Source organism: Vipera berus (assembly GCF_964194415.1).
Source record: "Vipera berus genome assembly, chromosome: 2".
Classification (NCBI taxonomy): Eukaryota; Metazoa; Chordata; class Lepidosauria; order Squamata; family Viperidae; genus Vipera; species Vipera berus.
The window spans coordinates 165720136-165844818 of record NC_138203.1 but is presented as its reverse complement, the minus strand read 5'-3'; the positions used below and the strand labels follow the sequence as shown (position 1 = coordinate 165844818).

Here is a 124683-nt window from a genome sequence, read left to right as displayed (position 1 = left end):
AAGTAAGCTCCACTAGGTTCAGTGGGACTTAGGGGACATAACTAAGAAGGACTGCTCTTGTGGATATTGGATTACAGGTATCATTACATCTGGTCATCAGACAAGCTGAAGCTGTAATCCAGCAACGACTGGGAGTAGCAAACTCACCATTCCAGATTTATATACAATACTCTGTGTGTGTGTGTGTGTGTGTGTGTGTGTGTGTGTGTGTAAAATTAATGATACTCATATCAGCTTTAAAGTAAGAATGGTAATAACCAAGGTGGTCAATGAGCGTTTCTACATATTAGCTTTGTACAAGAAATTACTATTGGTTTTCATTGTTTCTGGTATACCTAATACTAGTTACTCCTAAGACAAAGGAGACATATTAGCTGGGATGCTGATATATTCAAAACTATTTTAAGAAGCAAGTGCTTCCGACACAAGTGTAATGTAAGTATTATATTAACCATATTATCTGTTAAGAGGTAGATGAACAACCAGCCTAAATTTATTTTTTTATTTTTTATTTTAATTCCATTTATATCCCGCCCTTCTCCGAAGACTCAGGGCGGCTTACAAGCTTAGCAGTAGCCTTCATTCTATGTATATGCCTGCTTATTAGGGCTTTCACACACACACCCCAGCGGCATTATTACAAAGTCAGCTTAATTGCCCCCAACAATCTGGGTCCTCATTTTACCTACCTCGGAAGGATGGAAGGCTGAGTCAACCTTGAGCCAGTTTTGAGTGAATGAGGATGTGAATGTTGATTTCTCCAACTGAAGCCAGATCCTATTCTAGAAGGGTTTTTCACATTGGCTTTATATTTACACATATAATCAAGTTAGGAAATATAATTGCAATCAAAAGTAATCAAGTTCTTGAAGCATTGACAAGAGGCCCTAGTTACTATTAGCTTATAAACTTACTTTGGTTGAAAAAGATATTTGTCTAGCAACCTCAACATGATTATTACCTATATTATTGCATGTATTGAAACAAATTGCTCAAAATTTTCTTTTGGTTTGATTTTTGTATTCCCTGGAGAGCAAATAGCCAACACAGTTTCTTCATATACACCTTTAACTTGAAACCAGTCTAGGATACTGCCAAAGGCAGGAAGCTCTGTACTCAAGGTGAAGTTAATCAAGAAACATACATGCATGCAATTATTTCATTACAATCATTCTACTGCATATAATCATTCTCTAGTATACAGCTAGAATTAATAAAGTGTCCTTGTTTGGATTTTTCCAAGATAAATTCTAATTCTAGCCCAGGCAGGATGTTGAAAAAGAATACTGTAAATTAAATGTGACCTAAACGTGATCTTTAGGGTTATTCAGTGAATATGCTGTAAAGAATTGGTACTTTTAGGAATTGGATTAAGCTCTCTCACTAAATTGTGGTACACATAAAAAAATATATAATTGCTTTTGTAGCGGCACCACTGAATCTGTAGAGGTAAGGCTGGAGAGTTCAAATCAGCTCTCCCTGAAAACATCCAGTCCTACAATCTTTAGCTCTGCCTCCTGCCTTGATGCTGTTTTTGCTGTTGCCTCCTTGCTTTCAGGGGGATGTCTATACCTGCTCTTCACAACCGGCATGCCTTATTGATAAATAACAATGTGCATGCACCTTATTAATGAATTAAAAAAAGGAGAAAAAGCAGATAAAAACAATTTAACTGCCTCCTGGGTGAGAAACAGACATTGCACTAGAATTGGGCCCTTCTATCCATGGAGAGATGAATCAATCTTTAAAAAAGTTGATCCATTTTTTTTTAAGTATAGGTAGTCATTGACTTATGACCACAATCGAGTCCAAAATGTTTATTGCTAAGTGAGTCTTGCCCCATTTTATGACCTTTCTTGCCACAGTTGTTAAGCGAATCACTGCAGTTAAGTTAGTAACATGGTTAAGTGGAGCAGGCTTCCCCCATTTTCTTCGTTTCTCAGAAAGTCACAAAAGGGAATTATGTGACCAAGGAACATTGCAACTATTATAAGCCAAGACCCAATTCCCAAGCATCCGAATTCTGATTACATGATCATGGGGATGCTGCAACAGTTGTAAATGTGAAAAACAATCATAACAGTCAAAAACAGACACTTTTCAGTGCTGTTGTAACTTTCAATAATCACTAAACAAATTTACATACAAAACCACCAGTGGTATAGCAAATAAAAATATAGGGCTAAACAGGCCTACTACAATCAGGCAGTGCCTCTAAAATTCAGGACAAAAGATTTGGCAGATACCAATGTAGTTCTAATGTGCTCTCCTTTAGATGCAAGTCTTATATAAAGGCTAATTTGCATAAAATGGGTTGAATTTTTAAGTCTGATTATTTGATTGTCTGTACAAACAGACAGAAAATGAAGCTAAATTAGTACATTCTTAGCTAACATTTCCTCTAGATCCTTGGAATTGTGCCAATGTGTTACTAGGAAAATCCTTTTTCCAAATTCTGATTTTATTCAGAGGTTACAGAATGTATTTTTCTTTTTCTTTCCACCCCTTTGGTTTGCAGCTTGTCTACTATGTGAAAACTGTCTGCAGTTTCCAAAATTACAAAGGTTTTTTCACCTGGAAAGGGAGTGGTTGTGGGTGATCTCTTTTGGTTACACACTAAAGAAGCATTTCTTCAAGAAGATCCTGCCCAAGACAGACAGACAGACATTTCTGCCTGAGAAGCATTTGTCAATCATGAATGCTGGATGACATCAACAATTGTATCAGTTTTAAGACCAGTTATGGCAATTGAGTGTTTCAGATTTTACTCCAAGAAACTGCATCATAATGCCAAAGTAGTTATCTGCAATTTTTTTCAGTGCAGATGTACCTTTTCTTGGGATTTTGTAGCTGCCACATGATAAACCATACAGCTGCTGTAAAGAACTGCAAACAGGTGTTTGCAAACAGGCAGTGCAGAGAGTGGTGAGGATGGCCGAAAAGATCATTGGCAGTTCCCTCCCTCCCATCCAGGACATACCACAGAAGCGTTGTTTGAACAGGGTCCGTAAGATTATCTGGGACACTACTCATTCTCTTCACAACCTGTTTTCCTTGTTACCTTCTGGGAGGAGGCTTCGTGGTATCCGTAGCAGAACATCCAGATTCAGCCAGTTTCATTCCATACAGCATTAACCTTGTGAACTCTCAGGCTTCCCTCTTCCATTATATATTCAAGATGGACAGTATTTAATATTTTATTGTTATGTATATGTCGAGTGTGGGTCTATACATATGTTGTATATAGTATGTTTTAGGTGTGTGTCATGTATGTGTTTCACTTTTAATTGAAAGCATTTGGGGGGGGGAATGAATCCAAAACGCTGGACTATCCTAATGATTATTTCTGCAACATGGTGATTAGGAATTGCAAATGAGAGCTGGAAGACTAAGTTAAGATTATTTTCAGTCACAAAATGTCATTGAGTGAACTTGGCTAAGAAATAGTGATGAGGTAAGTTGATAACCCAATTTACCTCATAAACTGGAAAATAAAGCAGGAAGGGATACTGAACGTTATGTTGAGAATCTGGAAAAAAACTATATAAATTACAAATAGCAATGTAAAGTTTGGCATGAGAGCATATAGTTATTTTTGATAAAATATTAATAGGCTGAGCAAGCTATGCTTTTATTTGGAGTATAGAATAGGTGTGAGAGAGGATTGTCACACTTTCAAAGAATCTGCTGGCTATAAATTGTGTAAACGTACAGCTGCAGGCCAGCCTGCCTTCTCAAAACAGAGGTGCTTCCTCTTCACTTCTTGAAAGTGCAAGATAAAGCAAGCAATTAAGTCATTTGAATTGCCTACAGAGAATATTTGGAAGCAAAAGTACTTTCTGGGATTACTGTGCTATTACTTTAACAATTTTTCCAATAAATCTTACTAATCAGAGTTTGTTCTCCAGTCTTAATCACTACTAGTTTTATGTAGTGGTGGAGATGCTAGCCTAGAAATCAGGAGTTCTAGTCTAGGCATAAATGCTGACTGGGTAACTTTAGGCCAGTCATCCTCAGACCAATCCATCTCACAGAGCTGTTGTGGGGAAAATAGGAGGACAATATATGTATGTTCACTGCCTTGAGTTACTTATAAAGTAATAAAAGGGATAAAAATTAATAAATACAAAGTTTTGACAATTATGCCTTTTTCCCCAACTAGCATTCAGTAAGAATTTATGCATTTGTGATAAGATCCATGTGTGTTTCCAGCTGAGAACAATCTAAAGCTAAGCTAATTTTCAGAACCGTAGTCCTGCTTCAAAACCAACGTTTTGAAACAGAAGCACCTCTGTGAAAATTGATTATTCTGCATTAGTAAGCATCAGATTTATTAAGTTCTTCTGGAAGTACTAGTATTCGGTATTAGATATAGAAACTTTTAGAAATGATGGCCAGAAGTAATTGCACCTATGTTAAAAAAGTTTAAAAAATTGCCTCTTACTGAAAAACAGTGGGACAAAAAAAGCAGAAAACTCTTCAACTAGGGCTCTTAATTTGCTGATTTTACCTTGCAAATCTAATCTGGCATCCAGCAGAATGCATGCCAAAGTATTAAAACAAAATTCTCTTATTTTTTTTTAAAAAAGCCACATATACTGTTAAACCCAATATATCGTGCTAATACGTACAATCCTTTGAATAGAAGGGATGTAAAGATGTTGTAGCACAGAATATCAACTACCCAACTATACAACAGTATAGCATATAAAAGGATACTGTATGAAAGACCAAAACCAGCTCTTGTTTGACTGGTTCAAAGGAAACAAAACTTCCAACGCAGGATGCAGAAATAAGATACCCGCTAAGCTCTTATGCAGAGATGGACTAACTGAAAAGTATACAGACCCACATTCTTTCAGTAAGAATAGGGTGATTGATGCAGACTGTTTTGTATAGTAACCTGAATTAGGTTTGTAATTATTTTTTAGAGCAGACACTTTAAGTATTATGGGCGATAGTAGAGGGGGTGGGCAGAACTGTTATATGGATTCAATTTTCATCTTATTTTAACTGACATTAAATATCACGTTGTTTGCTGTTTTAGTTACCTTCTGTTCTTCTCACTCAGGAACAGTGGCGTAGCGTGGGGGGTGCAGGGGGGGCCGGCCGCACCGGGCGCAACATCTGGGGGGGCGCGCTCGCACTGAGCTGCTCGGTAGCCACCGAGGCTCTGTGTCATTTCTGTCCACGCCGCGGGCTGCGAAGAGGCGGGGCGGGGCCAGGCCGCCGACATACACGCCGCCCAGTGACAGGCGGCGCACGCGGGCCCAACCAGGAGAGGCCCCCTGCTGCAGAGGCCCTCCCCCTCTCCCGGCCCCCGCCCCCTCCCGTGTCTCCTTCATCCGCTCCGGGAGAGCGAGCCAGAAAGGGTAGTGGACGGACGGACGGGCGTGCGGGAGGGCGGCGGCAGGGTGACTTTGGATTCCAGTTCCGCGAAGGAAGAAACTGGGGTCCCTTCTTTCTCAACGCACCGGACTGCTCCAGAATAAGAGCCTTCCTTAAAAGTCGCCCGGTTCGGCTCCGTGATAGCCGGCGAGCTTGAATGCAGCGGCTCTTGCAGGTCGGAGCCCCGCCCAGCCGCCCTCGAGAGGGACCCGGAAGCATCCCGCATGCGCGCGACTCTTCTTGGAAAGTCTACGCCGCTGCGGGGCGTGTCTTTTCAGCAGTGCCGTGAAGTCACCGCCCGCCCGCCCCTCTATTTCCGCTTCCGGTTGCCTTGCCCCGCCCCGGGTGCTGACAACCCACGCTACGCCACTGCTCAGGAATGTCTTCCTACCTTTTTCTTCCCTCGTTCCCTCCCAACTTTCTTCAAAGCAGCTGGAAGCATTTGGAAGTAATTAGACCTGAAGGGAAATGTTGGCCAATCTAGGAGACAATGACAAGTGCCAGGAATCCTTAGTGCCCCTTCCAGCCACTTTCAAGTTCATTCAGATTGTACAGGGCTGTTTTCTTTGTTAAAAAAAAAAGTGGAGGCAAGAGGGAACTGGGCCAGATCAACCCCACTGAATGGAAAGCTGGTTACTCTGACTGCGTCTGAACAGTGGATAGAGGTGAAATGTAGAGATTCAAGTGGAGATTGCACAGCCATTTTAAAGATATTTATATCCTTGCAGAAAAGGCACATCCTTTGTTTGCCTAATGTGAACTCCATTTGATCATCTTTCAAGATTATAAAAAGGCAGGCATAGATTAAAAAAAAACACCTTGTGATGTGGATCACTTATTTCTAAGAAGAATATGCTGCTTCCTTCAGTGACATGCCAACACAGGAGAACGATTCAGCATCTTTTGAGCAATACAGCACAGATGTTATTAGTCTAGCTTTGTAGCTATTTGCAGGGGTGCATCTCTTCTATCTGCCCATTCCCATGGTGAATAAATATAGAAGCTCTTGAATGCTTAAGTACTGTTGTCAAGTGAAAATATGCATGTGCAATAATTTGTAAGCAGAGCTATACAAAATGTTCCACATTCCAAATGAATGCTTTGAAACTCTGAGCTTCGGGTGGTGGGGGGAAACCCCAGTGGTCTGAAGATTTGTTCTCTATTAAGGACAAAATAGGGCATTTTGTTTCAGTATTGTAGCATGTACTGCCATTCCCATAACTGAAGGAATGTTTTTTTTAAATAAGCCAGCCAGAGGCTTAAAGTGTATTAACCAATAAAAAAGGAGGAACGTGCCACCACTGGTTGAAGGTAACTGAAGGCAGGAGGGTACAATAATAAGAGTCAGCTAAGTTTATGTTCAGTGGTTGAAAATTAATTTTTATTAAAGAAAAAGACTTGCCTATTCACTGGGGTTTCAATTCATTCTTATTAGGAAGTTAGAATCCAATACTGGAATACAGTGATAGTATTGACATGTTGGGTTATCTTTTCAGGTAGGCTATTAAATGCAAACACCGCATTACATATAAGATAACCTACAGGATATCAATATCAATAGCAACAGCAATAGCACTTAAGACTTCTATACCGCCCCATAGCGCTTTACAGCACTGGATGGTTTACAATGTCTGCCTATTGCTTCAACAATCTAGGCCTCATTTTACCGACCTCAGAAGGATGGAAGGCTGAGTCAACCTTGATCTCCAAACTCCAGACTGTGGGCACAGTTTGTCTGCAATACTGTATTCTTAACCACTGCACCACCATGGCTCCTAATGTAATGCTGTATTGAAGTGAATCTGTCCTTAGTTGGGGTTACTTATGCAGCGAAATTTAGCCAGCATAAGTTTAAAGAGCACACAAATTATTATGCTGTAGTAGTATGGCTTCCCCATTTTACCTGCTTTTGTGGCTTTATGGCATAAAATAAAGGCAGAAAGGACTTGTTGCAAATCCCTTCTGCTCTTTTTGGCAGAACACTCAATATTTTGAATGTTCTATAGCAGACATGTCAAACACAAGGCCCAGGGGCCGGATCTGGCCCGTGAAGTGGTTTCATGTGGCCCACGAAGCCATCCTGGAAACAGTGAGGGAACGGCCCCCACTGCCTTGGCCCTGGCCCGGAGACCCTCCTCCTGCCAGAGACCCTCAGATCTGTCTCACTCCTGCCCAGGCGAACAATGTAGAGCTGGCCACGCCCACCCAGGCCATACACACTAGCCACGCCCACCCAGTAGGCCACGCCCACCCTGGCCATACCCACCCGGCCCCCTGAGGGCAACCACAATGCTGATGCGGCCCTCAATGAAATTGAGTTTGACACCCCTGGTCTAGGCAGTCTATTTCCTTTTTCTAGTGTTCTGAGTTGTTGCAGTACATTTGTGCTTGCCTGAATTATGTTGTTACACAGCTCCTTTTCTGGGAGTTTGGGTTGTTACTTTGGTAGTGTAGTACTTGGTTAGTGTATGTTTCTAATTTGCTGCCATTTCTCTTTTGATGGATATCCAGGAAGGGCAATGTGTTGTTTTCTTCTTCCCTTGTGCATTTTATTCCTTTGAAGATGTAGTTTATTGTTTCATGTGTTTTCTCTAGTTGCTCCTTTTTTAATATGACAAAAGTGCCTTCCACATTCCAGATCCATATTTTTGGTGGTATGCATGAGAATGCTATGGTTTCTAGATACTGCATTAGAGTCTGTGCTATGGATTCTGAGACTGGATATGGGTGTTTCTCTGATTTATTGATATATGTGTCCATCAAACTGAAAGTGAGGCAGAGGTTGATGAGACAGATTGATGAGGTCCATGATTATGAGTATTTTGATGTTAGTGTATTTGGTTATGTAGGGTATGTTTTATAGTACTGCTGCCGTGGATTCTTTCACTAGATCTGGGTCAATGGATATAAAGAGTGCTGTAACATTGAATGAAACAAGGATCTCTTCTATTATTAGGCGTTTGATTTTTTTGAAGACACTTAATGGAATATTTGGTCCCCTCTGTGAAATGTCCAAGGTTTCTTGTAAGTCTTTTAGTTATGTTCTGTGTTGGGATCCTTTGTAACAATGCAATCAAACAAAAGAGATATGTTGAGCTTGTATATTTTTAGGTGTTGATAGAAGTGTGGGATGGTGGGTCTACATCTTTTCATCTCCCACCGTTCTTTTGTGATTTGACCTTTATTAATTATTTCATTAAGAATTGTCCAGATCTAGTTGTCTAGTTTCTGCACTGGGTTGGTGTTTACGGGGATGTAGGCTTGTCTTCTAGTAATTCTTTGGTTTTAAGTATGAACTGTGATCTGTCCACGATAACTATGCTTTGGCGTTTGTCTGCTGGGAGAAGGGTGATATTTTGTACCTTGGACAGAAAATATTGAGGGCTGCTCTGTCTTCTGCTTTGAGATGGTTCCGATTCTGTGTTTTTGTGGTCTGTGGTATGATTGTCTCCCTTATGTTTTCTTGGCTCTCTGTGGTATATCCTGTCCTTTTAAATGCTGTTTTCAAGGCTGCACAGATTTCTAATTGAATAGCATTATCTATGTTATAACTGAGGTCTTTCTGTAGGAGATTGTGTTCTGCGTTTTATGTACATCTCTAGCCTCAAGGAGCTATTTAGGACTTCTTAACTTTTATAGGAGTTAGCTAGAGAAGCCTAATATTCACCTGATTCAGCACTACTGTATTCTATAGAGAAGTATCTAGCTACTTCATTAAATATGCCTTTTAGTTTAAAGCACACTGCCCGCATATGACCAAGCAGTCTTACGTTATTAACTACCTGGGTGCTCTAGTCAGCAAATGTATCTTGCTTTTCATTAACAGAAAGAATGATTCAGAAGACCAAATGTATACAGAGGTTAGACCTGAAATCCCTAAACCATTATAAGGTGAAGCAAACTAGTATATTACCAAATCGAAGAGCAGCATCTCCTTCTCTATTAATTTTTACAATATAAGCTTGCACAAAATACAGAAAGGAACAATAAATTGAGGAAAGATTAAAAAAAAACTCTAAACATGTCCACAGCAAATATAGCTTTATATCATTGTAAAAATATCTACATTTTAAGCAAGGAATATGGTAAAGCCTTAATATAATAGACCGTGTTTAGCAGGACAGATTTTGTCTGTCCACTGTATGCTGCATATGCATAAAATCTCATTTCCATTTTATGAATTATAGTAGTTAAGGCATCAGGCTAGAAGCTAGGAAAACTTGAATTCCAGTTGTGGAAAAAAAGCCAGCTAGGTGACCTTGGCGCAGTCACTCTCTCTTAGTCCAACTCATCTCACGGGGTTGTTGTTGTGGGGAATTTAGGAGAAAAGAGTATTGTGTGTGTTGGTGGCTTTGAGTTATTTATAAAAATAATAAAGGTAGGATATAAATAAAGCTAAAATTCATTTGGTTTTAATCAACTTTCTGCTTTAAGATATCCCTTTCCCCTCATTTAAACTGAGGGCTTTAGTGTAATTTGCTGTCTATCCTAGGTACTGAAATTATCAAATAGAATCATCTGTACTCCTTCTTTACTTAAATCATCCCCTATTTTTTTTCTGAAATATTTAGGAAGCAGATCTGCTCATTAAGCAGAGAATCTTATATGGTCAAAGCTTCTCTGGTCCATTCATTTTAAGTACCATTTCTGCATCCTAGCAGTCCCCAATAGATCGGTTTATCAATTTCCTGAAAGACCTGTCCCTTCATGGAAAGGTAAAGATCTTCAAATTTAACTTGATTCCTGGAATGTACCTAGGAGGAACTGTGGGAACCAGACAGAGGAAGAGATCAGTGGCCAGGAGAAGAGGCAGTGTACCAAGGGTGGCAGCTAGGAGAAGGAAATATTTCAGAGACCCCACCCGTAACTGACTTGCTGTAAACTCTGCCTAGGAACCAACCTTTACTATTTTAAAGATTATGTTTACTGTGATTATCACAAAACATGCCTTTCTGTAATCCTATTTCTTGAGTTTGCCTGCCATGTACAGCTTGACAGTGCTTGGATATTCCCATACAATTTTCTTGCCAACAGTACAGAAGTGATTTGTTTTCTCTCCTTTTCCAGGGTCTATGGATTTAAAAGTCTTATGGTCTATTCCATAGAAGTATGACTTAGGTCTGACTCTGCTTAACATTTTCAAAATCAGCCACAACTGTCTCACAATTACTACCCACTATAGATTCACATTGAGTCCTATACTCTTGAAATTCTCAGCATCCACACAAAAAGATGGCAAATGATTTTGCCTGAATTTCTGTACTGACTCCATTTATGTCATAGGAAGCTGCAGCTTTCTCTTGCTTTATACCATCCAAATATGCAATGTATATGTCAACAATGCTGCAGAACACAGGCAACATTCATTCCCAATTTAACATAACTGGCAAATGGAAACAGCATTCAACTTTATTTTGAAAAATCATTTGTAGATCATATATTTTAGCTTGTTGGAAGCAGAAAATGGTAATGTTGGTTCACAACCAAGCAAAGCATCTTTCTGCAGCAGGTATTATCACTTCTTCATCTCTTCCCACCTGAAATGCAAACATAAGGCAAATGAGTTTGTACAGTGGAGCTTTCGTGAACCTTTCCAAAGAAAGATTTTCAAACAGAAATCCAGATAGTACATTAGCCTACTTAAAAACATTAAGCATATGCATTCTCACATTCTAAAGTGATAGGGGGAAATAAGTTTGGACTCAATGAGGGTCAACAGTTGGAAATAACTCCACACAAAATGGAGGAATTATGGGTGTGAAGACAAATTTGGATCTCTTTTTTCTGAAGAAGCATCTTCTTATTACATGTAATGTGGTACCTGGCAGCTTCAGCCACTTTGGCACTTTTCCAGGTGGGGCCCTCCTTATTTGTGGCTGCGGTGTTTCAAGAGTTGTTGATTCTGAATGCTCTGCTACAATATTTTGGTTAGTCTCATTTGACACAGGTGAGGAGCTAGGAGCAGATTCCAAATGTTGAACTGTATGATCTACCAATTTAGACAGCCGCCTGAAAGAAAAGATAAATATTAGATTTTCATGTTGCTCCTCTCCATTATTTAAGTACAATAAATTGCACGTTGAACTAAATGCAAAAGCCAAAGGTGCTGTTTTTCTTTCAATTTCCGTGGAGTTTGCAAATAAGTGGTCCTTTCATCATTCAGATGGAATTTAGACAGATGTAAAATAACATGTCTATATTCTGCCAACTGATAAATTCCACTGAAAATAATCCCACTGATCTTTGAAATAAATTATTCACATTGTAACACTAACAACAACAACAACAACAACAACAACAATAGAGTTGAAAGGAACCTTGGAAGTCTTCTAGTCCAACTCCCCTGCTCAGGCAGGAAACCCGGCCTATACCATTTCAGACAAATGGCTGTCCAGTCTCTTTAAAACTTCCAGTGTTGGAGCATTCACAGCTTCTGGAGGCAGATTGTTCCAGTGATTGATTGTTCTAAATGTCAAGAATTTTCTCCTTAGTTCTAGGTTGCTTCTCTCTTTGGTTAGTTTCCATCCATTGCTTCTTGTCCTGCCTTCAGATGCTTTGGAAAATAGCTTGACTCTCTCTTCTTTGTGGCAAACCCTGAGATATTGGAACACTGCTATCATGTCACCCCTCGTCCTTCTCTAATGAAGACATACCCAATTCCAGCAACCAATCCTTATATGTTTTATCCTCCAGTCCCCTGATCATCTTTTTTGCTCTTCTCTGTACTCTTTCTAGAGTCTCAACATCTTTTTTTTACATTGTGGTGACCAAAACTGGATGCAGTATTCCAAGTGTAGCCTTGCCAAGCGTTATAAAGTGGTATTAATACTTCACGTAATCTTGATTTTATCCCTCTGTTAATGCAGCCTAACACTTTTTTGGCAGCTGAAGCACACTACTGGCTCATATTTAAATGATTGTTCACTAGGACTCCAAGATCCCTGTCACAGTTACTACTATTGAGCAAGGTACTACCTATACATTACTTGTGCATTTGGTTTTTCTTGCCTAAATGTAGAACCTTACTTTTTTCACCACTGAATTTCATTTTGTTAGATAGCGCCCAGTGTTCAAGTCTGTCAAGATCCTTTGGTATCTTAAGCCTATCTTCTGGAGTGTTGGCTGTTCCTGCCAGCTTGGTGTCGTCTGCAAATTTGATGAGTTCCCCATCTATCTTCTCATCCGAATCATTGATGACGATGTTGAAGAGCACTTGACCCACAACAGAGCCCTGGGGCACTGTCCATATAGATGCAGTTCCATAGAGGACCACACGCTGAATACGGCCGGTCAGCCAGCTATGAATCCATCTGGTGGTGATGCTGTCTAACCCACATTTTTCTATATTATCAAGTAGTAGGTTGTGGTCTACTTTATCAAATGCCTCACTGAAGTCCAAGTAAATTATATCCACAGCATTCCTCTGGTCCACTGATTTTGTCACCAGGTCAAAGAATGCAATAAGGTTTGTCTGGCATGACCTGTTTTTAACAAACCCATGTTGGCTTTTGGTAATGACTTTGTTTGCCTCTAGGTGTTCGCTGATTCATTGCTTGATTTTCTTTTCCAGAATCTTCCCAGGTATTGAGGTCAAGCTGATAGGTCTGTAGTTTCCTGAATCCATTTTTCCCCCTTTTTTGAAGATGGGAACTACATCAGTTCTTTTCCAGTCCTCTGGTAGTTCTCCAGTGCTCCAGGATCTTTGAAAGATAAAGTTCAGTGTTTCTGAGATCACATCTGCCAGTTCCTTGAGAACCGTGGGGCGTAATCCATTTGGACTTGGTGATTTGAACTCATCTAGGGTGGACAGGTGCTCTCTTACCATTTTCTTGCCTATCTTAACTTGTGTTTCTAATCTGTTTTTATGGTACTGTTTTTGATAGTTTGGACTATGTTTTTTCCTTTGTGTAAAGACGGATGCAAAAACCAAGATAAGTAGTTGTGCTTTCTCTCTGTTGCTTGTCACCTTCTTGCCATTTTCTCCCACTAGTGGACCAATCATTTCCTTAACCTTTTTCTTGTATTTACATGTTGAAAGCAGCTTTTTTTTGTTATTTTTGACTTTTGTCGCAAGCCTTAGTTCATTTTGAGCCTTAGTTTTCCTCATTTCATCTTTGTAGGCCCGGGCTATTTGCTGATATTCTGCCTTAGTTATGTGCCCCTCTTTCCACTTTTTATGCTTGTCCTTTTTGTCTTTCAATTTATCAGAGAGTTCTTTATGCAGCCATGCTGGTTTCTTTTGAGAGCTGTTATTTTTCTTCTTAACTGGTATTTGCTAGACTGGGCTTTTATAATCTCACTTTTTAAAATTTCCCAAGCTTCTAGGGTTGTTTTCTCCTTGAGGATTCTCATCCATGAAATCCTTCCCAAGCTCTAAGTTTATTGAAATTAGCTCTCTTCAAGACTAATTTGACTATGTTCTGTATAATGTTGAATTCCAATATTGCATGATCACTCCCCCACCCAAGGTTCCTGTGGCTTCAACACTTTCTATCATTTCATCTCTGTTAGTGAGAATTAAGTCCAATATGGCTGATCCCCTAGTTCCCTTCTCTATTTTGGGGGAGACAACAGTTGTCTGCTAGATTTGTCAGGAATCTGTTTCATCTTCCACTTGGTGTAGAGTTTGTCTCCCAGTTGATGTCAGGGTAATTAAAGTCCCCCATTACTATTGTGATGTGCTTCTTGCATACCTTAGTTAACTGACTAGCAAAACGGTCATCTATTTCCTCTGTTTGGTTGGGTGGCCTATAGCATATACCGATGGCAATGTCATTTCCCCCCCTTTTTTTATATTGACCCAAATGCTTTCAAGACAGTTTTCATCATTGTTGTGCTGTATTTCTGCAGAGATGTAGTTATTTCATATAGAGAGAGCAACTCCACCTCCTTTTTTATTTGGTCTGTTTCTTTTAAATAATTTAAATCCCCCTAGCTTTGTGTTCCATTTATGGGTTTCATCCCACCACGTTTCCGTAATGGCAACAATATTATATCTGCCCTCATTTACCTGAATTTCTAATTCACCCTGCTTATTGCTCATACGCTGTTTGGTGATTAGACATTTGAGTCCTTTGTGACTGACCCTGTGGTTACTTTCTACATAAACTGTGTGGTGCCCAAGTTCCCCTATTTCCTTACCTTGATGAGTGCACTTGGTGTGGCACTCACTATTAAAAGCTTGATTTTGCTTGACAGCAAGGTTGATATTCTTATCCGCACACACATTTATGTTACATGCACTGATAACCCTATTAGTTTTAGATTGCCAGGGACAGGAATGTTCTATATCAATTAACTCACTGTCCCCATTTTTCAGTTTAAATATTTCTACAGAAAATCTGTGAACACTTCCTGGCTATCAAAAGACACGATCCACTATCCCTCATGTCCGTCCACAAAGACTTAGAAGGACACAAGGTTGATCTAACCGGGACCACAGTTGTAATCCAAGCAAAATCAAGGGGACAAAGAGAATTTCTCAAAGCTTGGTTCTCCACCAATAAGTCAATAAACAGACACATTGACAACAACCCAGTCTACCAACCACTGAGAACGGAAGAACTACTTCAATCACGAAGGCAGCATGTAAAATGAACGAACAGGCATCCCACCACACAGCCACAAAAATTACAACCTCCCACAAGAAACTGGACCACCTCTCAACAATAGCCAGCCAGCCAAACAACCTGAAAACAGACCATACTCAGAGGCAACCAAACGAACAAACACCATTTGCATCACCCAAACAATACTTAAATACCAAAGACTATATCCCAGCAACAACCAGCCAATCAAATAGCCCGAAACCAGACCATGACTCAGAAACATCCAGATAAATAATACCCACACCAATTTACATCACACAAAAAGGTATTTAAAGGCCAGATCAAACCAAAAGCCCAATTCATAATTTCTACTTACCTAGCTACTAAAATGTCAGCTTCAGAAGGGGACACAGCAGATTCCAGCAGATCCAATCTCAAATAGTGATCTGTAAAAATGGAACAATTTTAGGTGTTCTAAATAAGGTAACATATTATGCAAAGATATTAGATTCTTTATATAATCTTTGAAATAACATGCTTCAAAGAATGAAGCTACTAATGCATCTGTGTCCCTCTTATAAAATTACCTCTCAAGCCAGACTAACCCTCTAGATCAGGCATGTCAAACTGCCGGCCCGCGGGCCAGATGGCGTCATGCCAAAACTGCACCCACCCATTGGCAATGGGGGAAAAGTCACGATACGTCCCATGACATCATGAGTTTGACATGCCTGCTCTAGATGCTTCTTCAAACACACAAGACATCTGTAAACATCTGAGATTCTACATTTTGTTATACCCATTATCTTAGATCCTATTCAGTGAACTGGTCAAGTGCAGATGAGTATTAACAAAAATAAAATTGCCAAACAGATTGCACATATGCTTCTCCTGTCAATTAGTTTTTGAGGACTTTAGGCTGTTGACCATTTTCAAATAAATAACACCATCAGAAGAGAGAACTAGCTGATATTTTCAACCTTCAGTATCATCTTATTTTAATCCGTCTTGTAGACCAATCCTCTATTTCAGTGAATTGTTGCAATCAATATATACTTTTAAAATAACTGCAACAGTATTACATAAATACTTGCTCTAGGACATAAGGTGAATCATAGTTTGAAGTACTTGTCTATGCTAGCATTTACCAGTGGTTCAAATAATTGCAAAAGAAAATATTTAAATTATAACTTTAATCCAATTTAATTAAAAGATTAAAATTTATGTTATATCATAATCCAAAATATATAAATCTTTTATAAAGTGATATATATCTAGAATATATAAATTTATGTTGGAAACAATGAAAGTGTCATTTTATCATGCTTCATGGGCATATAAAAACAGCAGAAAACAGGCTCAAATGCATAAAGTGAGTAAGAGGATTTTAAAGATTAATGTTCAACTGAAATCAGAACATTTCCTCCTGGGTTTAGAAAAGAGACTGGTACAAAAGAGCAATGGAATAATCTTTATTTACATATTTATTTAATTTCTATAGCCATCCATCTGAATCAATGACTTTGGGCAGCTTACAATTCAAACAGAAAACATATATTACAATTAAAAATACTAAAACATTTTAAAATAATAAAAACACAAAAACATCCAGATTTTGTATATATAAGTACAGTGAGATTATTGTGTGTGCAAAGATGGAAAAAATCTGGCAATATCTACAATGGAAGAAAGGTTAGCAAAGATGACAGAACTTGCTAAGGTGGCTAACTTCTCTAATAAATTGTTTGATCAGAAAAAAGACAATATCTACTTATTATTGACCAGAAAGCTCTTATAGACTTTTTCTGTAATGAAGAAAAATGAACTTGTGGTATATGGTTTTGATTATACACGATAAGACTATGGAAAGAAGAGTCATGATGTAATCTTACAGAGAGAGGTTACTTATAACTGCTGTGAAGAAGATCAGAAACTAATTCTTTATATCTTCTTTTTTTCTACCTTCTTCTACCTTTTCTTTTTTGTATTTTTAGCATTTTCTTTTATTTCTTCATCAATCTACTTTATATTAATTCTTACTATGCTGTTGAAACGTGTGTGTGTGTGTATGTAAGTAATATCTGTGGACTTCTTGCAGATACTCCCCAGATACCCAATTCTGTCTCACTTGATATTTTTTTTAAGTTCCTAGAATAAAGAGGCAGGGGAAGGATTGAAATGTTACACTCCTTTCTCAATGGCAATCATTTTGTAACCATGTTCACTAAAACTGAGCTGCAGGTGATGTAAATAAATGATGCTTTCAGATGTCAATTTATACCACTAACAACCAAAGGGTATCATGCAGCTTTGCTTCTTTGCTTTGCTTCTGAATATATCTTTTCTGTAACAGTACAGGTAGCCCTCAACGTATGACCATAATCAAGCTCAACATTTCTGGTGTTAACATTTGAAACATTTGTTGTGAATTTTGCCCCATTACTTTCTTGCCTCAGTTGTTAAGTGAATCACTGTTGATAAGTTAGTAACCAGATTGTTAAGCGCATCTGGCTTCCCCATTGACTTTGCTTTTCAGAAGGTCACAAAAGGGGATCTATATGACCTTGGGACATAGCAACAGTCATAAATGTGAACCAGTTTCTAAGCATCTGAATTCTGATCATATGATCACGGGGATCAGGTCGTAACTGTGAAAAACGGTCATAAGTCACTTTTTCCAGTGCTGTTGCAACATTGAACAATCACTAAACGAACTTTTGTTAAGTCGAGGACTACCTGTATGACAGGATTAAAGTACAAACAGAGTGTACTTTAAAATTCCATGAGTTGGATGATAAATCTTACTTGGAACTGTCCCCTATTATTTCACCTTCCAGATACTTCCCTTATTGATATTTTCATACTGGAGTGACTACTTCAGCAGCTATCCAAAGAAATATGCCTTAATTTAAAAAGTCCATAGAAACTGATATTCTATACATTTATTAATACCTCTATAATCCAGAGGTATTTTTTTTTAAAAAAATTACATATCACAGAAAGATTTTCACACTTTATCTACGCAGCCTCTACTATGGAGAGACAACTACTCACCTTTGTGCACTTCAGATCCAAAATATACAATAGCAGCAGGGAAAAGATTAGCCTGCAATAGGGGAGAAATCAGAGGATAAGAATAAACATGCTGAAGTTGCTCATCTTCTATCAGTCTTGCAAGAATACTTCCTCATCAAATAGCAATAATTTTAATCCTAGACATGAGATGGGACCCCATCTATTTCTCTTAGGAATACCAGACTAAGCCTCCATTCTGGAAACAAAACACTCTTTAAATATAGAGGATCATAATATAATTCAACATTATAACTCAAATATTTATTTACTCATAGATTTCTTAGTTACAGATCCTGAAAATAATTTTTACCTTAATATTGTGAGTGGTATGTGGAAAATACTCTTTTCCACACCGACTGATTGTCATAAGAAATGTGATTTGAAAAACTGATGCTTAGCTATATGTTGTTTTATTCTTCTTTCCTATCTATTTTTTCTAGTGCAACCTACTTTGTACATTGTAAACTAAAGGCCAAGAATTAGCTTACGTCTGACTTGTGAAAATTGTTCTGTGAGCCTTTTAAGTAAACACGGGGTAAAAATGCTTTAAATAAATGATATATTGACATTTAGGAGATTACACATGAGAGGAGCCTCTCTCAGTATTTGTTCCATTCTCAGGCAACTGTTCTTGCCAGTCTCCCATTGAACCCATCTAAGCATACTAGACAAAATACTCAAGAGTTGTAATAGTCATTTCCTTCTTTTTTTAATTATCTAACAAATGTATATACACCACAGTTGCAAGATGCTCAGTAGTTTACAGTAAAATATATACAATATATAACAATTAAATCTTCATTCTGACATACTACGTCTCTGCAGAGCTTGCTAATGTTATCAACAGAAATAGTTTTTATGACAAATCTATACACTAGATTACAAACTTGGGATTTTAAACTCGGTAACTTGCCAATGAACAACTGGCTAGTTTTGAAGCAAAGAAGTTCCCTGTGCAGAAGAACTGTTGTGTATGGAACTCTTGCCCTATTATATTCAAAGGAATGCATAGAAGATTATTACTCTATAGTTATTATGCATGATTTTAAAGCTTTTGATAAACCTCCACCAAAATCTTCTGAGTAAAGTAGAAGAGAAGGGACAAGATTTTCATTATTCACTTTGATAATTTCATAAAATGTCTACCTTGGGAAAGTTTTATGTGTATGTGTGTGGGAAAATTATTCTAAAAATAGTTTCTTAAAAATAATCTGAATGTATATCTGAACAGCAAGATCGCCACTTTAATAATAATAAAAACCCACCAAGCTGTGAAACAATTATTTCGAAATTAATAAACAGGGAGCAGAATAAAATGCAGTGAATACAAATATAAGCAGGATTTTTATTTCTAACGAACTCCTATCAACGTTCATAAGGAAAGATAATTTCAGATCTCTTGTCTAATTACTAGAATGGTACAAACACACTGCTATTTTTGAAATGATGATTCCTGCCGGTATCTGGATACTGGAAAAATCCAGGTATAACAGTGGAAAATAACAAACTTTAGCAACTACTTCACCACAATCCCTGAGATACTGGCCAACAAAATTATGCTCTAAAGAATTCTAAAGAATTGCCTTTGCATGGCACCTAAGATTCCATCTCTCTTTTAGGGAATGGGTCCTCCAGAGCATCAACCAGATACTATAGTGGCAAAAACAGTATTTATTAGTCTTTTTAAAATATTTTTCTCTCCCAGACAGTGGGACACAAGGTTGGCTAACATCACCAGAAGCCAGTCACAAAGGCGGCTCTTCGTAAACGTTTTAATTAAAAAAGTACCAGACACAGTTAAGAAACTCCAAGAAAACTCTTATAAAAGCTTTGAAGTTTCCGCTGTCTTCATCTGAAGGGATCCTACTATTTAGAGAGTGGATTAAAGGAAAACAACAACAACAAAACCCTCCCTCAGCCTCTTTGCATACACACTATCCTTTTCACGCCAGCCACAGAATTGGAAAATGAGGTTTTGTAGTGTGTTAGTGTTGGAATTTTTTAATAACCTCTTCTCTCTTTTTTTTTCCTCTCTTGCCCAATTATCGTGATGAATAATTAACATTCTGAAGGAGATAACTAAGCGCAGCATCTCGGAGCTCAAAGCCCTTTAGTTCAAAGCCCTGCCCTTATTCAGTTTCTCCAGTTGCCGCCACTAAAACTTCCTTGTCAATCATGCTCTGGGCACACACTTCAAAGCTTCAAGTGGGAATGGCCCCAAGGGGTCAGAGAAAATTCATGGCAGAGCCTGTGAGGGGAACACAAAGAAGAGGGAGAGAGCGGGCACAGAGGAACACAGTCCAAGAATGAGAGACACACGCAGTACAAATGCTTCTCCCTCCCCCCCCCCTCTCTCTCTCTCTCTCTCTCACACACACACACACACACACAGAGCTACCCTATTTTTACTCACAAGTTGACAAATAAGCCCAGCTTTAGCTTTCCAACTCCCCCCCCCCTCAAACAATTCCCAGCACTGGCAAGACATCAGACCGAGGCGCTTTTAATTGGAAGAGACTTAAAGGAATGAGACAGCAGTTCTGGAGCACACAAATTTCAGTCGCCACCTCTCCCTCCCCCCCCCCACACACAAAATCTATTTTCTTTCCTCAAGTTGGCCAATAAAAACTCTCTTCAGAGAGGTTGATCCATAGCTTGCTCTTTTTTTTTTCAGGCTAGGCACACAGCATGCTCATTTGGGCACCAATTGTCTCTTTTTGAATAATGTTTTACTGGAACCCCCCAAAGAACACTATGACTAAAAAAAATTGTATTGTGGCCTGTAAGATTTGGATCCAAGCAAGTGCAGGCTAACAAAATGATAAATTATGGATTTCTTGGATAGCTTGGACCTCTTGGTATTTTTTCTTAAGTACAAGAATTGAATACATATATCTATCCAACCAACCTAAGGATATACAGAGAAAACAACTTATCTCCACACCTTTTTTCCTCCCCAGACTCATCTTCAACACTGCTCGACAGTATCGTTTTAACCACTTTCACTCTTATTTGCTTGGAATTATTACATGAAAATAGACGACTTGAGGCAATTTCCAATTTCTTCATTGACAGAAACTTTGTGAATCACTCCCTATTTTATAGTATGAATGCCTATAGCTTTTGAATATTTAGAACTGCTCCTAACCCTTTTTATCAAGATAACACATTCACAATTCCTGCAGAACTCCTGAAAATCACATTTTCATTTACAGAGTTTTCAATTATACAGCTGAAAGCTTCTAGACTTCATAAAAATTATAATTTTCAAAATCAGACTCAGGTTAGAGGAGAAGCACTGCCACCAATCAAACAAAATAATTGAGAACTCAAATGCTGCACAATGTAGGAACTTGTAGATTTAACAGTTTAGCCAAGTTGAGTACAATTTTCTATCCCACTTGTGAAAAACATGCACCATTCTTCTACAGTTTTATAAAAACATTTGTGACTATTTGTTATAATGGTATTTTTGGAGTGTCTTTGTATTATCATCTCTGTGTATACAGATACATACATACACAGTACAGCAATAGCAATTCCACTTAGACTTATATACTGCTTCACAGGGCTTTACAGCCCTCTCTCTAAGCAGTTTACAAAGTCAGCCTATTGCCCGCAACAATCTGGGTCCTTATTTTACCGACCTCGGAAGGATGGAAGGCTGAGTCAACCTTGAGCCGGTGAGAATCGAACCCCTGGCAGTCAGCAGAATCAGCCTGCAATACTGCATTCTAACCGCTGGACCACCAGGGCTCTTACAAATTAAATAGATAAAAACAGAAAAGCTGTGGGAGAAAACTTGTAAAATAAAAGAGACGGGTCATTAAATGTAATAGATCTCTGCTATCACAACATTTCAGCTTTAGTGCATCACTTTAACTACAAGGATTAAAAATACTAGCGTAATTACAACCCAAAGAACTGCCTTGCTGGATCAGAGCTACAGCCCATCTAGGGCAGCATTCTCCTTCCAAGACAGATGTTTCTGGAAGATTACAGACATAACATGGAATTAATATACTAAAAGAAAGATATAGATATTCATGAGATTTAAGTGACTGGTCAGTGCATCAAACTTACGAATTGTTACCAATGTATGCACTGAAAAATAATATGGGTAGGGAAAACGGCACTTGACAATAATTCTCTTGAAATTGTCAGGTCTTTTATTCTGCCTCATTTAGAAACAATTGGGAAAAAATAAATGGGAAAATGACAGCCTATGCAGCAAAGGGATCTTGAATTCCTAGTGGACAATCACTTAAATATGAGCCAGCAGCGTGCTGCAACTGCAAAAAAAGCCAACACAGTTCTAGGCTGCATTAACAGAGGTATAAAATCAAGATCACGTGAAGTGTTAATACCGCTTTATAATGCCTTGGGTAAAGGCCACTGCATCCAGTTTTGGTCACCACAACGTATAATAGATGTTGAGACTCTAGAACAGGAGTGTCAAACTGCCGGCCCACAGGCCGTATGCATCATGGCAAAACCGTACCTTCCATTGCCAGCAATGGAAAAAAAGTCATGATATGTCACGACACGTCACGTGATGTTGCAAGTTTGACACAGCTGCTCTAGAAAGAGTGCAGAGAATAACAAAAATGATCAGGGGACTGGAGGCTAAAACATATAAGGAATGGTTGCTGGAATTGGGTATGTCTAGTTTAATGAAGAGAAGGACGAGGGGTGACATGATAGCAGTGTTCCAATATCTCAGGGGCTGCCACAAAGAAGAGGGAGTCAAGCTATTCTCCAAAGCACCTGAAGGCAGGACAAGAAGCAACGGATGGAAACTAACCAAAGAGAGAAGCAACCTAGAACTAGGGAGAAATTTTCTGACAGTTAGAACAATTAATCAGTGAAAAATCCTGCCTCCAGAAGCTGTGAATGCTCCAACACTGGACTTTTTAAAGAAGAGACTGGACAGCCACTTGTCTGAAATTATTCTATTCTATTCTATTCTATTCTATTCTATTCTATTCTATTCTATTCTATTCTATTCTATTCTATTCTATTCTATTCTATTCTATTCTATTCTATTCTATTCTAAGCATACTTATCTTTGTTTACAATAAATACACTAAATTTGAGGTACAAGGTAACATATAAGCACCTGGAAAATTTTGATGCAGCTCCATATTTTCAGTAAATTAAATAAAGTTTAGTTTTGTTGTAGTCATAACCAATTTTGCATAGGTTCTATCATATTATTCAAAAAACAAATTGGATCTTGGCCTGAAAAAAACAGTACATCCTCAATTTACAATGTTATATCTAGGCTCCACATTTTTTCCACAGGGATTCTTACAAAGTAGAAATGGTCAATATCTGTGGTAACATACTTCTAGTTTAGGAAGAATGTCAGAAAACATGTAAATGGGTGGTAGAGACCATTTTAAGACAGTGGGAAGAGGAGCTTACTAATTTGCCTTGGAGACTGACTTTTTGCTATTGGCTATGCTTTTGATAGCCATTTTGTGAGAGCATCTAAAATACCTGTAGTCACAAATTTGATTCAGCAGGTCCAAATGATTGCCTATCCCTTGTACCATGTGATCCTGATCAGCATTAAATTCCTTTCATGGAAAGGATGACACAATGACAATCATTTCCAAAAAGACAATGCATTATTCTAGTGCAGTCTTGAATTACAGTTGAAAAGTCATCATCAGTGCCGAAAAATGTGATGCGCTGAGTAGTAACTGATTAAACAATGAAAAGGAGTGCTGTGGAAGTGTACTAACCGGATATCCTGCAGCAAAAACATGGATGCATGCCCATCATTCTGGGAAAGACTGTATCTCTGGAAAATGATCAAAGGCAACAAATGTCCTTTGTTTCTGAATAACAAATGAACTGCAGCAAGACACAGAAACATTGTTATTTTACAAGGACAACGCTTTGAGCCTTTCTTTCATGTGAAAGCCTAAGTATGGCTAAAAACGTTTTAGGTTTTACCTATTCCATTTTTGGGGAGAACAGGAGATAGAATTAAGGAAATAAAATTTCAAAATATGCTTATCTGTAAGTTATCCCTACATGACTGCATACTTTTTAGAAATTCACTAACCTTCTACGTCTTTGATGGTTTTGTACTTTCACAGTACATATTTCTCTTTTAATCAACAAACAATTGGCCTGTGCTTCCAGAGTTGCCCTTTACCTCCACATCAGTAGCATTTTATAGTATCTAAGTTCTGAACTTCTGAAGCCAGACTAAGATGTCTTTCAAGTGTAACAAATATACCTTCTGCACCAGATAATTATAATCTCTCGATTCACCTCAAGCAGCGAGCAGGTAATACAGATTTATTTTATGACATTAGAAGTCACATTTCATCACTTCAAACAAGAAGTTGTGGAAAGCAGGAATATATCATACTTAAGACAAACTTCACATTCACCGCACCTTGCTTAGTACTTAAGATTTTTCTTTGGGGTGGGGGTGGGGGTGAGCAAGTAGTTGGTTGAAATTATCTGTCTGCATTTTCATGAATCATTTTTCAAGGGAAAAATCCTCTTCCCCATCACTCCCTTAAACAGCTTCACTTTTATATATTCTCCTGCCTATTGTCCAAGGTAAATCACCCTCCTACCAAAAGGTTGCTGAGGGGGGGGGGGAAAGATTTGCCAAGTTTATTCAGAGAACACATGACCAAATAGTGGCTGCTGTCTTTGGAGGGCTGAGGAAAGAGATTTGCAGCTGCCAAAAGGAGAAGCATTCTTTCCATGACACGAGTTGTAATGACTAGAGTGCCATGAGTCCACGGTTAGTTTGATGTGTAAAGATTAGTAAGTATATGAGAACATCAAAGGGGACATGCACATGAATGCAGAACTCTAAGCTAGTAGCATGAAATACCATATAATCCAGAACACCCGCCCCATCCCCCACCATTCACTGAACACAGAAACCAGCACTTGGAAAATTTAATTGGGGAGTTTGTGGATCAAAGCTCCTCTGACAGGAGGCAAAGAGCATCTCCGGAAGGGATATAAACATGAGAGCCACGGTCAAAGGGACACCATCTAAATGGCCTTCTCTTAGTACCTGAGAACAAAGCTTCCCAAGCTGAGAAGATCCTGATCAAACACAGAAGGCAGCTGGGAAAGAAAGGCTTAAGAAGACTATTGTTTTTATCAGATAATGTCTAAAAGTTCAACTTTTACTCATCGGCCAGAGTGCTGCTAGCTGTTTCACCAGAGTGCTGGCTCTTTTAACATTGTAATGGATTTATTGTAAAACTTCAAATGCACTGATTCATTTCCTTACTCCTATTCCTTGGTGTAATTATTTCTGCAATTCTGTGTACACCCCAACCTCCCTGGTCCCACTATGCTGCCCCACTGTGACAGCTGAATATGTTCCTGGGAGGAATGAACGAAGAATGTTTGGGGGATATTCCAGGAGTATATACTCAAAGCTGCTCAGTTGAAGCTGACACGACATCTATATTGGGCAGCAGCAATATAGAAAGAGAAAGGAGGCAGATAATGATTTTAGCAACCATGGCAAGGCATACTGTGCAGGACAGGGCAATGGTAAACCATTCCTGACTTTTACTAAGAAAACCACATGGACAGACAATATAAAATAACTGAAAAGATAATGCTGGATGATAGCACACACACACACACACACACACACACACACACACACACACACCCAAGTCAGTTGGCTCCTAATATGCCACTGAAGAAAATATGGGGTTCTTTTGGAATATCAACGGTGTTATGAATTAGCTAATTCTGAGCTATGGGAGCTCTAATTACTGATGTTACTATGCAGAAGAAGAAAATCTGAGAGTCCAAAGACAGAATTGGAACATGTAATGTAATTGTGAAAGTGTGAAAATGATTCCAAACTAAGCGAAAGACGAAATGAAATGGCTACATACGGACTTCTTAGTCACGTGAACTGAAATAGATTGCAACTGGACACTTTCAGTCAGATGATCATACTGTTTATTGCTCAAGGAGATGAAAAATGAAGAAAGAACTGTGTTGTTTTTAGTCAGGAAGACAGTACCTGGCTAATAAAGACAGTTCTTAGGTACAATGGAGTCAATGACCAAATAATATCAATTAGACTTTGTGGACAAGCGTTTAATATTACAATTATTCAAGCTTATACTCCAACCTTATGCAGAAAGAAGGTAAGTTTTACGCTCAGATCAACAGAACAGGCAAGCAATATGTGATGGTTTTGGTTGGAGCCAAGAATATGTATGTTGGAAATAACATGGACTGTATGACTTATGAAATAGAAATGATAAAGAGAGCAACTTCAGTGTTGCTAAGCCAGTGATTTTTCATTCGTAACATGGCTTTCTAATAACTGAAATGGCACCTCTATACATGAACATCACCAGATAAAATATAGAGAAATCAAATTAACTGTATTATTGGCATTAGGAAGTAGAAGAGCTACGGTATAATAGCAAAAGACATTAGCCAGGGTTCCCTGTGGAATAGATCACCGACCGCTCACGTGCAAGTTCCAAGTACAGCCAAAGCAGAAGGACAAAGCCAACCAGTTTTCCATAATACGATTCTGAATGTATACCCACCATTTTCAATGAAAACCTCAGGAATTGCTTTGAAGTCCTAAACCTCACTGATAGGCAACCAGAGGAACTGTGGAATGAAATCATAGAACTTGTTAAAGATGAATGTAATAAGGGATTGCCAAACAAAAAAAGCAAATGGGGTCAACAGATGACGGGAATTGCCAAGAAAAAGAGAAGCTGTCCCCAAGAAAGACAAAGAACTCAGGATGAAACGTGAATTTCAAATAATTGTTAGAAGAGACAAGAAGCAGTATTACATCGATATCTGTAAAAACAGTGAAGCTGAAAAAAGATCTGGACAAAGAAGAAAAGTGTCCAAAAGATCCCCAAATTCAGGAGGTTCGAATCTCGAACTGATATGTTAAAAGACATCAAAGAAAAACAGTAAATTGATCCAAAGAAATGAAAAAATATACTATTACTTTTTATAGTTGAACGTTAACATCCAAGATATCTTAGAAATATCCCCTACTTATAAGAACCCCTAGTACAGTGATGGCAAACCTTTTAGAGACCGAGTGCCCAAACTGCAACCCAAAACACACTTATTTATCGCAAAGTGCCAGGGCCGCATCAGCATTGTGGTGCCCTCAGGGGGAGCAGGGAGGCACCTCTGAGTGCCGCCTCTGGCATGCAAAAACTGGGGGTGCAAAAATGGCTAGTGAGCATCACGCAGACACTCGCCCCGCCCCATTTGCAGCATATGTGTGCTCACAGCCCCGTGCATGCATGTATGCATGTAAAATGCTTTCCCCCCTCCCTTTTCTTCCAGTCCACCAATCGACAATGGTTGGTGACCTCTGCTCTACCACCTCTACTCAAGCTTGCTAGTCGGCTGCTTCGTCTCCTTTGTGCTGGGCGGGGCTCCTGCTCTGGGCGGCGGTGGTGGCCTGATGAACCTGCTGGTGGCAGCAGTAGCGCGCGTGCCAACAGAGAGGGCTCTGAGTGCCGCCTCTGGCACGCGTGCCATAGGTTCTCCACCACTGCCCTAGTAGCTAAAAGTTCATATGAGAGTTACAATTAGGTTTTGGCATAAAACCTACTGACTAGAAAGCTAAAGCTTTTCCTTTGAGATATATATATATATATATATATATATATATATATATATATATATATATATATATATATATATATATATATATATATATATATATATATATATATATATATATATATATATATATATATATATATATATATATATATATATATATATATATATATATATATATATATATATATATATATATATATATATATATATAAGATTGGTTATTATACAACATATATTCCTATAATGTGTTAAATGTGATGCATATGTTGTATGTACTTACCAGTGGCTAATAATATATTTATAAGTGATACTGAGTGAAAATATTTAACTGTGTTACAAGTTTTCATATTACTGTTTTTAACTGCCAAGCTTTTATAGCAAAAAAAAGCAGTTATTACCACAGTTTTTTCCTAGTGCTTACTTTTAAGGCTTCAGAATTCTGTTCCTTTTATCAAGGACTTAAATGTCTTTTATCTTACATTTAGTTCTAAATTATTCTCCACCTTCCAACCCTTATACTTCAGGAGGTCCTGCTGGGGGTTTAATTGCTCCTTTGTACTAAGTTGCTTCTCTGTCTCCCATTCCTTATCAGTTTGTAGGAGGGATAAAGCAATTATTTGTTGCTAACTGGCTGTAGCTGGTCAGTGTCTTTGGAAAGTTTGTGAAGCTATAAGGCTCTGTTACTCCTTTCTCAGTTGTAGTAGATTTAGATTTATTAAATTTATATGCCGCCCTTCTCCCCAAGGACTCAGGGCGGCTCACAACAATAATTTTTTTTTAAAAAAACATAAACTACAAAATTTTAAAAAGAATTAAACAATGGAAGTAATAAATAAATGACAATTTATTGTCATTTAGTAGCTTTAGAGTCTCAAAGTTCAGTCCACCGTTTTAGTTTTTCCTCCTCTACACACAACTGGCTTCTTTAATTCTCGGACACAATTGCATTTCTCTCTTTGACATTTACACTCTGTGCCTACAGTACTAATCCTTTATCTCCTTGCTGTACAGGTTATGCTACTCTGATAGCTGAACGTGCTCTTGGAATAAAATAAAAAAAATGGGACAATGATTAAATATAAAGGAAAACAAATTAATGATGTTAGATACAGAAATCTAGAAAGGCTAGAAAGTGGGAGACTGTGAGTTCTAATCCCACCTTAGCCATGAAAGCCAGCTGGTTGGGCCAGTCACTCCCACAAGGTTGTTGTTGTGGGGTAAATAGGAGAAGGAAGCCGTATTGGATAGGTTTACTGCCTCGAGTTGTTTATAAAAATAATAAAGGTGGAATATAAATAAACAAACCAGCATTAGACACTGATAATAGTTTCTGCCTTTAAGGATACTCTATCAACAGTAAAAGAACCAGCAGTCAACAAATACGCCATGGATTAGCTCTTGTTAGGGAAGCAGTGAAACTGCATTGGGAAAAAATATTCAGATGCTGTGATGTGTCAATACCTACAAATATCCAAAACATACAGACAGCGGTTTTCCTTGTGACAATCTATGGAAGTGAAAGTTGGGAGTCTGCAAAAACACAGACTAGACAGTATATAGTTGCTTTTCAACTTAGGGTTAGAGAAGTTTCTTTAAATTAATTTGGATAGCCAAGAAAACAAACACATGGTCCTAGAAGAAAACAAATCAGAGTTCACACATAAGGCACAAATGATCAGAATCAAATTATCACATTTTGGACACATTATTGCAAAGATCTAACTGTCCTTAAGAAGTCCATAATGCTGAAAAAGATGGAAGAACAGAGATGAGGAAGACAACTAGCAGAAAAGTGGATGTATTTCATTACAACAGCAGTGAGTACATTGTTGGGAGATGTGAAGGGTCAAGTTTGGGATAAATTATCTCATAAGATGAAGCAGTAGGCGTGAGCTTAAATGAACTCCAGAAGATGGTAGAGGACAGGAAGGCCTGGAGGAATGTTGTCCATGGGGTCGCAATGGGTCGGACACGACTTCGCAGCTAACAACAACAATCTCGTAGGAAGTCTATCTATGTGCTAAGAATCAACACTAACGTGTGTGCTAGAAACTAAAATGATTAATGATATCTGAAAGGAGAAGAAGCCCAAATTCTTTGCAATAAGGGTGTCTCAGAGAAACCAGAGTTGGACAAATTGGATATATGCAGCAATCAGAATAATTGCTGGACCTGCATTTTCCTTCTTACTAATTAAACAGGCTTGGCTCTGAAATCATTGGGTCTAAACTGAACCATATTTACATTCACAATAGAAAGACATTAATAAAAAGTCAATCTGGAAGTTGTTTTTTTGTTTTTGCTTCAAAAAGCATTTTAATAAATATGGTCCCAACAACAGATTTCACCCTGCGTAACCCTTTTACAATTTGCTATCAGAAGAAAACAAGAAGGAAACTTTTGAGGTCTTTTTAGTTCTTTTGATGAGGAAACTACAGCTGCGTTCAGTCTTTGTCCAAACTCTGAGATACCTACTTTCATTCTCAGCACAAATTCCCAGCACATATTTTAGAAATTTGCCAAACTAGTCTGCTCTAGTCCTATGAATGATGCCTATATGTGTTCCTGCAGTGGAACACGTAAGGAGGAGGAAGGGAAAACATATCTGAAAAGTCCAGTTAACTTAGAACAAGTACATAAACCAGCTGGAGCTTGGCTAGAATTCTGCAACAGGGAAGTCTGCAGTTGATCAGTTCTGCCCTGAAGAACATTTTAAAATAATTCATGGGCCACGGGGGTAATGCAGCCAGCACAAACAGCCATAACAAAATATCAAAGCCGATGCCTTGAAGTCTTTATAACTTTCAAAAACTTCACGTTGCTGCCAGTCTGCACATTTGTCCTGCTGTAAACACACACATACAACAGGATGTTCACTTCAAATATAGCCTCTTTATTTTTAAGCTCATATTCATCTAATTTTCTTTTATCCCACAACTTAAGTGTTCTATTCCTCCATGGCTACCAAGTTCACAAATGAAGCTCTCAAGGTCTCTTCCGCCTTACAAGGAAAACAAACATTAGTAGTAACTTAATAACTGAGCAAGTATTTACAGCGCATCTTTAATATTTCCTTTAACTTCTGTATCTATACTCCCTTCAGCCAACACACAACCCTTCAGAGACAGAACAAGACATGTACTAGGATGGTACAAGCAAGGGAATCAAAATAGTCTTATCAAAGTGATCTCAAGATAATGAAAGATACCACCAGCAAGGGGGATTTCTGGAATGAGACTGCTGAACTTAAAAGCATCAATGCATGGCAATTGCTTTCTTGCTCCTGAAAGCCTTCACAAATAATGGTATCAATGAGGCAAATTTCACTTTATATAGGGGTACACAAGCTTATTCCTTTCATTAGATTTGGGACATCACCTGACTCCAAAATGACTCGATGTCTCACAATTTAAAACTAAACAATATGCAAAACACAATATAAAAATATAAAAGATCAACATCTCTCTGGACAGTGTGCTATATATACAAAAGACATAATCCAATAAGGGGACCATATCCACCCCATTTTAAGGTCTCAGCAGTTTTTAATGCATTTTGGAATACCCTCAGGGTGGGAGCCACGTGATTCTCTTGGGAGAATCTGATTCCAGAAGGCAAACTTTCTGATTTCTGATAGGGTTGTTTAATTAAGAGGACCTAAGCATTCCAATTCTGCCAGCTCTTATGCAAGAGGAAATACCATCGGATATAGGCGATCCCTCAAATAACCTGCCCCCCTGCCATGTACGCTTTTATAATGATAACCAGCATCTAGAATTCTACCCAGAGCACAGTAGCAATCAATGTAGCTTGCAAAGCAGGAGTGGTATGTGGCCATCCCAAGGCATGTCCATCATTGCCCACATCATTGAATTCTGGACCAGTTGAAACTTCCAAGTCCTCTTCAAAAGCAGACTCGTGTAGAGCACATTGCAATAGATAAGTGACAATATTCTGACATAAGTGACTGTCTGAAGACTCCTGATCCAGGAAAGGGTACAGTGAGGCGCATGCTAAAGATAATTTTGTTAACTTCAGTTTTGGAGAGCTCACAGTGGCTATCACTACAGCCAGGGGGAAAAAATTATTTGATCCTCTGCTGATTTTGTACATTTGCTCACTGACAAAGAAATGATCAGTCTATAATTTTAATGGTAGGCTTATTTTAATAGTGAGAGACAAAATAACAACAAAAAAATCCAGCAAAATGCATTACAAAAAAAGTTATACATTGATTTGCATTTTAATGAGTGAAATAAGTGTTTGATCCCCTATCAATCAGCAAGATTTCTGGATGCCAGGTGTCTTTTATATAGGTAAGGAGCTGAGATTAGGAGCACTCTCTTAAAGGGAGTGCTCCTCATTTCAACTTGTTACCTGTATAAAAGACACCTGTCAACAGAAGCAATCAATCAATCAGGTTCCAAACTCTCCACCATGGCCAACACCAAAGGACGTAAGGGACAAGATTGTAGACCTACACAAGGCTGGAATGGGCTACAAGACTATTGCCGAGTAGCTTGGTGAGAAGGTGACAAAAATTGGTGCGATTATTCACAAATGGAAGAAACACAAAATAACTATCAATCTCTCTTGGTCTGGGGCTCCATGCAAGATATCACCTTGTGGTTTCAATGATCATGAGAACGGAAGGAATCACCCCAGAATTACACAGGAGGATCTTGTCAATGATCTCAAAGTAACTGGGACCATAGGCACCAAGAAAACAATTGGTAACACACTACGCTGTGAAGGACTGAAATCAGTGGTGGGATTTAAATATGTGAACAACCAGTTCTCTGTGTTGATGCTACTTTTGGAAGTCCATTCTGGGCCTGGGCAGCAAAAACTTAGCTGCCAGTTCTGCTGAAGTGGTGCGAACTGGCTGAATCCCACCACCACTGACTGAAATCCTGCAGCACCTACAAGTTCCCCCTGCTCAAGAAAGCACATGCACAGGCCCTTCTGAAGTTTGCCAATGAATATCTGAATGATTCAGACAAGAACTGGGTGAAAGTGTTGTGGTCAGATGAGACCAAAGTCGAGCTCTTTGGCATCACCTCAACTCACCATGTTTGGAGGAGGAGCAATGCTGCCTATGACCCCAAGAACACCATCCCCACTGTCAAATATGGAGGTAGAAACATGCTTTGGGGGTGTTTTTCTGCTAAGGGGACAGGACAACTTCAGTGCATCAAAGGGAAGATGGACGAGGTCATGTACCATCAAATGTTGGGTGAGAACCTCCTTCCCTCAGCCAGGGCATTGAAAATGGGTCGTGGATGGGTATTCCAGCATGGCAATGACCCAAAACACACAGGCAAGGCAACAAAAGAGTGGCTCAAGAAGAAGCTCATTAAGATCCTGGAGTGGCCTAGCCAGTCTCCAGACCTGAACCCCACAGAAAATCTCCGGAGGGAGCTGAAGGTTCGAGCTGCCAAACGTCAGCCTTGAAAACTTAATGACTTGGAGAGGATCTGCAAAGAGGAGTGGGACAAAATCCCTCCTGAGATGTGTGCAAACTTTGTGGCCAACTACAAGAAACGTCTGACTTCTGTGATCGCCAACAAGGGTTTTGCCATCAAATACTAAGTCATGTTTTGTGAAGGGGTCAAATACTTATTCCAACAAACAAATACAAGGTACATTTTTCCATTGAACTTGAAGTATGTGTTGAGGCATAGATCCAGGAGTTTCATGATGATTTCTGTGGACATGGAGTGTTCTATAGTGTCATCCTCTTTGTGGGTATGGTGTTTGGTAAGTAGGTGATGTATGGTTTGTTTATCAACACATACTTCAAGTTCAATGGAAAAATGTACAAACAATTATAAGGTACCCCAATAGGTTCTCCCATATCAGTCCTTATAGCAGAAGCAGTCATGCAACGATTTGAATCCATAGCTCTAGCCACCATCCAATCAGAATTCTGGACACACTCCATTGATGACATCTTCGTCATCATCACATGCTCCCAAATTGAGGAAACACACCACATACTTAACAACATATTCCCTGGGATCAAATTTACACATGAAGAGGAAACAGACAACACACTCCCACTCTCCACCTTGATGTAAGGAGACTGGACAATGAAGAACTGGAAACCTGCATCTACCACAAACCTACACACAAGGACCAGATCCTCAGCTTCACAGCAACCACCCCATCATACACAAAAGAAGCTGTGTCCAGACCCTCTTCAGAAGGGCCAGGACACACTACAGCATCACAACACTAAGAAAAGCAGAAGAGAAACTGTTGCTTGACATTTTTCTCTGTAATGGCTATCCCAAAAACTTCATATTCCGACACTGCAGCCAAACCACCCCACCCCACCCTACCCCACCCCACCCACACCACACAACCGACCACCATGCAAAAACTAACCCTACCATACACAAAAGGGGTGTCAGAAATGACAGCCAGAATGCTCCAACCCCTATGAATAACGATAGCTCTCAAACCCACAGCCACACTCCACCAGGAATTATCCAGAACCAAAGACAAGACACAGAAGGATGAAAGAAACAATGTTATCTATCAACTGTAACGATTGCAACCACTTCTATGTGGGGCAAACATCACGTCAATTAAAAACCAGGATCCATGAACACCGGCTAGCAGTCAAACGCTATGACCCCAAATCCTTAATCACTACCCAACACCAAAAAACAACACCAGTTTGTTCGAAGCAACACTAAAATCATCGGCCACGCTAACGCCCGCCAAGCTCATGAATTCATAGAAACCTGGCACTCCACAAGCAATTCCATCAACAGGCACATTGAGCTACAACCAACCTATGAATCCCTCAGAATCCAAATCAATCACAGTGAACCGAAGACAGCACTAACCCTCAGCCAACCCATGCAACTCCCCCCCAGCAGTTCACCTTCTAATGACCCTGACCTGATGTAATCTCCCCATCACAAGGCCCATCACCAGCCTCACATTGATGACTCACCCCTGACCCACTGATAATTCACACCCTCCCACGAACCTGACCTGAAGTAACCTGCCCATCACTTGGCACACCCACACCTGAAGCCCTTATAAGCATTGACACAGACATCCCCTAAACACCGAGGAAGATGTTACCTTAGCCTGGTAACGAAACATTTGGAAACCAACCCACAAGCTCGGAGAATGAACCTTCACCCTAAAGGGTACAACTGGCACACTAGATAAAGCTGTTCAAAAGCCTTCTTGGCACCACTACATTAAGTACAAAACAACCCCCAGACTGCACACCAGTTTTGAATGGGGAACTGCCATCCTATCCAAGATTAGCAACAACAAAAAAAAAATTCCTGGATCTGGGGGGACTCCTAATTCCATAGTGATGCCATCTTGACAGGACTATGATGGAGTTGGTTGCTCCCCATCTAGCCTCCAGGGACTGGGCCAGTACCTAAACAGAATAATTTGGCCATCTCAGTGCTGAGAAATATAATATTAAAAACACATAGCCACTTAAATCAGAAATGCTGCTATCAACCAGTACTTCCAGGCCTTACCTTTATGAATTTCTCAAACAGTTGTATGTTTATGTATTCAGGGTTCATCAAACTGAAATGGAGCTGGATGGATCACTTGACATCCGTGGAGCATCAGATCTCCCAGTAGTCCTATTTATTAATTATATTAATCAAATATAATCCTTAAAAGTTCTAGCATAATTTCAATTCAAATCTATGCTATGGCTCAGTGGGTTAGGATGCTGAGCTTGTCGATCAGAAGGTCGGCAGTTTGGCGGATGGAATCCCGAGTGCTGCGTAACAGAGTGAGCGCCTGCTACTCGTCCCAGCTTCTGCCAACCTAGCAGTTCGAAAGCACGTAAAAATGCATGTAGAAAAATAGGGACCACTACGGTGGGAAGGTAACAGTGTTCTGTGTGCCTTTGGCATCTAATCATGCTGGCCACATGACCACAGAGACTTCCTCGGACAAACGCTGGCTCTTCGGCTTTGAAACGGAGATGAGCACGGGCCCCTAGAGTTGGAAATGACTAGCATGCATGTGCGGGGGAAACTTTACCTTACCTTTTACAAGTATGTGCTTCAACTACAGATGCAAAAGAAACAGATACTGAACAGTTTTTTAGCAAATGACCAGAAAAATATTTCAATGAAATGGTGTAATTGGAAGTAATGGAGCAGGTGGATTAATGGGAAATTTTGATCTATGTATTCTATCAAGAAACTTAAAATATTCAAATATTTAAAATATTTGATAAAATATTTAAAGTGTTCCAACACTTTAAAGCCACGGGACACGAAATTGATTTTTAAAAAACCAGAACTATCGCCAAAATTGAACATTTTAACAACAGAATAATCAGAGAAGCCATTGAGATAGAAAAACGCCCCCACAGCATGAACAAACAAGATGATACCTCTCGCCTACCAGCCATTTGGAAACCTGCCTTGATTGACAGACGAGTCCCAACCACCAAGAATGATACCAGACCCAAACTCATGATAACATCACATGACATCACCACCACACAACCATTCAAAAAGCAAATCCGAACCCACAACGATAACGACACACAACCACAAAACAAAAACCTAACTACAGCTGCAACATTAGCCACTTTAAACCCCTCCAAACCATACAATAAGCAAACTGACACCCACTATAAAAACATGGCACCACCACAAACACGGAGCTGAACAAAAGCAGCACAACTCACCAGTTCAGGTCTAAGGCTGGCAGCTGAGACCAGCCCATCCACTCAAAACACATCCCCACCCAATCAGAACACAGCCCCCATTCAAAACACACTCCCACCCAATCAGAACACAGCTAAGCCCCCACCCAATCAGAGCACACCTCCACCCCATCAGAACACAGCCAAGCCTCCACCCACAGAACACACCCCCTCTGGCAGTTTAAAAAAGAAGAAAAAACAGCCACCATCACACACTTCTCCCAGAAGAATGAAGCTGAAGTCACCAGCCTGAAGATGATGGATGAGATTTCATCGAAACGTTGCCCTGATACCTCCAATTCTACGTGGGAAAAAACCCGAATGACCAAAGATCTACGTGTGTGTGTGTGTGTGTGTGTGTGTGTGTGTGTGTTTGTGTGTGTGTATATATATATACATATATACATGTATGACTGGTTGCACTATCCTGCGGTCACATGACTGCGATATATATGGGGGTTTTGCCAGTTTCCAGTATTTTTGCCAGTATGAGGCAAAAAAATGCTCATTCAGGAGAATGGGCTCACTCTTACGACCACATGATTTGCTTAACAGCCACATGATTTAAACTTACATTTGCATGACTTGCTTAATGACTGCCATAACAATGGGTCTGGTCACCCAGGTAGCTTGACATACAAATGTCAGGACATAGAACTGAACTTCTGGTCCAAATTGCAGTCATAAGCCAAGGGCTACCTATAACTCCATCTAAGGATAGATAAAACCCTGGATGGATAAATATTTGGTACTGAAAAATACAATGCTTTTTTGTGCAAACACCAGTGGTGTTTAATATTTTAATGTAGCACTGGACACCCAAATTAATAGCTTTCTAAAAAAAGTGGTAATGTTCAGGTTCTGGATGTTTGGCAAGGAATAAAACTAACTGGAAAGTTAACTTCTGGGTTTCTGAGTATTTAAGAGTAGCCACCAACAGTTCTGCTCAAAACATCAAGTTTCTGAATTGCTTTAATCTTCTCCCGACTTTTTCCAGTAGCCTAGGAAAGGATACATGAAGTCTGAATAGATTCTTTCCCGTTGATTCAGAAACAAGGAATTTAAAAACTTCTAAGTCATCAAATCATTACGCCAAGGACCCACCCTAAGCCTCATTTTCTTTAATCCTAATTTTCTAGTAATGTCTTCCTGCACATCTAAACTCCCAGAGTTCTTTGGATGGATCAGGTAATACAGAATGCTCCAAGAAGCATTTAATTATTTAGGTTCTCCTGGTGTAAAATAGTGAATGACAGCTTTTGTTGTTGTTGTTTTCCCAGGAAAGCCTACATATTTTATCATCCTTGAAATGAACTAACCACAGTTAACAGCTCCCACCCAATAAAATGAGGACAAAAGAAGTACTTAGAGCACATGACTGCTGGGACAAAACATTGAAAAGTGAATGCATCATAATTTTGATTGTAACTGTAATTACAGAATCTGGAGACTAACAATTGTGATGTAAAAATTTAGGACTGCAGAAGCCTTCAGAGGAAGACGTTAATTTTTATTCTATCCCAGCCCGTAATATGTTGGAAGGACATATTGGAAAGGGGTTTAGTACTCTGTCTGTCAGCAGGATAAATCTGAAAACAAAACAGAACAAGGACCAAATTTGGTGTACAGGAAGAAGTTGGCAAAAGAAAAACTATAGAGTTCAAAAATGTGCCAGATCCAGCTGAGGTTTGCAGAGATTAAAAATCTAGAATATATAAATCTCAGTGAATTCCCTAAGGTGAGGCAGTTGGGCAGTTATTCAGAAAGCTGCTGACTCTTCCATTCTAAGCTTTCCTCCTTCCTGGCTACATAATCCTGCATATGTAGGTGTCCTATATTTCCCGGTGCAAACATAATTGCGTACCACACAAGAGAAGTTATGGGTCAGACAAGATGCAACACAAGAGGAATAACGGGTCAGACAAGGACAGTACAGGCACACACAGAGAAACAGGCACTGTACATGCATACAGTATATCCAGATAGGTCCCTGGGGGGACAAAGTAAAGATCATACGTATTCCATATCTCCCTTTGTTACACAGAAAACAATATAATGTACCTGCTACAGCAATTGCTGGTGAAAGAGCAGAAAGGACTCAAGAAGCTCACCTTGCTGACAGAAATAACACAATTGTTTATCTTGATTTTTTTTAAAATGACTAAATATGTTCAGTAGCAACTGATACCTCTGACATTCTATATGTTGTCTTTTTTGCTGAAACCCCAATTTTATTGGGAAGGAGACACCATGACTACGTGTAAACCAGGGGTAGGCAACCTTGGCTCTTTTATGACTCGTGGACTTCAACTTCCAAAATTCCTGAGCCAGCCAATTCCTGTTGGCTCAGGAATTCTGGGAGCTGAAGTCCACGAGTCATAAAAGAGCCAAGGTTGCCTACCCCTAGTGTAAACTAACCAAGGATACTTGTAAACTCGAAGGCTGCATGCTTACCAGATTAAGCCTGCTAGTCTCACAGGGGCTTATTTTCAAAGGTGGCATCATAGACTCATCACCCTGCCTGGTCAAAATTAATTAACAAAATTAACAAACAAACAAAAATTGATTATTCTATTCTACTTCTAACATTGCAGGAATCTATAAACTCCAGAAGTCCAATTGTCCCCATTGTGCTTTATACTCTTATTCTTAAAACAGTTCATCAAGATGCAAAGAGGAGGAGATAAAATGGGGAACAACGGGCAACGCAGCAGGATCAAGGAGTGGGAATATATGCCCAGAATCTGATGGCTAACGTTCAAAACGGGTGCAGAAAAAATGAACAGGAAATAAAGGAAAGTACCCTGTTATAGAGAAATTTTCAAAAAGTTCTCCAAGTCTTAGGAATTGACCAAAAAGTCAAGTTCAAAGATAAAAGTGTATGTCAAAGTATATGTAGATTAGGAATGTCTGGTTTCAAAGGAGGATAGACAATTAATGTCCTGATACAAGTCAGAGGGGGGGGGGAAAGATGCGTTATCTAGCAGCAAAAGCTTGGCAGTTATAAAACACATGCAGTCAGGAACAGCTAGGATATTATGTATAAAGCCACACAGTTGTAACATGAAAGTATAGATTCTGTCTCTTTCATGAATGCACAGACATGCACACTCCCACTAAAATAGTGATATTCAGTGGTACTATTTCTGCTGAATAGTATCATTGAATAATATGAATTAACATTTTCTTCAAAAGTGAATGACGTCCTTGTTGCTGTTTGATTAAAAGGTTCAAAGGCTGATTAAAGTTTGCAGCCCTTATTTGGTTTACACCCCACTGCTAATTTCAGAAGGCCAACCAAGATAGAAAAAAGTCCCATTTTCAGATACCCAGTTTTGCCAATATTTTATATCAGAAGCCCAGTTTGGCTCTTTTCCAGTAAGCCTTCTTATGGAAACTTCTGATTTCTTCATCTTCCCACCAGGACAGATGTGTGAGAATCGAAGATCACATTGGGTGGCAGCTGTGGGCAACATGGCACAAAAGAAGTAAAGATGGGAGGAGCTGCTTTCTCAGTAAGCGGGAAAGTCGCCCAGTTCAAAGACTCACAGGATCTTGCCACTAGCACTTCTGCTTTTAATTAAAATATCTTCAGTGGCTTTGAAGGAGGAGAATTACAGGGAAAGACACTGAACTGGCTGCTCCCCACCACAACGACATTGTAACTCAGAAACAAAGGCACAGAACCTTCTGTTCCAGTGTTGAAGGCTGCAAGTGAATCTGAGTGGTAGACAGACTCAGGTATTAAAATCACTTTCAAGGCCGTTCTGCACCATCTGTTTATTGTCCAGTAAGAACCATTTGGTCCTAATTTGCTATATACAATCTTTATTACTTCTGCTGATTAAGCTTACACGAGAGACTTCCACCAGCCCAGTGCAGTTCTTCAATCTACACGGCTCAAAAGAGCTGACCTTCACACTTTTGTGAACCCTCTGTACACCCGTGGAACAATTCCTTCTGTACTGCAATTAAAAAGTGCATCCCCTACATTGTGTTCATAACTACAATTGTAGAGTTAATTCAAGAGGCGCACTGCTGGTGAGCAAAAACAGTTCTCTGGATCTCTACTACAAAGGCTCAAAACAAGTTATGCAAAGTTTCATTCATTTGCAGTTGCTTCATACTGTTGAGACATGGGCACAGGGTGCATGATCTGCACAGGCCTACTCACATACGTGAAATATACTTCCATGTTATTGTTTAAAGTAGATAGTTAATGAAAACAATTGGGCCATCTACCTTTTTCTTAAAAGAAACTGAGGTTTGTGTCCCTGCATTATGCTTTAGTTTAGTGTAAAAAAGGGCACCATTTTTAATAGAGTGATAAGCTAGACAGAGCTAACCCAAAGACACTAAAACTCAAGACTGTATCTGTTCTACCTTGTTTCCAGGAATAAAGCAATATTTTATGAAATTCTCTAAAGGATAAACACTCTTTTGGTCTAGAGTTGCCATCTAGCCAGATCTTTTGTTTTCCTTCAAAACAAGAAAAAACTTTCTGCCCAGGCAACTACCCACAAGTAGTATGTTTGTAAAAGTAGAGTACTACCCTTTGGAAATACTTTTGGGGAAATCATGCTAATTTATGGTTAAAATGTAGCTCTCTGTTTTGCTCATATAGAAAGGCCCTTGGGACAACATCAAGAATTAAATAGTCTACGTATCACACAACCACAGCCTAGAAACAACAAATATGTAACAAGGCTGAAAAGAACATAAACTCAACATATTTTCCTAGTGAAAGGGGAAAGAGGCCAACGTAAGCATTGTAACAAGAAATAAAATGTTATTGGTAATTCATATAGATATACTTTTTTTGGAAACCCAAACTTTTTGGCAGGAGATCTTCAGTTAGACACATTTATCAAAAGGAACGAAGCCTCAAATTTCGATGCAAGTAGCTATAGTACCGACTTTATATGTTCAGCACTCTTGACAGCAGCTGCACTTGTATCTCATCCACAAGAAGTCATGGAATTTGGAAAGATCAATTATAAACAACTTCAGAAGAACTCTAATCCTTTCCTAATTCAGTGTGCCGCCTGAGAGGCTATGAGATAGACTATGGAAATGAATTCCTAGTAAAACTCTATATAACCTATCAACCTCTAAGTGACTCTTGGCATATATCACATTCTGCAAGCAATATTTTCAGATCAGCTAAGCTATTTTTCATGCAAAATAATAATAATAATAATCATCCTGCAAGTCTCTTTCCATTCCACCTAAAATCTCACCCCCTTTATGAAAAGTAGCCAGTTTATGCAAAAATCTTTTATGCGAAGAGTTAAACTTAGTCAGAGCAAGCTTTGCTAAAAATCGAGGACACAATTTTTCAAGGCCTCTGAAACAGAGAAAGATTGTTCACTTGGCAAAAGTATGCTCTTCTCAGAGGCCTGGGGGCTAAGAGATCAAAAGAAAGAGAGGGAAGAAAGAACAAGCTGCGTTGACCCACAACAGGGAGGAACTTTTACAGAAGTTAACAAATTAACCTCAACTAGGAGAAGCAGAGGAAGGTCAGTCTAGTGATCTTCAGAACAGATAATCAACACTGTGGGATTATAGTAACCATAAACAGTGACTGATACCAGGAAATAAAACATAACTCATCGCATCTGGGATGTAATGGTTGCACAAGGGATCCTATCTCCTTTCTATATCTTCCCAAAGTAGAGAGTCGTTTCATGTTTTGTATACCACTTTCAAGCATGACGGTGTTGCCTGATTGGTAAAAAGCCTACAATTAATGCAAAATATAATTCAGAACCTGGATAGCAATGTAAGGCTTACTCACAAAATGCCTACAATATAAAACCGACAAACAGAGCCTTGGTGGAGCAGTGGGCTAATGCCTCCTTAAGTAACACCAGCTGCCTGCAATTAGTGCAGGTTCGCATCCCACCAGGCTCAAGGTTGACTCAGCCTTCCATCCTTCCGAGGTAGGTAAAATGAGGACCCAGATTGTTGGGGGCAATAAGCTGACTTTGTAATAATGCCGCTTGGGGTGTGTGTGAAAGCCCTAATAAGCAGGCATATACATAGAATGAAGGCTACTGCTAAGCTTGTAAGCCGCCCTGAGTCTTCGGAGAAGGGCGGGATATAAATAGAATTAAAAAAAAAACTGTACAGGAGTTTTTAAATAACCTAAGGCTTACTGCTGTTGTTTTATTAATTCTGGGAAATGAACCCAGGATGATAAGATAATTAAGCTATCTACAATACTTTTAACACTCCATTACAAGAATATGCAATTCTTTCATAACCCCTTGAGAGTGGTAGTACTGACTGATTAGTCATTAGGTCACGGGTGTCAAACTCGCCACTTTACGTGATGTGTCGTGACATATTGCAGCTTTTTTTGCATTGCCGGAGCTGGGGTGGGCATGGCCTCCATATGATGCAACCGGCCCGCAGGCTGGCAGTTTGACATTCCTCCATTAGGCCATATCAGAATACAAAATATAAAACACAGAATAGTAATAAGACCATTATGTTAAAAATAGAATAAAAGAAATAAGCATAAGAAAATTGGCATAATTTGGTATAGACATATTCATTTCCAAAAAAGCAAGACAAATGAGAAGAACAAAATCTGTTCAGGGCACATATTCAAACCTTCCGTCCACATTAACACCATATTTTCCTTAAGAAGAGAAAGATTAGAATGAAACATGAATTGTTTTCTCTCACTTAATACCCCATGCACTTTGCAAAGCAGTAGTCATATAACCTAAAAATAACTTGGACTGTAGTATCGCAAGACAGTTGAGCTGAATAATAAGTATGGGTAGTTAATGTGCCCAAATAAGAACAAGATACAAATGCTTGCAGGCAGAGGATAGACCAGCATTGTTATTATTTACCAATCAGTGGCTCTACAGAGAGATAATGTTTCCCACAGTCTTTTAAGAACTAGGAGACAGGCTTAAAACTTTGGTTTGTTTTAGAAATAACTATGGGACAATTATTAAACAATATCATGGCAAACATGGAAGACTGACTAAATCAAAGGCTATTCTGTTTGGCATGTGAGACGCATGTAGCAAAAATGTGCTACTCAATGTAAAGAAGGACAATATTGTCTTGCTCAAAGGAAACAGTACTGTAGTTTTAAAGGAACTAACAGAAGACAAGCAATTTAACTTATGGTGAAAAAAGTAAGGTTCTACTTTTAGGCAAGAAAAACCAAATACACAGATACAGTATAGGCAGGACCTTGCTCAATAGTAGTAACTGTGAGAGGGATCTTGAAGTCCTAGTGGACAATCACTTCAATATGAGCCAGCAGTGTGCTGCAGCTGCCAAAAAAGCCAACACAGTGCTAGGCTGCATTAATAGAGGGATAAAATCAAGATCACATGACGTGTTAATACTGCTTTATTAATGCGTTGGTAAGGCCACACTTGGAATGCTGCCTCCAGTTTTGATCACCACATTGTAAAAAAGATGTTGAGACTCTAGAAAGAGTGCAGAGAGGAGCAACAAAGATGATCAGGTGACTGGAGGCTAAAACATATAAGGAACGGTTGCTGGAATTGGGTACGTCTCTAGTTTAATGAAAAGAAGGACTAGAGGTGACATAGTGCATGGGGTTTTTATTGTGGATTTTTTATTACCATCTATTGTTTTAGCTCGGGCTCCTATTTAATTCTTTTTTAATTTTTGTATTCTGTATTTTTACATGTGCCCTGTTCACCGCCCTGAGTCCTTCGGGAGAAGGGCGGTATACAAATATAATAAATACTAAATACTAAATGATAGCAGTGTTCCAATATCTCAGGGGTTGCTACAAAGAAGTGTGTGTGTGTGTGGGGGGGGTTTGTCAAGCTATTCGCCAAAGCACCTGAAGGCAAGACAAGAAGCAATGGATGAAAACTAATCAAGAAGACAAGCAACCTAGAACTACGAAGAAATTTCCTGACAGAACAATTAATCAGTGGAACAACCTGCCTCCAGAAGTTGTGAATATTCAAACACTGGAAGTTTTTAAGAAGAGATTGGACAACCATTTTTTTTTGAAATGATATAGGGTTTCCTGCCTGAGAAGGGGGTTGGATTGGAAGACCTCCAAGGTCCCTTCCAACTCTGTTATTCTATTCTGTTCTGTTCTGTTCTAAACTTCGTATCACAATAATGCTCAAATTTACAAAGGAGTTTTAGTTCTCAAAAATCCCTTAGGTATCTTTCTCCTTGCTGCATCCTGAAAGATTCATTTTGCTGGACAAAAACTGTTAAATACATTACTATATAGCATTAGAAATAGCTGAATCCAATACCTTTTAATTATTTAAAAAATTTGATCCTGAATTTGATTATTTGTCACTTTGTTCTATTTCAGGCAATCCTATGTCTTAATTAGATGATCATGAGAAAAACTTCCATTGCTCAAAAACTACAATACTATGTAGCTATTCCTTTCTTAACTGATATTAACAATATTGTGACGATGCCATCTGTAACAGATTATCTCTAATTAGAAAAATGTTGGTAAAAAAGCATGAAACAGTTACTAATGAATGATAATGCTGCTTGTTCCCCCTTAACATTTTGTGACAGAGAAACAACGATTATGTAATAAACATTTTCATCCAGAAGAACCTTAACTCCAAGAAGGTGAATTATTACCCAGTTAAAGCAGTAAGAATTAGGATAAAGAGAGCCTTGGTGGAGCAGTGGGCTAATGCCTCCTTAAGTAACACCAGCTGTCTGCAATTAGTGCAGGTTCGCATCCCACCAGGCTCAAGGTTGACTCAGCCTTCCATCCTTCCGAGGTAGGTAAAATGAGGACCCAGATTGTTGGGGGCAATTAAGCTGACTTTGTAATAATGCCGCTTGGGGTGTGTGTGAAAGCCCTAATAAGCAGGCATATACATAGAATGAAGGCTACTGCTAAGCTTGTAAGCCGCCCTGAGTCTTCGGAGAAGGGCAGGATATAAATTGAATTAAAATAAAATAAATAAATAAAAATAAATAAAGAAATTTCACTGATCCAGAAATGTAACATGTTAAAAACTAAATAGGGCCTAAGCCAAATCAAAATGTTTCTACTTTTCTGTAGAATTCCAGAATGTTCTGTTTATTTCTGGGCAACGTTGAACTTCTCCTGGCTTTCCAGGCTTGGTCCAGCAGTTTTCAAGAAGTAACTTCTTGGAAGGAAGGTTGCTTTCTGGAATTCCAGACACAGCATTGTGAATAAAACAGGCACGTTTTAGGGCTGGATCACAGACTCAGCATGGTCTGGAATGAAACAATGTTTTCCAGATCAATGAATCCTGCATCCATTCTAATATCCAATATCCTCCTTCATGTTAATTCTGCCATTCTTTTATCAACAAACCATTATTCCACTCATTACCAGGTATTGGAGGTCTGGTAAGACAGATTTTCACAATTTAGAATAAAAGAACTATTGATAGAATCACCTATATGCAAAGCAAGAAGCATTTCAAGAAATTCTAGCACAAGAAATCAAGTCATTTCAACTGTCCTTCATTTGATAAAGATATACAAAAGTCATCATTGCTGATCTTAACAAACAAAATTATTTTATAATTTTAAAAAATGAATGAGTTATATAACTACTACCTGAAAAAGAGTCAAGCCATCGTCACTCAGAATGGATCTGGGTGGTGTAATAACTACAATAAAAAGAATAATTTCATTAGGAAACAAAATGAAGGAAACAAAGGTGGTTTAGGAAAGATCTAGGCACAGTGAAAGTTTGTCTCACTACCTTATATATGTCTCACTACCTTATATATAAATACAATTTATGGCTTGTAAAAATAATTTTCTCCAAATCAATAGTAGCAACAGACCCAGAATGTTATCTGTAAAAATTATAAAACATAAATCTGAACTTACACAAATAAAATGGTATTTCTGAATTTGCAAGGAGACTTTTCACAAAGGCTCTCAGAGCACCAACTGTTAAATAAAGCAAAAAAAAAGGTTAGTATGAGCTGCACATACATTATGAGCACCATTCTCTTTGATGGTATATTTTAAAGAGAATACCAACTTAGTCTTATCTCAAAGACTGACACAGTAGAAAGCAGAAACTTTAAATTACCACCATCTTTATTGAGTTCATCCTTTGATTCCAGCATTCATGTGGAACATTTTGCTTCTATATTTAAAATCTCCTTCTCCATCCTTAGAAGACTGGCTGGTGAAATGTTAGTTATCTTTCAACTATAAAAATTCTATTCTTGCAGGCAAGAATTAAAATTGGTTTATTTACACAAACTCTTCCAGCACATCTGTCTATCTCTATCCCAAAGTGATAAGGGTTTTTTGTATGGTTTCTGTCTTATAATAACAAGATCTCTTGCCTTCAAAAACCATTGAAGCAAGAAGTTTGAATAAGGGAAGCTTTTGGTTACCCAAATATAACTTACCGGTACTTTGAAATTATAAACAATAGAGACATTTTGAAAACTGATGGAAAATTAAAATGAAAAAGCAAAAACAGGATACTGATTGAACATACGGATATTAAGTGCAAATCCAATTAAGATATGTTTTGGTTAGAAAAGTTATCTAAAACTGATATTATTGATATTATGAGAAAAATGTAACAAAGATGTTGATATTGAATTGTATATTTACTAATAACAATAAGAATTGTATTTGTCTAGCGTGGGAAAACAAGTACTATTGGAAGAAGAAAGGAAACATTTGATGGTGCAATATTGGATCTAGATTGAATAAATTAATATATACCACTGAATTACTAATGGACCCAGACAACACATTGTCTATTAAGTACTTGATTGTAAAACTAGAAAATTAATTAAATATTTTTTAAAAAACCAGTTGAAGCAGCACTGCTTACCTGAGGAATATCTAAGGAAAACATTTACTAGCAGACACTGGGTACTGCCATGATGGTAATGAGAGATGATACAAAGAACATGGCTATTTCTAAGTGGAGGTAACAGCCAAACCATTCAAAAGCAAAGAGTAAGTAATACAGTAAAGATGCAGTGCTGTATATTTATGTTCTCCCAAATCTGCACATATAAGAATTGGAGATCCAGTTAAATCTCCAGATAAGCCCTCTATATAATCATTATAGTAAGAGAAGTTGGTGGTATAAACTGTCAGAAACGAGGATTGACTATGTCAGAGGCTGGTGGATTTCATCATTAAGACATTTACAAGCAAAGAACTGATAATCATTCATTAATAATGCTATAGCAGTAAATTTGCATAGGATTAGGATGGATTCTCTAGATTTCCTTCCAATTCTATGATTCTAAGCTGGATCTCCTAACTGATAAATTCCACCTAGCCCAACTCAACATGCTGATATAAGAAAGCAGAAACATTAAAATTACCTACTCACAATAGGCTTGGGAAGGTCAGCAAGTGGGGTTTAAGGGGTTTAAGAGGAGGCAGGAAAATCACTAGAGTAATAGAGGAAGATACAGCAGGAGAAAGAGGGCGGGCCATTTTCAGTGAACATAGACTTGGTGTTTGGTACGAGTTCCACATTCCAGCGCCGTATGCTTAGCTTCAGACTCTGGCCAAATCTCCAGAGGCATGGACTTTCAACTGCTGCTCACAAATGTCAGGTCTGTTTGTAATAAAGCCTTCCTCATTTGTCATTTAATCATGGATGAGAGAGCTGATCTGGCATGTATAAGCCGGTTGGGCATGAAGAAAGAGATTGCCCCCTTGGAAACGTGCCTGGCTGGGTTTCAGGTGTAGCCTCAGCAGAAGAGTATTCATGGTATTCTGGTGGCAGTTAGAAGCATTATGCCACAGATTACCAGGCATTAGACTATTTTCCAAGTTAACATCTAGGATCAGGTACCAGAATCCTTGCTGTGCAGTAAAGTCTCTGAGTTCTTTGACTCAGTGGTCAGATCAACAGTGAAGATCCACAACCTTATAGGCTTGAAGGATTTGAAGCTGCCTTCTCTGAGGGCATTCATGGATGCTATAGTAGTAGTGGACCTGACCATGCCTAATTATGCCCAACACATAATTATGGTCATACTTTGAACCTTGTCTTCCTGTTGGGGCACTGTTTGTGTGATCTGAATTGGAGGGAAATTATCACAACTTTCCTGCCAAGGTCAGACCACTTTCTGGTTACTCGGGGGGGGGGGAGCGTGATGAACTTCCTAGGCTCTGGAAGGAGCTTGGGATGATCCCTGAAGGCTTTATGCATAGTTCAACTTAAGCCTTAGTTACTGCTTGAAATGAAAGGGCAGCTAGGCCTTTGTACATATTGTGCCCTTTCCTCTTCCTCCTGGATTATGGAAGAACTGAGAAAGCTTTGCGTTGCAAACCAATTGTACCTGCACATGGACATTCATAGTCACCTCCACAACAGACTACTGAATAGATTAGGAAACAAGCTGTGCCTGAGGCTGCCTTTGAAGAGTAGCCAGAAAAATGAAGTTGATCAGAATGGAGCATATCCTGTGGGCAATTATGGCATTTTAGCTTTGCTACACAAACTGTACTAATTCCCAATAGGCTGGCATGTGCAAATCCAGCTGTTGTCACCTATAAAGGGCACAGGATACTTGAAAGACCACAACTCTGTGGTAGTCTCCATCTGCTATATTAGAGGTATTTTTGAGTCCAATCAAGTAAAGAATATTATCACGGTTCAGGCCTGGGAGGGATTAAACATTCAATGGGGAAAAGAGACATTTCTTTGGGTGCGTATCCTACTTTGCAGTTAGAAAGTCCTAGATTTTGCTATTTAAAGGTGCAAGGACTCTAGCTTTCCTCTTGACCCCCAGCACATTGAAGCAGAGTGGTTGATTCAAATTCTTTCCAACTCTTTTTTGGGCTCTGGCTGAAACTATGCTAGACCAACACCCTGTTTGTCCAATGGGCTCATCTGGGCATGAGTAATGCCGTGGTAAGTGGTCTGAAAAAGAAGCTAGCAGGCAGTTGTAGGAAACACATTCTGTTTAGAAAACAATCTCAGCTATCTCCCATATGACTCAGTTTTCCATACAACAAACTTTTAAAATAGCAGTAAAATAAAGCAGCTAGAGATGTGTAAATCTTGTTAAGTCACAAACATTAGCTTGATAGCAAGGCACTGTTGTCCTTTTTTCAGTTTGCTTATTTATATAAAGCCGTAGATGGGAGATAGATGTACTCCTACCTGTTTCGCTAGGGTGAAAGAAACCTTGCAGAATGTGGCGATCTGGGAAGTAAACACGTAATACCACCTAGTTGAAGGAAAAGAATCAGGCATCTACTCACGTAAACAGAAACATTAGGTTAGCTTCCTGCTCGTTTGAATAATACCGGCCCATTTTCAAAAACTTGCTTCTTTCCATGAATGGGCAATATAGCTTGGTGAGACTATACATGTAGTTTTCAAGCCTTTTTAGAATGGTGGAAACTGACCCAAACAGATGTTTTAAAACAAACTGCAACATAAAAAGCACTCAGGGAAAGCCATGTTCAGCTGAAGTGGCAGAGATGGCAGGAAAATTCAAATCTTATCCTCACTAGAAATTAATTAGGTAATTTCTGGATTTGATCTAGAAGGTTGTACTTTAAAAGTATTGTATAAATGCTAAGTATTCTCACTTCATTTTAGCAATAAAACTCTTGTATCTCACACCAAAAGAACAAAGAACATGCAGAATAAAACATGCAAGAAATCTGTCCTCTGCCCTGCTTTAAAAGTTCTTTCATGGGGAATCCTAAAACAAGACAACACTTACTGCTATTCAATGAGTATTCCAGTTCTTCCAATTCATGTAAAAAGAAGCAAAAACAGTAGTGGAAGATTTTTTTATCAAGCCCACATATTATTTACTACTTCTATATTCCTTTCGGTCACCAACACCTCTTTATTTCTAATTATGTGGAAAATTCATGATCACACAAAAAAAGGTTTACCTTTGGATAACGCTCTAACTTTCCCTTTGTTTGAGCTTCTCGCTGTGCCTTTGTCATCAAGGGAGCTTCTTCTAAACTCCTCCTGAGAAGAGACAAGACTTAGCAGACTGCCATAGGTTCATTCATTCTGACACGATCCTTTTGCTATCATCAACTTCTGTGTATAAAAGTTCCCTAGCACACTAAAGCTTAGATTCTTCAAAAGACAGACGCAACTTGAATCCTGCAAAACCTGCACAAAGTCATTTTAACAAAAACCTGTTGTTCCATTTTTCCTAAATAGATATCAGACAATTAATTTTGAAATACTGGAAATAACCATATTTTTATATAGCATACCTATGCTCTGTAAGTAATGACTGCATCAGTATCTTGATTAATAACAAATTTAGACTGTCATAATGCATTGCAGAATTTGTTTTAATTAAGAATAATATACCATTTGCAACAGACATATATATCCTTATCATTTTTCTCCCTGAGGATATATCACAAAAGTTGGAATTGCAATAAAAGTTGAATCTCTGTTGTCTTATTTTAGAAAATTATTGTACAGATCAGTATGATTTATACACAATTTATCCATCTTTGTATCAACCTATAAAGGAAAAATGTCAATAAAAAGATAAATTTAATTTTACATATAATGGAACAAAATCAACAAAAAGTTAAAGGCAGACATTTAAAATATTGATTCAAAACAGATAAAAGTATTTATTATCAATGGAGAACTGACAGTGAGCTTAATAAATACAACCTTGCAACTCTTCTCAGTCAGAAGTCCTCCAGAGGGCTACTTCCTTAACTCAAAATTCCAGCCAGCAGGGTCGCGGCTGGAATATTTGAGAATTTAGGCCCGTGCATTTAGAAAGTGACCAGTTTGGGAAGGTTTCTTATAAACATATTTATAGAAATTAATTTATACCCTATCAGGTTTTACAGAAGAGTGAAAGAAAACCAGTCTATAAAACATATGAATATTTAAAAAGCGTCAATAGCCGGTGTGCTTACAGTGTTTTAATAAATGATTTTGAAAAGCCAGAAGAAAACAATAGAACTATATCTTCTGTAATTTAGCACGCTGTCTTTGCTCATATTAACACAATTACTTTCATTCTATGTTATTTATTTAGCTCACTTTTTGTTCAGGAGCTCATGGTAGTATACTAAACATCCTCTGCTCCCACTTTTATTCACAAGCATCTCAGGTTACCCACTGCCTTTCTGCAACTGAGGGTGAACTTGGTCAGAGGTTTTGCTGGTGCCGATGTAATATCCTAATCACTACTTTCAATGGGGCACCCAATGTAATCATCAATATACAATGTGAAGTATTGTATTATTTTGAAATATTCTCCAGGAATTCTCTATAATCTGCTGCATCTATCAACAATTGGACAACCTCTGTTTCCTGTGACATTTCTTCCCTGTATATAGTCCCATTATATGGGTACTTTCTGGATTCTTTTACCTGCAGATGAAGACTCCAGATTTCAAATCAGTAATATCACAATTCAGAGGACACAGATATTGTGACTTAAAAGTAGCTCAGACTTGCTTTTTGGATTAACACTTGTGAAGACTTGCTCTATGATCAAAGGGAACTAAGTGCGTTCATTGTGATATAAACAAAGAAACCATGAGCTTTGTTCACCATTCATCCATCCTTTTTCCAGTGTTTATAACAGATGCATCTAAGCAGATGACAGTGTAAAAACACTTCCAAGCAATTTTGTGACCTAGATGAATTGGCTGGTATTCCTGGAAAGTAATAAGAACTAAGAAAATCCTAGTCCAAAGAATCTTCAGCATTGCAAGAACCAGAAATTGCCATCCACATATATTTGCCAAGTCTTAGAGACAGAAATGTGTGTGGCTAAGAAAACTTTTCTACTTAAAAAGTCAAGTTACAAATTACAAAGGAAATTAAAGTCTAAATAAGGTACTTACAGTATAGAAGTGGATTTATCTGCTACTGCTGAGTCTACATTCATACTTTCTTTGAAGTACATGGTACTTTAATGTCTCAACAATCATGTTTAAGAAAATACTGCATCAATGTTAAATTATGAACTAGATTCTCTAGCATTAGAGGGAATCTGGTAGTACATTTTCTAACTAATTTTATGTTATTAACAAGTGTATTTTTTGTATGACAGAATACAAGTATCTTCTCAATAAACAATAATGGTTGTAGTTGAGTTTTTTTAGATTACTTGAAACTTTTAAATGCAAGTCCAGAAACTCTTGCTAAATGGTGCTGTTAAAGCCTTGTTTTTCATTTTGGAAAACTGTCTCATATGTAACCTGCAATTTACATAACTGACCTGTATTCCCTTCCCTCCACCCCAAGTTAAATCCTACATCAGTCTAGGTATTCTATGCCTTTGATGAAATAAGTGTGGCTCATAAAGCTTATGCCTTTTAATACAGTTTGTTAATCGAAATAGGTGCTATTAGACTTGGTCTGAGGGAATTTTTTTGCTATCATAGACTAACTAATATAGCTCTCTTCCTACAAAGTTAGTACTTAGAGAAATCTCCCTAGGCAGGTGAACATACAACTAGAAGACTACAAGAAAAATTTCCAAGAATATGAAGAACATTAAGTATAACTGGGAAGCAAATCCTGAGCATATTCATTGTTTAGGATTCTGTCAGAATCAGAGAAACAAATCTATATTATATACACATTGGCCATAAAAGATTATTACTTAACTACTAGTGAAAAATAAATTTACCTTTCATTCTGGAGCTGGGCCAAACGTTTTCTCACATCATCTACTGTAACCTCAAAGAACTCATCAGGAAGATCTTGTGAATCAGACTCCAATGGCTCTTGAAGATCAGGATGGCATACAATTGGCTCTCGCTCCAAATGCTGTACAGTGAATATAAATTAAAACTTGGTGCTTGAATCCATCAAGGCACAGAATCCACACAGCACAAGGAATATAATCTTTGCACTTAGAAAAAAATGAGTTTTGTAGTAACCCCACACAGCACAAGGAATATAATCTTTGCACTTAGAAAAAAATGAGTTTTGTGGTAACCCCACCAACATTTCTGAGCAATATATTTAAATTTTTCTGTTTACTACATAACTTCATAACTGACTATGCCATGATTTTTCCTAATGTAAACTCTATCCTAATCTTCACAGAGTATACATTATATAAAAACAGCACCATCCTCAGAATTCATGTTTGACTACAATCTTTAATCTATGTTAGAGATATACTACCTTTCTCAGGCAAAGAAGTTCTGATTTTAGGGGTTAAAAACGTTACTTTTTATATCCATATTATAAAAAACCCTTTAAACTCGAATTAGTTCCATAAACAAAGAGCCACCATGCCTTAGCTGGAACTTTCTGGTGTCATCTAGTGATTAGCTGAAGTTTTATAGCCTGGATTTAGTAATCCTATGTAAGTAGGCAGGTTATTTAAAAATGGAAGGAAGAACTTTTTATTGGAAAATATTGATTGCTAGTTACTTCTAAGCATTTATTATTAATAGTTTTAAAACCTTTGAAAGATTGCAAAATGAATATAAATAACTACATCATCCAAACAATAATACATACAGTTCATTTATTAAGTTGTTTGATTTGGGTGCTTTAGCGGCCAAATCAGTTGTTTAAAATAAACTAGAAAAGGCTTTTTATGGAAATCAAGCAGCAACTAATATTATCAACAATTTTAAAAGATTAAAATAAAATTGGATAATGAATGAGCTATTTGGAACTAAGAAAAAATGATGTTCAATTTTAGGAAATATCCAGGGTAGTTCTTTCAATGTAAAACCTATATTAGTTTCACATTTAAAAACAGTACTGCACTTTTCAAAAAGATTGGTTACCTTTTATTCTTCTTATATTGGAGATGCAATACATTCAAAGAAATATATTATAGCAATGAAACTTTTTTTGTTTTTATATCACTATTATATATACATGCATTTTTTTCTTCTCCCTTTTTTCTTTTATCTTTAGTTTGTTCTTTTTGGTTTTTTAAAAATCTTATTCTTAATGAATAGTTTGGAATCAAATTAGTAAATTTCATTTTCAACAGTTACCGGTATTTGCTGTACAGTACTGTAATCTTTATTATTATTATTATTTTTTAAAAAAACTTAGCAAATGTATCTCAATATGGCCTGGAACTATTTATCACTTATTCTTGTGTAAACGTAGATTTACCCATGGAAAGATGTCAATCAGATAGATAAACCTGCTGTAGAAAATCTAGACTCAGGAAAGACTAAACATTATAGAAATTACTGTATAGAAGTGGCTAGAAAGAAGAAAAGACTGCTTCTTTTAGTCAGTGACTGACTAAAATGCACACACTGATGTAGTTACACAATAAAATCTACTAAATGAAACTGCGCTCTATGAGAAATAAAGTTTCCATTCCGTGCATAAAACTTTCTTAAGCATGGGCTAGGTTTTGCTAGTTCTGATAAACTAAATACTGCGCAATGGAACTTGGCTGACACATTACGAATCCAGAGCTATAAAGCGATGGCACCACTTGGTCTGTACGGTTAATAGGCTGCTTTGAAAACTAGCATCTTTGACCATCAATGATCTGCCTGGCCTGGCCCCAGACTCCATGAACTTGGATATTCCTATTTTTAGTCACCCATACCCCCACATCTTGATTTCTCTAGCATACCCTGTTTTTGCTCGCCTTCCCACCCATCTACTGTCCTATCATCCTGACTTCTCTCCAGCACCGCTACCCCTCCCGCCCTGAACAAGCCCTCTGGGAATAGAAGGAGCCTCTCTCAATTATCAGTAGAGACAACACAAATTACAAGGCAAGATTTCCTCTATTTGTGGGCACCGGAGGGTAATTTGGAAAGTTAAAAGAGTGAGGTTGCGTGGGTGGACCCTCAGCTACTTTTAGAAAGTTGAAGAGAGTCAGGTCTAACTAGAGGGTGAAGGAGCCTGATTGTAGCTTTCCCTGGGCATAAAGCACAAGGAGTACCCACGAGCTGCCAATCTGTCCTTTCACAATGACTACTGTCGCCTAACTCGAGCTCTTTAGAGGCTGGGCTGCCGTGTACATGAGCAATTGTCCTGAAATGAGAATCATGGATTCCTCCTCCTCCTCCTGGATTAGAAGAAAGAGAGTTGACAACTTCGCAAATCTGAGTAATTTGTCACTCAGCCCCATTAAATAGAAATGGGGTTGAGGGTCACTATTTCTAATTATCAGAACAGAATGGACAACGGGTGGTCATAGGGATGTTAGGGGACTGCATGAGAGCCCCTATTTCTATTAATGCTTGATAAATAAATTTCACACAACTTCTGATGGAGTCTCCGTAAGACCAAATAATTAATCCAGAACCTAAATACTATCAACTATATTCCGCTAGATATTTTTTATTTATTATAGCAAAGAGTAGCAAACTAAAGTAGGTAAAGTAAGGAACTCACAAGAAACAGCAAATATAGCAATTAACACAAAGGAATGCTTAGCTTAAAAAATTAACCATGAGGGTGAAATTTCAGCTTCAGAGGCAGTTACCTCATTCATATAGCCAGTTTATTTTATGTTCTCTTTTTCCTCTTCAAACTGGTCTTCTATGCCCTACGTAAAATTTGTTATACAAGTTATATGCCTGGAAAACTGAATTTTGTATCACATAAATATAATTATCCTGAGAACTATTGCCTAGAACTTTCAAATGGTAATTGACACAGAATGTAGCTTGTGATAGAAACAGAAAGCATTAAACTTTTAACTCTCCTCTTAACAGCAACGATTTCCAAAATCTGAAGTGAATTCCAGAAGGGCTATGTCTAGAAACAAGTAATTGACTTGAGGATGAAAACAATGCAACACATTCCTCTCTACTATATTAAATAAACCCAAGACACTGGCAACTCCCACTTGGCTAGGGATTGCTGCCCAACACTGAAGACAAAAGCACTGGTCCTCTTGTACGCAAAGATTTTCTAGTGGACCACCAATACTAACTAGGTCAATTGCCAGACCAGCGCTCTGTTTCAGATATGGAGCTACAGACTGATGAATAATAGTTCAGTTTCCACAACAGTTCTTAGAAGCAATTACAAGATTCCAAAGGAGGAGGACAAGCCACATATAGCACGGACTGGGTGACAGAATGATTAGATGGATAATTCTTTGAACTAGACAGTTCTTCCATTCCAGGAATTACAGCACGAGGCAGTTAAAGGAAATATAAACATAAACATACTAGTCTTTTTCACCTATTTTGGTATTGATTTCCAAACTCAACCTATGACAGAATCTTCAACTAGACTCTAGAGGATTATTATAGTGCTGTGGTTAAGCCACTCAAAGCTATCTATTACCCACCTAAATGTTACTGTGCTGCCCAATTAAAAGGTGAGGGGCCTGCTACAACTTCCAAAAAAATATGCCGGATAAGACTAAAACCTCCCGCATTGCAAAATTCTCTGATCTCTAGGGGAAAAGGGAGTGAAGCTACCTTCTAACAATTAATGTTTTGACATCAAAGTCAAAACATAGCTTGTCTGTGAACCAGTCCTAGCCCAGAAGTGGAGGGATGCCGGCACAGATTTTATCCAGCTTCTTCCATCAAATTAAAAAAGAAAAACCCACACACAGGCACAACATTAATGGGAAGATTCTTTTGCTAAAATGGACCTTTGATGTTTAAAAATAATTTGTTTTGTTTTGTTTTGTTTTCCCCCTTCTCCCCCTCCGGACTAAAAAGGGACAAAAAGCAGATGCCATGTGGCCAGCCCCATTCTAGGGTTGTTGATGAGAGCAAGAGAAGGGAATGGAAGGAATGGAGGAGGGAGTGCAACGTAATCAATCAGCAGCAAAGGCACCCAAGATCAAAGAGTCTGAAAGCAGCAGTCAAAGTCACATGCTGTTTAATAGGAAGGAGGTAAGACTCCAGCAGAACCTGCAAGTCACTCTAAAGACAGCAGTCTACCGGGTCTGGGAAGGCAGGCTCCAAGAGCAATTCTTAAGTAGTCTATGATTTTGGCAACGTCAGGACTTTGGTCAAGGTTGTAATAGGGGTTCCCTTGGCTAGAGGCAAAACAATGTAAGAGGGTGTATCCATGTCTCAATCTAGTATCAGAACTGAACACGTCAATCGTACGTAGAAAGATTAAATGATGTTTTTTGTCCAGCTCCTAATAAAGAAGTAGCACAGCATTCATAAAGAACTGTCTTAGACCTAACAAGATGAGTGCTCTAGAAAATTAAAACAAAAGATTATGAATGATTTGAGTCATCCAGTTTGAAGCGTTCAAGAGCATTACCACTCACCTACGAATCTGTTTGCTATCACAAAAAATATAAATAAATCATATAAAATAAACTAAGGTTTAGTTATTTCAGGGAATATGACATAGTTTTATCTAAATTTGGCAGAATATATTAACACATTTTCAATTGTCCTAAATATTTATCATTCTCTTACTAATCACTTTCTTTATTCATTTTTATATGAATGGAGGGGAAAATAAAACTTCAGGAACTCTATAGCAGAAAGATATCCAAAGGAAATGTAACATTCTTAACTATACGAGGAACAAAATTCATCTTGGGGCATTATAATAACCACTGCAAATCAATCCTAATTTCGGGAGGCTTCAATGCCACCTTTTCTTTCTCTTCCTCCTGATTTACTTATAGATTGTGATTATTATTATTTTTTTGCACCAATAGAACTCCTGTGGTTTAAGGAGGTTAAAAATTTTTCAACAATAAAGGCTAGAAGGCTTGCTAAATCAAGTCTTATTTTTGTTTCAAAGGAGGCATGAAAACAGATTGTCCAGACTTAAATGTTCGGTCATTTGCTGTGCTTAATCTTGCACAATGTAGAGCACACCCTAAATCTCTGTATTGTGTTCTTGTTTGAGTCCCATGCCTATCTAACCACATAAACTTAAAATTCACAAACAGATGAGATTAAATTTTCTCTTTCCATTACTCTCCCCCTCTGATCAATACATCAAGTAAATCAGATCGAAGAAGCTTTGTCAAAACTACATCACAGTCATCAATACCAGTGGCCATGGACAATGGTTTACTGTAGAACAATGACAGTAAAAAATCCAAAGTCAACATATCTTCTCCATCTCTTAAGGAGAACAGGCCTAGAGAACTTTCCCCTCCCAAAAAATACTGTAAGCAAGCTAAATCGCTACCTCTTTTTGCGCCTTTAGTTTCTCTTGACTGTTCTTTGACTTCTTTGGCTTGGAAGGCCCTCCAGGACTGGACAGAGAACTTGGTTGGTTTGTCAGTACTGGAGATAGCATTGGTGTGGGAGAGCCACCACCCAGGTGCTGACCACTGCACATGAATGGGACAAATGAGGTAGGCATAAGCTCTGAAGGAGGACGAAGCTCCTCTGAATTATCCTGAGATCCTTTACTCCAGTTCTGCTTATCGGTACATTGGTTGGTAAATGCAGCCTCACTTGAGCAGGATGAGCTTGGAAAGGCAGGCAGGTGTGGAAAAGACACAGCCTTTGGCTCTTCTGTAGAAGCTGGCCCTTCTGTTACTTCTTTAGAAAGAATTTCATTGCTCCCACCGTCTGCATTGTCAGAGGAAACTGCCTTCTTTGTGTTCACTCTATTAAAACAAGAGTCATGAAAAAGAGGGCGCAAGTATGTATACGTAGACTGGAGAAATTATTTTCCTCTTCAGTCAAAAAGTACAGAAATATATGGCCAATATATTATTGGGAAGTGGGATTCAGGTATTTTTCCCAGTAACAAATGGAGCATTTCTCACACAGATCCGTAACCAAAAAAAGGAACAACACACTGAGATACTAACATGCCATAGTTTCCAACCATAAATCAAAAATACTCTGCCAAATTTAATGAAGTTTAAGTTTGATAAAGTGTTAAAATTTACGGTCTTAAAGGGCAATTCATGGAGAACAGAGAATTTAACTCTTTTTGGCAGTATTCTTGAAGACAGTTCAGATAACCTTAACTGGCACAGGTATCTAATTGCAAAACACAGATATCTAATTGCAAAATGGGGTAGCTAAATAAGGAATACGTGTTAATGACACCGTTCTATAATGACTTGGGGAAGGCCTACTTGCTATCCTACTCACTCCCCCAAAATAAATTTATCCCTTGGGCAAAAAGAAAAGAAAGAAAAAACAAAAAGGGAAAGGAAAAAAATGGAAATAATGCTCTTCACAACCTGATAATGGCATTGCCTCCAGTCAGACCAAGCGACTTCAGACTTGTCTTCTCCAAAGCTGTTTTCCCAGATACCTACAGTAGGAAAAACCATACAGTTCTGCTTTATGAGTTTTGAAATGGCAACTCACTCAAACGTTATTTGAATACTTTAAGTATCAATGAGTAATATATAGCAACCTGTCTCTCATGTACTCTTCCTCTAAATGCTTCTACATCTATATTCTTGTTGATCCTTGTTCAGAGTGTTAAGGATTATTTTTTAAAAAATTATGTTAGTTCTAAATATAGAAATAAAATCCCACATTCCATTCTTGAAATTAACATTTAAAGAAATCTTAAGATAGCAGAACTAACAAGACATAACTGGAGATATTAGAAACTACCACCCGCTTGATTAACTGTTCTCCAATTTGGAATTAAGCAATTTCATTACATTTATGTTCTTCCTATCTTAGTAGTAATTTAAACATGCCCAATTGCATTTAGCTATATGATGACAAGTTTTTCCTCAGAGGAGGCATAAGAGACTTATTTTGCCTATCCACTCCTCCCCATCCCTTTCAGTATTCCACTTCCAGGATAGCAGAACTAGCACTGACTAGTATAAGGGTGATCTGTTCAGAACCTGGAAGGAGAGGCTGGCATTTATTCTAGGGTAGGTGATGAATGGTTCTAAAGTACTGACATATAAAAGCATTAAACAAAAATAAAAACCCTGCAGAGATCAAAACAAGCAAAAAGCAAATATTTATTAAGCTGTAACCACTGTTGTGATTCTTGAGTTTTATAAGAACTTGAAAAAACACTCAAAGAGATCATTGAGTATATTTTATGGGCTCAAAGGCTTGAGCTAAGCAGCCCATGATTATGTTCCAGCAGTTTTTTTCCCCTCACCCCACAAAATACTTCAAACTTTGAAGAGACTAAGTTCTTCCATTTCCCTTCTTCAGTGAGTCAAAAGGAGGAACGCGTTTTCCAGATTGGAAAGCTATGCAGAGTAATTTTGTCATTTTCAGTGGGAGATGAAGGGGAATGGTGGAGAAGCGGGTTTGTTGACTTACTTCATCTCGCATGTAAATACAGACAGGGAAGACTTCACTTTGCTGTTCCACATATTCCCTGCAAGGAAACATAAAAATGAAGCATGCCATATTGAAGAAAATCCTGTTCTGGTTTCAAATGTCCCAAAACAAATCTAATGTAAAGTCTGTGAATTTTCTAAGCCTTATCAGAGAAAAGACTATATAGAAAGTCCAGACTAGCTTATCAATATTAATACTCAATGGTTTCATCCTCATCTTCTACTTACTGTGGCACAAAAGGCCTTGCAAAGTTCAGATATGTTCTTCATCTCCTTCTTATCCCAATCCACTACAGCACGGGTGTCAAACTCGCCACGTCACGTGACGTGTTATGATGTATCGCGACTCTTTTTGCATTGCCGGCAATGGGGTGAGCGTGGCTTCGGTATGATGAAACCGGCCCGTGGGCCGGCAGTTTGACACCCCTGCACTACAGAGTCAGACCGAAGTTGTAGTCAATTGAAGCAATATTTTCTCCATTCTCCCAACTTAACTCATTGCATATAAACAATTATGTAACTTCAATGAGAAGGCTGGCAATCATATGCCCAATTACTACTGGCCATTAAAACATGCTTCCTGTATAGTTAATGAGCTCTGTCTTCTATGGCCATTTTGGCTTGTAGGAAACACCAAGACTGGCTGGTGCAACTTTAGTGCTATGGTTTTGACACAAGAATAGTAATCTCTTCAAAGAACAAGCATAAAACAAATTAAAAAATCTTGGCTGACAGGATTGTGGGAGTCAAGAAATGCTACAGATGAACTTGAAAGAGATATGTCAAGTTTCATGCAAGCTTCACCCAACCAACAGACCTTATATGTGTATCTGTATTTTTTAACATGGGCCAATTTACAGTATCTCCTACAAGACCAACTTTTTCATCTTTTTTTTAAAAATCCAATCCCCTTTGTCCTCTATCTCCATTTGGACTAGGCCTGCAAGACCATAGCTGGAGAGTTTTTTGGCCTTATGAGTATCAATCCTGATCAACAGGCCAATGTTCTTATGGTAAAAGAAAAAAAATCTGACTACTAGTCAGTGAGCATATCATGGAGCAGGATAAAACAGGAAGGAACTCTGTCAATCTCTGTATAAGCTTCTGACTGACAGGTCATGGGTTTTGTTTCGTATTCATGAAGAATATCTATACCTTTGTGGTAAACCAACACAATTTATTTAACAACAACCAAAGTACAGTTGAAGAATTCCAGAGTAGATGAGAGAATATAAGGAAGCAATCTATATGTAAACTATTATACATACAGGGAACCATTATCTGCAGTCTCTTTGGTTTCATATATCTTCAATTGGTAAATTCAGACGAGATCACTATCTGTGTTAACTTGTTTTGTGTATCTACCATTTTGGGTGCATGTTCTGAGCCATCTGTCATTTTGCACATGTGTAGAAGTATGCATTGGACCTCCAACTCTCTGATCTTCTAGGTATCTTCCTTCCTTCCTTCCTTCCTTCCTTCCTTCCTTCCTTCCTTCCTTCCTTCCTTCCTTCCTTCCTTCCTTCCTTCCTTCCTTCCTTCCTTCCTTCCATAACTGCCAATTTGGAGTCATTTTCTGGAGCTCCAGATCTAAAACTCTCAGTACTGATACTGGTAGATTCAAGATTCTATTATACACAGCTGCAGGCTTGAAGAGAACAAGGGCCTCCTATACTGCCATTGCTAGCTTTTATTCAGAAACTGGGTTAACAAGCAGATGTCTTTACTCTTATTCTTTACTTACCAAATAAGTCAATATGCACAAAGTAACTCTACAGCAGAAATAAACTTATCATAGTCCAAATTATCAATGGAGCATTTATGTTCAAATTATAGAAATAACAGCACAGATCTATCTTCTTTCAAAATTATTTTCTTTAGTCTCTACTCTTTTGCACTTAACACCAACAAAATTTGAACACATTAGCATTTAACTATTTTGAATATCATGGAAATAAATACTAACTTGCCAGTATCTGCATTTTGACACAAATTTTATAGATAAGCCAAGAATGGTTTTGGAAGGAAGGGGAAATTTCAGACAGTAAGTCTACCTGTCTTGGAAAATATATGTCATATATGTGAACTACAGAATGAATAGTTCTAAAAATGATGTTAAGATTAGTATGCATTTTGTATTTCTCTTCACAGAAGGCATTCTTGGGAAGGAAACTATGGTACCTACAGTATCTAAAATCCACAGAAGACTTAATGCTAATCCTTGATTAGGAAGGAATTAGCCGTAGGTTGTGGACTTTTTTAAACAGAACTCGATGTGTTTCAGTTCATTTAATGTGATTTTAGATACTTGGTAAAGATTAAAAGATCCAGCAATGTAGTATCTATAAAAAATAAAAGGTTTTCAATTAAATATCCAATACCACTAAACCAATAGTTAGTTTTCAGGACTGGAAGAAAAAACAACAAAAATTTAAATCTAGCAAAACTGAATTTGAAGTGACTTGATGAAAAAAACTCAAAATAAAATAATAAAAAATAGTGGAACAACAAATTTTCTGAGATCCAAGTTTTCTATAGCAATTCAAGCAGAAAGTATCCAACTTAAAAATATAGTAGGTCCTTCCAGAAGGCAATACCTGCCAAAAGACTTACAGAAACACTGTGGAAAGATGAAAGTATTATTTTTAAATTTACGTAAACTCTTATTACTGACTCTTACAAATGGAAATTCTCCTTCTTTATAGTTTTTTCTTCCAATTATGACCATAAGTTGAATTTCTTTATTCTCCTGCCAGAAGCAGCCCAATATGTTTTGAAATAGCACTCCCACTTTTTTTCCACATATAAAGATGCTGAACGGATTGGCAGTCGAAACGTCAGCACTGGAAATGAAAAATCGTCTTTAAATGTGCATGAAGACAGCAAGTCATATGGCACACAGCCTATCTGCCAATATTGTAAATCAGTGCCACTTATTAATCTCCTAGTATCTGCAGCATAATTAAGCCATCTTACTTTGCCTAATAATTGGGGTAAATAGATTTTGCATATCTTCTATCTCTTTTTGCTTATATGTGCATTTATCTCATTTCCTGCTAATTCCAAAGACAGTTTTTGGACTGTGTTGAAATTCTCTACAAGACTGAAGACAACATGTGTGGCCCTTCAGACTTCTTTTACTCATGACCCTAATGGAAAAAAATACTGTTTAAATCACTTTATGTTATATTTATGATAGAGAAAAAGAGATACCTTCCTTTTGCAAACGTTAGCAGTTTGGGAGGCAGGGGAAAGCTGGGCCTAACAGATGAATTCTGCCACACAGAGAAAAAAAATTATCCAGAAAGTACTTGGTCAAGGTAAGCAAGGGTACATCAGTATTAAGGGACAAACTTATTTATTAGATTTATATGACTGCCACCTCAAATACACAATTTTGGGCAGCCAACATTAAAAATAATAAAACCACATTTTAAAAAAGCCATACAACACATAGCAGCTGAAAGAAAACCAGAAAACAATATCATACAGATGACACCACCAGGAAACTGGCTCTGTCACACACACTCAGGGCCCCAGGCTTGAGCACAGAACCAAGTCTCCAAGGCCTTGGAGAAGGACAGCAAAATCGGCCTCAATCTGATCTCCAGAGGGATATTCCAGAGGATGAGTGCCATGGGAGAAAAAAGTCTACTCCTGGGTCCTGCCAAAAAACATTCCCTAATTGATGGGGACTAGAGGTGCCCCTCCTGCTGGTCTAGATGGCACAAGTAGAAACAATTCAGGAAAGATGGTCCCATAAGTACCCTGGCCCAAGTCACGAGGTGACCATCTGCACCTTGAATTGCACCTGGAAACATACTGGTAATCAATGCAGCTTGCAAAGCGAAGCGATTACATGCATTAAAATGAGACCCCCTTCATTGCTCACCCTGCCACATTTTGTATTAAGTTACTTAATCAATTCTTCAGTCCATGAGCATGTTAGAGAAATCTCACAGAACGACAAGTCCCTAAAGTTTCTCAAAACAATTTTGCTGCAGAAATTATTAAAAATAATCATTCAGAAACTTGAGAGCGTAATCTGTCAACAAGTATGCTAGTAAGTATATCCTTAACTCAAAACATGATATGAATGCTGTGATCAATAACATATTAAAGTGTAAATCAGAAAGGGACGTAAGTGTATTTTAAATAACGTTAGCCCAATTAAAGCTCTTGAAATTGTGGTTACTATTGTTCCTCTGAAGAATGATTGGCAAAAACCAGGGCCTGCTTCCTTATAAGACTTACAGAACCATAAACTGCTATAGCTATTCTGCTTCCTCCATCTCCAGTTTTCAGATTAGGGACAATGTCTATATTATTGTTACTAAATGCCAATTTTAATGTAGTGTCCCAATATTATATTTGGAGTGCAGAGGGATACCAACCTGAACTTCTTAAAAGCACCAAAGCTCTCTGCTTAAATATGCTGATCAATTTATCTTTCATTGAATTTGTTTCCCTATTTCTAAGTTCTTTTCCAGTTTGTGAGAAATACGCACATTTAAAAAAATTATTTTGAAAGGGTTACAATTCTCACTTATCCTTACGTTAAGCTTATTCATTTTTTCTACAAGCTACCTAACTGCAGAGGTGGGTGATCAGAGCCCTCAGGGTGGCTGTAACAAGAAAATATTCAAGACATACTTCTCCAAAGTCACAATAAACAGAAACCAACTTATTTGCAAAAGATAGGATCACAGGCAAGACTAAGAAAGCTATGATCTAGCAGATAAAATTTCAAGAAAAGGGACAGCTCTTTTAATTTCAACACCTCTGGCATTATTATCCAAGACTGTGCTCTCTGATCAAATGTCTGCAAAAAACAACATACACAAAGATTCCCAAAGGACGGTTAGAAGCCAGCACGCCCCTCCTCCAGCAACTGTTAATCCATTACGTGCATTCTCTGAGGCAAGCAGACACATCAAACAGGCTGCCATTACTTTGATGTGCTGTTTTTCAGAAGGAGAACAGCAGGCAGATTAGATTCCCTCATGTAGGGATCTGACAGGGCCTGTAAACATCTTGTGTAAGGGCTAGAGCATGCTGGAGGAGGAGGAGCAGCAGCAGCAGCAGCTCACAATAGCTTCCAGACCTTCTTCAGACCTAATTAGCAGAAATGGACACTAGGGACCTGGGGGAAAATTCCAGTGGGTTGACCACACTTATCCCCTTCTGCTCCAAAAAGACGCACAGACCTCTAACAACATTCTCCATATGGGACAGTCAGAGAATGATGTTGAAGAGCTAGCAGGCAGACAAAATGGTTGTGCCTACCAGAATCTATCCTGAAATAGCTATTTAGCCAGATACTTCATGAAATACAGAAGCATTCCAGCTTATACAATGTGAAAATGCAACTAGGAGTTCAAACTTGTTACTAAGCTAGCTCACATAAAACTTTTTTTTTACTATTCCCTCAATTTTTTTTTAAAAAAAGAAGTCATCCAAAAGTTCTTCCATCTCACACAGTATGAATGCCCAATGGTGTTTCAGGAATTAAGAGAAATTAGTACTTTTGTAATATTTACTGTATCTTGGGTGAGTTAAGCCAAATTTCTGTACAAGAAAACCAATTCTATTTAATATTTAAAATATTCATCAGAAGAACAAAAGCAGATATTGCACACGTTGGGAAAATATGCCTCAGTAAGTACCAAATTCATCAATTAATTCCTCAGATAAATACATGTAACTACCTAGACCAGACATGTCAAACACAAGGCCCGGGGGCCAGATCCGGCCCGCGAAGTGGTTTCATGTGGCCCCCGAAGCCATCCTGGAAACAGTGAGGGAACGGTCCCCGCTGCCTTGGCCCTGGCCCAGAGACCCTCCTTCTGCCAGAGACCCCCAGATCTGTCCCACTCCTGCCCAGGCCCCCATAGGCACCCTTGATGGCAATGACGTAGAGCTGGCCATGCCCACCCAGTAGGCCATACGCACTCCATCTGCGCCCACCCAGTAGGCCGCGCCCACCCTGGCCATACCCCCCCGGCCCCCCAAGGGCAACCACAATGCTGATGTGGCCCTCAATGAAATTGAGTTTGACACCCCTGGCCTAGACAAAAGCAGAAAGTCTCAGAAATTAACTATCATCAAGGCTTGGTATTTTTTATTTTCTTTAAACGGAAGTGCTTAAAGCTAGAAGTCTATATATTCAAAATGCATGCTGTATTTCTGAGTTAGAATCCTTCTACAGTATGAGTGCAAGGCTGTGTCTAGACATGAGACCTGTTTTATATTATATATTACTTTCTTAAGTTTTATTGTTTCAATAATTGAAACAAGGAATCTATACAATTCATTCCTATTAAGATTTTTTTATACAGAAAACCGTTTTATTATATTCACCGCCAGAAGAACTGTTAACAATATATAGTTAAATAGATAAGAAGGAAATCTGTAACATATTCTTTAAAAACAGTCACGATTCACTCGATGCAGCATACTTGATGGCATCAGAATTTCATACATTTTCTTGTTTCGTTAAAAAAAAATCCACAACAACCTTCGGAAAGAGGAAATGAAGGGCTATTAAGGCTGCACCCACATGCATGCCATTTACACCTGCAGATTGCTTCAATTTGCCGCTAGGTTAGGAAAACTGAACCTAGATTTAAAAAAAAGACACAAGACTGAAGTCTTAGTGATAGAGCATTTTCTTTTGAAGATATTAGGCAGTTGGAAGAAACAATGAGGGGGAGGAACAGAGGATCAAAAGGAAGAAAGGGGAGTGTTTCACAGCTGAAACAAACAGCTGTGTACAAAATGCAAACATATTTCCCACTAACCATGCAGTTTTTTTTATTGAACTAGATATCTCAACTGTTTTATCTAAATGTTACAGATTTTTTTCCTTTTCAAACACTGTAGAAATTATGATCATGCAGGCGCTTTAATTTTTTTTAAAAAAAACCCTGAAACTTCCAATATTATTGGGAAGAATTATTGAGTACCACTAAACTATTGAAGATATTGTTTCCAAAAATGTATAGAAGTAAACCATTACTAAGCATCTATACCTCTAGAGAACTGCATTTCCATTCTGAGTCAGTCTAAATAGATGATTGCATTAACAGAAAAAAACACAAAAGTAAAATATTTATAGTCCATTGACTAACTGATTATGACATTGCCTGAGTGAAATGATAATGAATAATTGCTAAAGCACCTTAAAAGGTACAGTTGAAGCCAACCCTAATATTTGTGTCCTAAAAGTAATTCAATACATTCCACTTATTTTTTGTTTTTATAAGTTAGAAAGTTCAAGAACTGTAATGGCACAATTCTAGCGATCTTTTTTACACACATACAGACACACACACATCAAACTAAAACAAATAATAATAATAATACAAAAATGTAAAATTAGTAGGCAGAGAAATTGCAAAAGTTGTATAGTTGATGCTCAATAAATGAAGGATTAATCATAAAAAGCAGAATACATTATTTTTGGCAAAATAGATAGGGATTTAATTGATTTTTTAAAATCTCCACACTGAATACTAGTATCTCCACTGTTTTATTATTTAAAGAAAATTTTTTTACTGAAAAATACTGGAAAATAAATAAATTCTAACTTCCCTTTAGTTTACTTCAACTGATATACAATATTTATAAACATTTAAAATGGTCATATAATTTTAACTTCAGTTCTTTAATCAGTTATTTTTTCACTTAAAAAACATACTGTTTAAATTTCCCTTACTGTGCAATATATAATATATATGGAAGCCTTTCTTGGTTGAATTTAGTCAAACTTCTACTGTGAATATACGCTATTAATTTTCTAATTGCTGCACATTCTCCAAGTTTAAGTTCCCAATTTGGTGTCATCAGAAACATATACCTTTTCCAATGTTGTGCTAAATTTTCCCTGTTGCTGTCTACATGTATCTTAGCAAACTGATTTTTTTTTGTTGATGTTTCTGGAGCTATGCCTATTATGCCTAATTTTTATAAAGTTGTTTCAACTCAACACTAGTTTATAAAATTCTCTGAATAGTACTATGTATAATTTTCCAATACTTACATGACCATCACATGTTGTAAAATGTTCCTTCTGTATCATAGGAGTTCCATCATTTATTACTATATGATTTATGTATCTTGGCAATTTACTAATGGAGTACACCACCTATAAATATTTTGTATCTGTTTTCTCTTAAATTGTAACCTGTCTCTGTATCATATTTAAGAGTCCTAACAACTGTTTTGGCTACAAGTAATGCTCTTCCAAATTTGAACTATTTTCTGATGTCATTAAAAGCAACTTTACTAATGTCGAAGAGTCCTTACAATTTTAAATCAATTATGTAATCAATCACAAGTGAAGACAAGGATAAAGAAAAATGGGAATCATCTTTGCTGCTTAGCATAAAATGCAAGGCACTACTTGACACTACTGAGTAATAGTAGATGAGCAATACCACTTTGATTTCCAACTTTAGTTTCATCACAAAAAATCAAAATATGTAACTATGAAAGACAAGGATGGAATAAATTTAAAGAAATAAGAGCTATCCAAAGAAAAACATATAAACATTAACAAAGCAGCATATTCTAAGCTTGTACTACATTTTATAATTAATTAAAAGGTCAAAAAAACTGAATTGAATTTCTGAAATGAACTTTTCATATTCATGAGGTACCTTTGGAGCATACCCAAAAGTTCAACAGCATGGAACATGCATTTATCTCCAAATATTCCGGAATCAGTCTTCTAACTAACTAAAGTTAGTTGTGACCCTTAATCATTTGCTAAATTTGAACTAAAGGAGAACTTTAAATAATATTTCTGAAAAGGGTGCTTATTCTAGACTTAGATTTATTTCAAGTAACCCTACCCTGCCTTAGTGATGCACAAGCGGACACAATTTAACACTTATGACTACTGCAGCATCCTCATGGTCACATGACCAAAATTTGGCCGCTTGGCAACTGGTATGTATTTATGATGGTTGCAGTGTCCAGGGATCATGTGATCACCTTTTCCAACCTTTTGACAAGCAATGTCAGCGGGGGAAGCCAGATTCACTTAACTATGTTATTAACTTAACAACTACCATGATTCACTTAACAACTGTGGCAAAAAGAGGTCATAAAATGGGGCAAAACTCACTTAACCACTTGTCTTGTTTAACAACAGTAATTTTGGACTAAATTGTGGTCATAAGTCAGGTCTACCTGCATTACATAACCAAGAACTTGGTAATATACAGTTGAAACTGAGCAGAAAAAAATCAAGCTTAGCCTAAAGTGATTATGGAGCAGGATGATTGCGGAGCTGAAGCAATTTCCCTATGAAGAAAGTTATGATGCTTTGGGGGTCTGAATCAGGAGGTCCTTGTCACAGTCCTTTTCTTTAATCCACACTTTTCCAATGAAACTAAATGGCAGCTTAAATTTGGGAAGATCTTCACAAAGAGCACGGTTAAATTATGGAAAACACTAGCATATGTTGTTGAGAGGGTTGCTAACTTGTGTTACTTAAAGGGATTGGGCAAATTCAAGGTAGACAATTCTTATTTCACAACTTCTAATTAAGATAGTTATATATGGCCTTCACTAATAGAGGCGATAGCTAGCTAAATATCAGTTGCTGAGTAATAGAATTAGGTAAAAAGGTAAAGGTTCCCCCGCACATGCGTGCTAGTCGTTTCCGACTCTAGGGGCCGGTGCTCATCTCCGTTTCAAAGCCGAAGAGCCAGCGCTTGTCCAAGGACGTCTCCGTGGTCATGTGGACGGCATGACTAGACGCCAAAGGCACACGGAACGCTGTTACCTTCCCACCGTAGTGGTCCCTATTTTTCTACTTGCATTTTTTACGTGCTTTCAAACTGCTAGGTTTAGTAATAGAATTAGCAGAATATTATTATCATGCCCAGTTGTTTCCCACCGGTATCACTATGTATTAGCAGATAACACTGGATGATGTGGACCATTAGCATAGTTATGTTTTATCAGCCCTTCTGGAATCTTTTTCAGAATGGATGTGAAGCAAAACAGTAGAGAGAGGAGAGAAAATCTCACCTACATAAAAATATTGCATTCTGCATTATGTAATTGTGAAAGGGGAATTTCTTATAGTCTGAAACTGTTTTCAAGCAAGGAACTGACTCCATACAAGACACTAATTTATTAAAGGGATTAATACAGAATTTGTAAAATGCAGCTGAAGTTTACTGAATAGGAAATGTGAGCTAGATAAACAATAGGTGATTTATCAGATCAGTGGTGGAGACTAAATTTAAAAGACTGTTAAATGACAAAAAGATAAAACCTCTACCAAGGAAACTCTACACAATGGTTTGTTAGTGAGCATATTAAAATATGAACCAACACATGGACAGAGAGATAAGTGACATCTTTTGGAGATATTTGAAATTAGATTCTCTATGTAATCACAACTCACTAGACATAAACAATATTATTTGTGAAATTGTATCTGGAATGTGTCAGGGGAAAAGTACAAAAATTTGTAAATCAAAGGTTGGCAAAGAAATAATAGTCATCTGTTTGTTGTTATTCATGTGAGTGTTCAAGTTGGCTCAACCATTCTTTCTTGATGGTCCTATCATCTCAGCTTTGGAAGTTCTACTCTGACAGTGAGTCAATGACTTTCTGGGATATTTCTGGAACAGTTCCGATTCTGAAACAAATAACTACCAATAAAACAGTTCTATAACATAACACATGGGTGATAGTAAATGTGTTTTAAAACAGAAGAGAACCTAGAAGATCCATTTAAGCACACACACACACAAACACAAAATCAAAGAACAAACAAAGAGGGACAAAAAAATGCACATCAGTGATGGTCCTTTTCTAAGTATTAGGCAAGCCCGCTAAGAAGTGGTTTTGGGGGGAAGAGGGAGAAGGAAGAGAAAGATGCTTCAATATAATTTGCAACAATTGTTTACAATTTAAGAAGTTCAGCCTTCTAAGCCACAAAAAACAAAGTTAAGTAACAAATCATCTGTGAAGTACAGACTATTAGTTTGACATTTGTTTTTAAGGAGTCTTGAATCCACTTCAGACAGAAAGAACACTAAATGTAGGCTGCAGCAAGAGGGAGGCAAACCATCACAGAAGCTTTATAATTCACAGAATATATGAAGCATAGGCAAATCCTTTTATAAAAAATACCCTAAAAGACACAAGAGGGCAACAATCAAGCCTTTCTTTAAAAAATAGCACCTCAAATGCTTGGAAATGCCCAGTCAATAGTTGAATTGAAACACTCTAGAATCTCTTCCAACAGGCAAGAGAAAATCTCAATTCCAGAACAACTGTTCTTCATGTCCCCTTTTGATTACAGTATATCAGAACCTAAGAAGTTGTACATAATATATACATATTAGTATATTATTAGTATACAATAAGCAGAGATGTTTAACACTAGAGAGAAAAAGTAAACAACTAGTGAAGCATAAAAATCGAGAATGGCAGAAAAGTAGGGTGCTGGCTTTGTTTAGTGGTTTTTCTGCTCTTACCAGTCATTTCATACATCATCCAATTATACTTTTGTAACCAAAAGAATCAAGAGGAAGAAATACATACCCACTGCTTCAGTTTAAAAATTTTGAAGACTACATAAATATTCCCAGGCATAGAAATATAACAGTGAGAGAACCTTACATAGGCATGAAACAAGTGTAAAATAATATTATAATAAACCGTGACAGGGGAAACCAATGAAGTCTCAGGACCAAACTGTATTTTGTATACAGTATTTTCTAACACATAACAAGACATATGTATTTACAAATATTTTATTAGTAATTCAGTGGTCTATATTAACTTCTTCAGTCTAGATCCAATATTACACCATCAAATGTTTCCTCTCTTCTTCCGGTAGTACCTGTTTTCTCACATTAGACAAATACAATTCTTATTGTTATTAGTAAATATACAATTAAATATCAACATCTTTCTTACATTTTTCTAATAATATCAATAATGCCAGTTTAAGATATCTTTTCTAACCAAAACATATCTTAATTACATTTGCACTTAACATCCATAAGTTCAATCAGTAAGTATCCTGTTTTTGCTTTTTATTTTAAATTTTAATTTCCCATCAGTGTTCAAAATGTCTCTATTGTTTATAATTCCAAAGTAAGTTATATTTGGGTAATCAAAAGCTTCCCTTATTCAAACTACTTCATACCAAAATCTAATATTTTAATTACAAATCTTATCTTTCTAGTTATAATAATACTTCTATTTCTAGCAATTATCTATTTGCCAACATATTCAAACAGCTAATTAATAGTATAATGTCCCATTTAATGGGTCAAAACCTCTAAGCTTTCTTCCTTTGCCAACTAACTTTCCAAGTCAATGCATTTGAATCATCAAGTAATTCTTCCTCTGTTTTTGTGTATATTGTTTAGAATAAAAAAGACCATTTGTTTAAAATATTTTTGGAAGAATGCTCAGCCCATTGATTTTCATTAAACAGCCTCCCTCCTTCTCCAATTCCCCACAGCTCTCCTAACAGCTCTATCTTCCATTCAATCAGTTCTTCTTTTTCCTCAAATGTGTTCTGAATTCTTGATTGGTAAGATGTCTTTTCCATTTCTGATATTATCGCTTCTAGTTCTTCAATTGTCTAAGTCTGTCCGTTAGTTCCTTCCTTTAGGTCTTCCATCATTAGATCTGCTTCCTCTAGTTTTCCTTCTATTTTCTGGGTGGCTAGTTCCTTCTTTGTAGTCATTTTCTGGGTTTGTAAATTTAGATTAGAAAATTGTTCCTTTATCTCCTTTGTGTTATTTTTAGTGTCATCACAAGCTAAAGCAATAGTCTCTTGCATTGATTTCAACATGCAGAGAATTACTTTCTGATCTTCATCAATATTTTCTTGCTGGTATATCAAACTGAAGACTTTGGGGACAAGTGTTAGGGATGGTTTTTTACCATTTAAAGCTGAGCATGGAACATGCATTCTATTTTTTGTAGGTGGTCTTTGTAGTAAAAATTGTTCATCAATCAAAGATTTATAATCCAAAATATTCCATCATCTCAAGCAATGATGTGTGTTTCTCCTGCAGGAAAATAGTTCCACAACACAGCTCTGAAAGTCAGCTAATATTTATATTTGTAGTTAGTTCATCGTCTCTGCCACACCGATAAGCAGCCCAAGAGTTTTTGTTTTTTTCCCCTTTACCCAGCTGCAATCTTCAAAAGTGAAAGTTTCCAAGAACAGCAAGAGTCTTATCTGAATCTGGGCTTCAAGCCAAGTTTCCTTTGAGCATAACAAATTATAGTCCCGTAATTTGCCACTAGATGTCATTAATGCCATTTTCCAGCTTTTTAAATCCAAACTTATATTACCAGTTTTCAAGTCTCTTTTTTTAAAAAAAAAGTCTCAAAAGCACGTTAGTCCCCAAATTTCAAAGCCATACATGTGTATTAATTCCAAGTTAAACTTGTAATTTTCTCTGTTTTCCCCCTAAGCAATTAATTTGCCACTTTTGTTTTCCTGAGGGAATGGGGTCTCTCTCATCGGGGAGGGTGCTTTGGGCAATTTTTGTTCCAGGAAAATGTCTTAGAATCATAAAGAGAGGATAGAGTCTCATCCAGTTTCAACCACGTTGCTGAAAAGTTGCTTGTTGGTACTTATTTTCTTCATTTGTCAGAAGCTTCTGATTGGCTACATGAATGTAGCCAGTCTTTCCTCCGCCAGTTTGGAGGATTTACTCAGATCAAACGGAAGGGCTGCCACCCTCCCATGATTAATGAGTGTCCCCTCCTTGCTCGTCGCCTCTATGGGATGACTTTCAACCCTTTCCAGGGTCCCCAGTGGGGCGAAATCGAATGTGAAAGATGGAGCCCCGTCTTCCTGAACCTGTTCTGCCGCAACGTCAAAACCAAAACAAGACAACTGAACTATCAACGGATAGACTTGTGTCTTTTCTATACCCCTGAAACTGTTGTCTCTTTATTTGTAATCTTCAGTTGGGCAAAAACGTACATCATAGGGCAACAATTTCTAAATCAATATATCTCAAATGGGTTAACTTACACAATGCACTCAAAATTCAGGACTCGTGACTCTTTGGGATTGAAATTCAGCAAATTTATGGCCACTTCAATGCTGCTGGGCCACTGTGATCAGTCATGGTCAGGTGATTATCATTTCCAAGTCACCAAGTCAATGGGTATCTCAACAGGAAATGCAAACTCAATCGTGATTGCCCAAGCTCCCTGACAGTTTCCCACAATCAAAGGAAGGAAAGAAGGAAGATTTCCGATGCTCCCTGCCAGCTTCCTACAAAGAAACTCAATGGGGAAGATGACAGGAAGTTGAAAACCATTCTCACTTCTACTTTGACGTAATTATAATTGATTAGAATATCATAACATGGAAGAAGGGTCACCAAATTAAAAGGTCCAAGTTATATAATAATATCAATTAGTATGCATTTTACCTATCTTAGGCAAGAAAGGCAGGTGAGTGACACTGAGCTAGTCCCTCTCTCCTAGCCATGTGCCGGTTCAAATATTTTATCAGTTCATCAAAATATAAAACAAAGAAATATAAGGAAAAATGAAGATAATGGGAAAATAAGGGGAGAAAAGGGGAAGAGAGAAAAGTGTAGGGTAAAGGGGAATTCTCAGTCCTAACAATTTTTTGCGTGCCTGTGGTCATTGTGTTTCTGTTTAGGTAAGGAAATATATCTGAAATGATGATCTAATGAGTGATATGTCTAGTTTATTATATAGTTTCAGCCAGATTTGTTTTTCTTTTTTACTGCTCGTCTATAGATTCAGAAAAAAATGATGAAGGGTCCTTTATTGGTGTAACTAATACAGTATACTGTTCTTTCCACATGGATTTTGAGAAAATAATTCAAGCAAAGTTTACATTAGCTTTCCATATCTTTAGCTAAATCATTTGTTTTAAATAGTGAAACCAACCAATTTCTTTAAAGAGAACATTATTTTGATCATCTTCAGTGTAAATGAATTGATGCTTCATGACTATCTTATTGCATATTCTTATCACAGTATGATCAAATTCTATCCAAAGTAGTGGCCATTACTACAATCTGTTCAATAAATGCAGGATTATGAGCGAAACTAATTATATTCCTAGACTGTATTTTAAGACAGATTTTAGTGAAGTAACAGCAGATACTCATTCTACAACATCTAGGTTGCCCATAACATTTGTTTTAAATATTGTATGTTCATGTTTCTTCTTTGATTCTTATTCTTACACTCACCTGGTCTGTGCAAAATGATGAAGAATATCCCACAAGGTCTGACTGGAGCTAAATGTGTCCTGGAGTCTAGAACCATCATCCAATTGCAGTGCAATCCGAATCTAGGAGATAAAATATATGTGTATTGAAGATATACGCATACTCATCTATTAGTAAAGCAGCTCATGAAACTTGTTCAAGATCACATCTGGCTAACAGAAATCTGGCCCCTGTCCTTGGTTTCAACTAATGCTTCAGAGCAGCAGGTATTTGTGGCATTTAACACTTATAAACAACATCTCTAAAACCAATAGCTGACAGCATGGATTAAGTTTTATTTTTATTACTGCCTTAGCAGAGTTATAAACATAAAAGAAAGTCCACTGTGGAATAATTCATTTCAAATTGCACCTGAAAGGTAATATCTTTACTCATCCAGTATGTCTGGAGGTGTCAGCAGGAAAATTATGTTACTCCATGACCTATTTGTTCCACAATAGTCAAGCTTGATAAGTGCCTTATTAGTGAACAATTTTCATAGAGACAAGCTTATGATAACTGAGAACTAAGTTCATTTCTTTGCATAATTTCAGGGTTATTTTATGTATTTCAACCTTATTTTTTTTTTAGAATTATTCCAGGGAATCATCCTAAAATAGCAAGCTTGGTATACGTTCATAATAATCATTTTGAGAATGAAACTTTAGAGATTCTTCCATCATACTGTTTTCATTAGATCTTAAATCTTATCTGAACAACTTCATTTTCTAAAGGTTTATTTTCTTTACCTAATGTCAAACTAAGTTACAACTATAAGCTTCACTGAACACAGTGTCATTTTTAACCCACATAACCTGTTATTTTAGTAAGGTTCCAAGCTTACCATATTTTTCTGAACTCAAGTACTATTATTCTAGCTTACAACAAATTTGAACTCCAGTATCTAGATTAAAAAGGGACGCGGTGGCTCAGTGGGTTAGGACGCTGAGCTTGTCGATCAGAAGGTCGGCAGTTTGGCAGGTCGAATCCCGAGTGCCGCATAGCAGAGTGAGCGCCTGTTACTCATCCCAGCTTCTGCCAACCTAGCAGTTCGAAAGCATGTAAAAATGCAAGTAGAAAAATAGGGACCACTACGGTGGGAAGGTAACAGCGTTCCGTGCGCCTTTGGCGTCTAGTCATGCCGGCCACATGACCACGGAGACGTCCTCGGACAAGCGCTGGCTCTTCGGCTTTGAAACGGAGATGAGCACCGGCCCCTAGAGTCGGAAACAACTAGCACGCATGTGCGGGGGAACCTTTACCTTTACCTTTATCTAGATTAAAGGGATCCAAAAGAGCCGATTGGGCTCTGCATAACACAATAAGCTTATACCCCTTATAACAAATGGCACACAGGAGATTACAAATGGCACCACTGCCTAATGAATTTCATAACTTGAGATCTGCTTCTTTGGGAATTGAAATTTATTTTATTTTATTTAATCCCATTTATATCCCGCCCTTCTCCGAAGACTCAGGGCAGCTTACAATTTTAAGCACAAACCAATGTGCTTAGCAATAGCCTTCATTCTATGTATATGCCTGCTTATTAGGGCTTTCGCCCCCCCCAAGCGGCATTATTACAAAGTCAGCTTATTGCCCCCAACAATCTGGGTCCTCATTTTACCTACCTCGGAAGGAAAGGAAATACTTGGTTAACATGCTCTAAACACACTTGTACTGTAGGTTCTTTTTCCCATGCTTATCACCCATTTGTATTTTCTCTTTCCAAATTCATAACAAAAAAAAATTCTTTAGAGAGCTAAACAAAGAGCCGTATTGGTTTTTCTCAAATTGATTCTGGACAAAGGAATATTTCTAGTTGCAAACAGGTACATTTGTTTATTTTATTAATTAAATCTGTTATCTGCCAATTGCAGAGGTTTACAACACTACATAAAACTAAAATTAAAACCAGAAATAATAAAATGAAATTGAATGAATAAAAATAGGTAAATTATAATAAATGCTTCAAAAAACCAAGCTAATTGTCTTAATTCAGAACACATTTCAAAGACTGCAACAGCACAAAGGATCAACTAGGAGGAGAGGGAGAAGAAAGGTCCATGGGTGGCTTCCCTGGAAGAAGGAAAGACCCAGAGCTCCACCCAAGACTGTATAGAAGGGACTTGAGGAAACAGTAGGTACCGTATTTGTCTGGGAAAAGTCAAGCAGTTCCAAGCACGTTAGAGTAAATTCCAGCCCCTCCTGCTCCCTCTCCTTCCTTCCTTCCTTCCTTCCTTCCTTCCTTCCTTCCTTCCTTCCTTCCTTCCTTCCTTCCTTCCTTCCTTCCTCCCCCTTCCGTGTGTGTGTGTGTGTGTGTGTGTGTGTGTGTAGAGGAGGGAATAGAGGGAGACAGCAGGAAACCATGCATTGGATGAACACAAGTATTGTGTTGTAAATATCTGCTGTAAAATATAAGCCATTGTTTATAGTTAAAAGTATAAAGCTCTGAACTGTCTTGTTTTCTGTGTCAATTGCTACCAATGAAGAACAAACTATAACTCCAGTTCAAAAAGAATCCTGTCACACTGTGACAATCAACCACAATGCTGTTAGAATCCAATTGGCTTAGTTGCTACGGGTCTAGCTCCTTCAAAGAGAACCATCCATATATTCATTCCAAGAAAGGTTCTACTCATTCCAGTTTGGCTAGGATTCCTCCAGAATACAAATCAGTTGTTCTTTAGATTGTTAATTTGTGCAAATAGAATTTATTCAGAAAAGGTTATAGAGAGTTTTTCTTCAACACAGCATTTGGGCCCTGGTTGCCACAACTGAGAGTGAGACATCTATGGAAGACATATTGCTAGATTATTTTATTTATTACTCTAGCTCTATTTTATTCTGTTATTGTTATTAATAAAATGCTATGAGTCATATTAAAGCATAATAGTATGGAAAATAATATAAGGTGACCCTTTGAGAGCTGAATGCAACGAAATTTCATTTTAATGTATGTCGATTAGTGTACATTGAAAGTGACAATAAAGTTATTATTATTGTTACTATATAAACACTTGGGGAGACCATTTTTATTCCCTTCAGAGGTACACATCACACCAAATTAACCATATGGTTGTCAATCCATATCAATGAATAAAAATGTGGTATCTATCCCCATCCAAAGAACTTTTCTCTGATTAGAATTAAAAAAATCACATGAGCATATTATTTGTGTCATGTGTAAGCCTGTGACAACATATTTTTAATAAACAAATCTGGTAATAGTCATGTTAATCTATGTTTATGGTAAAATGTGATCTGTATCCAAGACAGTTTGTCTTTTACTTTGGAGCCCAACTTTGCTTTTATTCCTGGTCTAGTACGGAAAAAACATTCCTAGAGTCTAGATCCTCAAATATCTTTTAAGCAATATAAATCACATAATGTTTAATATGTTTTAACTGCATTCACTTGAGTTCTGGATTTGGCAAAACGTCTGGCTGAATGTAATGTTATAAAAAACTTATTTTTCTGATACTGATTTTGGAGTCAAACCTAGTCTACATATTGTAGCTGTATAATGATATATTTCAAATTAACAATAAGTAGAGGTAACAATTTATATATGCCATCTTCTATCTTTCATATAGACAAAAAGGATAAACAAAGCAGATCAGAATTATATTTGCTACTTTTGAGGATACACTAATTTGGATATACTGATGTTCTGTTTAAAAAAATGCAGAGAATATAACTTTTTCCTGTTTTAATATCACCTATGCTACAGCTGAAAATCTGTGGTTCTCTAGGAGGTTACTGAATTACAACTCCAAGCATTCCTTACCATTGGCTTTGCGAGATGAGGTTGATGAATTATATAGCTCAACACAGCAACAAACAGAGGACCCACCTTGATGCTAATAAATTAAGTCAGAAATTATGAGCTATAAAATAGGTATAGGTTGCCAGAAGACCCTTACAAATGTTCAGAAACAAGTAGCAATTCCTAGTAGCAGAGAGAATATAAGTGTAAATTTGCACCCTGGGTTTTGATTCTGAGTCAGTTTGGTATTTTTTTAAAAAAATACTTAAAACATCAAATGAATCTAAAGCAGGGCTTTTCAAACAGTGGTACGGGTACCACCTGTGGTACATTGGCACCTGGCAGGTGGTACGTGACCATCCTAGAAAAGTAGTGGGGGAGAGGAATGAGCTGAACCAGTGGCAGCACCGCACAAGCCTGAGCGAAAGATGGCTGGAGCTGCAGGGCTGTCAGGACTCAGCTGAAGCACCAGGATCAGCATTTCTTCGGGGCTGTCAGGGCCCAGCAGAAGCACTAGGATCAACGCCAGGCTCCAGCTGGAGCTCGGTGCTGATCCCGGTGCTTCTGCTGAGCCCAGAAGTGCTGATCAGCTGGAACATTGCAGCATCTCCAGGGTCTTGTGATTTACATTCAGATGCTTGGCAACTGATTCATATTTATGACGGTCACAGTGTCCCAGGGTCATGTCAAGTGACCAAAACCTGCTGCAACCATCCAGCAGACAGGTGGAATCAACCCCTCCACCTGTTGTGATTCAGGGTCAGCCTGTGGGTTCGGCAGTTGGGTCGGATGACTCAGAGGAGGAGGAGGGGGGGTGTCGAAGAGCTTGATGAGAGTCCTCAGCCAGGCCCCTCTCATCTGGTCACGACGCAGACCCAGCTGTGTGAGCCTGACAGCGTGGATGAAGATGACCCACAGCTGGCTCTGTTCAAGGACGCCCGACGCAGGAGGCAGTCAATCAGGAGTAAACAGAGGAAGGCAATGGGGCTCCTCGGAAGGAGGCAGAGAGAAGCCACGCCCTGAACTGTATTTAAGGGGGAATGCGTGGGAGGGCTGGTTTGCTGAAGGCAACCGCTTGAAAAGCTCCTGTTTCTTGGTTTGTGTCTTGTTCTATTTGTTTTTGTAGCAATAAATTTGACAGGCGTAATTCCAGCCTCTTGCCTTCTTGTAAAAGGGGTTGTCCCTGCCTTTTCTGCAGGGCCGGTAGCAGGCTAGTACAGAACACCACCCTCGCTGCCAATCCTCAACAGAAATGCTCACAATAATGAAAACCTCGGACAGGAGGAAGAGTGCCGCTGGGCGGGCAGGCAGGTGTCTTACTTGGCTGTGGCTTGGGGGGCACTTTTTTCAGTGCTGCTGTAACTTCGAACAGTCAGTAAGCGAACTGTTGTAAGTCGAGGACTACCTGTACTTTATCACATTTTTTCCTTTTTTTTTTTTGGTCATCAAATTTTTGACACCTTGCTAGGAGACTGGTGGTACTCAGATGTTGCCATATCCTAAAAGTGGTACGATGGGTGAAAAGGTTGAAAAGCCCTGATCTAAAGAGCAAGAGTACAGAGCCACCATAATTGGATATTATTCCACCAATAATTCAAGGATCTGAAGAAAAAGACAGACACAACTAAATCTTTCTAAAATGTTGACAAGAGTTTTCAAAGTAAACCCTAGATGCTACAAAATTTCATATACACCATGTTTTTGCTGGCAGGATGTTTTTGATGTCATTCTTATAGGATAGCTAAGAGAGTGACCTGGTAGAAGCAATTCGATGCTCATGGGAAACAAGAGCATCACATCAGTCACCACTCAGAAGGACCAAAGTACTTGCATCCTTCACTAATAAGGCTAGCCCAATGCCTTCCCTGCCCAAGAACAGCTTTCAGATTATTGTTGGCTCTATAAAAGTGTTGACAGCTGACATCACTAGACCACGAGATGCACGCCCAGAAACCTATTCTGCCAATTACATCATTTTTCAGGCAAACGTTCAAAGCCAAGAATGTCACAAATACACATTTAGGCAACAAAAACTTTACAAAAATTCCAAGCTATTTATTAAAACTTAATCCAGAAAATAGAAAAACATGTCAATTAATTTCTAAGTTTACGAAGATGGGAAAACAACACTGATTAAGGGGTAAATTATTGTCTGACCTTTCCATCTGTGAATGTCCAGTCAATACAGGACTCTCAACTTTCACTGTCTTACAACTAATTCAAAAGTCAAGGGGGAGGGAGGGGGGATCTGTTATTACTCAATCAACCACCCTCACTGTGCTGTTCCCCACTGGGGCCCCAAGACGACTGATACAGTCAGGTTTTTAGGCACTTACGAAAAAAGATCATCATACACTCTGACTACCAGCTAATATTCATAATACACTCTGTCAATCTTCTGTCTGTTTGCCAATTCTGGCACTGTATGTTCTATAGGTTGTCCTCGACTTGCCGTTGTAAGTGGCACAGAAAGAGCTGCCTGCCGAAAGAGGGCAGGCAGTTCCTTCTGTGAAAACAACCTGGGCACTGGGATGGAGAAAGGAAGCCGAGATCCCAACGATCTGAGCTCTTTCCTTTTCTGGTTCCAGTCCTAGCTCTCTTTCCCTGCTGTGCTCTAGAAAGTTAAAAAGACTTTCTAGCCCAGGGTGGGAAGGGAAACTGGCACGAAGCACTGAAGGAAACAAAGCTTGGAGAGTTTCCTTTCTCGGACATAAGAGGGCTAGTTCCTCTGCCCCCTCTGGGATAGAAAGGCTTTGCAGAAAGACTGAAAAATCATGCAAAAATGGAGCATGTTTTCATGCGATTTTCATAAATTCTGGAGGCTGTGCAATTTCCAGAGGTCCCCTTGCAAAACTTCCAGAGGCCACACAAGTATCATTTCTACATGGCCTCCACAGTCTCCAAACGTTGCACAAAAACACACTCCATTCTTGAATGGTTTTTGGAAGCCAAGCAAGGCCAAGCAAGAATAGAACTTGCTCTCATGTGGCCCCTGCGGAAGTTGCACGAGAGGGCTGTGTGATTTCATGCATTTTTTTAGAAATTGCAGAGGTTGCACAAGAAACGCCCCCAAGCCACATCAAGACACCTGGGACTGCCTTGATAGGCCACGTACTCAACAGGAAAAGACTACTCTCTGAAGGTAGGTAGCTTGCAATGGATCCTTATGGAGGTAATCTCACCTTGAGCATGGCCTGAGGGAGACTTTCTGAGTGGCAGTGGAATTGCTAGGGCTGAAACTGAGGCCCAGGCTGCTCTTTTAAGCCCAGCCTCAGAGCTGCCATCCACTGCTGCTGTTCAGGGTGGTCTAGATAGGAGGGTTTGGCAGATGGGGGGGGTAGGGGGGAATTATAACATCCCCATCATTGGAAGAGTGGGTGTGCTGCCAAGTACTCAAATTTTGACCATACCACTACAGGGGCGCTGTAATAATTGTAACTTCAAGCAGGGGTCATAACTCTAGTCATTGCCATTGCAATTTCAAACGGCCACCGAATGAACAGTCATTAATCGAGGACTACCTGTAACAAAAGTTAACCGTATCAGGAACTAAGAATCTGGGCCTTCTTATTAAATAAACTGATAGAATAAAGGTATAGGGGCCTGGCAGATCCCAGGGAGAAGGGTGTTCCACAGAACAGTGTCTGCTCCAGAAGATATGCTTCCTAAATTCCACTAAATATCAACATTTAAGAAAAGGGACCTGTAGCATGCTTACTCTATCCAATCTTACTCTATCCAATCTCAAGGAGGAGCAGCCCACATAGGAGCCGTGGTGGTGCAGTAGTTAAAATGCAGTACTACAGGCTAATTCTGCTCACTGCTGGGAATTTAATCCTGACCAGCTCAAGATTGACTTAGCCTTCCATCTTTGCGAGGTGTGTAAAACGAGGACCCAGACTGTTGGGGACATTATGCTGACTCTGTAAACTGATTACAGCAGACATGTCAAACACAAGACCCACGGGCGGGGGCCCAGATGTGACCCCTGGAGCTGTTCCAGAAATGGCAAGGGACCAGCTCCCACTGCCCCAGCCCTGGCCCACCCCAACCCGGCTGGGCACCCTCCCGTTGCACGCACATGAAGCGGCGAGCGCTCGGGGACTGGTGGTGTGCAGCAGCAGTTGCAGCTCATTTGCCTCACCCCATCCCGCCCCTCCTGGCCTCATCCTGTCACGCCTGGCCATGCCCCACTTTACTGGGCCTCTCCTCGTCTGGCTCTGCTTTGCTGGGCCTCGCCTCACCACACCCAGCTTCACTTTGCTGGGCCAGGCACCAAAGCGCTGCTGAAAACAGCAGAGTCTGTGTGCGCGCCTGCCTTGCCTGTGTCAGCCAGGTTCTCCATGGCACACTACAGCTGATTCAAGGCATGGAGAGCATGGCTGACGGGTGAGCTTGTAGCAGGAACACATACAGACTCTGCTCTTTTCAGCAGCCCTTCTTGCTGCTGGGGCTGCTGTTCGCCTTCCTCTGCACAGCGCCTCCATGCCTTGGTCACAGCCTGCAAGGCTTACCTTTCAATGGGACCGCCCTGCCCCCGACTGGGAAAGCCACAGCTGGTGGCAGCATGGCCACCAGCAACACTGCCAATCTCTCCCCCTCCCCTCGCCCCTTCCTGAGCATGGAGGAGACAGAATGGGACCTTTAGGCCATGAGTCTTCTGCCTGCCAGTGTGCGATAGGCGGTCACAGGGGCTGTCGGGGGGACATGGCAGGTGAATGGCAGTGGCGTGCAGTTTCTGGCATTGGGAGGGGGGGGTTGGAAGCAAAACTGCCCTTCTGGCCGGTGTAGTGTCAATCCCGGTGTGAAGGCAACAGAGGGGAGGGTGGACAAAAAGGAAAGCCACTGCTCCGCACATTTTTTTAAGCTGCCAGAGGCTCTGGGCAGAGGTTTCCCATTTCAACCCCTCCTCCTGTCGTCTCTGCTCCTGAAGGGCCTCTGCATGGCTCTCAGCTCACTTCTCCCAGAACCTGCGCACATGTTTGTGTGATTGTGTGTGTGCACATGCGTGCGTGGGGGGGGGGGTTCTTACCTGCTGCAGCCCAATGCTATGACATTGGGGAGAAAAAGAATGGGAGAGATAAGCAACCTCCCAAGAAGCCTTGATCAACCAGAAAAAGCATGAGACCCCAGAACATTGGTGGCTGAGCTTATAGCTGTAAGGATCCCATCCACTTGCTCAGGATTGACCAATTCAAACTCCTCCTTGATAACAGGGCTTAGACATATTTTCCAAAGGATCTACCCAGCTGGAATACTAAGCAAAGTTGAGCATCTTTGTCTGACAAATGGTGAGAATGTTCTTCTCAATGGTCTTGGAAGAGTTCATATGGTTCCTCCTTATCAAGGAGGGATCTGACCACCCAAAAAAGGGTGGCCAGACAGTTATCTGCACACACAGTTAAGAGTGGAGTAGTTCATCCCAATGAAGGCTCCTACTTGTGCTCAGCTGGCTTCATTTTTTCTTTATCCAGATGCACCCTAGGAATTGTCACTTCATCTCTTGGACACCCTCAGTAAACCATGGTATTGTACGAGATCCACATACACGTACAGACACAATCTGGTTCACCTGCCATGTGCTCATTGCAAACCACAAAAAGGTCCTCTACCAAAACATACACCAGAGTTTCAGGAAAATGCCCAAGCTCCCTCTGAAAACTGCATAGAATCCACCAGGCACCTGGAATGAGCTGAGTGAAAAGGCTTCACTTCCATAGAACTCTAAACCAAGAGGGAACGATCCATCCATAGCACAGGACCCTAAATACATATCACAACATCACTGACAAGGGAAAAACCAGATCCAATATGCGATGTTTGCTCACCACTATCAATTAGTTTGGCCCTTGAATAAGTTTGACCAGGTCCATGATTGTTATGGTATAGTTAAAGAAACTATAGTAACTGTGTACATATAAGTATTTAACAGCATTATTCAGTTTATCTTGAATTTACATCTACTATAATCAAAGAAAGGGACGCGGTGGCTAAGTGGGTTAGAACGCTGAGCTTGTCGATCAGGTCAGCAGTTTGGCGGGTCGAATCCCGAGTGCCGCGTAACAGAGTGAGCGCCTGTTAGTTGTCCCAGCTTCTGCCAACCTAGCAGTTCAAAAGCACGTAAAAATGCAAGTAGAAAAATAGGGACCACTACGGTGGGAAGGTAACAGCGTTCCGTGCGCCTTTGGCGTCTAGTCATGCCGGCCATATGACCACGGAGACGTCCTCAGACAAGCGCTGGCTCTTCGGCTTTGAAACGGAGATGAGCACTGGCCCCTAGAGTTGGAAACGACTAGCACGCATGTGCGGGGGAACCTTTACCTTATAATCAAAGAGCTTATTCCAAGAACAATGTGCAGTCTTCTATTTTAGCCAACTAGCATCCACAAAAGTGCCAGATGAAATAAACATATTGGAAATCTTTCAATTTATCCAAAGCTATTATGGATGACATTTACAATATTCAGATGGTTCCAAACTAATTAAGTGTGCATATGGAAATGAACTTTCCTGTCTCTTCCCTTATTGAAGTCATGGATACAGCTAAATTGGCTGAGCTATGGTGTGAACTTTGAGGAACAATCTGCTTGCGTTAGTGCTTCCACCCACTTTTCAGTTCGCTTGTCTGATGGAGCATCTTTAGATCAGGATGCTGGGAGTAGCTTCTCCAGGGAAAGAAAACTAGTTAACAAGATGTGGCGTGGAATTTGTAGTCCTCCAACCTTATTTCATATGCTGAAATTTGAACTCAACACACTATTCAAGACACATTTATTTGAACAAGCCGGCTTGGCCTGATGGGGGATGGGTTGGGTTTTTTATTGTCATTTTTAATATATGTATTTACTGTTTTTAGCTTGGGCATATGTTTAATATTTTTTAACTTTTGTATTTTTGTATTTTTTATATCTCTGCCCTGTTCACCGCCCTGAGTCCTTCGGGAGAAGGGCGGTATATAAATAAAATTATTATTATTATTATTTACCTTAATCAAAGCTGCTGGGTTATCCCTGCAAAGCACAACTGGAGTGTAAAAAAGTATGTGATTTCCAAAAGTGAGATTTAAAATAAACTTTTACTATTTTTAAAAAATAATTCTGTTAGATTTAGAAATGAAAACAAATATACACAATATTTTAAATAAATATTCAATAATAAGATCAGTTATAGTTCTTTCAAGATAGAAGCTTATGATTAAATATACCCACTTCTAGATATAAAAAGATATAACAGTCATATGATGAAGTTATGCTGTTTTCTATTTATATCTTTCTGACAGAAAATAAATCAAGGAATATTTTATAATTCACTCATCAGAAATATCTAATTTCAATAGTAAACATAAGCTATGTGCCACAAATCTGATCATGTGCCATAGATTTGGCTTTTACTCCTGACAATGTTCATAATGATTTCACACTGAAAGTCTGGAAATCCAAAATCCTCTTAAATACAAAATGGCAGCAAGGAATATTTAACTTAGCCATACATAAAAAAGCAATATTGAATATTCAGGCTCACAGATTTTAAGAATACATTGAGAAACACTGTGACATTCACATACAACAGCACATGCTTGCTTGACTGGCTTCTCTCATTAATAAGTCAGGACAGACCCATTCATTTTTTAGAAATGATAATCAAGAGTGCTAACTTACTCCTTCCCAGATAAATCAAAGTTTTAAGCCAAGGGAAAGTATGATTTCAAACTCTGGCTTATTAACACAAGAATCAGATTTTCTAATTTCCACATAAGCAAACTACAATGCAATCAGCCAGGTTTGTTAATACCACCTACTGGCAGAAACAGCACATGCTTGTTTCCAGGTTGTGTAAAAACATGACTATAATTGAACTAACTATAATAGAACATTACTTTAAAAACTGGAATTCTGCTGTTGCTATGTTATCTCCATTCTTTTCTTTCTCTTTCTCTGAATTAATGTATTAATACAATTTAATACACTAAAATGTATTAATAAGAAGGGACTAAAAATGAAAAGTAAAATTAATATATTCTGTAGAGATTAAAGGATGCTTTTATACAGTCTTTTAAGAAGCATTGTGGTTGATTTAAATAATTTATATGCACACACACACACACACACACACACACACACACAGAGCATAAGATAGACAGGGATCCTGCTGAGGGGGGGGGAAACATATCATTGTCTAAGAAAAATCTACAAATCTAAAGATTTTGATAATGAATAAAAATAAAGTCATCACAAAGTGAAAAGTACATACTGTATTTTCAATCCCTACTCTATTACGAGAGATTGGCACCATCTCCAATTTGGCATTGTTGGGTAGATTGGCAAATCTCCACTGCAGAGAAAGATCCAGCACTGTCCTCTGAAATCTGCAAAACATACATTCCTATTAATAAGTTTTTACACTGAAGCTTCATCAATGTTTTTTTCAATATATTATTTCTCATATAAAAGAGATTGTATCAATAATCAGAGTAGAAGGCTAAGCTCTTAGTTGGGGAAACAATGATTAAAATGGTAGTCAGAAAGGCTAACTTTACATACAGGTAATCCCAGTCTTATGGACACTCATCCAGTGACTGTTCAAAATTACGGCAGTGCTGAATGGCCTTAAGGGCGCCTGTAGCTGCAGCTTTTGTAGCACCCACATGGTCACGTGATCAAAATTTGGACACTTAGCCTACCCACACTTATGACCAAAGAGGCATTTCAACTTCCACCTCCCTATCTATGTCCTTCTGATGTCTGTAGTCCTGTGCTTCACCTCCCCAGCTGATCTTCACTGTTTCTTGCTCCCACTGATGAGGCAAACTCAGCATGGCCCTTCACAAGGCAGCTACTGGCCACATGAGGCTTTCTTCCAGGTCACGTACAGTGACTTCCTTTCAAGACTGAGACTGGGACTGGGTTAGGGTGGCTAAGGCTTTGTAGTGCACTGCTGAGCTTTGTCCTGTGGCTCAGGGGGCTGCATTCTGCAGCTCCAGGGATGTAATGCACCAAAAAAAAACCCTTTATGTCATACTCCTGGGTTGGGTTAGGGCTGACCGTTGCACTGCAGCCCAGGGGCTACTTTTTGCAGCCCCAGAACCGTGGCGACCCTCTCATCATCAACTGGAACCAGATGACAGCAAAGGTAAGCCGGGGAGGGCAGAGTGCAAGGTAGCTGCAGCTTCCTACGGCATGACAAGCAGCCCCAGAGCCATGCAGTTCTGGGGCTGCCTGCTGCCCTCAAGGTTCATGACAACCCAAAGGGCAGAGAGGAGGCGACAGGGAGGGGGAGTTGGAGGCAGTCCCTTCCCTTACTGAGACTCAGGACCGGAAGGGACCAGGCTTGGAATTGCTGGGATTGGGATGGGTCCTCAGCTAATAATCACAATGGGGAGTGCAAGGACTGCGGCCGCTAAGCAATGCGAGCGTGTCAAATCTCACTTCACAACTGTATCACTTAGCAACAGAACTTCTGTTCCCGACTGTGGTATAAATCGAGGACCACCTGTATTGCACTAAGCCATAACATAATGTGTTTCATTTCGTTGTATGAAGCCACTTATTGAGATTTTTTGTCACCAAGGCTTATGGATTAATTAATGTTGCATGTTTCTAATTGTGGTTTATTCAAGAAGTCATATTTAGGCAAACCATGGCTTAGTACAATGTCTGAACCAATTAATGAGCGTGTTTACAAAGAATGCTAAGCCAAATTTTAGATTTGGATTCAGTTATGTCATCCAAACCCAGGGACAATTGAGAGTAAAGCTAAGGATTAAAACTATTGGAGTGTGGGTATATGCCCACTGATCATTTTATAAAAATGAAGGGGCTGGGAAAAGAACTAAATTTACATAAGTATGATTTCAACTCAGGAAGTGTCAGCTGAGAAACCAAAATAAAGTTGTCTGGAATACCAGCCAGGAGGAGAACGAGATACAAACTATTGTCAGAATTTTTTCTGCAGCTGGGACCCATTATATTTGGAACTCAACACAAATACCACTTACTCTTTCTCATAAAATTAAAGGTAAATGAGAAAAACATAACCTACCACAATATGGGAAACATACAGTTGCAAGAAAAAGTATGTGAACCCTTTGGGATTACATGGAGTTTTGCATGAATTGGCCATAAAATGCGCTCTAAATGTCATGTAAGTCACAACAATAGAAAAACACAGTCTGCTGAAAATAATACTACACAAACATTAGCTGTTGTCATGTTTTAATTGAACATAACATGGAAACATTCACAGTGCAGGGTGGAAAAAGTATGTGAACCCCTAGCCTAATGACTTCTCCAAGAGCTAATTGGAGCCAGGAGTGAGCCAACCTTGACTCCAATCAGTGTGATGATATTGGATGTGTTGCTGACAGCTGTCCTGCCCTTTAAAAACACACACCTGTTTTGGGTTTACTGGTCTCAAGAAGCACTGTCTGATGTGAACCATGCCTCGCAGAAAAGAGCTCTCAGAAGACCTATGAACAAGAATTGTTGACTTGCATGAAGCTGGAAAGGGTTACAAAAGTATCTCCAAAAGCCTTGATGTTCATGTGTGCACGGTAAGACAGACTGTCTACAAATGGAGAAAGTTTAGCACTGTTGCTACTCTCCCTAGGCGTGGTCGTCCTGTAAAAATGACTGCAAGAGCACAGCGCATAATGCTTAATGAGGTAAAGAAGAATCCTAGAGTGTCAGCTAAAGACCTACAGAAATCTCTGGCACATGCTAACATTTTTGTTGACACATCTACAATAAGGAAAACATTAAACAAGAATGGAGTACATGGGAGGACACCACGGAGGAAGCCATTGCTGTCCAAAAAAAATATTGCAGCACGTTTGAGGTTTGCAAAAGAGCACCTGGATGTTCCACAGCACTACTGGCAAAATATACTGTGGACAGATGAAACCAAAATTGAGTTGTTTGGGAAAAACACACAACTTTGTACCCAAATTATCTAATTATTAAGGCACTGATGGGTCTCCCTACTAAAACATGCTTATCTTACTGTAAGTAGAAAGAGAGGGGATATGAATTTCCATTATAGTACAATAGATCTGCTGCATTAGTGAATAGTTAACTTCTGACAAAACTCATAGAAAACATGCTCTTTCAGAATCAGATAACAAAAAGTAGTATCTTTGGAATTACTACTATAAACTCTTTCAGATGTTTTTTTCCTGTAAAATAATGGCAAAGAAGGAGGATAATGGCAAGCTGTCCACTGGTTGCTAATCTGCTTTCGGGTACAATTCAAGGTGCTGATTTTAGGTTTTTAGGTTTAGGTTTTATTAAATTTTTATACCGCCCTTCTCCCAAGGGACTCAGGGCAGTGAACAGGGCATATCATAAAACTACAAAAATACAAAAGTTAAAAAAGAATTAAATTATTGCCCAAAGTAAAAACAATAAAAATATATACAAATATTAAAACCCTAAGTAACTCCCCATCAGGCCAGGCCAGCTTGTTCAAATAAATGGGTCTTTAAGCCGCGCCGGAAGGAGCGGAGATCCGGTGCCATCCGGAGCTCAACCGGCAGTTGATTCCACAGAGCCGGGGCGCCCACAGAGAAGGCCCTCCCCCTGGGGGCCACCAGTCGACATTCTCTGACCGGAGGCACCCTGAGGAGGCCCTCTCTGTGGGAACGCACAGGGCGGAGGGGAGTCGACGCCGGCAGCAGGTGGTCCCCGAGGTATTCCGGACCCATGCCATGTAAGGACTTAAAAACCATCACTAAGACCTTGAACCTCACCCGGAAGACAACTGGTAACCAATGCAGCTCGCGGAGCAAAGGTGTAACATGGGAGTACCGGGAAACTCCCAAGACAACTCTCGCGGCCGCGTTCTGTACCAGTTGGAGCCTCCGAGTGGTCTTCAAGGGAAGCCCCATGTAGAGACCATTGCAATAGTCAAGACGAGAGGTCACGAGCGCATGAGTGACCGTACACAGGGCATCCCGGTCTAGATAGGGCCGCAACTGACGCACCAGGCGAACCTGTGCGAAAGCCCCCCTAGTCACGGCTACTATATGATCTTCTAAGGTAAGCCGTGAATCTAGGAGGACTACCAAGTTGCGAGCCCTATCCACGGGGGGTAAAGACTCACCCCCCATAGAAAGTGATGGAACATTTTGAATGTCCCGGGATGCCGGAATGTACAGCCACTCAGTCTTGTCAGGGTTGAGTTGAAGTCTGTTCATCCCCATCCAGACCCGAACCGCCTCCAGGCAGCGGGACATCACAGCGAGGGCATCACTGGGGTGGTTTGGGGTCGAAATGAAAAGTTGGGTATCATCAGCATATTGATGATACCCAACTCCAAAACCACGAATGATCTCACCCAGCGGTTTCATGTAGATGTTGAACAGGAGAGGCGAGAGAACCGACCCCTGAGGAACTCCACAAACGAGAGACCTAGGGGCCGATCTCTGCCCCCCTGCCAACACCGACTGCGAACGTCCCAGGAGATAGAAGAACCACCGAAGAACCGTGCCTCCCACTCCCAATCCCCCGAGATGCCGCAGCAGGATACCATGGTTGATGGTATCGAAAGCCACCGAGAGGTCTAATAGGACTAGGACAGAGGAATATCCCCTATCCCGGGCCCTCCAGAGATCATTCACCAGAGCGACCAATGCCGTCTCCGTGCTGTACCCGGGCCTGAAACCCGATTGGTACGGGTCCAGATAATCCGCTTCATCCAGGACCAGAGGGAGCTGATGCGCCACCACACTCTCAACAACCTTCGCAAGAAAGCGAAGGTTGGAGACTGGACGAAAGTTGTTCAACACAGCTGGGTCCAAGGCAGGCTTCTTGAGGAGAGGTCTCACCACCGCCTCCTTCAAGACGGTGGGGAAATTACCCTCACTCAACGAAGCAGATATAACCGCCTGGAACCAGCCTCGTGTCCTCTCCCTAGCTGCATAAACCAGCCAGGAAGGGAACGGATCCAATAAACATGTGGTGGAGCTCAACCTCCCCATAATCCTGTCCACTTCATCAGGGGTCACAGAATCAAACTCAAACTCCTCCCAGATAAACATTTAAAACCCTTCATGACATGGGACTGGGCTATCTGAGGGGCCATCTCTCCCTAGTTACATCAGCACACCCCATTAGACCTGGAAGAGAAGGCATGCTTGTGGATACCATCAGGTAGGGAATCTACATTTGGTGGGTCCCAGGAGATGTATTCTTTGTATTGTGGTGCCTGTGTTAAGGAACATTCCACCCCCCACAAAAAAAAATAGTTTGGTCCCATCCTGTTTGACATTCCAGAAGGCTTGACTATAAGACCAGGCCTGGGGATCCCACAGAACCAGAGACTTGGCTGGATGGCTCCATCGTTGAGGTGAGCACTCTTATTCTCTCTCTGCGTAGGGTTTGTATATTTGTTTTTTATGTTTTGCTTTTGATGTGGATTTTTATGCTTTTATATGTGTTGTTTTTATATCTATTGTTTTATTTGGTTGATATATGCCACCCAGAGTCACTTTTATATAATAAATAAAGCAGTAAGACTTACTTCAAATCATATTCATCAGGGTCAAAATTCTGCTTTCTACAAACTTCTTCCAAGACCTGAAGAAAAATATATATACAGAGAATTAATTTGGATTGGCATACACAAGATATTTCAAATAGATTAGTTTCTCCTCACTTATGTGTCAAGTAGGAATTCAAATTCACTTCTATATAGGGAAGAACAACCTTTTTTCCTCATAACTTAAATCAACAAAAATGCATTTTAGGATCATATTAACTGGTCATGGATGATACTACTTTTCACAGCAAGTGGGGTCACTCAATTATATTAGTTCTAGAAACAACATAGTCATTGAATTATGGCTATAACAAGTGCCAAAATACAAGTAGTCCTCAACTTAAAAATGTAATTGTGCCCAGATTTACAATCATAGGTCATGACAGTCATTACATGGGCCACTACTTGAACATGAGCAATTTTACAATCTTTTTTGCAGCAATCATAAAGCAAATGTAGCGGTTGTTATGCAAACACCACAGAAACATCATAAACTATGGTCACATGACCACAGGACACTGAAAATGACTGTAAACATGAGCCCTGTTTGCCAAGTATTCAAAATGTGAAATGACTATGAGACCATCAGAGCTTCAAATCTGGGTTGCAAGTAGCCCTAGGGTGGTCTGTTAAAACTTTGACTGATTTCTAAGTGACTGGTCATAAATCAAGGACTACCTGTATTTTATGCTGGGAGGCAATAGCTATGGTGTTGAATATGTATCGAAATACCTGTTTTTCTGCTCAATATATGTCATAGGCTTATAGCTGTGGGGACAAATTTAGGGGAAAGCTTATGGCCTTGAATTTTCAGGCAACAGTTCAGAAAGATTAGAAATTATAAATACGTTAAATGTAAGTATAGGCATCTATCTAATCTCAAAAATCAATAAAATCAATTTGATTAATATTTAGATAGAAAGCATGTTCCTATAAATTGAACTTGAAAGTGAAAAATCTGAATATAGGCATCTATCTAATCTCAAAAATCAATAAAATCAATTTGATTAATATTTAGATAGAAAGCATTTTCCTATAAATTGAACTTGAAAGTGAAAAATCTGTAGTAATAATAATAATAATAATCATCATCATCATCCTTATATGGATGGTCTGAATCTGTATGGAAAAACACCATCTGAAATAGAATCGCTACTCAACACTGTATATATAGCTAAGATATTGCAGTGGAGTTTGGCTTGGACAAATGTGCCACACTTACTATCAAACAAGGAAAAATAGTGAAAATTGAAGGAATCAAGATGCTCCACGAAAATAACATTAAGAGTCTGAAAGATTACTACAAATACTTGGGTATCCTGCAAGCTGACAACATCAAGTACACTGAAATCAAGAAAAAGAGTACAGGTGAATACATCAAGAAAGCAAAGAAGATCTTAAGAGTCCAAACTCAATGGACAAAATACCATGAAGGCAATCCACACCTGGGCAATTCCAGTCATTAGATAAACAACAGAAATAGTGGACTGGACTCAAGCAGAACTAAAAGCCATGGGTAGGAAGACCAGAAAAATAATGACAATGATGCATGCCCTTCATCCATGCAGTGACATTGACAAACTCTATCTACCAAGGCAAATAGGTGCGCGCAGAATGTTGCAAGTACATCAGATGGTTGAAGAAGGAAAAATGGCTTTGGAACAATATCTGAAGTACATTGTCTTAAGCCTATATATGAAAATGCACTGAAGTTAGTATATCAGGAAGGCTTACTGAATACTGGAGAGACCAAACTGGCCTACAAGAAAGACCAAATGAAGAACAGAATGGAGGCATGGGAAGACAAAACACTACATGGTCAGTACATTAAAAAAATAGCTGGAAAAGCAGATAATAACAAGACCTGGTAATGCTAAGAGCAGGAAAGTTGAAGAAATAGACCAAGGGACTAATTCTGGCTGCACAGGACCAAGCCTTAAGGACAAATGTATACAAAATCAAAATTGAAAAGACAGCAATAGACAGTAAGTGCCGCGTATGCAAAGCTGAAGAAACAGTGGACCACCTGGTAAGCTGCTGAAAGAAGATCGCACAGACTGACTACAAGCAGCGGCATGACAAAGTAGCAACAATGGTGCATTGGAAGATCTGCAAGAAATATCATTTGTCTGCAAGCAAGAACTGGTGGGACCATAAAATAGAGAAAGTTATAGAAAATGGAAAAGTTAAATTGCTCTGGGACTTTAGAATTCAAACAGACAAGCACCTGCCACATAACACCCTGGACTTAATAATTGTCAATTAGAAAGACAAAAAAGTCTGGATAGTGGACATAGCAGTACATGGACACAGAAGAATAGAAGAGAAAGAACTGGAGAAGATAACAAAATACAAAGACCTACAAATAGAAATAGAATGATTGTGCCAAAGGCAAGCAAGGGTTGTACCAATAGTAATAGGCACTTTGGGTGCAATCCCAAAACAACTGGACCAGCACTTGAACACCATCGGCATTGACAAATTCACCATCAGTCAATTGCAAAAGGCTATCATGTCCCCCCTCGTCCTTCTCTTCATTAAACATATCCAATTCTAGCAAGCATTCTTTATGTTTTAGCTTTTGCTCCTTTGATCACCTTTGTTGCTTTTCTCTGTACTCTTTCTAGAGTCTCAACATCTTTTTTACATCATGGTGACCAAAGCTGGATGCAGTATTCCAGGTGTGGCCTTACCAAGGCGTTATAAAGTGGTATTAGCATTTCACATGATCTTGATTCTATCCCTCTGTTAATGCAGCACTGTGTTGGCTTTTTTGGCAACTGCAGCACACTGCTGGCTCATATTTAAGTGAATGTCCTCTAGGACTCCGAGATCCCTCTCACAGTTACTACTATTGAGCAAGGTACCAACTATACTGCACCTGTGCATTTGGTTTTTCTTACCTAAATGTAGAACCATTGCATTTCATTTTGTTAGATAGTGCCCAATGTTCAAGTCTGTCAAGATCCTTCTGTATCTTAAGCCTATATATGACATGGCAGCATGTCACAACCTGCAAAAAGGAATGGGTGGCCAATGTGTTTGAATTTATATTTTAATATAACTGAAATATAATAAATATAATTCTTCAGCCATGCATTTAACTATTGAATTTCATTTTGTTAGATAGTGTCCAATGTTCAAGTATGTCAAGATCTTTCTGCATCTTAAGCCTATCTTCTGGAATGTTGGCTATTCCTGCCAGCTTGGTGTCTGCAAAATTGATGAGTTCCCCATCTATCCCCTCATCCAAATCATTGATGAAGATGTTGAAGAGCAATGGGCCCAAAACAGAGCCATGGGACCCCCCACTACACACTTCCCTCCATGCAGATGCAGTCCATTGAGGACCACACACTGAGTACGGCCAGTCAGCCAGCTACGAATCCATCTGGTGGTGATGCTATCTAACCCCCATTTTTCTATCTTATCAAGTAGTAGGTAGGTCATGGTCTACTTTATCAAATGCCTTACTAAAGTCCAAGTAAATTATATCCACAGCATTCCTCTGGTACGCTAATTTTGTCAAGGTATTTTCAAACCACTTTCACACTGCTAATAAAACAATGTGAATATGTTCATGTGGCTAACAGAAGCAGAACTCAACTTGATTACCAGAAATGAAATATAACCTGTATGATATAAATTTACTATGCTTAGTGTCTATGTTCATACATGACACATAACCATACAACTGTTTTGTCAATCTTGTCACTTGTACTTAATGGATAAGCCATACTTAAATAAAAAATGGCTTAGCACCAGGTGCCAAACTAGTCTGTATAAAAAGAGTATATAACCAAAATTTGTTTGCATGGTAAGAAAGAGTTAATGTGAACAAGCGTACTTATTTCTATATTTTCTTCCTCTCAGAGTTCAGAAAAAAATAAAAACAAGTTTAAACAAAATAAATCAATTGTGAAATTTAAATATTGCTTTACCACAGCAGGGCACTGGAAACATAGCTATAGAAGTCTTAAATTATGTTGCTATGTTAAATGGAAGACATAGCTCACACAAAAGGCATTAGCCATGTCCACATGAAGGTAAACTCTGCATTGTGTAGGACTCTAACCATAAACATTGAAACCCAGAATCTGTTATGCTTGCCATTATAGTGTGTATTCTCATTAACTGGATTTTTGGCTCACTGAATCATGTCAACACAGCAATAAATTTCACCCTATCAAGCTTCACACATCACACTAAGTCAAAAAGTTTTCTTTAGTTTGCCTTACTGTAATATATTATGAACAGTTGGTTGTAAGCCATGGGATATCATTTAACACAATAGGTCAGGGGTCAGCAACCCGAAACAGCAAAAGAGCCACTCGGAACCGGTTCCGTCATACACACAAAAAAGTGGGAGCCGCAAAATGTGTGCGCGCATGTGGGCACGCACGCGCATGCGCAAAACAAGCAAAAAATACACCACCCCCTACGCCCGCACCGCATCCTGAGCTGCACGCACCTGTCGCTGCCCAGTGCTGCCAGCTTACGCGGGGGGGGGGAGAGACGGACTTGCAGGCGACGGGCACTGGGTTGCGGCGGCGCCTTCAGCCCGGGCACCGCCGGAGCCACCCGAGCGCCCTCCCCCTCTCCCGGGACCTCCAAACCTCTGCGTTTGATGAATGCAGCAGCTCTTCAAATGTGGAGGCGGAGGTTTGGGGAGCTGCGCAGCTCTCTAAACCGCCGCCGCCCCGTTTGCAGAGCTGCTGCATTCTTCCGCGTTTGAAAGAAACACGAACGAACGCAGCAGCTGTGCAAAGAGGACGGTAGCAGTTTGGAGAGTGGGCGCGCACCTCTCCAAACTGCCGCCGTCCCATTTGGAGACCTGCCGCATTCGTTCATGTTTGACGAGCGCGGCAGACCTCCGAACGGGACGGCAGCGGTTTGGAGAGGTGCACACGCACTCTCCAAACCGCCGCCGCCCGTTGGGAGACCTGCCGCGCTCGTCAAACATGGACGAACGCGGCAGCTGTGCAAACAGGACGGCGGCGGTTTGGAGAGTGCGCGCGCACCTCTCCAAACCGCCGCCGTCCCGTTTGGAGACCTGCCGCGTTCGTTCATGTTTGACGAGCGCGGCAGACCTCCGAACGGGACAGCAGCGGTTTGGAGAGGTGCGCACGCACTCTCCAAACCGCCGCCGCTCATTGGGAGACCTGCCGTGCTCGCCAAACATGGACGAACGCGGCAGCTGTGCAAACGGGCCGCGGCAGCTTTCCCAACGAGTGGCGCCACTGCCCATTCGGGCGGAGGTGCACGCGCACCACTGCCTGTTCGAAGAGGTGCGCGCGCACCGGGCGACTGGGAGCCGCAGGAGACGGCTCAAAGAGCCGCATGCGGCTCCGGAGCTGCGGGTTGCCGACCCGTGCAATAGGTGAATTTGAGCTTATTTAATATATTTAAAAACTGAGGCTTAACATGATGTATAATCTCTTAAGGTGATGACGAAGTGTAATAGAATATAAATTAGGATTCATTAGTGATATCCAGTACATCTATGAAGCTTTATAAATTGTCTGAAAATAAGCTCATCACTAAATTAGATTGCTGAAAAGAAAGTTTGAAAGAAAAACTACGAGTCATTGGATATGAACACACTGTTTTAGTTTACCTCATGCTAAGCAAATCCAGTTGTGTTTAGCCTCTGGATCAGCATATCATGAGAACCCAGAAAAATAGATTAAGTAAAACATCAGTAAATTAACCATAGGAAGCATTTCATGCAAATACAGCAATTCATTTTTAATCTGGTTTTAAAGTAATAGTAAAAAAAGTACAATGGACCCCAAATGTCTTAAGTATCCCAATTTCTGATTCAATCATTTATACAGATAATTTCTCTTCATTTCCTTCTCCTTTAGACAAACCATATTTAAGAACAGTTAATTCAACTGCTTTTATTATCCTAATTTTTCTGGATTCACATAACACTCTGAACCATATAGTAATCATACAAACTGAGTTGGCAGTAGCTTAAGTTGTGGCTGGCTAATCTGTGACTCAATAGATAATGTAACTACTACCTTCATTTTTCAGGGTAGCCCTTTCCCAAGTTATACTTAAGCAAACCTGGACCAAATCACTTTGGTATAGTACAGGGGGCAAACAGACTCTTATAGGGACCAAATAGACTTTGCAAACTACAGGGGCTCTACCCTTCTGTTCCTCGTGAGAGAGAATTAGAATGGAGAATTCACGGGAAGAGACAGCGTTCCACGGAACCCCCTTTCCAAAGATGCACGTGAGAAAACACAACCCTCACTTAGATAGCACCGTCTTTCCCTTCTTCAAAGGCCTAGCTTTCTACTTTAACTACACGGTCACCACACGCTTTCTGCCTTCCCCACAACAAAATTCTGTGGCCCCGAGAGCAATTGAAGGCAATTACCTGTCCGCAGACCCAATCACAACTAGTCTGCTCACCTGTTTTCCAGACCGGGGCCAATCAGAGCGAAAGCAAATCCTTTCCCCCCCCCCCACCGCCCCCGCCTCGACCTGCCCGTCAGCAAACCCACCTGGATCAGCGCGGTGCTTGGGCCTACTCGGACCGTCACTCGCCTCCCGTTCGGGGCCAACACCGACACGACGGAAGTAGCCCCTCCGCCGGCCGCCGACATCTTTCTTTAGCTCGTTCGCTCTCCTCCTCCCTCCTCTTCCTAGAGGCCAGCTTTCCGCCAGCCCTCCCTCCCTCCCTCCCTCCCGCCCGTACGCACCAGGTTCTTCCGCAACGAAGCCGAATGGCCACGGCGGAGGGGCGCGGCTTCGACGTCGGACCACCCCGCTTCCCGCTTCATCCCTGCGGGTCTGTCTGTGCCTGACCCCGGCGACTCTTCTCTGTCAAGTGGAGAGAGAGAGCTTGGTTGAAGGAATTTCTTGGCACATGCAGCCAGCTTTGTCTGGACTCCCCTTTGGTAAAAAGAAGTGAACTTTTCGCCTTCCTGGGCTTTCTCCTGAGGCGTCTCCTCAGTTGCTCGCATTTTGCCGCCTTTTTTCCCCGCTTCTCATCTTAAGCAGTCTGGAGCGCTTTTCAGCAGTCCACTTGTGCCCCCCCCCGTGCAGGTGCTAAAATTATACGGGCCACCTGGGGAGGGGAGGAAGAGCAGCGTCTTGTACCTGTAATAAGATGGACAGGGTTTTAAGTACCCACAATGGAAGGCCCATTAAAAAAAAAGTTGGGTATACCCTTGCACTCAACAGTGCTTGACTGGATCGTGGCTTATTGAATAAAGCACAATTGGCGTAGTTACTCACAAAAAAGCCTATCAGTGTGCTGCCTGAGTCAAGAAGTTTCTTCGGTCCTAGTCGTGGTTGCAAGTTGATAATTCTAGTGTTATCTTAGACTGAACCTTTAGAGGAATAAAACCTTTTTCACAAAAGATATTTTCCCATTGTTTATGGAATGCAAATGTCACTGGTTTCCATTTTAATCTATAATGTGATTTGTTTAATTTTGGCTAGTGTTTTTATCGTTCAGGTTGAATTGCTACATATTTATTTTAATAATATAGTAATATTTAGATTGAATATTATCTATTTTTCAGTTCCCAAGGCATTTTGTCATTGGATAAAAAGTCACATAGAAATAAGACTACCACTTTCATCTGGCCAAAAACTAGAAAAGCATAATCTGTGTGTCATAAACATGTATTGATAGCAAACTCTGATTTACCAGCAGGAGAGAGTATATTTCTTTCAACCTTGGCTCTTTCAAACTCTACCTGCCAGATTTACACCTTGACCTGACTTAAAGACCTAGTCTAGTGCTTGAAGAAGGAACTCCATAACTAATAGTTGTGAAAGGACTGAGTGGAGTGGTTATTTGCACAACAGTAATCTCCTGTTCCTGGCACAAGCCTGCTATTGCATTAACTATTAGGTGAGCCTTTTTTAAAAAAAAATCTGTTTAAAAATGAGAATGTTGAATACGGTACATTGTTCAAAGTCTAAATTTTAAAAAAATGCTAAGCATTCTGTGGATTCCATAATGCAACGGGAATCTCCATCACCACAGCATGAAGCCTTGTGTCATCTGTTTTGTCTAGTTACAAGGGGCTAAAACCCAAAATCTAAATCTAGAGCTGAAATCCAGGGCTTCTGAATGCATCCAACATGCTACTAATCTGAAGTCCTAAGACACATTGGGAAATATATTGGCAGTAGTCTAGTCTCTCCAACTCTTCTTTCTCCTTCATTCTTTCTCTCTTCCATCAAGATGACAGAAATATTCACATTTCTGTCCAGTCCCGTGGAGCTTAGGACTGCCCCCGACCTCTGCACATTTCGCCGGGACCTGAAAACCTGGCTCTTTGAGCTCTCCGGCCCAGGCTGAGAATTTTTAACTGGGGTTTTTAATTCTAGGGATGATTTAATCTTTTTAAATTTGTTTTTAACTTTTGTATTGGTTGTTTTAAATGCCCTGTAAACCGCCCTGAGTTCTTCGGGAAAGGGCGGTATATAAATTTAACAAAATAAAATAAATAAATAAATTAAAATATTAATGTTCTCTGATGTGTTACAGATCATTCAGGTACATTTTAATATGAGCCAGTATGAGATACGTGCTTTTTTTTCCACGTTGAAACAGATCTCAAGAAAGTGGCTGAATTCATACGTATTAATGTGTTTCATAGTCAAGGCTATGGTCTTCCCAATTGCAATGAATGGCAGTGAAAGTTGGACCATAAGAAAGGCTGAGCGCCAAAGAATTGAGGCCTTTGAACTATGGTGCTGGAGAAGACTCCTGCGAATCCCTTGGACTGCAATGCGATCAAACTGGTCAGTCCTAGAGGAGATCAACCCTGACTGCTCTTTAGAAGGCCAGATCCTGAAGCTGAAACTCAAATACTTTGGCCACCTAATGAGAAGGAAGGACTCACTGGAGAAGAGCCTAATGCTGGGAAAGATTGAGGGCAATAGAAGAAGGGGACAACAGAGAATGAGGTGGCTGCATGGAGTCACTGAAGCAGTAGGCGTGAGCTTAAATGGACTCCAGAAGATGGTAGAGGACAGGAAGGCCTGGAGGAACATTGTCCATAGGGTGGCGATGGGTTGAACACGACTTTGCAGCTAACAACAACAACGTGTTTCAGTTGATTTTGATATACTACATTTTATAAACCCAACAAGCATGTAAATTATATTCAGTATGACTACTCACTCAGAGGGAAACAGAAAAATGATCTTTCAAAATATTTCAATATAACCCTTTTAGAAATAGTTTTCATTCTATGCCTCAAATATTAATACAAACCTTGCCTAATTTCCATACTGATTAATTGCAGTCATTCAATATTTCTTTTCTAGACTCAGTGCTTATATTGCAAAATCTTCAGTTGATTTCCCAAAGTCATATTTAATATGAAAATACTTTTGTGATCAAGCCACGTGATATAAATGTGATTCTTACATCAGTAGGCATGCTATTTTTCCTTGTGAAATGTATCAAAAAGGAAAATTTGTGTTAGCTAGTCTGTTAGCAACTGGTTCATCTGCATTGCTAAGCATTCATAGTTTCTTTAGCCAATAGGTAGGGATCATGTCTAGGCCAGGTGCTTTCCAGTTCTTCATGTTTTTGACCAGCTGTTGGATATCTGCTACTGTGATGGTGACTGGTCTTCATTCTGAGTAATTGCTATGGTCTGCTCTCAGGTCCTACAGCCACTTTGCACTAGAGGTGTGCATCTTTTTTCCATCTGTTCTTTCAGTACTGATTAGTTTATGCCAGGGGTAGGCAACCTTGGCTCTTTTATGACTCGTGGACTTCAACTCCCAGAATTCCTGGGAGTTGAAGTCCACGAGTCATAAAAGAGCCAAGGTTGCCTACCCCTGGTTTATGCTATTGGTGGCTCTGCTATTTCTGTGCTGCTGCACTGCAGTTGGGGGTACACCTTGGATGGTTCTTTGGAGAATAGGGCATTTATCTTCTTGGCCTCTGTTTCTCTAGTGTATCTCCTTAGCCTAGTAGCCAGTGCCACGAACCTTGTTTAGCAATTCTCTTGGGTTTCACCTACAGCTATTCTTGATTATGTAGCCAAGTATTTCCAGGATTATAGTGGCTGTAGTGTATTAGTTGTTAATTAGTTTTTGTTATGGTAATAGGGATTGTCATGACCATACTATCTGATAGTACTTCTTTACAGAGCCTTGGTGACTGGTCTCAAGGGTTGATTGTAGCTAGTTTAGCCATTATCTTATGCCTCATATTTGCTGCTATTCTCTATAATAGAGGGGGTGTCTGTGATGTTCCAGCTTCAGGTATTGGCTGCACATTCAGTTGTTCTTCCAAGTCGTCTTGAGTCCAAGATGTAATGTGTAGTTGGCCTACCAAAAGTTATAAAAGCAGTTTCCTCTTTACTATGTTGAAACATTGGGTAACTAGGTATTTCCCAGTTAGTTTGGATGCTAGTCTTCTGCCCATCTATAGTTCCCTCATATGTTTCATATACCCCCTCTCATTAGGTCTACTATTGCAGTTACTTTCCATCAATTCCTGGTTCTCTTGTTTCATCCATATATAATTTGTTCCAGCAGCCCACTTATCGTTGTGTTGTCCTGGTTCCCAAACATCTGACATAGACCTTGTTAATTCAGGTTATGTCCCAGCTGGCATGATTTTCCTAGTTCATGTCACTCTCATTTTTGTGGTAGGCAGGTGAAGCATTAGGGGGGGGCCTTATCCCATGGAATAGGTAGGTTCTAGCTGGGATTTGAACCCTGATCTCTCACTTCAAAATCCATGCTGTAACTACTAGACTATCCAGCTGCACCATACATATTTATCTCTCTCACACATACTCCTTCATCAAACTTTCTAAAGTTTAATGGCAAATATAAAATGTTAAGTTAAAACAGGCTACATATTAAATTTTATGACTGAGGCATTTGGAAAGGAGATGGGCCTAGCTGACGGTCCTTATTAAGCTTGGTCGGTGTGTGTATGCGTGTGTGTCAGAGTTTCCCTGCTCCTTGAGTTAAAGCATTATATATATCTAGGCTAAGAAAGCAGTGGAGAGCTGCTACTAGCCAGAGTACACAAGAAACATGAACTGTTTGGTAAAGTAATTACCTTAAGTGGCAGGAATTGTTGAACATAGTAATGACAAAGTATTACTACATAGTGCTTGGAATACCACTAAATAGCCTTCAGTGTATCAGTAGATAATGTATACTCTTACCAGTGTCAAAATAAAATTCAGCTCTCAATGTTGTATAAAATGAGCAGAGTGAACTGTTTTAGCCTTTGTCCAGTGCAGATAATGTATTTGAGTGATTTAGAGGCAACCCAGATCATCTCTTTAAACTTGCCAGAACAAGGATTTATCATACTTACAACTTTAAACATACTGAAAATAATTAAAATAATAACCTGAAAAGGCACAGCTCATGAAAACCAACTGGCATGTATTTAAAAAGGCTATACAGCCAGAGCTTTTTCCTTCACCCAGTCTGAATCTGGGATGGCCAGTGTTCTTCTCTGAAGCATACAGCTGTTTTCCATTGTGTGTCTGAAAGTAGCACATCTTTATAAGAACTGTGTAACTTCTGTAAGAACACTCTTTGAAGTAACTTGAGCTCAATTATCCATGTTGCATGATTTAAGCCAGTGTTTTTCAACCACTGTTCCGCGGCACACTAGTATGCCGCGAGATGTTGCCTGGTGTGCCGTGGGAAAAATTGAAAAGTAATTATAAAATACTTTCTTTGTGTTTATTTGATTCCTATTCAAGAGAATTACTTTATATATAGTCAATATAGGCACAGAGTTAAATTTTTTAACACTTTCTAATGGTGGAGTGCCTCGTGATTTTTTTCATGAAACAAGTGTGCCTTTGCCCAAAAAAGGTTGAAAAACACTGATTTAAGCAATGACTCCATTTCCAAAGGCATATAATACAGTAATCACAACTGTTGTAAGAAGGTGAAAGGTCACATTTCATATCCAGCACTACTTCTAATTTGAAATAGTTGGGTAAAATTGGAAGCATCAGGGCACAGAGGAGGGGGAAGGGACTACCACCTGGAGCTTATTACAGTTCAGTAAAGAGAGATACATTCATCAGAGAAGAGGTGACTACACACTTTTCAATTCTCATGTCTTCCATTGATTTATAAAATAATTCTTGAAGTTCATTTATATCCCACTCTGCAAACCTCAACTCTTTTGCCACTCTCTCCACAACTAAAAAATGTTTTAGCTATCTTCCCATTCTCTTTTAACTTCATCAACATAACGCTCAAAAGACTTAGCTAAAGGACCCATAATTCAATCTCTAGCTTTGTAAAAGATATCATAGTCTTATATCTCCAGTGAGAAAAAGTAGATGTTGTTGTTGTTAGCTGCGAAGTCGTGTCCGACCCATCACGACCCTTAGTGACTGTTTGAAGTTACAATGGCACTGAAAAAAGTGCCCCCCAAGCCACAGCCGAGCAAGATGCCTGCCTGCCTGGCGGCGCTCTTCCTCTTGTCCGAGGTTTTCACTGTTGTGAGCATTTCTACTGAGGATTGGTAGTAGGGGTCGGGGGGGTGTTGGTTTTTATTCCCCTCCCCCTGCTGGGTGGTTCCAGCAGGTTTTGGTCACTTGACATGACCCTGGGACACTGTGACCGTCATAAATATGAATCAGTTGCCAAGCATCTGAATGTAAATCACAAGAACCTGGAGATGCTGCAATGTTCCAGCTGATCAGCACTTCTTCTGGGCTCAGCAGAAGCACCGGGATCAGCGCCGAGCTCCAGCTGGAGCCTGGCGTTGATCCTAGTGCTTCTGCTGGGCCCTGACAGCCCCGAAGAAACGTTGATCCTGGCGCTTCCGCTGAGTCCTGACAGCCCTGCAGCTCCAGCCATCTTTCGCTCAGGCTTCTGCGGTGCTGCCACTGGTTCAGCTCATTCCTCTCCCCCACTACTTTTCTAGGATGGTCACGTACCACCTGCCAGGTGCCAATGCACCACAGGTGGTACCCGTACCACTGGTTGAAAAGCCCTGCTTTAGATTCATTTGATGTTTTAAATATTTTTTAAAAAAATACCAAACTGACTCAGAATCAAAACCCAGGGTGCAAACATTCCAGCTGATCGGCGCTTCTTCTGGGCTCAGAAGCGCCACGATCAGCGCCAAGTCCAGCTGGAGCCGGCGCTGATCCTGGCGCTTTTGTTGAGCCCTGCAGCTCCAGCTATCTCTCAGGCTTGTGCGGTGCTGCCACTGGTTCAGCTCATTCCCGTCCTCCGCTACCACTTCTCTAGGATGGTCGCGTACCACCTGCCAGGTGCCAATGTACCACAGGTGGTACCCGTACCACTGGTTGAAAAGCCCTGTTGTAGATGACTCTTGTTTTTTCTTAAGGGCTTGTTAGGTCTTTTGGTCTGCCTAGAACAGTGGTGTCAAACTGCTGGCCCGCAGGCCAGACGTGTCATCCAGAAGCTGTGCCCACCCCATTGCCGGCAATGGCAAAACCATCCCAATACGTTGTGCGACGTCATGTGACGTCGTGAGTTTGACATGTCTGGCCTAGAATGTTGGGTCTTTTGGTCTGCTTAGTTGGCATGTGTGCTATGTTGATTTCATGTGGTTGTAAGAGTCTGTTGGTGGTTTCTGAGATAATCTTGATGTATGGCAGTGTCTGTCAACGCTAACATCGGATGTTCTTGCTTTAACAACAAATGGAAATGTAGCCAACTTTTCTCTTTCTCTTTTAGAGTTAGTTCATGCTGGGAGGGGGATGTGGATGAGAGTTCAACTAGTCATAAAAATGATAACTCAGCCATGGGAATCCAAGGTTATTGCGCCCAGAGTTGATAAAGATTTGGCAGGCTGGAGAGCTGGAGAGAAAGCCTGCGCCTCAAGCTAATTGGGAAATGTGATTTATGACCGTTAATTGGGGGAGGGAATTGTATTTTCCTACTTTGTGCCCAGGGGAGGAGAATTCAGTTTTTGGCTTCAACTATGTAGTGCCGATACTTTGTTTCTCGAATAAAAGATTCTTTAAGGTAAAACAATGCCTTGAAGTTCTTTTGAAGAGTTTCATCTGTCAGAACCATGACATTAAGCCTAAAACTACAATTTTTACTTAACTATCTTGGGGTCCCGAACCCCAGTCACTGTCCCTAGAATTGAGGGATAGACCGACAAAGACTTGGGGAAGATCTCAGCATAGAGAGGGAAGGAATGCCTGAAACCAGCACCCCCGCAGCAGCTGCTACCCCAGAGGGGGGAGCGCAAGCCAGTGCACTGGTGGAGAAGGAACTTTTTCAGGCCTCTCAGTTGGGGGCAAGGCTCAAGCCGCGAGGACAATTAATCTGGTTGTCCGAATGGAGTAAAGACTCCAGAAACCTCGAGACAGCCTTGCCACAATCAAGTGCTTCGAAGGTGGACGAGGTTGAGCTGCAAAGAGGGGACTCCCACACGTTGCGTTCCCCAGACTGGTGGCGAACCACAAAATTGTCTACTGCTGAGGACTCAAGTGAGTGCAAGTACCTATCTACAGCCCGTACTCAATCAGTGGAGAAGTTGGTGGAAAGATTTGAGGAGCTAGAGATGAAAAGTGGAGAACAACCTTCCCATTCCCCATATGTGAGCAATCATGATGATCGGCAAGGCAGCTACTAACTCCTGCCAAGTTGAACGCCCAGTCCCACCTGTACAGATCAGGCAGCCTCCCCATCCTCAAAGCCACCAACCGTGGCCTCCAGCCCCACGGGGAGAGACAGCTCCAGTTATCACCCCTCCAAAAGCTCAGATCACTGACAACGAGATAAGAACCCAAGCTGTCGCTGGGACAGCCAAACCCCGGATCGACACGCTTACTGGCCACCCAGCCTAGGGCCAATAGAGCAATGGGGGATGTCACAGCCTCCTCAGGTGGGAAGCCAGCAGTCGATGGCGGTGCAGCAGCCGAGCTGGGGGTGGCCACAGTCCCAGAATGTGCAGCAGCAGATGGGGGCCTTGGAACAACCGGGGGGTGATGCAGCCACCAGGGGTTCAGCAACCGCTGGGAGTACAGCAGCAGCAGTGGAGCTAGTCACTGCCTCCAAACATGCAGCAGCCACTGAGGGGCCTGCAACCAATGGGGATCCAGCAAAAACTACCTCCAGGGCCACAGGGGGGCCTGCAGCAACTACGGGCACCATAACCCCCCGCAGGTCAGCAGCAGTGGGGATGGCAGCAGCCTCCCCATGCAGCAACCACTAGGAGGCCCGCAGCAACTGGGGGTGCCATTACAGCAGCTGCTGAGACCAATGGGGGTTGTACAGCAATTGGGGATGCCACAGCTGCTGGCAATGCAGCAACAGCCCCCGAGTGTGCAACAATTGCTGTGAGGCTTGCAGCAACTGGGTATGTGGCAGCTGCCATGGGGAGGCCAGCAACAGTTGGGGATGCAACATGTACATTGGGGAGGCCAGTTCTTAGAGCAACCTTTGATGGGGATCCGGAGAAGCTGATTTTTTTCCTCAACCAGGTGCGCTCTCATTTGAACCACTGTGCCTATTTCTATCTGAACCCAGCCGCTATGGTCAATATGATTGGTTCCAGCTTGGAAGGAGAAGCATCCGAGTGGCTGAACAATTTATATAATGAGCAAGCACCCGAGTTGGAGGACCCCCATCTCTTCCTCCTAGGACTGACAGCAAGGTTCGACGACCCATCCATTGTCCTCAAAGTGAAGGAACAAGTCCACAAAATAAAACAAGCCTGCAGGCTTGCACTGGAATACATACGTGAGTTTCACAAGATAGCTGGCCGAATAGAGAGGTGGCCTGAGCAATCCCTAGTCCATCATTTCAAAGAGGGATTAGACAACCACCTCTCCCAGGCCTGTATCTATCAAGCAGTCCCTGATCAGCTGCAAGAATGGTACCAAGCAGCAGTAAGACTAGACCAGGGGTCGGCAACCTGAAACAGCAAAAGAGGCACTTGGAACCGGTTCCGTCACACACACAAAAACCTGGGAGCCGCAAAATGTGTGCGCGCATGCGTGCATGCACACGCATGTGCAGAACAAGGCAAAACGTGCACCAGCCATCCTGCACTTAAAGCCAGACACCCTCCTTTACCCCCCTCTGTGTGTGTGTGTGTGTGTGTGTGTGTGTGTGTGCGAGAGAGAGAGAGAGAGAGGGAGAGAGAGAGAGAGAGCAAGTCTGTTGATTTTCCAGCAAGTTACCACTGCCTCATCTCCTGCCCTTGTTGCCTCTCCTGTGGAGATGCGTTTGGGTCTCTCTGTGTCTCTCTCTGCCACTCAAAGCCATCCTGCAGCAGTTTCAATTGGCCCCAATTGCCAAGCATCCCCATAGAAATCAATGGAACTCCGTGGCGCCTCAAAAGGCCAGCAGCGGCACCTCCAAGTCTGTTGGTTTTACCGGCCAGCCACCGCCTCCTGCAGCTCTGCACCACCTTCTTTCACTCTGAACCATGGCTCGCGAGGATTCCTCTCCCCACAGCTGCCACGTGGGTTCATCCCTTGCTCTGTTGGTGCTGCGAGCCGCGGGGGGGCCTCGCCCCAGCGGCGTTGCTGGCCCGCCTCCGCTGGCTCCTCTGTGCTCATCAGGCCACCTGGCTTCCTGGCAGCACATCCCACAGGGGAGGTCTGCTAGGGAGGCGGCGGTCTGGCATTGTTTCCCCCCTCGTGTGTGTGTGTGTGTGTGTGTGTGTGAGAGAGAGAGAGAGAGAGAGAGACCTATGGGAACGGCTGGTAGAGGTGCCGGCAGTCCGGCGTTGTTTCCCCCCTCGTATGTTTGTGTATGTGTCAAACGCACAGAAACAGCTGGAAGAGGCAGCCGGCGTTGTTTCCCCCCTCGTGCGTGTGTGTGTTTGTGTTAGACCCGCGTGAACATCTGGAAGAGGCAGCCATATGGAATTGCCAGCTGATCCTTATGGCCAGCCCCGACCTCTGCAAGTGGAAAGCGAGGGAGATTGTCAGGAGCACTAATCAGCATGTGCTGAGAAATGCCGATCTCGCGCTGCTGCAATCTCCCTCGCTCAGTTTCAGCTTCCCTTGCTACAAGAGAAAGCAGGCTGAAACAGAGCAAGGGAGATTGCCAGGAACACGAATCAGCTGATTTCGCGCTGCTGCAATCTCCCTCGCTTGGTTTCAGCTTGCTTTCTCTTGCAGCAAGGCAAGTTGAAACCGAGCAAGGGAGATTGTAGCAGTGAGAGATCGGCCGATTCACATTCCTGGCAATCTTCCTTGCTCCATTTCAGCCTGCTTTCTGCAAGAGAAAGCCGGGCCGCAGGGCTGCCTCCACGGGTGCTGCTCTAGCGTGGAGAGGGAGAGGCCGGTCCCCATTCGGCCTGCCAGTCCTGGGGGAGCCCCACATGAGCGGCTTGCCGGCTGCTGAATCCTGGCTTTCGAGCAGGAGCATCCTTGCCCTGCTTGCCCTTAGTTGACACCGGGAGCAGCCACCGCCACCTGCCCCGCTTTTCGCAAGCCCTGCTATGCCGCCGCCGCAGGTTTCCAGCAGTGGGAGGTTCCGGGACAAGGGCCTGTTGGGGGTGAAGGATTTGGGGCCGCTCCGGCGGGCTGCTTCTGTGGCAGTGGGGCATGTCGGTGTGCTGCGCTCCGCTGCAGGGACCACCCTGGGAAAGGTGGAAGCACAGCTGTAGTCGGGGACGGTCAACCGCTCCGAGCCCTGTCTGGCCGGCTTTGTGCCTCCGTCCCCCAAGAGCAGCTGGTTGTGAGTTGCTAGCGTGCGCTTCCCTGGGTGCGCCTCAGCCCCGAATCTCCCCCACCCAGGACTCCGGCTGCATCTGTAGAAGGCGAGCGGGGTGAAGGACGCTTTGGTGCATCTTCCATCCCTCCCGTGTGAAGGGCGCCTTCCTGCCCCGCAGTCCACAGCAGCATTGTTGGCATGCATGGATTGACTCTGAGCAAACTCAGAAGAAGAGAAAGAAACCTGATGCCCACTTAACTCTTTATGAAGCACCGGATGAAAGTTGGGGAAGATCTATCAATGATACTTGGAGGTTGCTAGCTCATGTAATAAGCTTTATTCCAGCAACAGAAATTGGGGCCAATTGAAACTGCTACAGGATGGCTTTTTGAGTGGCAGAGAGAGACGCAAACGCGTCTCCACAGGAGAGGCAGCAAGGGCAGGAGATGAGGCAGTGGTAGCTCACTGGAAAATCAACACAGTTGGTCTCTCTCTCTCTCACACACAGAGAGAGAGAGAGAGAGAGAGAAAGAGAAAGAGAAAGAGAAAAGGGGGGAAAGAAGGAGGGGGTCTGGCAGCGTCCAAGACTCCATATGCTGCTCAGAACCCCCCCAACCCCCCCACCCCTGCATGCCCCATCTGACCGAGCCACTCACCTTTCCAGCAGTCCTCCCATCTTCCTCCGCTGCTGCCACGTGCAGTCTGAAGAAGAGGTTTGTGGGAAGTCTCACAAACCAAAGAACTTCAACCAATCAATTCAAACTGCACAAATTTTTTTCCCCATGAGAAGTTTGAATTGATTGGTTGAAGTTTTTTAGTCCCACTTTTTTTTTCTGGACTGCACATGGTGGCGGCAGAGGACTGGGAGCCGCAGGAGACGGCTGAAAGAGCCGCATGCGGCTGCGGAGCCACAGGTTGCCGACCCGTGTGTTAAACTATCAAAGTGTGAGTTTCACTAGACCCGATTGGATTATCTTGGCTACAGAATTTCCAGCGAGGGCATTGAAATGACAACCCCCAAAGACTCGCAAACAGCTCCAGAGCTTTCTGGGATTTGCCAACTTCTACTGTCAATTCATCCCTTCCTTTGCTGAAATTGCCCTGCCACTTATGGAATTACCAAAAACAGGCAAAGAGGGAGGAAAGCCGCATCTGGGCCAACCACTAGCATGGACTATGAACTGTCAAACCACTTTTGAAAATTTAAAAGGACTATTTGCGGTCAAACTGGTCTTAAAGCATCCTTGCCCAGGGAAGCCCTTTGTGATTCAAGCCAACATCAGAGCTGTGCTACTGCAAAAGAGTGGGACCCTACAACCCTGCATCTATACCTCAAAAAAATCACTGACTGTGAGAGGAGGTGGGCTGTGTGGGAAAAGGAAGCTTTCACAATCTGTTGGGCTCTATTAAACTGGCGACACTATCTAGACTCCCCACACATTGTCCCCAAAACAAGTACGATGGGCACAGTACTTTAATCATTTTAACTTCACCCTAAAGTACATACCGGGAGGAAAAAACTTCTTAGCTGATGCTCTATCCAGACTGCCCTAGTACAAAAGCCAATGTGAAGAGGTTAATGAGGCAATTATCTCCAATCCACAAACTGCTTCTCAATTTACCCCTCTCCGAGTCCTACCTTCAAGAGCCCCTAAACCCATTGACCCTGGGGTGAAGCAAATAAAACAAGAGCTCCTCACCGACCAATGATTCAAGGACAATCGAACCTCCCTAACATCCAGGGATGGTTTGGCTTACAAAGGGGGAAAACTATATTTGCCAGAGACCCTCCGCCTTAACGCGCTCTGACACAGCCATGACGTAAAACAGGGTGGGCACTTTGGATATTTAAAAACCCTACACCTTAACCGCCATGAATCCGGTGGCCGGGATTGAAACAGGACGAGGAAAACTATGTCCGGAGTTGTGGTGTATGTGCCACCATGAAAAGAATTCTGGGGAAACCCCCTGGGTTATTGCAAACAGTGGCAGACCCTTCCCAACCATGGGAAGAAATTGCTATGGATTTTATACCTACCTGAAAGTAGGGGAAATACGGTCATCTGGACTGCAATAGATCTGTTCTCAAAGCAGGCTCACTTCATTGCCTGCAAAAGGTTCCCATCCACCCAATGACTAACCAAAATGTTCCTGAAACACATCTACAGACTGCATGGCGCACCTAAATGAATAATCTGTGACGGGGGTTGCAGTTCACAGCTAAGTTTTGGAGGAGTTTTCTCAAATTAATTGGCTCATCTCAAGGACTATCATCGGCTTTTCACCTGTCTACCAATGGGGCAGCTGAATTTGTGAACTCAATGGTGGAGTAGTATCTCCAATGCTATGTGGATTATCAACAAACGAACTGGACTGACCTCCTCCCTTTCGCAGAGGTGGCTTACAATAACTGTTCACAGCAGCACCGGCTTCACGCCTTTTAAAGTGGCCACAGGAAAAGAGTTCAGCCCAATACCCGAATACCCCCAAGTGCCCTCCACTTCCCAGACTCTTGATCAATGAGTGAGGGGTGGGAGGAAGTTTGGAAAACCATGAAAACTGCTTTGAAAAAGGCTTCCAAGACATACAAAAAACAGGCAGATAAAAAGGGCTCCTCAAAAAAACATTCCAAATTGGGGAAAAGGTTTATCTGTCAACTAAATATTTACAGCTTAAATTACCTAGTAAGAAGTTAGGACCGAAGTACTTAGGACCCTTCCCCATTGTAAAGATCATTAACCCGGTCACGGTCGAATTAAAACTTCCTAGGCTCTTAGGAAAATTCACCCTGTTTTCCATTGTAGCCTGTTGAAACCTTTTCGGGGTTCCACCTTAAGACCTCCCCCTAAGAAGGCACCTGGACCCCTTGTGGTGGCAGGACAGGCTCACTATGAAGTAAAGCATATTCTTGATTCTAGAATTTTTAAGAGGAAATTGCAGTTCTTAGTGCAATGGAAGGGATGTCAGTTGTCTGAGGCCACCTAGGTGAAATCTAGTGATGTAAAAGCTGACAGACTCATTAATAGGTTCTAAAAGAAACACCCTAATAAACCAAGAGGCAGCCCCTAACCCAGACATGTCAAACTCGCGACGTCATGTGACGTCGTGCAACGTATCGGAGCCTTTTCGCCATTGCCGGCAATGGGGTGGGTGCGGCTTCTGGATGACGCATCCGGCCCGTGGGCTGGCAGTTTGACACCCCTGCCCTAACCTGTGCTTTTGTTCACATTACAGGATTTGTCCTTTTTGTAAGGGGGGGCGGATGTCAACGCTGCTAACATTGGATGTTCTTGCTTTGACAACAGATGGAAATGTAGCCATCTTTTCTCTTTCGCTTTTAGAGTTAGTTCATGCTGGGAGGGAGGATGTGGATGAGAGTCCAGCTAGTCATAACAATAATAACTCAGCCGTGGGAATCCAAGGTTATTGTGCCCAGAGTTGATAAAGATTTGGCGGGCTGGAGAGCTGGGGAGAAAGCCTGTGCTTCAAGCTAATTGGGGAATGTGATTTATGACTGTTAATTGGGGGAGGGAATTGTGCTTTGCTACTTTGTGCCCAGGGGAGGAGAATTCAGTTTTTGGCTTCAACTATGTAGTGCTGATACTTTGTTTCTTGAATAAAAGATTCTTCAAGGTAAAACAATGCCTTGAAGTTCTTTTGAAGAGTTTCATCTGTCAGAACCATGACAGTGTCATTCTTTTTAGGATTTGTGTTAGTTGTGCTGTATTGGGTTGAGTGGTCAGGGACTTTTTGATAAAGTTGCATGGATATCCATTTTGTTAGAATAGGTTGTATAGATGTTCTGTTTCCTTTTTCTGCTGTTCTGCAGTGTGTTTGGACTTGTCTAAATAAAATCCTCAGGCAGCTTCTCTTTTGGGAGGTTGGGTTGTTGCTTTGGTAGTGGAATACCTGATTAGTATGGGTGTTTTTTCTGTAGACTTGCGTTTCTAGTTTGCCATTGTAGTCTCTGCTGATCACAGTGTCCAGGAAGGATAACGAGTTGTTTTCTTCTTCTCTACTTATTGAGAATGTTATTGATGGTTCTGTGGATGTTCTCAAATTGGTCCTTTTTTATTATGGTGAAGGTGTTGTCTATATATCTAATCCATATTTTTGGTTGTATTTGTGGAAGTGTTATGCTTCTAGACATTATGACAACTTCCACTATAAGCCCTGAAAGCCGTGGTGCCATAGGTGTCCCTTTAATTTGTTGGTAAATTTCTCCATCAGATTGGAAGTATGTAGTTAAGCAGAGGTTTATGAGATCCACAATCCTGGGTGTTTCAATCTCTGTGTATTTGGTTAAGTCAGATGTGCTGTGGAGAATTGCGGTCATGGATTCTTTGGCTAATTAGAGATCTACTTTACAGATAGTTTCATCCAATCTATCTAAGGTCAGCCATAACATAAAAGACATAAAGATCCAGTATTCAAACAGCTCCACTTTTGAATTTAGGACACTGGTGGGGAACGCTGTGATCTCTTGATGCTGCTGGCATTACCGTATTTTTCGGACCATAAGACGCACCTGACCATAAGACGCACGCTGTTTCTAGAGCAGGAAAACAAGAAAAAAAATATTCTGAACCAAATAGTACCGGTATACTAGGAAGGAAGGAGGGGAGAGAGAGAGAAGGAAGGGAGGGAGGGAGGGAGGGAGGGAGAAAGAAAGAAAGAAAGAAAGAAAGAAAGAAAGAAAGAAAGAAAGAAAGAAAGAAAGAAAGAAAGAAAGAGGAGAGAGAGAGAGAAAGAAGGAAGGAAGAAAGAAAGGAGGGAGGGAGCAAGGAAGAGAGAGAGAGAGAGAGAGAAAGAAGGAAGGAAGGAAGGGAGAAGGAAGGAAGAAAGAGAAGGAAGGAAGGAAGAGAACGAAGGAAGAAAGAAAGGAGGGAGGGAGGGAGGGAGGGAGGAAGAAAGAAAGGTAGGTACCCGTAGTTTCTTTTCCCTGAATAGGTTTTCTAAGATGCTGAAGCAATTTCAAACAATTAGCAGTATTATCTTGCAAATGGGAAATCACTTCCAATAAACTTCGCAGAGAAACCTGCAGGGACAACTCCTCACGGCTTTGCTGGGGCAAGTCGCCTATGAGGTTTAGTTCAGCAAAAACTATTTCTTTAGCAGCGAGGTAAAAGAAAGAAAATGTGCGCGCGCAGGGACGGGGAGGCAGTCAGAAGGCATGGCAGACACGTCCATATTTCTTCCCCTGCCGACCAATCACACGGGCGGGACGGAGAATTCCACGTCTTCATTCAATCACGTCTCTCCAATGGAGCTGATGGACGACGTTGACTGAACGGGAGACAAGTGTTTTCGCTTACCTTCGGACCATAAGACGCACCTCGTTTTTCCACCCACTTTTGGGAGGGGAAAAGTGCGTCTTATGGTCCGAAAAATACGGTATTTGCTATGGTTCCAAATAAGTCAGAATAAGAGTTCTAGCATTATCTAGAAGAGAGATTCCCACTTCCTGTTCACGGGGGGGGGGGGGTCCAGCAGGCCAGGCAGCTCATCTGGAGATGATATTTAGCTATTATCTGTCTGATATGTCTTGAGAATAAATTAATAAAGTGGGTCTTGCCCCACATCTCATTTACTGATTGGCAAAAGCCGTCTGGCTGGACAGCCTAGGGCTGATAGTGCCGGTAGTTTTCTTTATCTCCTTGCTGCCATCTAGGGGTCACCGGGAATCTTGCAGCCCGGATATGGGAAACCTAACGGTAACTTCCGTGAAACTTGAAAAAGTCGGATTCTGCCTTTGACGTGGGGAAGAGGATTCGGAAAGCAGTCGGGATCGAAGGCAGGTGGACTCCCGCAGATCCTCCCGTCTTTTCCCCAAAGAGAGCTTCGGCTCTAGAGAACCCCTGCTGCTCCCCACCAATACGGTGCACACGCGAGCGCCGAAGAGGCTGCCAGGCGCTGCCTACGTGGTCTAGGGCATCCCGCACTGGGGCAGGGGACGGAACTCGAAGGAGCCGGGCGGTCAGCCGCGTGGGGAGGGGGGGTGTCTCTGGAAGAGGAGGCGGGCTACCGTGGCCGATCCTTGAAGAGAAGAGCCGAGGCCCCGGAGTCTGCGGCTCGTCTTTCACCGAAGCGACCCCCGCCCCATCAGCCCAAGCTCCGGCTGCGAATGAGGGGAAGGCGACCGCGCAGCGGCATCCGCCCTCGGCCGGGCTGCAAGTCACGGCGGGAAACCTGGGGAATTCAAAGCGGCGCCGCTTCGCCCTCCCCTCCCCGCTTTCCCGCTAGGAAGGCCGCCCTGCGTTTGGGCGGGAAGTTACGAAGGTCTCGTCAGACGGGACGGGAAAACGAGCGAAGAGGGCGACCGGCAGAGCGACGTCTGTTGGCGGGGAAATGAAAGGGAAATCTTCCCCTCCCCTCGCACTCCTCCCCTTCTCTTCCTTTTCCAGCGAAGGGGAGGCGGGGGCTCTCTGGCCGCGGCCGCCCCGTGCGACGCCCAGGCTGGCGGCGCCCCCGGTGGGCTCCCCGTGACTCCTGGCCCGTCTTGTCATGTTTGTGGTTTGGGACGAGGCGGCGAGCCCGCGCGCCAAGAAAAGCCCAGCGCCCTCGAGCCCCGCCGCAGAAGCCGGACCGCGCGAGCGCCAGGCACCGGCTGCCTCTAACTACGCCCAGACGCCGCTTTGCTCGCACCTCATTGGAGCGAGCCAGACGGGGCCGCGGCTGCCAGACCCTGGGCAAGGCGAGGCGAGGCACGGAGCAGGCACAGAGGCCGAAGCCCCCCAGCCCGCCGAGCGCCTTCGGCCACCAGGGGCGGAAGGAGCATCCCGCCGCCCGAGGCCAGGCGGCCGATCCCGAGGCCAGCTCGCCCCCCTTCCAGCTAGCCGGGGCCGCTTCCCGGCCCTCTTTCCTTCCTCCGCAGCAGGTGGCTCGGCGTCGCGATGGGGAGAGGGAGGGCGCGAATGCTGCTGCTGCTGCTCTTGGGGCTCCTGCACTGGGGCCCTGGCGGGGAGGGCAGGAAGAGCTGGAGGCGGCGTGGACCGCAGCAGCAGCAGCAGCAGCAACCCGCCGCGGCGGCGGCCCGAGAGCGAAGCGAAGCGGCCGGGCAGCCGGTGGAGAGCTTCCCGCTGGACTTTACAGCCGTGGAGGGCAACATGGACAGTTTCATGGCTCAGATCAAGAGCCTGGCGCAGTCGCTCTACCCTTGTTCCGCGCAGAATCTGCACCAGGAGCTGAAGCTTCACTTGCTTCTGAACAGCTCGGTCACCTGCAACGACGGCAGTCCCGCCGGGTGAGTGTAGATGCCAAACTTGCCGCGCCCTCATCTCTTTCCGTTTCGTTCGATTGCCCGTCTTCCTGGACCTTATTTATGCCTGGTAGAAAAAGAGAACTTTTCGTTGAATGCTTCTTCGTGGACTTTGCTTCGTGTACCTTAATTTGTAAAGCTTTGCACCAGATTGCGGATCTGCATCCTCCCGTTTATATATTCTTGCCCGAAATATCTGGAATGAAAAGCAATACTGCTGGAGGTGCCTTGATTTGCAAATCTTTAACTGAAGGCAGACAAAAATCCTCAGACGAGGGTGGAAAGAAGTCTTCTAGATTTCTGAGATATTGATATCCGATCCATATTAGATAAATTTATTCTAGTGCAAAAGATCAGATGTTTGCAGAATGTATTGAAAAGATTTGGAAAGTTTCTCTGGGTTCTAATCAAAATGTAATTCTCAGCCTTTTCAGAATGAGCTTAGCTCTGGATCAGAACTTATTGAATTTTCTAAGCAAGCCTGTAGACTTTGTGTGTGTGTGTGTGTGTGTGTGCTTAATGCATGGCTAGTCCCTTTCCTTTTTTCCATAAAGCATCATTTTTACCCCAAGAAGAGATGCTTCAGAGAACACACCGAACTATTTAGTATTAATACTTAGTACTTTGAAAGTGCTGAAACAATCCATCCTTAGTGTTTAAGCTTTGCTTCCACCGTGTGGCTGTTACTAAGAGCACAGTCAGTAACAGGTGGAATAACTCTTTCCTGCCTGGAAATACTTAGGAATGCTAGGAATTTGTTTAATGCATTTAGTTTGGAGCAAGATGAAAGCCGGCTTGGCCTGGCTCTGAGCCCCTGAGAAGGTCCTTTGATCAGACTCTGTTTGGAACTCTTCTGACAGCCATCCTGTTTCTTTCTCTTGTTCTTTAACCAAGCATTTTATGTAACTCTCTTGATATTATAATGAGTTGGTGTATCAAAGAGTTTGTGGTCGAGCGAGCCAGTCTCCCTAATTAAGTTCACGCTGCCTTCTATTTGTTCTTATTTTAGCTACTACCTCAAAGAATCAAAAGGCAGCAGAAGGTGGCTTCTATTCTTGGAAGGTGAGATTGAGTTTTCTTTAATTTTATCTTGAGTTTTAAAGCAAAGTTCAATGATTTCAGGCTCTTTAGGTTAAAAAAATTCAAGAGATGACAGAGTAACGTCCCAGATGCTTTCTTCAAATGTTTGCAAGGAATATTAATATGTACTGCCTGCTTTCTCTGCAACCAATGTATTCATCCTTCCATCTTCACCGCCATTGTTGCACATGTGTCTTGCAAACTTGTGACAGTCTAATACGTCCAATAATTCTAATCAGAGCTACATATAGGGGAAAAATTCACTGAGTTCCATGAGACTTAATCCATAGGTTTTCTAACTTGGTGCACTTCACACTGAGTACAATTTCCAAAATCACAACTCAGCAATGCAATGTCTGAAGGGCACCAGACAGTGGAAGGATGGTACATAAAGGATCCTGTTGCCTTGGCTTAGTCTATCAATCCATTCCTTCTGTTTGCTTGTACTTTAATTTCATCTCATCCTTGTACTTTCTAGATTTTGCTGTATTTATTCAGTAACCCTGTGAAATTGGAAACTTTTGATGCTTTTTCCTCCCCCCCTTCTAATTCATAAGCTTTTCTATTTTGATGTCTCTGGAGATTCTCAATCATCCAGGTCATGGTTGTCACAAGGTGCTTTTCCAAAAGATAACTGACTTTCTTGGTTTTTTTTTCTCTTTGAAAACATTTTGCTCCTCATCCAAGAAGCTTCTTCAGTTCTGACTGAATGGTGGGTAGAACGTTCTTGGGACTGAAGGTTGTCCACCCCAAAGATAAAACCTCCAGACACAAACTGAACAAGGTGGTTTATGCAGTGTAATGCAGTGAGACACGTGCAGATCTGTACATTAGGGAAACAAAACAACCACTTCACAAACACATGGCACAAAACAGGAGAACAAGCCCATCAAGATAGGATTAAGCAGTCCATCTACATCTGAAAGAGAAAGATCATTCTTTTGAAGGCAGCAAAGTCCACATTCTGGACAAAAAGGACCACTGATTTGAAAGAGGGGTCAAAGAGGCTAATAACTATGTTAAAATTGAACAGCCTTCTCTCAATAGAGGGGGAGGGAGATGACACTACCTATCTTCTGTTTACAACAGAGTCTTTTCAGCAGTCCCCAGAAGGTTCCACCCCCATCTGCACACTGATTCAGGTGTCTCTGATGATACAATAAACCCTCAAGTGGACTGAATGATGCTCAGAGAGCTAACATGACCGCTAATGAGCAACCTTCAGACTGCTGACAACTAGATGACTGCAAAGAATATAAATCCTTCCATTCCCCACCATTCAGTTAGAACTAAAGAAACTTCTTGGATGAGAAGCAAAACATTTTCAAGGGAAAAAAACACCAAAGAAAGTCCAGTTGCCTTTTGGAAAAGCACCTTTGGGACATTTCTATTTTGATCTTAAACTATCTGTTTGGAAGTAAGTCCCGCTAAGTTCATTGAAATTTTGTTTCAGATAAAAACAATTAGGACAACAATATTATGCTACTTTGGAAGGAACTATCAACTTTTGTCTAAGGATTACTATTGTGATATTTTTACATTTATTATTCTGATAAACAAGAAGAATAAGAACTGTCAAATAGCTCTATTCTAATTTCAAGAATCTTGTCAGAAATCCTGCATTTTCTACATAGGTAGTCCTTGGTTTTTCATCTCAACCCTCAACGTATACCTTTGAATCTAATAAGGAAAAACAGGTGTGTGTGTAATATATGTAATTTGTAATAATATATATATTACTCACAGACTAACGGCAGAGTCAAGTTTTTGTGGTTATGACCCGGAAGCAAATCCTAAAGGATTTACACCCATGGATCCTATCCTAAGGAATATGCCTGTTATGTGCCCTGTAAAGAGCAGAACTATCGTTATTGGCATTTGATTGCTCAGTCAGAAAATAATAAAGCAATCCTATTTTAATTGGATCACTTCCAGGTAAAAGAGGGTGTAATATGGAAAAACCAATGGCATAGACATTAATTCTTTGAAAGGTACTAGAAAGCTGAATGAAAGCAAACATGATTTGTGAGGAAGAAATTCAAGGCAGAACATGCTGTATTATGAAAAAGATAGCAATCTGCCAATGAAATCAGTATTGGGTTGCTAGTTACTTTTACAGTAGATGTTAAAAAGATGGCAAAGGTGATAGACTACAATGCAGTCCTATCCTATTCAATACATACTTTCGTATTTACAGGAACATAATATTGCTGTGTTCAGATGGGATTATTGCAAAGGAAGTTTGCATACTATGACAAGTTTAAGGTCTCGATCAAATTAGATTCAATGTTTACTTTATGTGAGATTTTATATAGCTTTTAAAATATATCTGATCTATAAATTTGCATAGGAAAAATAATATCAACTGTTATAAAAACAATTTTATGACTAATTTAATTCCACCAGGCGTCTATTTCATAAATCATAGCCTAAAATGATGTGAATTAGTGATACAGGAAAAAGTTATTGAGATATCATCATCATTATTGTTATTGGATGCAGGAGGCTGGTATTGCTTCAGCAGAGAGAATTGCAACTCTCGTTATGAAACAATGAGGAGATTAATGAGCTCCAAGGAGTGGCCCCTTACCAAAACTGGTAAATGTTTTGTTCCTATTAGTCTGAGATTTACATTGTGAATTATAGATTGTTTCTGCTGTGTACATAAATGCCTAATTATGAATACATATATATTATCTTTAGTAATGTTCTGTTATTCATCTGAAATAATGTTTGTTTTGTTCACTTAGTATTTACACAGGTTTTTTTTTTAAAAAAAACCAACAGGCAACATACCAGAATCAAAATAATGCGTGTAATTATTTTGAATTTTAATAGAAATGCAAAATCTCCAGTGCAAAATCTTTTCATTCTTTGCAAAGTAGATCTTCTATAAATTTATGAGAATGGGAAATATTTGAGTAGAATCTTAAGAGCTGGAAGAGGCCACTGCAGTCATTAAATCTAGCCCTTTATTTAGAGTATTAATTCTAACTGATATATTGTTGACAGCTGACTGTTTAAACTTAGTATGAACTCATGTTGTAAAAAGAAGCCCACCACCTCTCTGATTAATTGGTTCCATTGACAATTGTAATCGGCTCCACTGTTGTTATTTTTTTCAATCAGAAGCTGCCCCTTCCATAACTTAAATCTATGATCTCCTGTTTTCTAGAATGGTATGAAATAGAAATGCCAGTCTTAGACTACACAACCAAGTTTGGATACTTCTGTTGCAAGAAGGGCTGTGTGATAATGAATCTGAAATATTTTTTTATGTTAGAGAGCAATATTAATCTCAGATCTAACTAGCCTTGGAAGGAGTGAGAGTAATAATTAGATGGATGTATCCCCTCTCTTGCTGCACCACATAAAAAGGTAAAGGTAAAGGTTCCCCCGCACATGCGTGCTAATCATTTCCGACTCTAGGGGCCGGTGCTCATCTCCGTTTCAAAGCCGAAGAGCCAGCGCTTGTCCGAGGACGTCTCCGTGGTCATGTGGCCGGCATGACTAGACGCCAAAGGCGCACGGAACGCTGTTACCTTCCCACCGTAGTGGTCCCTATTTTTCTACTTGCATTTTTACGTGCTTTCGAGCTGCTAGGTTGGCAGAAGCATGCAGATTCCCAAATGCGTGTTACAGAAGTGAGGCAAGAGGGGGAAAGGGACCCACTTTCCTTTTTGCCAATATGGGTATGAAGCAACAGGGCTTTAGATAAAGTTAAGAGATCAATTTCTTTCAATCCCACCTCCTCATAGATAGTCATAATCCGTTTTAGATTACACTGCTAAATGAAATATTTGCATATAGAATTGAAATTTGTAGTGATATTTGGTTATATATTTCTTTTACTGTATTCCCATATGTGTTTTGAGTACATCTAGATGGAAAAGTGGCATAAAAATGAGATATACCTATGCCTATATTTAGGAATTATGAACAGTGCATTGTTGGCATCATTTTCTCTACTTGGTGCTGGATAAAGGTGTTGGAATACCGCACAGCTCACCTTATCCTTAGCCAACACTGGGCATGTTATCTGAGGATCTGAAGGATGGTTTGGAAAAACTAAATTATTTTCTTTGGCTGAGATCTTATATATCCAGACAATATTAATAAAACATTGCTGTCCTTATATGGCAGGTTTAATTATCATAGGAGAAAGCACCGGTTCAGAAATGGAGATTGGCCAACTTTTGCTGGCTCACCAATACTTCGTGACAGTGTTAGCATCTTAATGCCTAATTTAATAATCAGTTATGTTCAAAATGCTCAGCATGTTGTTAATTTTCCTTTGTTCCCTTGCTTAGATGAGTCAGTGTGTTCTTTACTTCTAAAACCTTTAGAGGCTGTAGTCTATCCAAAACATATCTGAGAACAAGGGTCCCTGAATATGCTGGAGTTACATTTAAGTATATTGTACATGTTTAGGTTTTCCGCTATGTAAGCCTGTTTAGACCAAAAAGAAGAAATCTTTCAAATATCACTTGTATAGGTTCTATTTTTGTACACATGAAATACAAAAATGAAGTGTTAAATCTAATAATTTCTTGTCTTAATCTGAGAGATTTTTATTGTGACTATTGCATCGTTTTGGATGCTCTGGCGTATATACCTACAAATGTTTTTTTTAACCATCTGTCAGTGTATTAATACTGAATCTTCTTTGTTCTTTGCATTAAAGATATTTTTCTTTATGCGTTAGTATATATATATTTCTCCATCTACAGGAACAGGCATTTTGTCATCACAACCAGAAGAAAATCCTCACTGGTGGAATGCAAATATGGTGTAAGTAGAATAAACAACTGCGGGAGTTGAATGGAATAGTCAAGCAAAAATAAACAAGATAGAAGAACAGTAAACTAGGGGAAAGGAGAACTTAGCCTGCATGTGAAAAAACAAAGGACCAGAGCTTGCAAGTTATAATGTTCCTATAAAGAAAGCATGAGTAGAAATTTACAAATGAGAATAATTGCCAGACAGAGTGGACGGTTAGTACATTAAGAAAGTCTTCCAAAACAATTTAAAGACAATGAGGAGGGAAAATCCTAATGGTCAGATCTGATGTTCTGCCTGATTCCTGCCAGCAAGGCAGAAGTACCATAGATGGGTAGGCTGGAAAGAAAAAAAAACCAATATTACCCTGAGGCCTTTGTACTTTTCCCTTACTCAAGGGCTGTATTGGAAGCACCACTGCTAGATCTCTAAATGCAGAATGGCTTGGCCATAATGGAGAAGCCAGTGAGGGTGGATTTCACTTTTACGCCCGAGGAACTGTAGTCTTAGGTATTTCCTATAAGAGTAATTGAACTGAAAATTTTATTTTGATTATGTGCCATGTACACAGAGTTTGTCCAGAAAATAAATTCATACTAAGCCTTTTTAAAAAGTAACATAGTCCCATGTAAATAAGACTTCTGGCTAGGATGATTGGATAGCAGACTTGGGAAATAAAAGCAAATATCAGCCATTAACCCGAAAGCCCACTTGCGAGCTACTGTCTGTATGTAGTTAAATGTTGTTAGAATGGCTGATTAGAATTAGAATGGCTGTACTATTCAATAGGATTTTTTTTTCATTGCATGGCCTTGTTTTTGG

The 124683-nt window shown here is 40.3% G+C and overlaps 2 protein-coding genes across 5 annotated transcripts in view; one reads left to right on the top strand and one right to left on the bottom strand.

The window, feature by feature from the left end:
- Positions 1-9414: 9414 nt before the first annotated feature.
- Positions 9415-99778, bottom strand: ASPSCR1 (ASPSCR1 tether for SLC2A4, UBX domain containing). Of its 4 annotated transcripts, none has more exons than XM_081319938.1 (16): positions 99620-99778; positions 93081-93136; positions 87816-87930; positions 75779-75879; positions 60517-60574; positions 59454-59527; positions 58439-58865; positions 52992-53131; positions 50251-50332; positions 49502-49568; positions 46228-46290; positions 45949-46001; positions 17991-18042; positions 15313-15382; positions 11210-11397; positions 9415-10925 (listed from the first exon to the last, which is right to left on the bottom strand). In XM_081319938.1, the coding sequence occupies exons 1-16, from the start codon at positions 99719-99721 to the stop codon at positions 10912-10914; spliced, it is 1662 nt and encodes a 553-aa protein (XP_081176064.1). In that variant the 5' UTR covers positions 99722-99778; the 3' UTR covers positions 9415-10911. The 4 variants fall into 4 exon arrangements, 2 of the variants coding, with proteins under 2 accessions (XP_081176064.1, XP_081176065.1); XR_014025408.1 differs by lacking the exons at positions 9415-10925; positions 11210-11397 and adding exons at positions 23762-23820; positions 26588-26654 and having other exon boundaries at positions 15327-15382; XR_014025407.1 differs by lacking the exons at positions 9415-10925; positions 11210-11397 and adding an exon at positions 26588-26654 and having other exon boundaries at positions 15324-15382.
- A 17470-nt stretch (positions 99779-117248) lies between these two features.
- Positions 117249-124683, top strand: part of NOTUM (notum, palmitoleoyl-protein carboxylesterase) — a gene marked incomplete at its 5' end in the record, with an annotated part of 15719 nt that continues 8284 nt past the window's right edge. The window contains 7 exon segments of the mRNA XM_081315506.1: positions 117249-117449; positions 117451-117473; positions 117475-117577; positions 117581-117987; positions 119012-119064; positions 121585-121680; positions 123813-123873. Coding sequence (XP_081171632.1) covers positions 117249-117449; positions 117451-117473; positions 117475-117577; positions 117581-117987; positions 119012-119064; positions 121585-121680; positions 123813-123873 — 944 coding nt within the window.

Coding starts and splice junctions, on each gene's coding strand:
- ASPSCR1 (XM_081319938.1), bottom strand. CDS start 99,721: ATGTCGGCGGCCGGCGGAGGGGCTACTTCCGTCGTGTCGGTGTTGGCC. Junction 93,137..99,619: donor CAAGCACCGCGCTGATCCAG/GTGGGTTTGCTG, acceptor ATTTTTCTTCAG/GTCTTGGAAGAAGTTTGTAG. Junction 46,002..46,227: donor AGAAATACCATTTTATTTGT/GTAAGTTCAGAT, acceptor TTTTTATTGTAG/TTATTACACCACCCAGATCC.